General features: G+C 40.8%; 1 protein-coding gene, 1 long non-coding RNA gene and 1 pseudogene across 3 annotated transcripts; all 3 read left to right on the top strand.

The window, feature by feature from the left end:
• The first annotated feature begins 18,449 nt into the window (after positions 1-18,449).
• IGF1 (insulin like growth factor 1) lies at positions 18,450-99,161 on the top strand. Of its 2 annotated transcripts, none has more exons than XM_055575269.1 (4): positions 18,450-18,676; positions 23,177-23,336; positions 74,405-74,586; positions 89,873-99,161. In XM_055575269.1, the coding sequence occupies exons 1-4, from the start codon at positions 18,614-18,616 to the stop codon at positions 89,930-89,932; spliced, it is 465 nt and encodes a 154-aa protein (XP_055431244.1). In that variant the 5' UTR covers positions 18,450-18,613; the 3' UTR covers positions 89,933-99,161. The 2 variants fall into 2 exon arrangements, with proteins under 2 accessions (XP_055431244.1, XP_055431240.1); XM_055575265.1 differs by lacking the exon at positions 89,873-99,161 and adding an exon at positions 76,126-76,697.
• Positions 87,048-89,777, top strand: LOC129648708 (uncharacterized). Its single transcript, XR_008712851.1, has 3 exons — positions 87,048-87,562; positions 89,523-89,658; positions 89,735-89,777. It is a non-coding gene; the product is annotated as an uncharacterized LOC129648708 (long non-coding RNA).
• A 42,133-nt stretch (positions 99,162-141,294) lies between the features above and the next one.
• On the top strand, positions 141,295-143,089 carry LOC129641493 (T-complex protein 1 subunit epsilon-like; annotated as a pseudogene).
• The last annotated feature ends 1,090 nt before the right edge of the window (positions 143,090-144,179 follow it).

Genomic DNA, 144,179 nt, shown 5'->3' on the forward strand with positions numbered 1-144,179 from the left:
GAGATCCCAACGGGAGAAACAATGGTTAGAGTAAGAGGACTAAAATAAGTGAGCTGGAAAGGCAGAAGATGTCTCATAGGGAGTGAGGTACTTGGAATGAAGATTTTGGAGACGAATCTTTTTTTCTTCCCTGAGACCATGCTTATCTAGTGTATTCCAAAAATCAATGTAAAATTGAAGTGAACTTTGGGTTAAGGTAGAAGCAAGCACACTTTAGCATTGAGATTTTTATGAGATAATATTTGGTAACCTAAGCAAGGGGCAAAACCACAACTGACTGCCAAACCAGGACTTGAACCCTGGGCCCTCAGATTGAAAGTCTAACATTCTATGGACTGAGTTATCCAGGCTAGAAGAAATTCAGTTAACAATGACTAAGGTATGAACCTGGAGGAACAGATGATTGGATGCAAGGAAGTCAAGGACTTCAGAGGCCAAGTTGTCAAATAGTCTGTGCATATGAATGCTGAAGTCCTCAAGAATGGCGTCAGAACAATGGTGGAAAGGAACTCAACAATATAGAGAATAAATCTTCAGCAAAAGAAAGGGAATGATCAGGAAGACTGGATAATAGCAACAAGGTGGGAAAGAAGATGGCATATTCTGATAGCTTGTGGTCCAGAGGAAATGGAAGTGGAATAGCTTAGGGAAGAGACAGCAAAAATGAAGTATCCATGTTGTGCTGTGCTAAGTCACTCCAGTCATGTCTGCCTCTTTGAGACCCTATGGACTGTAGGCCTCCAGTATCCTCTGTCCCTGGGACTTTCCAAGCAATAATATTGGTGTGGGTTGCCATGCCCTCCTCCAGGGGATCTCCCCAACCCTGGGATTGAATCTGAGTCTCATGCCTCCTGCACTGGCAGGCAGGTTCTTCACCACTAGTGCCACCTGGGAAGCCCAAGGGACACTCAGTCCATCATGTTGTGTCCCTGTTGTTCGTGAAATACACGAAAAAAAGAAAATGGTCCCAAGAGAAGGCTAGGAAAAAAAAAAAAAAAAAACACTGTCCTGGGGAAGCAGGTTGGAGTCTGTTAGAACAAAAAGCGGAAGCAGAAGATGATGAAGAAATGGGGGATTTTACTGATGACATGTCATGAGTTCCAGAGGAAACAGCAGAAGAGGCATAGAAGAGTAGTCACATTAAGAGATGTATAGAGAAGTATAGAGACTCCCCATGGTGACACGAGACCTGGGATCAAAAGCATAAGGAAGTCAGTCCATGTGGTCTTTTAGAAGAAAGTTAGTAGCCTTCTTTCTGACACTGGTCTCTGAAGCAGGTTTCAGTGATGACTTGGGAAGTGTTGAAAAGCAACACTTGTTCTTGCCAAAAAGTATGAGGACCTGCATTAGCCTTATGTAGAACACCAAAGCAATTCCTATCAAGCTCTGGGTAAACGGTAATCTTTCTAGGGTTGTTTGTATTTTCAAGGGAAGTTGTTTTCCTCTAGCAGATGAAAAAAAGGAGGTTTTGAGCCTCTGCACCTTGACTGCTCTGACCAACCTTTATGCATGCTCCCCACGTCACCTCAGCTAATTGTCTAGAGAGGTAATATGGCAGAACAAAGATTATAACTGCAACTCTCCCATCATTAAATCACTAAAATCAGATAAATACTTATATCTGATGTCATGTCTCTCGAAATCATAGCTGGTAGATATGACAGAAAGATCAATGTAATTAGTTGTAGTTTGAATACACTTTCAGAATCAGAAATTCTTCTGGGTAGCTATTTAGGTTGAGTTTTTAGATTTGGTTTCCACTATGGCTTGATGAAAGAGGTGGTAAATTTCATAGTAGGTGATACTTCCTAAGAACTTTGCATTATTCACATTAGCTGGATTATTCCTCAAGTCTTAAATAAATTTGGGACTACCCAAAGCAGTTTGAAACAGGTCACCTTGACCTTGACCCAACTTTTCTTCCAAGGAGAGGTCATTAGACAAACTCTGTATGCAGATAACACAAAATATTTTCCAAGTTGGACAATTTTACAAGCCAATTGTTAATAGTAAATATGTACAAACATCCTCGCACTGATAACATCTAGTCTATTGGCACTTTCTGTGTGCTCAATCTGGGAAGTAGGTATTCATATACCAATTTTATAAGTAAGTAGTATGCCAAAGAATGAATAATTTGCCCAAGGTCACACACACAATCAGTGATGCTTCTAGGATTCGCATCCCAGTCTGTCTCATCCTGGGATTGTAGAAAGGGATGCTCAGGGAGGATGAATAACTTGCCAAGGCCATAGAATTTTTCAGTGATATTCCTATGATTTAAACCCAGGTCTTGTCTCAACTTTGGTGACACTTACTTTGGGGGATGTTTATTTACTCTTTCTCACATGATGCTTCTACTCCCCATCTAGACCATCTTTAAGCTTGGCCTATCCATCCAAAAATATGTTTCTAAGCTTCCTTTCTTTTAGTGTTGCCTTTCTTTTCTGAGGCACACAAATCCAGAAGAAATGCTTTTCCACGCAGGTGCCCATCGACATGTCCAAGAAGCCTTTCTGTTTACCCTTTGACTTTGTACAAAGTGCCATATTAGTGAACATGTTTCTTGGTCAGTCACTCAGTCATATCTGACTCTGTGACCCCATGGGCTGCAGCACGCCAGGCTTCCGTGTGCATCTCCAACCTCTGGAGCTGCTCAAACTCATGTCCATTGAGTCGGTGATACCCTCCAACCACCCTGTCCTCTGTCAGCCCCTTCTCCTCCTGCCTTCAATCTTTAGAAAAGACTGATGCCAACATAAGGGTCTTTTCTAATGAGTCAGCTCTTCACATCAGGTGGCCAACATATTGGAGCTTCAGCTTCAGCATCAGTTCTTCCAATGAATATTCAGGGTTGATCTCCTTTAGGATGGACTAGTTTGATCTTCTTGCAGTCCAGGGGATTCCCAACAGTCTTCTCCAACACCACAGTTCAAAAGCATCAATTCTTCAGTGGTCAGCCTTCTTTATTGTCCAACTCTCACACCCATACATGACTACTTGTGACAGTTGGACATACTAGTGAACATATGTAGCAAAAATACATTTTATCATTCTTGTTCTCTTGCCCAGTTTGGATCACTGTACCTCATCATTCTGTACACTATCCCTCCTCAGATCTTCCTTTCATTTCAATGAGATATTAAATGAATAAGCAGTTGGACCTGAGATGGTCTCTAAGGTCCCTCCCAATTCTAAATTTCCATGAGTCTATCAATACGGTACTCCTGATTCTTCTCTTGAAACATGGAACATAAAGCTCTAATGTTCTTGTTGCTCCTCTCCTATCCCTCCCAGCAAAAATATGCATAGTGATTATTTTAAATGTTGGATTTTCATTTCTGTAGTTTCTTCTATTATGACAAGTAACAAGGTTTGATCTTGAAGGGAGAAGATGGTCATGGTTTTCTGTCGCTGGCCCTTAAAAGTTCTAAGTACTCAGTAGTAAGATGAAAAGATGACATTGATTGCCTTTGTCTTGGAGGCTGATGATAGATATATATATTTATCAAATAGTTCATGTTCATTTAGTGTTTACAGATCAACTGTTTTAAAAAATCATCTTGACAGTTTACTAGTTGACCTTTGTCTACTGCAGCTTCTGATTTTCCATGAGTTTTCTTGAATAGCTATCTACCTACATCTACCATAATTTTGGTTCAGTTCTACAGCATAAATTATTCCCTAAAAATAGACTAAAATTATTGTTATAAATCAGTTTCATAGGCACAGTATCTAATTCACCAATAATTAGTGTTCTCAATGTTCATCCACTCCAAGAAGTCTGAGCTGAATAAAGAAATTGAAGTTTAGGGACACTAATCTATTTGCTAGACTATTGGCTATGATGTCTCATTGTGGTACACAAGTCATTGATTTTATCTCAATTTCCCTTTTACTCTATCTAATTTTAAGAGCTGTCTTCTTTTTCCCTAAATGTTTTATTTCTATCCAGTTGGAACCAGACCTTTAGGAATCCTGAGTGCTAATAAACTGTGATTTCCCCTGCTCTCCATGACAATAATTTTTAAAAATTAAGTGGGAAAAAGTTCAACAAAATAATGCTTGTGGTAAAAAGAAGGAGAGAAATGAGGTGGCAACTAGATGGGGAAGTAGAATCAAGATGGGAGAAGGGCCAGAATATTTATGTGCTGATGAGAAGGATGCAGGAGAGAGCGAGAGAGAGAGAGAGAGAGAGAGAAGAAATACAGGAGGGGGCAGGGATTTCTAGAGTAAGGTCCTTGCACAGGCAAGAGGGAACGCAAGCAGAGGCTGGCCTCAACTAAAAGCATGGAACTTTATGTCTACTACCAGGAAAGAGAAGAGTGTATGACCACGGAACTTTATGTCTACTACCAGGAAAGAGAAGAGTGTATGACCACGGAACTTTATGTCTACTACCAGGAAAGAGAAGAGTGTATGACCACGGAACTTTATGTCTACTACCAGGAAAGAGAAGAGTGTATGACCATGGAACTTTATGTCTACTACCAGGAAAGAGAAGAGTATATGACCAAAAAAAAAAAAAAAAGAATAGGTATTATGGGATGAGCTTGCCAAAATCTCTTATAATTGCTCCTATGTCTTTGATGAAACATGAAGTAAGGTCTTCAACTAAGAGTGAGGAGGTTGTAGAAAATTAGGGTAAGGAGAGACGATCTGACACAGTTACCTACAAAAGGAGGTGAGTGAACAGACAAGAGAAATGGAGTAAGCTCACCAGGGAAGGTCCAGGGTCCATTTTCCTCTCTCTGCCCACCACAGTTACACACATGTAACCATAATCACATAATTTAGAAATTGATCATGTGTTTAACACTTCATGGCTATATCATCTTTGATTTGTGTGTGTGTTTACTGTCTCTAAAGTAAGATAGCAAGCTCCTCAAAGTCATTGATCATATCATGTATTTGTGTCTTTATAGTGACTCCCAAGGGAGCGGGCACATAGCAGAGGTTTCATGAATACTCACCACATTCAATTAGAACCACATCTGCTACCTATATAGGATCAGAAACTGACATGGTGTGGTAAAGCTTACAATCCTGATGCTAACACAGAAAGGGAATGTGTTTTAGGATGCTTGATTTTGAGCTCCTTGACCTTTATAACATAAGAGATTTTTGACTTGGGGTGGTCATTAACTAGGAGGGCATCAACTGGGATACAAATATCCACGCTGTAGAGTCGTCTGCTCCACGTGGACTTCAGACCACAGAGGTCGCTTTGGAAGACTTACTTGTGTCTATTATGTTGCCAGGCAAGCATGATGAAACCTTAACTGGCTCAAGGCAAATATAGTAAAATCTTTATCTGTAGCATTTAGATGAGTTAACTGAGGTTTATTCTTAATCCATGTGCTTGCTCATTTTTCAAGAACATTTGGATATTTGTTTCCTACCTCTGTGCTTTCAATTTATAGAAACTACAGTTTCAAATGAGGAGAACATTTGATTCAGCTTATAACACTAAGCTTATTCTGCCAGCTAAGAGATTTGAAGCAACTTGAGATGTTAGTTTTTATTATTGCTGCTTTAAACCATGATTGCTGTAACAGGTAATTTTTGCATGCTCATTTTCTTTTTAAAAAAAGAACAGCTTCTAGATTCTTATATTTCTAGTCTTATTTCAACATTAAATTAACTACCATTTCTCAAGTCACCCTGCATTACAAAATTTATTTGGGGCTCATGTTGTTTAGTTAAAGCCCACAATTAGCACCCACAATACACTCACTCATTGTGTTTCTAAGGGGCATTTTTTTCAAAGTGGGTCAAGGTCACAATCAATTAATCCAGGTGCTGGGTAGAAGAATACATGTAGAAAAACATAGATTGCATTTCTAGATCTTAGCCCGTTGCGTATTATGCTCAGTAACTATTTCATGAATGAAGGAGTAAATATATGAATAAAAATCCTCATATGACATAAGGTCATATAAGAGAAAAAAAAGATATGGGACAAAAAGATATGGAAGTTAATGGGATGAATCATTACCTCTAGCTGGTGCCGGAGTGGAGGTGTGAAGAGATGGCAGAAAGATTGAGAAAGACGAATGTGCTGAAATTTTCAACTTAAAGAGCTAGCATTGAGGTGAGGGTGAAGATACTTCATCAGGAACTAAAGGGTCAAATGGGGCAAAGCATGTGTAGTAAGTAGGTCCCAATTTGGCCAGAGGGGCAGACGAAGTTACGTGATGATGAGGTACATTTGTTCACAAAGATCAGTTCAAGCTGGATTGTAAAGGGCTTGGGAATTGTACTGACTCCATAATAACTTCAACCAAAAAGTTAGTGTGATTCAATACACTACTCTCCAGGATAAAGCACACTGTGAAGCAGATAGCTCTGGTCTAAAAGTCTGAACAGTTTTTAAGAGGACGCAGTAGAGCTTGCTTAGAACTAATTCCTTCTGGAGGAGATTCGGACCATGCAGGACATTGAACGGTCTGATTCTACAAAGGTCAGTTACTCAGTGATCCATTCAAGCTGATCTACATCTGCATTCACTTTCCATACCCCTGGACCTTTCCAGCGAAGGCTGTTTGACAGTAGAAATGAGCATAGCCCTGTGAGGCTAAACGAGAAAAGACAGACCTCAGATGGAAAGGTCCTATAGAATTGCCTTGGCTTGCTATTTTTCTTTTTTGCTTTCTTCCCACTCTATTTTACATGTTTGTTTTGTTTTGCACACGTCCATCTATCCAACTGGAACTTGGGATTTAGCCTTATAATTCCAAATGTATCAGATTTCCAGTGTGTCTCTCTCTTAATTACTAAAATCAGACTTCTTGAGCAAGGAGAAAGCCTCTACTTTGCTTCTAGCGAATGATTAGGACATAATGAACATCTGGAATGTATACTTGGCTTCTTTACATGATTACTGATAGACCCAATCCTGTCGCATTCTTCCAGGACTATAAAAACGTGTTAACACGGTTACATCACACACTTCAGCTGGTTTGTATAAGGCAAGATTTTGCCACATGATATGTATTTAAGAAAGTAAATAATAGACCCATTTAAGGTCATGCTTTAGCTCGGGGCACCCATGTTAGCCCAGCCCTGGCATTTCCTGCCCATTTTCTGGACTTAACCAAATTGCTTGACACTGAGCTGTGTAAACTTACTCCCCAGGCAGCGATTTAGTAGTTCTAAGAGAATGATGTTTCCTCTGGTCAAAAGTGACCCCAGGTTTAGCATGGGTAGTTGGACTGCCCCAACTCATGAATTGTATCTTTCAGTCATGTGTTTCAGAAATGGCTTCCCTTCACAAAGAAAATTCTCTCTTATGTAGGATCACACAGCCCTGGGTTTGGCCTGTATGGGACATGGTTGCTGCTGAAATTTTTCAAAGGACTCAGTGAAGATCCTGTGGAATTGTTATTAATAAAGCATAAAAGTGCAGATTTATCAGCACTGGTGCTAACTGCTGATGATTGCTATTGTCTGGTTATTCCTGACTGCACTTACTGTCTGTTCTTGGTTCTTCTCTCCCACTGAACAGATTCCTTTCATTCTGCCAGGAGTTTGGGGGTTTATGTTTTGTCTGTTTTGTGTCTGGGTCTTGAGAGTCACTTGGGTTTGGATCACAAGATCCCTGCCCCAACGAGGCTGTCCAGAGGGGCAACACCAGGCAAATTGTCTGCAGTTTGAAAACCTTTGTTTTATTTGCAAAATCCATAAAAGATAGTAGGTCAGAGAAGTTCAGATAGTGGAAGACTTGACCTCTATAGCCTCTTGGGAATAACAGATATCCTCATTTAACAGTCCCAGTCTCTCTCCAAACTTTGCAGATGCTATAATTGCCTCTGGATTATCTCTTGCTCTCCAAAGCAGTGGAGTGAGTTTAACAAATTTGGCACCTTGCAGAGAAGCTAGGCAGTCCAGAATGTGGGATTGCTACCTTGATGGGAACCCAAGCTGAAAAGGAGCCTGCCAGTTGAGTTGGCAGTGCTCTAGCCCCAGCAAGGTCCAAATCTGAAGTCACCATTTTCCTTGTGAAGAATCTTGGATGTAAAGCCAGAGAGCAGTTGATTAAAAGGAATTAGTTCAGCAAGCATCCAATAGCCAGGGAAAGAAGGGAGCAGTAAAACAAAACAAATGCAAAGGATGACTGAGAGCAAAAGGCTAAAATACTAGTCAGTGAGAATATAATCTGGTCAAACCATCCTATCTTGAATTGGAGCAAAGTCAGTAAGACTTTAGGAACTGTCCCCAGTCTATCATAGTTCCGTTTGGGGATTGCCAGACAGGCAAAGCAATAGCTTTGAGAACCCCCAAACTGTACAAGTTCTAAGGCAAATTGAGAGTGGATTTATATGTCATTTCTTCCACAACAACCTGTAGAGTCTTCCCTAACCTAAGGAAGTATAGACACCAAAGACTGAGCTTGCCCTACCTCCAGGACTCTAAGAAGTAGAGCATAAATTGTCACAGAGTGGGAAAGGTCAAAGTCTTTATGTCTCATCAGAACAAAGTTTATCTAAATCACAGTGGGGTTCAGTTGATTGATGTTTGAAAAGTGTGAATTGATTTTACTGTCATTGCCCACATCGCAAACTCTAGGAACACTACACCCCAGAAAAGTTGTCCTTTGTTCTCACTGTGATTGAAGAGGATAAGTGGCTTTCCGCTTATGAAACAGGCTCTGCCTGCTTCTGGCTTAGACTCTTGTATATCTTGTTTCTGGAGAGTAACTGTCTCTTTCTGCAGCTTTGGTTGCTTACTTTGCTTTATTAAAAGCAGCAAGGTACAGAGAAAAATCTGCAGGGACTTGATTTCCTCTCTATGTATTCTGAGGTAGTAGTTAAGGCTAGAAATGGTAGGAATGAGGACCAGTAAGTATAGTCTGTCATTGATAATTTCCCCTAGAATGTTCCTAACATAGCTGCAACCCTAAAATGCTCCAAACATGGCTGTAACCAGACTCCATCCTAAGTGCTCATCTCTGAAATTTTCAGGTTGCCTGTTTTGAAAGTGAACTTCACAATTATTCTAAGCTCATGTTTAGAATTAATCATCCCCTTAGTGAATACCGGTGAAAGTCCAACATTGTACTGTGGGGAATGTTGGAGGGAGTACAACAAAATATTGAAAGAGATTACCCATCTACCATGCATTAGACCAAACTGAATTTGAATCCTGGCTCTGTAATTTACTAACCATCAGACATCAGGTGAATCATTTAACTTTTCCCAGCTCAATTTTCTCTTCATTCACCCAATAAATATTTTTGAGAATCTGACATGCTTCCAAAACAGCAGCAGGCGCTTTAAAACAAAAGTGGAAATTGAGGTATGTGAGAATTAAGTGAAATCATTAAATAATATAAAATAAAGAATTGAATATAATATATACTCAATAATTTGTTGTTGTTGTTCAGTTTCTCAGAGGGGTCTGACTTTTGGGACCCCATAGACTACAGAACACCAGGCTTCCCTGTCCTTCACCATCTCCCAGAGTTTGTTCAAGCTCATGTCCATTGAGTCAGTGATGCCATCCAACCATTTCATCCTCTGTTGCCCCCTTCTCTTCCTGCCCTCAATCTTTCCCAGGATCAGGGTCTTTTCAAATGAGTCGGCTCTTCGCATCAGATAGCCAAAGTATTGGAGCTTCAGCATCAGTCCTTCCAATGAATATTCAGGACTGATTTCCTTTAGGATTGATTGATTTGATTCCTTGCAGTCCAAGGCACTCTCAAGTCTTCTCTAGGACCACAATTCGATAGCATCAATTCTTCAGCACTCAGCCTTCTTTATGGTCCAATTTTCACATCCATACATGACTACTGGAAAAATCATAGCTTTAGCTAGATAGATCTTTGTCAGCAAAGTGATGTCTTTTCTTTTTAATATACTGTCTAGGTCTGTCATAGCTTTTTTTCCAAGTAGCAAGTGTCTTTCAATTTCATGGCTGCAGTCAATGTCTGCAGTAATTTTGGAGCCCAAGAAAATACAGCCTGTCACTGTTTCCATTTATCATTATTCATTAACAAATATTTAGTAAGAACCAGTTAAAGACCAAACTCTAGGCTGGGGCAAGGGATGTACAGGTGAACAATCACAGGGCTGTGAAGAAGCCATGATGGGTATTAGCGAGAGAGAAGACTGCTGAGTAAGAATGGCTGAGTTTTGAATGGCAGGAGGGGACTTAGATGTGACCAAGGGATTCTCGGGAGGTGTAACATGAAAGTGGTGTTTGAAGAAGATGATTCTAGCTAACTGAATTGGCTAGATTTCATCGGTGGCTCAGATGGTAAAGAATCTGCCTACAATGCAGGAGACCAGGGTTCAATTCCTGGGTTGGGAAGATCCCCTGGAGAAGGGAGTGGCAACCCACTCCAGTATTCTTGCCTGGAGAATCCCACGGACAGAGGAGCCTGTCCACGGGGTTGCAAAGAGTAGGACACGACTAAGAGACTATCACTTTCACTTTCTTTCAATGAGGGAAGGCTGGTTAGAAGCCCATGCAATAATCCAGGGATTCATCAATCCAATCTAGAACAATGCTGGGCAAATTGAGAGGAAGAGCTGAACTTCAAAGACAAAGATATGACAAAGGAAAGTGGGGGAAATGAGGGTGAGGTTTGATGGGCAAGTGTGTGTGGATGCCACATAAACAAGCCAAGTCAGAGCTGTTAAGCATAGAGGTTTAAGCTTTGAAGAATAAAGAGGTAAACTAAGTCACTAAACATACATCCACATAAACATACACGTATAAGCTACATTTTCAGTTAATACTAAGGACAGATAGCACTATTCGATGATGTTTTTAACAACTGTTGACTATAAAAGTAATACCTGCTAAATAGAAATAATAACTAGAAAATGCAGAAAAGTATGAAATAAAAAGTTAAATCACTTGTCATCCTGCTACTCAAAGGGTCATAGGACCCCCATTAGACCAGGCATAGAGTGGGTCTCTCAGGACAAAAGCATGTGGGAAAGAAACTTCTTTCGTTTGCCAAAAAGCAGGACATCACCCTACTTCAAACACCACCTTATGCCTGAAACTTCTGTTGATCAAAACTGCAATTTTTCAAGTAAGGGAATGAACACACTTCTTATTATCTGGAGAAGTTAAGCGCAGATGTTCACATGTGTGACTACGCATGTGTTTGAGTGGCAGGAGTGTGGATGTGCACGAGCATCACGTGCACACTTGTTCCCTTAGCAGGAGGAAAAAACAAAACTTGTCACCAATGGACAGAGTCCTCATAAAATATTAATGATATAGTCAAGGCAAGGTTGTTGTGACTTCTTTTTGGCAACCACCAAGGAACAGTAAGCTCAAGATCTGAAGTTTAATGTATGGGAGGAAAACTGAGGATTGGGAGATGAAATTGATTTAGTTTTCTTTTCTGTAACTATCCTGATTGCTCAGTTTTTGTGAGGGAGGGCTAGTGAGTGTACATTTTGAGAACTACTTATGTGATGGTTAACTATATGGGTCTATTTGGCCAGCCCACAGTACCCAGATGTGTGATCAAACATTCTAGATGTTTCTGTGAAGATGTTTTTAGATAAGATTAACATTTAAATCAGTAGACTTTGAGTAAAGCAAATTATCTTCCATAAAGGTGGGCCTCATCTAGTTAGTCACTTTATTAATACAAAAAGACCAATCACCCTGAAAGAAGAGGGAATTCTGCCAGCAGACCACCTTAGGACTCAAACTGGAATTCTTTCCTGAGTCTCAAGCCTACTGGCCTATCCTGAAGAGTGTGGACTTGCTAAACCTCCTTAATCACATGAGCCAATTCCTTAAAATATATTGATCAAGAGAAGGGCTAATAAATACACACTATTATACATAAAACAGATAATCAACAAGGACCTACTCTATAGCACAGGAAACTCTATTCAGTATTCCATAATAACCTAAATGGGAAAATAATCTGAAAAACAATGGATACATGTATAACTGAGTCACTTTGCTGTACACCTGGAACTAACACAACTTCATAAATCGACTATGTGCTATGCGGTGCCACATTGCTTCAGTTGCGTCTCTTTGCGACCCTATGGACTGTATCCCGTGCCAGGCTCCTTTTGTCCATGGGATTCTCCAGGTAAGAATACTGGAGTGGGTTGCCATACCCTTCTCCAGGGGATCTTCCCAACCCAGGGATCAAACCTGCATCTCTTATGTCTCCTGCATGGGCAGGCGGGTTCTTTACCATTAGCATCAATAAAAATTAAATTTAAAAAGAGAGAGGTGACAGATAGATAGATATGTAAATAGATCCTATTTATTCTGTTGTTCTGGAGAACTCTGACTAATGTAACTGGGTTTGAAGATTTATTCTGAGCTCTGGAAGAAGCTGAGGGCTTTACCAAGGTGTTATAAGAAGGAGTAAAGTGTGCGTTTCTACAGCACTGAACCGTCAAGGGTCTGTGTTGGGCAGAGGATGAGGCACAGTCTCCAAGGATATATGCTCCCCAAATGGGTCATTTCCAAGGGTTCCCCTGGATTCTGTGTCTCCTCCTCAATTGATTACTCACACTTCTGTTTACTCAGAACACTCACAGGAAGCAATCTGAAACATTTCTCAGCAGCCACCTTCAAGTAAAGAATCGAGCCTGGAGGCTGTGTGGCCTGCTCTTAAAGGGGATGATAAAACTGCCTTAATTGACCCAGAGAAAGAGTGGGATGCTCTAACGAACCAGCTTTTCCAGGAAGTTCAGGGTTCACCAGAAATAAGATCTTTTTGCGTCAACCTTTATTGTGGAGACTCTTTATCAAGTGTAATCATTTCATTTTTTCCATTAAAATCTGCTTATCAAAGATAAACACCGCAGCTAAATAATTCAAAATGGAATCTCTGGCAAGACTATTGGGTGATCAGTCTCCACCTTCGTTCCCCGTTACCCAGCACTACTCAGATTGACCTGGGTTATAATGTAACCCGGGTCTGCTGGTGCCTATTTACTTTGAGGCACTGTGCCATTCCCAGAATTAATCACAGATTCAGTTACATACAGATCTTTGTTTACAAGGGAATCATGAGGGAATTAGACTGTTTTCTATTCTTGCGGGTCTGTGAAGGCTACTGATGGGGAAAGGAGAGACCAAAAAGGCCTCCACAATGCAGGAGTCTGAGAGCATGCTCTCAGCCTTAGCTCCCACATCACAACACTAAGAGGGTTGTCACTCATGGTCCAGTGACTAATATTTTGCATTCCCAATGCAGGGGGCCCAGGTTCAATCCCTGGTCAGGGAGCTAGAGCCCACATACTGCAGCTAAGAGTTCTCATGCTGCAACCAAGACCCAGTGCAGTCAAATAAATAAATACGTATTTACAACAACACTGAGAATCTCCTCACTTCCATGGAACATGTTTCCTCTGCCTGAAAGAGACTTTACTGTTTTTATTACCTTGGACATGAACTCATACCTCAGGAAACGTAATTAATACATTTATAGGGTGGCATGTTTTATATACAGGGTTTGTGTTCCCTGCTTTTTTCACTGTGGCTATGTTGCTTTTTGTTTTGTCCTAATACATATACATTACACAACAATGATGCCCAAACATCGGAATTCAAACACCAAGTGCACCATTTTTTATCATAACTGTCTGCCATTTGTAACATAATTTACTTACTTTAAAAATATCTTTTCGTAACTTGATTTAAGACTTAGAAAAACATATTTTAAAACTAAGCTTTAAAATACCTACTTCAAAAACAGCATCACTAGTCCTAAATAGAAAGTATTATTAAAAAGGAATAACATAAAACAAAACAGTATTATTAAATTCTGAATAACACCACTGCATGCAAAGACTTGTGACTTAAGATTCATTTTTTTTGTTGTTTTGTCTGTTTTGTCAAAAAAAAAGTGATTCGTAACTGTCAGGCACTGAAGACAGATACGTACCAAACTGAGACTTTTCCCTCAGCAAATTCAGGCTAGAAAGAGAACTAAAAAAGGAACCACTTTCAGTCTTACGTGATTCTTTAATGCCATGTCTTTGACCATCATCAGTGTTAAATCCACATTTTGAACCCTGCTTGGAAGAAACAGCGGAGGACAGACTAAGGGGCTGGAATTTGAGCTCAGCGTGCAATCTAAATTTGTTACAAGTCACTTTTCTATTCACCACTCCCCCACCTCTCATTTTTCTTATTTATAAAACGGAGAAATTGGTTATTTCACTCTCAGAGAGTTTATTGCCTGTTTATGTGAAATAGTTTACCTTCATTATCATTATTTTCCAGACTTGGATTCAACCAACAAATCTGATTTGGAGCCCACGAGTAAGCACTGGGAGTAGAGTCAAGGAGATGGCATCCGTGCTCTCATAAAGTTTATCATCTTTTCTTCTCCTCTTAATACCCTTATCTTTTAAAAAACTAGAGTGAATTAAATACCTAGCTTATTTGTTTCAAAAGATTAGTGCAATCTAACCCAGAACTTTTCAAATCGCCCCACGCCTACCAAACTCCACGCATCAACGGTTAAGATTGCGGTGGCAGTTTCCCCACAGCCCACTAGAGGGCGCGCACATTTTTCGATTCCAAAAGAAAGCGCTCTTTGGGTACTTGCCCCAGAAATTTGGAACTGGTGTCTCCTTTCCTTACTTTCTTTTCAACTTGGGGCAGTTGTGGTGAGCCCTTGGTTCTCTCCCTCCACCAGGCCATCCTCGCCCCATGCAGTGACTCCTTGTCTGCCATTACGGAGAATTCTTTTGCTCCCCAAACCACAGAAGTTTTGCTTCTGACTGTTCTCAGCATTTGCCCTTTTGACATTTTAGAAGAAATAAGATCCAAGTTTGATGTTGAAAAGAAAGCATTGATTTCTCTAGTGGGAGGATTTCTTCTCCCTATTACTGTTTTCCCTAGCTGTGGGGAAAAAGCGCCTCTAAGGATTTAAAGCAGTTCCTTTGAGCTGAAGATTTTTCTGCGGGCTCACAGAGCTGCTTGTGAGCAGTTCTGGTGCTGACATTAGTCCCCTTGTTCAGCAGCATCTTGTATTTTTGAGGCCCAGCCTTTTCCTCGGAGTTTTACGTTCTGAATTGACAAGATCTTGATCTCAGAAACTGGACCATACACTCCCAGACCAACCCGCCACACAAACTGTGAGCCAAGAGATAGGTCCAGCAGTTGACCCCAAGTTCTCTGCCTGCTGGATGGCCCCAGAACCTTACACCTCACCCTTTATTTGGTTCCAAAGTCCTCTTACCTCCAGATACCCATCCTGAGCTTTTCTCAGGAGTCAGCACAGACATCCATGAAAAAAGCTGTAAGTCTTCCCCATTGCACGTGGATAGGAGATTACTTTTTGAATGGGCAGCTCTGCAGTTGACATGGGGAAGACTGGAAACGTGGCTCATGCAAAAAGTGTGGAGGGTCCAGCACCTCCCATTTCTGTGAATCTCAGTCAGCCTGTGCTTTAAGGAGATGAACAACTTTTTTTTTTTTTTTAAAGAAAGGTGTCAGAAGTCTTCTGAGATTGCAGCTTTATGCAAATATACTACTCAAGAAGAAGGCTTTAGGGGAGAGTTATTTATAGCCCACAGGCATTGCACAATGCAAAAGGTGAAGCTGTGAATCTCTGCATTTCCAGGAGTGGATGTTCTCACGATACGAGCACATCCTTGCTATTTTGGTGGCACACCATTCCCATATCTGTCAGGTTGTTCCAGGCGGGAGACGACATAATCATTCAGTAATTTTAGAACAACCCTGTATGTTTCTCTCCACTAGGGCCTCTTGATCTGAACTCTTCCTGAGGATTAGATTTACTACCACTTTGGACCCTCTGGTAATAGGTGCCTTCATCTCTTTTTCTCCTAAACAGGTGCAGACTCAGTCGTTAAAGAGTCATCACGTGGCACATTTATTGCCCTTTGGCTTTCAGGTTGACTCCTGGAATTAGCCAAGAAAATGGTCATTTCCTTAGGAATGATTGCTCTGTTGCTGGCTCACCCTACCCAGAAATCTAGACCATTCTCTGCACTGAAGTGTACAATAATCACTTCAGGAAATTGCTTTCCCTATTGGAAACTGAGAGCTCACATCGGAATGTTTCCACAGTACAGCTGATGATAATTACGACTCACTGAAATTTCAGTTTTCTTTTGATTGTGACATAAAAACTAGGACATAAATTAAAACCCAATTATCCTTTAAGGGTAATTGGGGTTATAAAACCGAGAGACTGTGAGTCAGTGTATCGGTAGCGCAGGAGACCTGTGTCAGATGGAATGGCGTGTGTTCCGTCTCCCGAAGCAGCCTTTCCCATGAAATGGTTGGGGATAAGGTGATCTGTGCACACGGCATTCCAGGATAGCACATCAGACCAGGGGGAAGCCTTGGAGAGGGCAGTGAGCTCCCAGGACACCTTGGAATGATTCAAACAAGTGAAAACTAAATGGGAACGCCATGGCCTTCTACCGGTGAAGATGCCCAGCAGTGGAGCGAGGCACTCGTCGCCAAGACTCTGCAGGCATGGAAATCGGAGATCTTTCAACCTGTGAGGCAATCTGCATCTTCAAAGTCCATGAGAGGAGGCTGGGCTTTTTTCACAAAAAGTGTGATGTGCTAAAGGTGAAGGAAATTTAAAAAAAACCCCAAACCCCAGATTTTTAGTGAGCAATTCCTAAGTTAATGCATGAAGCGGAGCTCATTAAAGGAGGTCTTGGATTCTTCTCAAAGTACAGGACTTGCCCCCACACCTGAAGATGCCCCCCAGCCTACCTCTTGATGATGCGTATCTCTAGACTCTTCAGGTCAAAACACATCCCCTGAAACTTCCCAACTTTGCATTTCAAAGCCTCTCATGACACACCCCTCCTCCCCCATCCTGGATTCTCGGTAGTTTCACTTCCCTGTCTTTCCAGAGAAAGTGTGCACTTTTCATATTTTTAAAAGTGCACATCCCACCACATGACAGTGCCGTTTTCCTCTCTGTCTCTGCCACTTGGTTGAAAGCCCCTGTGATGTGTGTAACTGGGCACACAGTAGGAACGCACTCGCTGAATGCTGAATATAGTGCATTGAAATGGCATCACTCCTCATGTCTAACTTGTCTTTCTCGAAGGTACACACTGCCGCACATTTAATCACAGAGAAGGCTTGAGCAAACTCAACCCCCTTTCAAAACCAATCAGGTTTTCCTTTGAGGGCACCCACCTCTGCAAACAACTTCCTGGCCATGGCCATAGAGACCCAGAGTTTCAAGAGTTTCAAGCAAACCTTTGTTTTTAATCGAAGTGTCAGGATCACTGTGTGCCCTGAGAATCAAGAGGGAGAAATACATCATCCAGGCTATTCCCACCATTCCAGAAAACCATGCCCCAATAGACCCCAGGGAAAGTGGGATGTCTAACCTGGGCTTTTGCAATCTTATTTCATAATCCACTTTCTTATCTCCTCCTTCACAAAACTGATGAGAAATTGGTACAAACTCTATCGACAAAAGATCACAACTTGATCCTCAATGGCAAAGGCAAGTATACATTATAAATAGCAAAACAGCTGGCTTGGACCATGTTGCTGGCCACTCATCCAGCTGAGAGATTTGAATGACATCATAACCCTTGAGAGGGTATTGCTAGCCAGCTGGTGTTATTTAGAATACACAAAAATGGGGGAAAGAAAATGCACTCACGTGCACACACACACAAATACACACACACACACACACACACAGGTTCAAGTTATGCAGAAAAATATGAACAATGGAAAAATCATTTGCCCCTCAGATGCCCTTCCCCTGGGGTGGGGTGGGGGTCGGGGTGGGGGCCAAGCAGCAGAGTAGAAGGAAGGAAGAAAAAGATTTGATTTTATTTTTTCAGTTGGCTTTACAGCTCAGCAAAATCTTTGCCCTGTTGTGGGCAAAAAGCATGAGACAGTGTCCTGAGGGGAGCCAATTACAAAGCTGCCTGCCCCTTTCCAGGTTCTAGGAAATGAGATCATTCCCCTCACTTGGCAACCAGGACGAGGGGTCATCCCAGCGCTGTCTTCCATTCTAGTTTACCCCAGTCGTTTGAGGGTTAAAATCATAGAGTATGCTTGAGATGGTCTTTTTTTCATTTCTTGTTTTTTAAATTTTGTGTTGGCTCTGGAATATAAAATTGCTCGCCCATCCTCCACGAATATTCCTTTCATACGGGTAAGGTGTATTAGCAGATGTGTGTGTCTTCATGCCCGGTAGAAAGTTAATCAGAGGACAGCATCAGTATTTTAATGTCTGCTCCTCTTGTCACTAACACACATTCTTTTAAGGGAAAAAAATGCTTCTGTGCTCTAGTTTTAAAATGCAAAGGTATGATGTTATTTGTCACCATGCCCAAAAAAGTCCTTACTCGATAACTTTGCCAGAAGAGGGAGAGAGAGAGAAGGCAAGCGTTCCCCCAGCTGTTTCCTGTCTACAGTGTCTGTGTTTTGTAGATAAATGTGAGGATTTTCTCTAAATCCCTCTTCTGTTTGCTAAATCTCACTGTCACTGCTAAATTCAGAGCAGATAGAGCCTGCGCAATGGAATAAAGTCCTCAAAATTGAAATGTGACATTGCTCTCAACATCTCCCATCTCCCTGGATTTCTTTTTGCCTCATTATTCCTGCTAACCAATTCATTTCCAGACTTTGCACTTCAGAAGCAATGGGAAAAATCAGCAGTCTTCCAACCCAATTATTTAAGTGCTGCTTTTGTGATTTCTTGAAGGTAAATATTTCTTACTCTTTGAAGTCATTGGGGAATTTTCTTTAAATTGTGTACTGTTTGCTTCTGCTTAGAAATGTTCTTCACTTTAGAATTTTCATTGTTTCGGCACTGGGAGTTATTTATAAATTGCTGAATATGCAATTCTGTGGGATCTGAAAAAATAGCTCCGGGAGATAAATGCCTTTGCACAGATATCTGTATGAGTAAAAACTATTGCAAGGTACTTATGCTAAATCCTCCACTTCTTCAGGGCTTGAGTGGTGTCATTATAGAAGATTCCTTTAAATCCTGTCTATGGTTAAGGGCTATAGGGCATGGATATGAACTTTTGGATTTTTTTTGCAGGTGCAGATGTTTTATTTTTAAGACCATGTTCATGTGTATGTAGGACTGTGTGTGGTGTGTGTGTGTGTGTGTGTGTGTGTGTGTGTGTGTGTGTAACTTGCCAGGACTTTTGATTACAAGGCATGCCACATACAAAGAGTTACGTTTTAAATGATATTAAAGCTTTTAAATATGATCTTTGGAGCTAAGGTCCCGGAACTCTCTGCACTTATGCCCAGAGAGTCAAAGTTAGAGTGAAGTTTCATTTGCTCTTCTGAAAAAGAACTCCTTAAGAACTCCTGCTGACCTTGCATATTCGGATAATTTAAACAAATGCACACTGTATATGGAAAGCGGAAACTTTCTAGCAACTGCTATTCCAAGTTTTTTCTTTTGAAGAGGACTCTCAGGGGCGAAGTTTGGACTTGGGGTTTTGTGTTGTAAAACGCGGATTTTGTATTTGGGATTGTAAAGTCTCTTTAGGTAAATTTGGCTAGTGTTGTCAATGCACTGACTTCGCCTTTCCAATAACTGGCCCTAGTTCAAGTTTCCATTCTCAGCAAAATTATATCTTTCAAGACTTGTATTTTTCCAATTTGCAAGCATTTTTAAGCTGCTGTCACTGGCTCCCCGATGCAATTGCCTGTGGACTCAATTCATGATACGTCCCTACCGCTTAGTCCAGCACTAGTTTGCCGCTTTCAAGTACTCCACCGCTACGACTTTTCTTAGTCAAGTCAGTGGCTTAGGAGTTAAGAATACATCCTTGTCGGGCACCTGATCCTGCCGCCCTTGAGATGCCAAGATGCACACTGGCTACCTTGCTTTTAAAAGAAATGAAGTCAGTATACACATATGCTATATGGTCTGACAGCTGGGGATTTTGTCTCCCTACTTAGACGATCCTAAAAGGGGCTGTGTAGTGTTATCTCTGCATTAATTACAAGTTTGGAAAACTCCAAATGAACTTTCCATGCTGTGTATGCTGAACTTTTCAGAAGTAGAGCTAGCTAGCCATGAGTTGTTGCTTTTTCCTGTACTTGGAGCAGGAAGTGGTTTAAGGGAGCTACGTGGTTCTTTCAAATGTAATTCAATGAGTAAAGGTGTCTGCCAGGCAGAGCTCACAAGCTGATTGTACTGTGAGTCTCAAGATATTTCCAAGTGTTTGAGTCAGAGGGAAGAGGGCACAGGGGAGGACTGGAGTTTCGGCCCCTGTCCAGGACGGCTACAATAGGCACACGATGGAAATCGGTGGCTTGATTGGGAAGAAAAGATTGACTCAAATCCCAGCCGTGCAATTTGTTTATTGTCTGAATGGACAAAAGGCAGTTTACCCAGGCTCATAGCATACCTGCCTGGGTGTCCAAATGTAACTAGATGCTTTCACAAACCCCACCCACAAAGCAGCACATGTTTTTAAGTCCTCAGTTTTCTATTCACATCAGTCTCATAATACCCACCCTGACCTGCTGTAAAAGATCTGGAACAAACAAAAATGGTTACACCTACAGTGAGTATTTTCTTATGACTATTGCCCTCAAATTTTGCTGGGCATTTTTATTATAACTCAGACATCTGAAACCAATTGATATTCCATTTATTTAAGATAAAAAGAAAGGTTTTTAAAATTTTGGATTTGTGAATGATTTTTGAGAAAGAGTGCTCTGGAATTTTTTTTCTCTCTCTCCTCTTTCTAGTTTTTCTTTCATTTCTTTCTTTCAGATCTCTCCTTTCTCTCTCTTCATTCTTTTGTGTTTGGAAAAATAAAAGGCCAAGGAAATGATGAACATATGGGGCCACTCATTTCAAACTTTTTAATTCCTAAGCAAGTTCTTTATTGTTTTCTTTTGGGGGAACATAATGTGATAAATTCTCTGGTTCTCTGTGGGTGTGATGGACTGTTTCCTGAACTAAAAGAAAATGCACTAGAGGTTCTATCTTGTCCTAGAACTATAAGTGCTGATATTTATCTGAGAACATAACTCAGCAAAAAGGAGAAAAAAGGAAGAAACAAAAGAGGGAAATCTGTAAAAAATAAATCTTAAATTCTTAAATGCTAGAGACTGATAGGTATTGCTGAGTTTAAATGTGTTATACAAAAGAAATAGCTATTAAAAGTATAAAGTTGACATCTAACAAAGTTCTCAATTCCCTAAGGCTTTAAGTTGAGTTCCTTTTTCCCTAGATTTCACAACAACTGAAGAACGTGAAGGCATCTACAGTTGCAGGTGCTTTGCCTTAAGCTTCACCATTAACTCAACAGAGAGGGGAGCAATGGAGAAATAGGACTGGCAAAATAACATACGTTCTAGAACTGGCTGGTTGCCAGAGCGTGGGGCATGTTCTGTAAGATCAATTATGAGTGTTCTCTTTTGAAAAGGGCAAGGAAGTCCAGTTGGCTTGGACTTGTTGAGATTTCCACTGGAAATACTGAAAGGGAAAACTCCCACCAATTATTTTATAACTAAGAAAGATGAGGATTGGATGACAACTTGTTTCTAGCAGTCCCTGTGGCTTTGGCTATGTGGGGGTGGAGGGTTTCCATGAACAGGTCCTATGGAGAAAATGGAAGAAATTCTCCATCAAGCTTTCACCTCCTCTTCTATTTTATGTCTATTATTTATGATGATTTGCAAATAGAGGATGCTTTTCATCTTCAACTGTTTCACAAGCATTAACTAAATATTTACATTGTGTTAACGAGAATCAGGGGTTTAGGTTTTTCCCTATTTGCTGAACTTAAAGTCTGGCCACAAAAATGGAAATCTTAATTACAGTGATGGAGCAAACTTTGCCACTGATGTAGAGAGCCATTAAGAGTCCAGGGAGGGCAAGGAAGGTGGTCGGAAAATAAATGACTGATCCTGTTTCTTTGAAAGTGATGGAGTTGAATGGACCTGCCACCACTGGGAGGTTCAGAAAAGCCTCTTTTCATAATGATAGTTTCCAGTTTAACTCTATGACCTTTTGATAGGGTCCCTGGTGTAACATCCTGTCACTGACTCTGCTGATGCTGCTGAAAGTAAATGCATCTGAGAGGGATAGAGCTGCTCACCTTGGGAGGCTTCCTAGAAGAAACCACATCTTTGTGCCACAAGTAGCAATGTGGAAAAACTTGATGATCACCTTTGCATTGTTTCACTGCTGAGAGCAAGGATGGAGACTTGAGCCACAGGAATCCTGCCTTTGGCAGGGCTGACAGTTGGCTGTCTGTCACTGGCTAAGTCAAGCCAACCAGGGGTCTCTGCTATAAAAAGGATACAGTGACACTTAAGTCCCTCCAACAGATGAAGTCAGAATTCCTGAGACTTAAAAAAAAAAAAAAAAAAAAAAAAAGACTTTTGCAGGTTTTGAGCCCAGTTCCCTGTTCATGGAAGGCACTGTCTACACGTGTGTTGATCTGATATTGAGCTTGACACAAGGGGCTTTGGAATGCAAAAGGAGTCGGGTTTACTTGCCATACACCAGTTTCATTCTGAAATTCTCAGATGTTTCCTGTTCCTGGTTTTTAACTTTTACTTGTAGTTGTTAACTGCTGATGTTCTGCAGGTAAGAAATCTCTCAGTCTCTCTTTCTCTCCCTCTGATTCTATCTCTGCCTCTCTTAAGTGGAAAAAAAAAGCTATAATGATATATAGTATTTTCACAAGTTCTTTTTCAGCTGCAGTAAATTCTCTTTAATCAGTAGCTGGGGAATGACGTTCTGGTTAATTTAATATTCTGGTCAGTAATGGATGCACATGCCATCTGTGGATGGCCAATTTGAGAGAATTTAAATTAATAAAACATATCTGGTCCCAAGTCTGGACTGAGCACAAATTAACCTTTGATGATTCCAAAGGTTTACCAGGATCTCTGAGTGGTGTGCAGTAAGAGCATCTTTCACCTTCACACATTAAATGTTTCAGGACATTTATCTCATTGAATTGTAATAGGAACCCATAAAGAAAGGGTTCAAGAAGGACTTCCCCAAGGTTTCACAGTAGCAAGAAGATTAAACTCAGATAGCATGATGCCAAGACCTGCTCAGAGGTCACTCACACACCTTGTTGCACTCCTGAGGGCATAGTTTTGATTAATAACAGGAATGCAGAGCTGGGGTAAAGGCACCCTTGCCTTGCCCCCACTCCCCTGACAAGGACCCAGGAGGAAGATGACCCTCCTTCTGCTTTTTCAGCAGGTGAAGATGCCCATCACGTCCTCCTCGCATCTCTTCTATCTGGCCCTGTGCTTGCTCGCCTTCACCAGCTCTGCCACGGCGGGACCTGAGACCCTCTGCGGGGCTGAGTTGGTGGATGCTCTCCAGTTCGTGTGCGGAGACAGGGGCTTTTATTTCAGTAAGTAGCCTCCCTCTCGCTGCTCTGTGGATTTACAACTGCCGGGAGTGTGCGAAGAACTGAATGACTGCCTGTGGCTGGCAGCCGTCCTCAGCCTCCGAGATTCCTCACCTTAATGCGAGCCTAGTGTTTCAGTGGGGCCGTGGCACGTTTTGCAGATTTTGGATGGAATTTTCCTCTTTAGCAGTTTGTCTTTTAACTACTTCCCGCTAGGCTTTCCCGCAACTATTCTGCTCTGCCCTCACTATTCCATTCCTTCCGGGGAAAAGACAGGACAAAATGGCCCTGGGGGGTTGAGGGTTTTGGTTTTCCAGATCTGTGGGTGCATGTAGCAACATATGTGAATGTGTAGGGATGTTTTAAGTGCCAGGTCACTTGGAGGAAACTAGGAAGGTGGACTTGGCAAAGGGGCACATCCCAGATGTCTCCATGTGATATGAAATCACCCCAAACAGACAGAAGGTGAAAGTTGCTGAAAGGCACATTTGCAAAGACACAGGCTCTCGCTCAATGCAAACTGAAATGCTGAGTTCATTTGCCCTCCGTTCACACTGACCTTGAGGCTTTGTTGTTGCCTTCCTTTGATGTCACCCTTCTCTGGGGCTCTCCAGTGATGTCTCCATCTGGAAAAGGGTTTCTGACAAGTGCAAGGTCATTCATCCCATAAGTAGGTCTCAGGTGATTAAAAAGTCAACAGTCAATAAAAAGTAGACAGCCAAGTCCACGCTTGCGGATAAATAATAAACACACACGGGAGTCCCTGCTGCCTGAGGGAATGGATCACTTAGAGAACACACCTCAGAGGCATCTGGCTCATGTATGTTACGGGACACTGAGTGATGGAAAACCAGATGCTCGTTCTGTTTAATTCTTTGCAAGTCTAGAGAGTTTCAGGAAACTGACACTCAGGTCTTCAGGACCGTGAATCATTCTTAGAGGTTCATGTGGCTTAAGTGTAGACAGCTTACCTCAGTTACCCACTAGGCTTTGAATAGCTCCTGTGATGACTCACACACTTCCAGTCTCTCTCTTCTTCCCAGGAAGGTGTGTGTGTGTGTGAGAGAGAGACTGGAAGGAGGGGTCTGTGAGTGTAGCAGTCTGGGATGGGTAGGGAGAAAGGGAAGGAAGAGGTTGATAGGCATGTTGATGGTCTGTACTCATTGTAGATTCGGTGACAAATAGCTTTTCAACAACTAGTGACAGAGAGTGAGACGTGCTTTCTACTCTTTGAATGGGCAAATTCCCACTTTCTGTTTCCAGCCAACGCTTTGAGTGAGTTCATTTATTTTTCTGGCAATAAAGCAATTCTATCCCATTCTCTGTTTCTGTGCAGATGAATGAGTTCATTTGGTGAGTGCTTTTCGAATAGCAGACCCGTTTTACCTTCAGAATATCTGGCAGAAGGCAAATGTGTCACATCGACATCACCCAGCGATGGCTTGTCACTACTCTTTACTTTGCTACTACTGATCCACATTTTAAAAAATGGATAAGTGGGTCTCAGTTATTATGCCCAAGAGGACCTTTTTTTTGCTTTTATAATCCATTTGTGCCATTTCCTTTTATCCAGTTCACTAGGTGATGGCCGAGCCCCCAAGTGTCTTGGGTTATGTGCCAGGTTGAATTGCCACATTTGATGTGACATGCTCCAGGATTTCCATGCACAGTGCATGGAAACTGGATCTTTCTATGACTGTGATGTTTACAATTAAATGACAAAAAATGAGAAAGAAAAAAAATAATTTGATCCCAAGTTGCCCTTTGATACTTATATATGTTCACACAAAGAATTAAGGGTATTGGACAACTATGATGGAAACTGATTTCAACTCACTGGAAGGCATTCTATTACTCAAATGATCAGATTTTACAAATGTGTTTTAATTCTATCTTAATAATTTGAAAGGGGAAGGTTCTACATGGCAACTCTTAATGTATAGTAATGTATATAACTTTGGATAGAAGGTGGTTTTATAAATTGTGTTTTATTATTAGAGTCTAGGTTTCATAAGTTCTGGTTTATAGCACTCTGTGACAATGTAAATTATTTGTCTGACATAAACTTTCATGCACAAATTTATTCTTGTTAATTTTCTAGTCAACTGGACTAGCCTTTTTGCCCAAGAGAAGTTAACCCCTTTAAATCGTTTAATTCAGAACACTGATGGAACCTCTGCTATGTGTAAGACACTGTACAGGCATGAGTGAGATACCTAGAAATGAATGAGAGATTAACTTTGCCTTCAAGGAACTCACAGTCTAGTTAGGAGGTTAAAAAAAAAGAGTATTATCAAGTATCATAGAGGAAAATAATCATGGAAGAAAAATGCAATCCTTTATGCTTTTCCTAAATACTTTTCCCATTTTTAAAATCAGGTGACCAAGATCTACCCTCTCAATGGGCTTCTTGATACCAAAGGCCAGATTGTTTACCTTTGAATTCCAGTATCTAGCTCAATGCCTGGCTGATATAGCTGCGGCTCAAGTTTGACTGTTGAACTGGCAGGACTGAATTGAATTGAATCCCATTGAATGTAATGGCATGACTTGTTAGGGATCTTAGTCTTTAGAATCATCAAGAATTAAGTTTGTCAGGTACTTTGGACAATTCTTCCTGCCTCATATTTACCCAGCTATTCGATAAAACTTTCTCTCTTTTCAACTGAATACAATGTATACCAACAATGACTTAGACGAGACATTTAGATCCTCCCTAAGCTACATTGATGGTCTGTTTCATGTCTGAGCCAATTATTCTTAAAAGCATTAACTGTTGTCAACAAATTTTATTGAGTTTCCTTTTTGTCCCTTGAGATTTACTGTGTGTGAAGAAGTCAGCTCTAAGCATTTACAGCCTTTGAAATACTTTTTAGAGGAAAGCAGTCTTCCCTACCTCTACCCCCTGTCAATTGACTCTTATTATTGTTTTTACCCCTTTCAAAGTTTTGTTGTGGCTGCGTGCTTCATTTTAAGCTGCTTCAAATCCATTTTGAATGTATGGATTTTTTCTAACTGTGGAAGGGGGTTTCTGATCTTAGTTTGAAATGCAAACATCTAAAAAAATGTTACCTCCAAAACTATCTTTTTTACTGGGCCAGAATATTTAACAAGGGGAATTTTTAACCCTATTAAGAGACAGAACTGTCCTGAATAACTTTTTTTGGGGGGGTAACACTTATTTTGTATCAATCAACCCAATGTTCTAAATGAGTTCCTATTTCTCTACAAGCCTAAGCTCCACTAGAGCACAGAGCATGCCACCTTCTCCGTTATCTGTTTTGTAAACATCTTCCCAGCATAAGTGCAAAAGTTCCTCTATAATTAACACAGCTTCACCAGACATTACATGCAATGAAAATTGCAAAGAAGAGCTAAGTACTGATTCTTCCCTATATATCATAGTAAGAGAGCATGTCAACCAGTCTTGTACTTTCATAGTCTTGGGAGAAAAATGGTGGCCTAATGGAGTTGGCACATTGGGAAAGAGCTAGCTATTATCTTTCCAGATTGATGGAAGAGGCTCATAGAGAGCAGTTTGTCACAACCTTGCTATGCATGGACCAGAGCAAGAGGAAAAGAGCTTCAAGTAAAACAGGAAAAGTTCAGCTTGCCATAGATACTATTTTTGACAGTCATGGTGATTAACCATTTTAACATATGCTTTAGAGGCTTGTGGAATTTCTCTCCTTGAAGATACTTTAAAAATTGACAGACAACCAACCACCTTGAATGGTTTCAATTAAGAGCAACTAAAAGAAAGCGAGTTTCTGGGGTCCTTTTTAGTTTTAAGAGTCTATAAACAGTCCCTTAAATAAACTGTATATGCTTTATCTCTGCGGTCTGGGAAAAAGGAGAAGTAAATCAATTAGAAAGGAAAGTTGGATACCCTTTTGGTTAGTCCAGATTTATAGCTTTTGTAAAATATACTTCCAATGCATACTTTTTAAGAACAGGTCTGAATAAATGAGTGGCATTCTTCATGTGTTAAACCATACTGTTTTATAAAGAGTTTAAGTAAAACTTTGCAATGAGTTTCATTGTTATTGATTGCAGCAACCTTCCTAGATTGAGGTTATTATTATTAACTCAAGCTTCTTTCATTTGAAATATAGTGCTCAGAAAACTGCTCCCAGACCTGTCATTCATTAGCTGTATGACTTTGGCAGGCATTTAAACTTCCTGGGCCAAAATGTCCTTGTCTATAAAACAAGGGGATTTTGTTCAAGTAAATGACCTCTTCTAACTTTTAACAGACTCATAGTCTAGGTTGTAATTAACAAGGATTTGGTACTATTCAAGAAAGGAGAATCTTGGATTCAAATAGTGACCAAAGAACATTTTAGACTCCTTTATCTTCTTCATATAGTTTCTGTTCATCTCCAGATAGGGGACCCCACCTACTTAAAGCAAGAGAGGCCAGTGCCTTTGTTTTATTTTGTTTTAAGCTGAGTTCCAACCCCTCAGGGATGGAATAGAAGCTCAGACATGACCAAATACATGCAAGTTATCTGGCCAAAGAAGCACACACCTCGTGAAAACAGATTGCCATTTTTCTTTGCTAGGAAGGACTAACTGACAGTTCTCATCTTCACATTTTTTCAGTCTCCTGAAAGTAAGGACAGTTAAGTAGGTCAGTTTTTAACTGCTCTTTATAAATTAGAGGTGCAGATTGAATCTATAGTCTTCTAAACCTTGACTAAAAGCCTTTTCCTGGGCTTTTAAGACTGCCTATCCAATTAAAGAAGAGAGGACAGCACTGGGAACACCCAAAGACACACCCAGCCACCACTAGCATTGAGTGGGGCATTAGCATTAGCTTTGAATTGGGCTGGATTTGAGCTACACCATTTGCATTCCTTGGTTTGGCACCCCTTAGACCTCCAGCTATGCACTTGTGTGACAGCTGGTCAAAGTTAGAGGTACAGTCACTGGCTGTGACTTTCTCTTTGAAGCTAATTGGAACATGTGGGATTTGACCTTGGCCCTGGGCTTCCCTGGTGGCGCAGAGGTTAAAGCGTTTGCCTGCAATGCGGGAGACCTGGGTTTGATCCCCGGGTCCGAACGGGAAGATCCCCTGGAGAAGGAAATGGCAACCCACTCCAGTATTCTTGCCTGGAGAATCCCATGGACGGAGGAGCTTGGTGGGCTACAGTCCACCGGGTCACAAAGAGTCGGACACGACTGAGCGACTTCACTTTCACTTTCACTGGTCTCATTAGCACCACTAAGCTGACAGGCCACAAATATTCTTAAAGAGAAACAGTGAGTTTTCATATTGACCTTCACTAGTGGCTACTACTCTTTAAATATGCCCAAGAGGACTAGTCTGGGCAACCAAGGGACTTCTAAGAAAGTGATGATTTCTGTGCAAATTTAGAAAATATTGCAATATTGCAAATGCAATAATTTGCATTTTTCTGATATGGTCAAGCACCTCAAGACCATCTTCTCCCTGATGAACAGTTACAAGAAGCAAGAGAGGGAAGGAGTCAAGGCCAAGTGTGGTCTCTACTGTCAAGAATCCAGGATGTGAATTCTAGCTCTGTAACTTACTTGGTGGGTGGCATCGAGCAAGTCACTTAACCTCTTTGTTCTTCAATTTCCTCATCTCCAAAACAAGGACTACCTCACAGAACTGGTTAATCTATTAGAACATATTAAATTAGAATACTGCCTGGCACATGGTAAGCATCATAAACACATTAGCAATTATACTTATTTATTCTCTTCTGGGATCAGTCACAGAGTCTACTGCAAATGTCTGGGCAGCCCAGTTCATTACACACTCATTTCCCTTGATGTGTGCTAAGTTGCTTCAGTCATGTCCAACTCTGTGAAATCCTATAGACTGTAGCCTGCCAGACTCCTCTGTCCATGGGATTCTCCAGACAAGAATACTGGGATGCATTGTCATTTCCTCCTCCAGGGGATCTTCCCAACCCAGGGATCAAACCCGGGTCTCCTGCATTGCAGGCAGATTCTTTACCATCTGAGCCACCAGAGAAACCTATTTCTCTCTATAGGGGCAGCTGATAAAACCTGTTGTTAATAGTAACACTTACAGTAGTATCAGTAGCACGAAGGATGTCTTATGCTTGACTAGTATTTGCATTTTTTCAAAATCCAATTGTAGCAGCTCTCTCACTTTGTCTTTACCCCAGTCTTAGAAGGTAAAAATCATTGCTTCACTGGACAAGTGAGAAATGTGAGACATAGAGAGTTTGTGGTTTACCTTACTGGGTGGATCCAGAACCAAAGTCAAGGTCTCCTGTGTCCAAGAAGCACGTACATCTGCCCATTCACATTGTTTAAAGGTCCAAAGTGTTGCAGTGTAGAGATATGCTTCCAAAAAGCCTTGGCATCTTCTGGGAGAGCAGGAACAGAAACCCCTGGGGGCGCAGTTGATTTTGAACTTCTTTGAAAGGAGACTTAAAGGAGACATCCATGGAATGACCCTACAGTTCACCTTCTAGAAAAACTTAGGAAATACTTATAGAATTTCTTCAGGCTGCACAAGAGAAGTTTCTTTGATTAGAGGCTGCTGCCATTTGAGCCCCTTGCCTTCACAGACTGGACTCCACTCAGATGGCACACTGCAGCTCCCCATTGAGCACATGGATATGCCTTATGATCCGGGGGACTCCTTCTTCTGGCCAACTTCAACTTTTCTTCTTTCTTGGCCACCAAACCTCCAGTGCTTCTTTCCTCGTGGTATGAGTTCTGCTGTTTTTCCTCAAAGACCTACTGAAGAAGAACTGTTTGTTGGACCAGGCATCTCTCTCTGGATTTGATAGGAGAGGTGGTAAAGGAGAAGTGGTCATAAGGCAACATAAGCCTGAGAGTGAGCCAGGCAGAAGTGTCTTCCCCAACTTGACCATGAAAGGAGCTGCGGAAGGTTTGGATGGGAGGCTTGCACCAGTGCAGGTGCCTCTCAACCAGTTGCTTGAAGACCATCAGTATTGGAAGGTCTCACAAGTTCCTGGCTGGTAGGCTCATAGCTCCATTTTGGATCCAGAAGAGTGTTGGTGTTTTCCAAACAGCTGGGTCTCTGTATACTTAGTCCAGACATCATGGACCATGCCAGTATTTCTCAAAGCCTCTGTAAAGAGCCAACCTCAAGCCTCTAGCTGACTTCTTCTGATTTCAGAGCCTACACCAAAGAATCAGACACTCTGCAAACAGGCAGGCAATTTTTCCCAAGGAGATTGCTCATTGTTCTTCATAATGGGCTACGAAACCTTTGCCCTTTTATGCAGCCAGAGTCTTTGACAACCATGGTGGCAAAAAATCATTCCTGTACCGAGCTGCTGCCCTGGCAAAGCTCCATCCTACACCTCTCCACATGGAACATCAGCAAGCTCTTACATCACAAAGAATTACTTTTGGTTGCCTGGAAAGTTCAAGTCCCCAGGCCTTATTAGCTGTTAGACTAAGGAGATGACAACAGAACATTTCACTTGTCTTTATCTATATGTGAGATCTTGTTTAAAACATAGCAAAGAGCTGTTATTTGACGTGTGATTCTTTAAGTGCAGTAAGTTGTATGCTTATTTAATGCATTGTTTAGTCTCACATTGGCTAAAGCCCCTTAAAGAAGCACTTGGCAAGCTCTGGCCTTTCATTCTTGGCATAGCTGCCCCTCTTACTTTTTCACTGAACCTTAAATACCACGAAAAACCCTTCACTTACTTTACATCTGGCATATTACTTTATGCAATTGGCCAGAACTTTTGCACATGGCCCTCTGCATTTGTCCAAAGGTAATTAATGGCTTTGCAATATTTGATCAGCAGCAGCATGGACACAAAGAGAACTTGTGCAATCAGCAGAGACCACACAGTCTTTTAAATGAAAATCTTTTTTGCATTAAATGCTCGGGCGTTGTGCAGGGATAAGGGTTTCCATGCCAAAAAAAAAAAGAGAGAGAGAGAATGGGCATGCTGAAGTCCCTGGGAAGATACCCAAGAACCTGATTCTTGATTAAGTATATATCTCTGTAATAAAACTACCAAATTGTTCACAGAAAGTAAAATTGAAGATTGCTGTAAGCTTGGAAGGCCTTGAAAAATAATCTAGTCAAACACGAGAAGTTAAACTCAGAGAGAAGGGACAAGTCCAAGGTCATACCCCCGCTAATTAGTGCAGAAGTAAGAAGGAAGAGATACTCTTGATTCTGTTTCCTGATTTCATGTTGTGTTCCACCTTTATCTGTGATGGACCATGCTTATGTCTAAGTTACCTGATAAATTTCAATGACCAGGAGATGTCTTCAATCAGTCTCACCCAAATGAACATAGATCTTGGTGATGCTCTCATTCCAATAAATTTCCTGAGATTGAAGTTAGAGAGTTCAGAGAGTGAGAGACTGTTACTCCCTTGCTGTAGAAATGTGTACAAACCAAAGGTATCCCCTGCCTTTTTCCCATACCATGCACTTGGCCTTTCAATGTGCCTAGGGCATTCCAAATCCACTTCAGGTCATGATTTAGAGTATTATTATATATTATATTATTCTGACTCTTTGGTCACTCTCTCCAATGTCAACTTGGGTAGAACTGCTTTGGAATGACTTAGCAAAGCTGTGCTCCTGGAAAATCTGAAACAGCCTGACGAGTCATTGGATCAGCTTCTTTTCTGGAGATTTCTCTGACAGCCCTAAGCCAAAAGAAATTTACACCTGATTTTTTTTTTTCACATTTCCAAGCAAATACTCTATGAATCTCTTCAGATTTTTCTTCTTACACCTGTGGTCTAGCTGATGTACTAGAAAGGCTGTTGGAAGGGTCTTTTAAGCTTTCAGAATGGGTTAGTCATAGAGTCAATTCTGAGAGTGTTTCTGAGAAGATGGTCCTACCTCTATGCCATTTACCCTGATGAAATGGGTCTTTCATCAGAGGCAAGTGATGAAGAAAGTCTGTGCTGAGCCAACCTACATGCAACCTACTCCTGATAATCTGTGAAACTAGGGAAAGGAGCACAAAGGGTGGGAATTCTGGATTCAGCTGACTTGGGACACTATATACATTTCAGCCTCCTCACTCCTCCTTCCTTCCTGCCTCCAGCCCCAGCCCTTTTGTAAGACCAAGTGGCATGTCTTAACATTCTACTTTATTCTCCCGCTCCCTACTCACCTCCCCCAGCAGTGCCATGGGCAACAGGATTTCTCAACCTCAGCACTATTGACATTTTAGGCCAGATAATTTTTTGCTGGTGGAGAGGGACTGTCCTGTGCATTGTAAAATGTTTAGCACCATATTTGATTGACTTCTACTTTCTAGATGCCAGAAGTCCCATCCTCCAAATTGTGATAATCAAAAATCTGCCCAGGTGTTGCCAAAATCCCCTGGGGAGGCGGGTGGTGCAAAATTACACCTTGTTGAGGACTACTGAACTAGAGCTGGCTCCAGAAGAAAAGCAGCCAGAGAGATGGGAAAGCCATGAGTGCAAGAGACACACAAACTAATTATCAGTCACTGGCTAATGGGGTCTGTGGTTCATTGCCCAGAGTAAAGCAACAAGAAGAATTACTGGAGTTTTGAAAGCTTCTTTCTGAAAATAAAGCTCTCTTCCTATAGGCTACCAATAAAAAAAAAAAAAAAAAGGTGTTTGCAAGCCCTCCTTTTCGTCTGATAGCTATGGAACTCGTTTATTTTAGTAACAGCAGTATGGGAAGGCAGAAATGAGAAACATTGTGTGCTTAGAAGTTTGAGTATGACAACTTGGAGTAAATGAAAAAAATAAGTGGTTTTTCTTTGACTTCAGTATTTGTGGCTGTTCCCTTCTTGGTCATAGGCTTTCAATTCAGAGTTTAAAAGCCTGGTTCCTTTTCCCTGCTTGTATCTTTCCTATTTGAGTATCATTATAGTCATTTTATTATCTATAAACAGACCCACCAGAAAGCAGAAACAGATCAATAAAGTATTACTTTGGAAATCAGAGGTTCCACATTTGGGGCTCACCCAGCCCCCTTACTTAACAGCTGTATGCTCTTGGAGAAGCCACTTAATTTCCTTAGGTCTTATATTCCTCACTTTTAAAATAAGAATAAAAATACTATACCACAGAGTTCTTTTAGGGCTCAACTATAGAGGGGCTTTGGAAACTGAAAAAGAATCCAAATATGTCACTATTAGTGGACTGAATTGAATAGTGGTTTGACTTTAGCCTTTAGTGACTTTGAACCATTAGTTCAATGGTTCTGCAATAATTACAGTGTAGAAAAGTTAATTTGGTAGTGTATCTTCTCAACCTAATTAATTAAAAATAAAAGCATGCTGGTATCTTCTGTTCACCTATCACTTTGAATTTAGACCACCCAAAAGTCTATTAATGGATCTTCAGAATGCTTACTCAGTATTACTGTTTATATCCTTATTGGAGAAAGTATTAAAAAAAAAAAAAAAAAAAAAAACCGGGACCTATCACTTTACCACACTGAGCTTGCTCAAAGAGTTAGTTTCCAGATAGTGGTTAGGTAGTCACTGAGGTACCACACGTAAGCAAAAAGATTTCCATTCTCCCAAGTCAGCTACTGGTGATTTTTGCTTATCCTCAAAGAAGCAATGCTCAGCAAAGGGAATATACTCAGTAATCAGAAAAATATCTTTGTACTCGCAGTATCTTTGTCCACCTCAACTGCTTCCTTATCACAGTCTGACTTAGAAGAATTGAATTTTTTGTTTGAGCATGGCTTTGGTGAATTAAAACTTCTGAGTCTGATCACCATATGGACCTGTGAACATGCGGTTGTTCTAGCCCGGAGGCTTTACATATAGCCACTCCTAGAGACACAACATTTGATAAAATAGAAACCCACAGTCAAATACTGGTTACTGCTGCCATGAATTATCCTTTCTTTTGAGTTCTTTCAAAAAAAAAAAAAAGACCCAGAGACTAAGTTTTAAAAGTTTTTTTCTGTCCTTTGCAGCATGCAGGGCACTTAATGAAACTCCTTGACTTGATGTTTAAAAAGGCATTCCAAAAGCTATCTCCTTCTACCAGTCCCCAGGGTATACCCCATGACTTTGCATTTGCTACTGCCGCCATTGTGGATCTGACACTGAAGGTATAGAAGGAAAAATCTACCTGAGGTGTCACCCATTGGGACTCCTTAACTGTGGCCCCAGTGGAAACTTCTAGATCAACAGTAAGCTAATTCTAGTCAACAGGGAATTTTTAAGAGCTACCATAGGATTCCGCACAATAGATTTCACCTATGAGAATGGTTTTGAGAACAGAACCTCCATTCAATTCCTCTTTCTTACTTCAAGTGAGGCAAGCATACTAAAAGGAGAAGTGGCAGGCAAGGGAAGATATGTAACAAATGGTATATTCCTGGCAAATAAATCCTAAGGTAGGTATAACAACAAGAGCACCAGCCTTCAGAGAACACAAGTGCTTTCTCCTTACCAAAGTATAACTGAAGAACTGGAGAGCTAGAAAGAACCATATAGAGCAATCTGGTTCAGTGCTCTCACTTCCCGGATGAGGGAAGCAAAAATCCAGAAAAAACATGATGTGCATGAGGTCACAAAGCATGCTGATGGGAAAGCCAGGACTGTAATTCAGTCACCTCACCCTTCTGTTTAGGGCTCTTTGCATAGCTGGATGTTTTCAACTTAACCTTGGTAAACCCATATGAAGGTGGCACTAGTAACCACAGTTCATAAACTCAAAGTGAACAGCTATGTCATATTCTTCTGGTGTCACGCATCGGAATAGTCTTTGAAAAGTTAAGCCCTTAACCACTCCCAAGAACTTTTCCCCAATTTCTATCACCCATTTGGATAATATTGTCAAGTCTTTTTATCCCAAATCTGATCAATCTGACTGTAGGACTATGGATCTTCATAGACTCTAGTAGTTTGATGGTTTGCAGGCTTAAAACAAACAAAAAGGGAAAGAATGAATTCCCGTTTTAGAGGCCATTTTAAAGTCACATTAGCAAGTTGATGGTTGATGCATTTTGTGTTGCTTGTTAACTCAGAAGCTACCCAAAACAAAAGGTATTCTTGATGCATTATTTCTGTCTCTAAACATTCCTGACTTGCTAGTCTTCCATGAAGGCCTTCCATGAAGAAGCTTAAATTTTCCTACGTATTTTGAGTTTTATGTTTCTTTCCATTAACGTTTCCAGCCGTTCATAGACATATTTAGTTTGGCAGAAGGTAGTGGTGACTCATGGAATGAAGAAATTTGAAAGCAAAGCTACTGAAATGGATCTAATTTCTTTTTTTGGGTAATTTGGGAGTGAGCAATTGATAATTTGTCTAATTTTTCCTGGTTTCATCAGCTGCCATACTGCCAAATATTTGTTCCATATGGATGCTTTGTTATTCCTGAAACATGTCACAAATTTCAGCTGCAACTATATCTAATATGGTCAAAGGGTAAGACTATTGTTGGCTCATTTTCTCATTGTTTTTGGCTGGACACCCTCAATCAATGGCTATTGAGTGAAAAAGCAGGATCATATTGAAACCATTTTCAGCATGTTCCTTCCTATGGATCCAACCATTTCACTCTGAGTTTGTCAAGCACAGCAAATGTTCTCTATTAAAGGGATGGTTATGTTTTAGGCATAGATGCCACTGCCAGCTAATTTCATTCACCTAATAATTCCACTCTCTCCGTTTGGTATAGAGATGTTTTTGGCTCTCCAAAGTGTCCTTCTCTAAGTCTTGCTTCTCACTATAGAACAGATATTTGGGGATAGATTTTGAGAAGATCAATGACCTACTCCCTCTGTAGGCATTATTTCAAGGTTACTTTAAGAGAGACATCCTTTCAGGGCCCTGAAACATATGAATCATAAGACTTGTAAAAGTATTAGTGCCACAAATCTGGCTGGCATTTCTGCAGATTACCAGTACTTTGCATGCAATTATGGAGATCTCCCTTACCAGAGAAATCAGACAAGGATTCAGTAACGTTGCTCTCAACCACCATCAAAAATGGCTAAAGATACAGAAGGACTTATTTCTGGCTGGTTCTGAAGTAGGCACTGATCACTTAGTGTCTTAAAGTCATTCCATGGGTAATTGGTTTCAATCAATAAAAATGATTTCAATGCTGCCCTGCAAAAATAGCTAAAATAACGAACAAAATAGTCTATTTCTTAGAAGAAGCCAGACTTCACTGAAGGCCAGGGAAAGTGTTTTGTGACAAGAAATAATCTCTTATTAATGATGGGGAAATTGGGTTTAATTAACAAATGTTACAGCGTCACATAGTAAAACTACAGGTTAGTGTAGCTGGATCTAGAGTCTTGCTACTCAAAGCCAACTGAGAGCTAGTTAGAAATTCAGAACCAGAGGCCCTACTCTCAACTAATTGAAAGAAAACCTGCAGTTTAGCAGATACCCAGGAGATTTTATGCACATGAGGGTTTGAGAAGCCGTGGTCTACCGAATCACAGGAAATAGCAAATACCTGCTGACTGATATCTCTCTCTCTCGTCTAAGAGAGAGAACACAAAATATTCAGATCTGGACTTTGACTAAGGAGTTGAAGAATGGTGTTGGGGCCAAACTTGCTTGTGATGGTTAACAATGTATATGCTGATTCGACAGTATCAAGTCCTAATCCTCTGAAGTTGGTGGAGCCTTTCCTCAGAGGAAATATAGAACTGCTCCACGCATAACCCCATGGCCTGACCTTCTGTGAACTGGAAATTGGAACTCCTAATTGCTGTGGCTGCAGTTTCCAAACCCATCACTGGGGCCAGGAACTGAGGTCCAGGCCTTAAGATCTTGCCAGTTTCTTTTTCAATAGTTACATTTTTAAGAACAGCCAAGCAAGAGTCCTTTAAAAAAATATTTCTAATTGCGTGGAGGGGAGAAATGTGTGTTTTACTCATATCGTATTGCTGCCTTTGTCATCCTCAGCCAGGTTCTAGTATTATTTCTTCTAAATCAAGTTGATTAGTTCCATTAGGACTCCCATTGGGATGTAAGAGAAATAGTTTTAAACTAAGAAAAACTGGGTTTCTGTCACTTACTGAGAGGTGAGGGGTAAACTTTAAATCTGCTTTTCAAAGGGACAGCTGGTTCCCCAGTTGATAGCCTTCACTAGACCCGTTCTGGAGCTGGGCTGTTTCCCCAGGATGAGCCCGTTAGTGAAGGTCTGGTTATTTGAAAGACATGGCTTCCTCAGAAAGACATGATGCCTCAGCTGGGTAGGTAGAAGTGAAAGAAAGCCAGTTTATAACTTCTCTTCCTTGAATGACACTAAAAGAAAGGGAGGATTTGCACCGAAGAGTCAAGGAATCTTGGATTTACTCAGAGCTCTTCCAGGAAATAGCTTGATAAATTTGGTGATTAGTCCCACGGGTCTTCAAACCTGTCTCCACTGGAACAATGGTATTAGGATGAACCAAGACAGTCTGCTTCTGAAATGGGATTATTGGGATCTCTTTTCACAATTTTCCTGGAGTGGGGGAGGGGAATAAGCCATGGATAGAATGTTCATATTTTTTCACAAACATTTTTCTTAAAATTTAAGTACCTGCCACGTCTTCACTGTATTCAACTCTAGGATAAGGTGGTATTGGACTTAGCTCACACATATATATTGAATTTGTTTAGACTTAAACCCACAGCATTTTAACACAACAGTATTGTTGACTCTTTGGCACTCTACCCATTGAAAGAATGTTGACAAGATAATTTCTAAGACCTTTACAGAACTGACATTTATTGTTATTTTGTGGAAATCTGTAAAAATCTTTAAGGGATCTAACTGGATGTGAATCATGTATATTGCCTTCTTAGCATTCTTCTTTCATTGCTGTTGTTCAGTACTTTAGTAAAATGTATGGATGTAAAATTATAGCACTAACTAATCAATTCCATTATAGCATCATTGGCTAGTCATGTGCTCTGGCCTAAGCAATACCCAGGGGAGGATATAGCCATGCCTTCAAAGAGGTTTCTTAATAGCAAAAAAGGACTCATTATATATCAAGTAAAAAATATGTACTGGCATCCATTTATAATCACATCCCTCAATGTGGTTCTGCAAAGACTTGCACTGTAATAGTTTTTCTATCATATTCATTGTGCTATCAAATTGGTATCACAGTTGATTCTTTCTGGACTTGGACCTTTATGCATTTTCTCATTCTCATCTCTCATTATTATGGCACCATAACTGGGTCCCTGCAGAATTTCATTGAACTTATTATGAGATACTTAATATCATGACAACTCCAGATTAAATTGCACAGGAAATCAGCATTGTAAAAGGATCTTAAATAAAGTCCTAGTAAGCAACTTAAAAAATTATATCAATCAGACAACCCCAAGCTTGCCTCAGACAGGAATAATTCTCCCCTATTTTATTCCAGTCCACTTGACTCATTGAGTGCTTTCTAGTTAGCAAAACATGAAATGATGAAAGGAATGAGTAAGCACTGCCTCTACCTCATAGAGTTAATACTCTAGAACAGATGTCACCAAATGGTCCCAGACCCTACTCCCACCCCACCTGAACCTAGTCAATAAACACGTTCTCTTTGATCTACTTGATAAGTTTTTCAAATTTTGAAATTTTAAAAATCAAGAGATTTTAAATAGAGATGAAGATTAACAGCTTCCCCTGAAAAACTGGGTGATCTAACTTTGCTGTCTGGTGTTCCTGAGTGGCAGCTATAGGCTAGAGCCTTCTAAGTGGAGTATGTGCCCCCCCAGCTGATCACAGTTCCTTAGCACAGGGATCCCCAACCTCTGGAATCTAATGCCTGATGATACAGAGTGGAGCCGATGTAATAATAATAGAAATAAAGTGCACAATAAAGGTGATACGCTTGAATCATCTCGAAACCATCTCCATCCCCTGGTCCATGGAAAAATGGTCTTCCAGGAAACCAGTCCCAGGTGCCAAAAAGGTTGGGGACCACTGCCTTACAGGCTTGATTTATTCATCTATGTACCCATATGGCCTCAGCATACATCGATCCCTGACACTCATGTTCTAGATATGCAAGATTTCCTTGGATACCAATCATATATCCTTCTTTTTATTCAATTCAACACTCAATTCTTGCTTGTATACTGTCACCCAGGCACTAAGATAGCCACTGCCAATGCATATGAATAAGATACACGTCTTATTTTTAACAAACTCTGCAGCTCTCCTCAAACATAACAAGGGTACAGTTCAGGTAGCGTTGATAAGACAAGAAAATCCTCCTGGTAAAGAAAAAAAACCTAAATCTGAAAAACTGGACATTCAATAATTTAGAGATCATCAAAGAGATATTTCTTCAAGAGCAAGTGGAGTTTTTGGTCAGTGACCTTGTAAAGCAGGAAAGGCCAGGTTCCCAGCCAGAGCGATGGACAAGTTGCACAATCACTCGGAGTGTTTAGGACAGTGGAGACCATCAAACCCAACTCTTCAGACAAAGTGAGTTGTAGCATTGTAGTTTGTTTTGCACCAAGATCCAGAACAGCTGTTACCAATTCGCTGGAAGATTACACATGTGTGCCTCCTTCCATTCCCATCACTGTTGAGGTCCCCCTCATCACTCAGCAAAACTATTGCAACAGCTTCCTCAGTGACGGCTTTGTGTCCAATAGTGCTTGACACCAGCCATCCCACCCATGAGATTAATCTTCCTAAAGCCCAGTCCTAATCACTTTATCCCTCTTCTAAACAATTTCCAGTGACCATTCGTGGCTAAGTAAATTGAATCCAAACTCCCCAGCTTGATGGTAACGCATTTTATACAAGGCCTCTATCTAACTTCCCAAATGTATTTTTGTTTGTAATGTTTTGTTTCTAATGTCTAACTAGTGTTTCCCTACAGCAGTGTTCACAAACTGGCAGTCATTAAGTGATATCTAGTCTTCAAAAGTATTTTGTGTGGCAAATACAGTGTTTTCATGAAACTGAATTATCTGTCAATATTTACTAGATGACTCTTGCCTCTAGATTGGCACATATTTTCAGCTTTACCAAAATCCTCACCATTCTCTATTACCTTATTCTGGTCCACTTCACTCCTTTATATGACTTGCATGGCTCTGATAGGCATCTGAGTTTACACATGCCCCCCACATATTCCAACATCCGACCTAGATGATTTACTACCACACGTTTATTTTCCTGAGTTTTCCTTCTGTTCCTCTCTTAAATGTCACCTCCTCTGTAAAATTTTCTACCAGATGTTAACTCCCTTTTCTCTGAGTAGCAATAATATTCCTCTAACAACACATAATCTATCCTATGTTGTGTGGGTTTTTTTTTTTTTATTGAGTATTCATGCTTTATGCCATCTAGTTAACTAAAAGTGCCTCAAAGGTGAAGGGCATTGAGTCCCACCTACCCCCCTGTACACAGATGGTACAGGCTGTGTTTGCATGGAATTACTTAAGTTGTCCATTTTCCTTTGGCCTGTCAAGCCCGTAGTAGTTGTGTGTACCCATAAGAAGGCAGTAACTCAGTTGACAGGAAGGCATGGCTGAGTTGGAAGACTCCTGTGGACTTTTAGGCATTTTCAAGTAGGGAGTGAGAAACGCTGTCTCTAAGGGGAACTACTGAGGGAATGTAGGTAAACAGAACATGATCCTTTTCATTGGAAGCTGCTGTGATCTTCAAATTAAATCACTATCACATGTCTCACAAGGAACTTCAGCAAACCTTTTGTATGCTCATTTTGTGTCAGAATTACAGAGTCCATCCATTCCTGGGGGCCTGGCTGAAAGAGTGAATTGAGCCAGCGCCAGGTAGAACACAAATGCCCCAGAAAAAAAAAAAAAAAACGAAATAGAAAGAGCTCTGCATACTACACACCGAAATGTCTATTTCTAAAGTTACTGAATGCCTAGAAAGGTGCTCTCAGTCCTGCTTGCCTTGGCAGAAGGGCTGTCAACAAGTTACAAGATTATGAAGTCAAAACTCAGTGACTTCAGAAATGGATCCAACCATTTTGATCAAAATGATCAGTTGTAAACTGTGGAATAAAAAATAAGAAAGCCACTCTTCTTAAGTGTAATTTAATTCAGCAGTGTCTTATGGACAACTGTGTACCCAGGATAGTGCTAGAAATCAAGAAAACTGAAACAAGGAAGCCAGTAGAGACAACTAATATTAATGGGCTAATAATTAATGGACAACTAATTTTAACTTATGAAATTCTCAAAGTATGACATCAAACCAGCCTTAAGGTTGTCTTCAACCTGCTTAAGAATGTAGCACATACCCCCCATGTGTAGGAGTCATCATCAAACTAATCTGACAGCAAAAAAATAAATAATAAATACAAACATGGCGTTTTTTTCCCCCTATTCCTCCAGAACATGGCCGATTTCAAATCATGTCTACAAATGAAGACCAAGGATTTTCATTTTCCTCTCCCTATCTACCATCTTATGAGGTTTTCCACTGATATTTAAAAGTAAGGTGGAATTTTTCACTTTTATATACCTTCTATCTGCCTGGGTTCTTGACTAGGTAGAGGTATGAATGAGTTATATTGCCAGAGAGAGGCCAGAAAGAAGGGCAAATGAAGTGCTTTGACTTTGAGTTGATGGAAAGCTCATGAAAGAACCCTTCCTTTTGTGGGGTTGCTGAACCGGTCTTTCCAACTGATGTCCAGTGACAACCCAATGACAGTTCCATTACAAGTTCCATGCAAATTCTACCTGGAGTCATGAGTTTCCCCTTCCCACTTGATCCTCTGTATCCCCTAGTCCAGATAGGATCTGACCCAAAGAACATGGGCATCACTGGTTCCTTTTCTTTCAGCACAAGAAATCCTTGAAGCAGAGATTTTCTGAATTAAACAGAAATCCAACTATGAATGCCTGGGTATACTTGAATATTTCTTCTCTTACCAAAGAGATATTAGGTATTAGAAGAAGCTCTGAATTCGAGGTGAAGAGACCCTGAAGAGACTTGGCTTTGTTGATTATAACCTGGGTACCTTTGGGCAGTTCTCTTGCTTGTAAAATGGGTACAGTCAGCCCTTCCCTGCCTCCCAAAAGGGTTTTTTGTGAGTATCAGTTTAGATAATACCCATGGAGTCATCACAAAATGCTCAGGGAATCAAGGCCAGCTATAAGCTTCCAGAGATAATTTGAAGGAAGTGTTGTTTGAATGGCTTTCCTGGTGGCCTGCAGTGTGGAAGACCTAGGTTCGATCCCTGGGTCAGGAAGATCCCCTGGAGAAGGAATGGCAATCCACTCCAGTATTCTTGTTTGGAAAATTCCATGGACAGAGAAGCCTGGCAGGCTACAGTCCATAGGGTCACAAAGAGCTGGACACAGCTGAGCGAAATACCTACCTGATCTAGACTGGAGTACATACTGAGGTTGCAAGTGGGTTAGCCAGGATGGCATTCAATTCCTGCATCCTCCTTGAGAGCTTCCTCTGCAGCCGTTCCTTTTTGGGGCATGTGTGCTTTCTGTGGACTGGAATTACAAGGGCAGAAGCAGGAATAGCTGTATTATTGGTCAGTGCTTCTCATAATCCACAATCCCGTGAGTAAGGATAAGAGGTTAATTAAATATATCTCTCGGGCAACAGAAATGATCAAGGCTGTCCCTGGAACACAGTTGCTTCAGAAAGTAGGCTTTTGTTTCAGAGAAAATCTCCCACAGAGAAACATAGAACGCCAAAGAGAACTATAAATAGGACTATCATTTATGTCAATTATAAATAGATTTGCTCCCTTTTGATTAGAAGATTAATGCTAGCTGAAAGTCAGTAGTTGAACAGAAATGAGGGAAAAACTCCTGACAAAATATTATGACACGCTAACAGTTAGATTTGATACCTTTTCCTCCCTGTGGTATTTTCTCTGATTTTCCCTAAATGAAGACTCTCTTCTCATTTGAGTTTAGAATTTAGTTGTTAGTCTTTGAAGTACATTTGTTCATACTTTAGCAGCTCCTCAGGATCTCTCCTTACCATTCCGATTAGAACACACCCACACATACACACACACACACACACACACACACGCACGCACATACACACACACACACACCTTTTTTAAAAAATGGAAAAATTGACTATCAAAGTTAGGAATTCAAAAAGGGCAAAACTCGTCCCCCAGACACCTCTCAAGAAGGTCACCACGCTCTATAACCAAAGTTCTCCTTTTCACAAAGGAGACTCTTTCCTGAGTTACTGTGTACATGTGGTTCCTCAGCTATTAACATATTAGCAGTGAGCATAATGACTAAAGGGATAAAGTAAAAGATCAGTCTATGAAGGGTCCCAAACCACAGGTTGCAGTTACTGAGCACATGGTCAGATATGCGGTCATTTTCTCTCATTCTGGAGGGAAGAACATGCAGAGGGATCCCAGCTCTGCAGGCCTACTTAGCCAGCTCCTTGTCCTCTGCTTATGTCTATGACTCATCTCTTTCCAGGGCCAGGGAGAGAAATGGCAGCTTCCCATCCAAGCTGTCTGCCAGGTTCATCCTGGGACGAGGGTTTGTGGATGGAGCAGCAGGGTACCTCCATCCTGTACCAGGCGCAATGGAATGCAATAGACTGCATGTCTCCCGCCTGCTAGGGTGAGGCAATGGAAAAAGTCTTACCTGAGTCCACCCACCTTGCCTCATGCAAGGTCTTGATGCCAGCTACTCCAGACTCAGCATTAAGAAAGAGGCTGTAGGGAACTCTACTTAGTGCTGTGTGGTGACTTAAATGGGAAGGAAATCCAAGAAAGAGGGGATTTATGAATAAGCCTGGCTGATTCACTTTGCTGTACAGTGAAAACTAGCACAACATTGTAAAGCAGTTATACCTGATAAAAAGAAAGAAAGAGGCTATAGGTAGAGATAACTGGGAGGAAAGGGCAGATGTAATAAGCAGGGACCAGTCTGGGAGATTCCTCCTCTACTTCAAATGCCCAATTCTGGTTTCACTGTGGCATATTTTAAAGAGAACTTAGCTTGTCAACTGGAAATTCTTTGCCTGACCCAAGATTCAGGGGGAGATTTCTGGAAAAACACTAATCAGGGATTTTGAAAGCCTGGCTTCCAACACATAAAGACATCTATTGAATATTTTTAAAGATATAAAATTCTTAGAACCGTTGGACAGGTTTCTGTGTGTGACCACTCTCTTCCAAGTGGCATTGCTCAACAGCCCAGATCCCATCAGAAGGCTGACATCATGCAGTTGTGCAACTCCCAGGCATCACAATGTCACTTTGCTCACGGCACTTGCTGTGCATCCACCACTGAGAAGCCAAGCAGCATTAGATTATAAGTCAGAAGTTCTGAGTGGGATCATTCCTGTGAAACCTGAGTCCCCGGTTCTTCTAAAAAGTCAAAATACATTTGGATCTTGCAACTCAAGAGTGTCAGAGCCAATCATTTCTTTCATCAAAACCCAGGAATCGCACGGTGGGTGGCTGGGGCCATGTTCTCCCTTCCTCTAGTTCCCTTCCCCCACCCCTTCAGGCAGGATTCTCCAGGCTGGAGAGAAAGGAATAGAAAAGAAGCTCTCAGTCCTGAACCTCTCTGCTGAGCACTGCATTGTGCTGGATTCTCTGACACAGTGGGATGTGGAAACATGAGACTGAACATCAATTTTTTCCCAGACTGCTAGGTAAACAGAAAATAGGAAAGACTTCTTCCCACGTATCCTGGCATTCCCCATCGAATATTTGGGGTTCTGTCCAACAGCCCGACTCAATGGCTAATGTTGACCTCTGACTCGGTTGACCCCTTGATGGGAAATGTTTTAACCAGTTGGGTGATTTCTCAGCTTCAACTATGGAACAAATTTCAAAATTGAGAAGGCAAGACTCTTTCCCATTCTAAAATAGGCTGGCCTAGAATGTTCTCAGGAGCTTCATGAAGAGCTCTAAGTCCTGGCTTATTTACAAAGGTGGCAGTGGCCTTCAGATTGGGTTAATGAAACACTGGCACGTGCACGTGGCCAGCTTTAACTTGCTCCTGTGTGGCTGTCCCCTTTCAGGGAAATCTAGGACTAGCAGAAGAACAAACTGGCCCTTCCCCAAGTACATGCACTCCCCTCTAGGGAGACAGGAGGGAAAACCTTGACATTTCCCAGACCTCAGGAGTCACTCTAGAGGGTCAGTAATAGCCTCGGTTAATGACAAGTTTCAGAAAGGGAGCTTCCAAAAATTGGCCACAGTGCCTGTAAAGTGTAATGAGTTTACTCCCTTTTGTCTGGAAGTCATATCTGGTATTTCACGTAGACCTTGAATAGATAGGGTTTTGATAGATGGGGAAACACTGGGTAGAGAAACCAAGTCAGTGGAAAAGCATATAAACAGAATGTAGAGCATTCTTGCAGGAGCAGACACTATCCAGTTGGGGGTCATGTGCTAGGGGACAGTCACTCAGGATAAGCCCCAAAAGATAGCTTAGAGCAGCATTTGTATTAAAGAATAATAATAGCACTTTCTGAGCTCTTACTGTGTGCACCATTTTATTCTAAGCACTGATATGTATTAACTCTTTTCATCCTCACATAAACCTGTGAAGTGAATTCTCTCATTCTCCTCACTTTACAAGTGAGGCCACTGAGGCACCCAGAAGTATATAATGTATTTAAGGGCACATAGCTTTTTTTTTTTTAAGATTTTTTTTATGTGGACCATTTTTAAAGTTTTTATTGAATTTTTTACAATATTGCTTGTTTTATTTTTTGTTTTTTGGAGGGATTTTTTTGGCTGCAAGGTATGTGAGATCCTAATCCCTTACCAGGGGTTGAACCCCCAGCCCCTGAATTAGAAGGTGAAGTCTTAACCACTGGGCCACCAGGGAAGTTCCCACATAGCTTTTGAGTAAGACAAAACTGAAGTTTTTTCAGGCAGCTAATTCCAGCACCCATGGTCCATGGCTGCCTTTTCAGCTGCCTACCTACAGTATGCCTTTATTCTTTGCTTTTTTCCCCCTTACTCCTTCTTCGCTAGCTATGGAGATACTGGCTAACCTCTAAGGCCAAGTTCATATATTCCTTCCTTAGTGAGACCTCTTCTAACTTTGTCAGCAAGAATTTATCTTTCCCTATTCCTGGCTTCTCTCTTTTACCTACAATGATTTTTTCCAATCTTTTCTACATTAGAATTCAGGATGTTCTCATTTGTGAACTTCTTCAGGCCAGATTTGACATCTTATTCCCCTTAGAATCCTCAGAACCTGAGACAGTGCTTTGCATGTATCGAGTGCTCAATTCACATTGCCTGAATTGAACTGAGTATCAGAGTCCACTGGCTGAGGCCCCAAATGTCCCCTAATCCCACCACACCTCCTTAAGATCATCTTTCCAAATTCAAAACAATTTTTAAAAGAATCCTAAGAAATCTTAGGCCTCACAGGGAACTCTCTCACTCCTGAAAACCTACAACTCATTAAAAAACCATTTGGAAAAGCATGATGTGGACTATCTCAGGCCACAGACCAAGAACACAATTCCAGGTTCAGTCCTGCTTGGCTGCAAAAGAAGGCTAATGGTAACAGAGCTTCTAAAGACAAAAATGCAGCCACCCATGGATGAAGTCTCTCACCAAGGGCTGTGGGGTTCCAGGGTTTCTGAGAAGGCTCCCTCTATCCTAATAAAGTTCTCAGCTTCTCAACCCCCCAATCCCAGCTCCCTACAGGACACTCAAAATCATCCAATTTAATTAAAACCTCTTTTTTTTCACATTGAAGTCACAAGTTTTCACAGGGTGCAACGTGTTGCTAACCTAGCAATTTCCAAACTAGACTGTTCAGCAAGGCAGGTGCTGTTTTCTTTTTTAGGGCCCATGTCCTTAAATTGCTTTGCTGCTTAGATATACCTGAGGGCCAAACTGCTCTGGCAGATTCTAGCCTATGCTCTTCCTCCTTCACCCAACTCTTTTCTGGCCTGCAAGATGTTGTTCTCCCACAGCCAATAGGAAGAAAAGGTCTTATCGTCTTTTAAAATTATACTTTTAATGTGTGTCCTTAATTACCTTGAAACTCAGATAGTCAGTGACAACAGATACTGAAAGACAGGGAAGCCTGGCATGCTGCAGTCCATGGGGTCACAAAGAGTCGGACACAACTGAGTGACTGAACAACAACAAGCACAGCACTCTGCCTTCTGGAAGGATGTCAAACAAACAAGCACGTAGAATGATCTACAATTTTCTAATTGGCAAGAGCATTATGCATATTGAGCATTATATTTCTGCAGAGTTGAGTGCTAAAATAAAATGTGCTCAGTGCAGAGAGAGTTCCTGAGCAACTATTACACACAAGACTCTGGAACAGGTTCTAGGAATATAGTGTGGAACCAGACTGACAGGGCTTCTGCCTTAGGTGCTTAGAGTTTTGCCAGAAAGATACAGGATGCTAGTGCTAAGGGAGAATGAGGCTTGGTGAGATTCTTGTGCCTTGGATTTGTCTGGAGGAGACTCTACAATACCAAGTTTTCTTTCCTTACCGACTGTAGGACTGTCTTTCTACTCAAGCTCCCATCTTCTCCTTTCCCCCTTTTCTTATTTTCTTATTTCTCTTGACAGCATGCATTGCCACTGATATAGTCCCTGGTTTTAGATTTCTTCTGTTAAGAAAGTCTCACTGTTAGGTTCAGTTTGAGCTCTTAATCTTCCCTCTTAACCCAGCCAACCAAGAGAGGCAACTTGAATTGTGTGACATGTTGGTTTCCATCTGGAGTCAGACTCATTGGTGCTCTCTGTTTTCCTACACGTATTGAGAAATTCTGGGTACACTGCAGTCTCTTGTCCTGGGAAGGTATTAAGGAAAGGACATCATAAAATCTCCGTGGGACTATAACTTGGTATCTTGCTCTCAAACTTCTAGAAGCACTAACTTCCTAGAAATTTATTACCAACTCTACAAACAAACAAAATAGAAAAAAAATTTTTTAAAAAAAAAGGCAGTATTCCAGTTATTTGCTTGAGAAATATACAATTGATCATGTAGAAGGGAAAGCAATGGTCTCTCTGACTCTTGAAGCTCAAGTCTGTAAGGAGCTGTTTTTGATCAAACGTCGTTAATGAACCCAATCCCCTATCTAGGAGCCAACTGGTCTCCCTGAAAGAATTCTCAGAATATAGAAGCTAGACTACGTGTGGGGAACCACTGATCAAATTCCAGATATGAAACTGACTTGATATGGCATTAGGATGTATATTTTGACATTAGCTTATTTTCTTGCCAGTAACATTTCTCATTTTCAAAAATCTTTTTCTTTGCTCTCCTCTAGCACTAGTAGACTAACTTTGTACAACAAGATGATAGGAAGCTTCTTTTAAGGCTAACCCTCTGCAATTTTGTATCCCTAGATCCCAAAGCCTGCAATAAATAGGAGATTAGGAGAAATAACCCAAGACCCTTCTTCTGAAAATCTACCCAATTTATTATTACAGCCTTACTCAAATTGGAAATAATGAATCAAAACTAGATCCACAAATAGAATAAAATAATATTGACAAGCAGCATGTAGATTCTGAGAAAATGAAATTTAAAATATCAATAGAATTTAAGGGCACCAAAATGAGTTTAAGAGAAAGAAAATGTGTCCTTTATCTGTATTTGCCAACATATGGTAATAATTATAGTCTCCAAATTAGACGGTACATTCCCTTGACCTTCAAATGAGGGGTGAAAATAGATTGAGGAGTCAAAAAAAAAAAAAAAAAGACAGTATTTTATCAGATCTAATTTAGTCCTAGAGCTATCAGGAGTCCATTTGTCTCCAAGTGGAGCATTGCCTGGTGGCTGTGTTTCCGCTTATGGTGAAAAGCTGCTGGGGCCATCAGAGCAAGAGGGACTTCACAAAGAAAGCCAGAAAGCGGGGCCAAAAGGCAAATAAGGTTCCTGTCACAACCAAAATGTTTCACTTAGCTTTTTGTGCTACTCCTTTACTGTTTGTAATGGAGCAATTTCTATGAGAATTGTGTAAAAATAAGGAGATTTTTCAGCTTTGAGCAACAAATGAGTGAAACGGGCAAGAAAAGCATGAAATTTGGTGAGGGAAAGAAACAGTGATAGGAGAATAATGTAAAAGCCCTGGGGAAAAGTGCCTCCTCTTTAAATACTGTGTAAAACTCACACACACCCTGTGACACAGGTATAACATCCAGATATACTCTGGATGGATTTTCTTAGTTCTGAGAATCTATCACTTTACCAAAATGCTTAAGTCTTCATCTCACAACCCCCATTCAATGCTGTTGAACATTTTCTTTTGGGCACCTCTATCTATTCTACTGGAAGAGATGAAAAAGAGAATTCATGAGGTAGCATCTCTTGGAGGTCTCTGTACTACCCATGTTCATATTTTCCTTCTGCAAAGTACATATAATATGACAAAACCTAGAAACTCTAGGTAGTCCAGATGGTAAGAGTTTCTGCTAAGAATGGAGATAGAAGAACCATGGAATTATAGGGTTGGAAAAGACCTTTCAACTCATAAAATCTCTCTTCTGAGAAAGCAATCCCATCATCAATATCCTGACAGAACGCTTCTGCTGAAATCTCGCAATAGTGTGGACATCAGCAGTAGAACAACTCCACTGCCTCCTCTATTCTGCAAGCAGAAAACCATAGCAATGGAGTACTAAAGGAATCCATGAGATAGTCGTCTCTCTCATGAGTGGAGATTCAGCAGTGTTTCTTCTTTGACCTTCATTGTATCTGTACCTGCTATGTCACTTATACTCATTCTGCTTTATATGATGGGCTATCTCATCCCCCTGCAGAATCAGAAACTCTGTGAAGGCCAGGGCTTTGCCTTACCCAGCCATTGTCACATACTCCACAACACTTAGGACGGTGCCTTAAATATGGTAGGTTATTAACAGTTTCGTTTGCTTTTTAAAGTGATTTGTATTTAAACTGGATTTTAACTTTGCAGAAGACTATTTAGATTAGAAATTATTTTGTCACCATAGATTTGAATCTCCTTAATATTTTCTAATATTTAATCCATCAAAAGTATGCCTACCAAATGGTATTCAGTAAATACATTTGTTGCATGAATTTCTGAGTGAATACATACATGAATAACTGCTTACAGAGGCTGCTTTATTCCCTGTGAAACTGAGGCAGTGTTGGGAGAACGCTTTATTTGTATGACCATAACTCTCCTGTTTCAGTCTGCTGCTGCTGCTGCTGCTGCTAAGTTGCTTCAGTCATGTCCGATTCTGTGTGACCCCATAGACGGCAGCCCACCAGGCACCCCCGTCCCTGGGATTCTCCAGGCAAGAACACTGGAGTGGGTTGCCATTTCCTTCTCCAATGCATGAAAGTGAAAAGTGAAAGTGAAGTCGCTGAGTCATGTCAGACTCTTAGCGACCCCATGGACTGCAGCCTACCAGGCTCCTCCGTCCATAGGATTTTCCAGGCAAGAGTACTGGAGTGGGGTGCCATTGCCTTCTCCAAGAAGCCCAGTACAAGTATACCCTAATCCAAATGAACAAAGCTATAATGACATTCGAGGCAGCAGAAGTCATTCGGTGACCAGTGAATTCTGTTCATTCAAGAAGTGGTTATCATTAAGATACTCCACAGGTAACAGAGTTCTAGGATTATACTGGCTTAAACAACATGGAAGTTTATTTCTCTCTCACTCAGACATCCCAAGATACATAGATCAGGGCTGTTGAACATCAGCTCTGTTCCCCAAAGTCCTAAGGGATCCAGGCTCCTTCTATTAATAGTTTTCTATGTCATCATCCTTACATTTTGGCCCCATCTGTATGGCCCACACTAGCTCCTGGAGCATCTAGGAATAGCATTCCAGTCAGCAAGATTTTCAAAAGGTAAAAAAAAAAATTTAGTTGCCTTTTAAGGAAGGATTCTAGAATCTGTCACATAACACTTTCACTTATGTGCCATTGTCTAGAATTTCAGCAAATGGCCATACATAGCTGCAAGGGAGTCTGAGAAACATGGTTAACTGAAAATTCGGATTTCTGTTATTATGGAAAGAGGGAAAATGTGTATTGAGCAATGAGTAGGAATCCCTGCCAGAAGGACCACCCCAAAATACAAGTCATACCACTAGGTGCTCACGTACCCACCACAGAACCAAAGGTTGATCTAGTATCAGCCAGATCCAGATGCCAGTCCTGGCAGCATTACTTGATGAGCTCTGTGATCTCTGGACTGTTTTCCATGCTATCAAGCACAGGTATAGGGACACTCTCTTTGTTCCTATAAGATGATATGAGGTGACCAGTGGTGTTTAGACTAGCACCTGGCACATAGTAGATGCTCAGCTAACATTTATTATTATTCTTATCATTCTGCTTGCATACGAAGCTGGCTTTGCTCCAGATTTTAAACTATTTAAACTTGGGTATAAAGCATCTGTCTACAATGTGGGAGACCTGGGTTCGATCCCTGGGTCGGGAAGTTCCCTGAAGAAGGAAATGGCAACCCACTCCAGTACTCTTGCCTAGAAAATCCCATGGATGGAGGACCCTGGTGTCCATGGGGTCTCAAAGAGTCAGACATGACTGAGCGACTACACTTTCATGTTTCACTTTCAAACTTGGGTATAGAAAATATTAACAAAACTCCCGGTGGCCATGTTTCTTGAGCAATTTCATGCCCTATCTATTAACCAGTTGTATTAGAGCAAATGAATGGCTACCCAAGAGAATGACTTTATCCTCAGTTGTCCTTTCCTTTCTGCTTTTGTTAGATGATGTTGAACAAGACAAAAGCAACTAACAAGATTTTCAGCACCTTAAGAGATGACAATTAGGATCAGCAGAACTTAAAAAGGAGCCTAAAATGTTGGAGGGAGGGAGTATATTTTTAATAATGCAAAGATCATTTGTTTTCACATAACTTTATTTATTAGGCCAAGCAAAATAATGTTAGAAGTCACTCTGGAAAAGGGTAAATAAAAATATATCTCTTTTGGTACTATCCATGCTGCTGTATCAAGTAAATGGATTAAGAGGTATACTAGGCTTTATTTTCTAGTGTTTCATATTCAGTGCCTCTTTGAGAATGCTCTAAGATGCTCTAGGCAGGATTACTGTGGTAGAATGATTTAGTGCTTGGACAGACCTGAGTTTGAATTCTGGCTTGGCCACTTAGTAGGTAAATGGTCTTGAGACAAATCAATAAACTTTTCTAACACTCACTATTTTCACTGGTAAGATGGGAAGAATAGAATTATTACAGAATTATTATCTTATAGAATTGTTTCAAGAATTAAATGATAAACCAGATGTCCCCAAGTTTTCTAGTCTACTTGGGTTACAGTTTTATCTAATATCTATACAAAATGTCTTGTGACCTCCTTTCCACATTCCGTGGGAAATCCATATACTGCCCAACCTCTGAGGATTTGTGGTGCCAAGCTTCTCCCAAGTCAGTTCACACCATAGTCGGTTTTCCAACTATTTCCCACTCCCAGTTATCTCTCTTGACTTCTGAAACTGCAATCCTCTGTCACCTGCCTCATTTGCCCTAGCTCATCTGAAAGATAAACAAGGGCAGAAAAAAGCTGGAGACAGAACAGTCATGAGTGCCTGGAATTTTCCAGGAATAGTGGGTATGGGCAGAAATTGGGAAATCTGTCAGCTATGATAAAGGAAGACTTGATACAAAATGTTGCCTCTCTGGACAAAAGGAAAAAGGGGAGAAAGTAGTCAAAGATGATTGTAGAATTTCGGGTCTGGATAAGCAAGTGGATGATGGTGCAGACATGGGCAAGTCCAGAGGAATATTTGACTTGGGTTGACTTTTGTTAACAGCAAGGACTTTCACTTTGATTCTAGAGATACTGAATAATAATGGGGCATTCAGAAGATAATTCGCAGGCTCATGAGTGGTGGTGGTCCAAAGCTCAGAGAGGATAGTCCAGATGAACAGGTTTGGAAATTTCTTTGCACAGGTGACAGCTGAAGCTTGGCCATCCCCCACCCCAATGTAAAAATATTAAGTTATTTTTTAAGTAAAAAGAAAGAAAACTGCCATTTTGGAGTCTCAAATAAACTGAGCAGCTATCTGATTACATCACAAATAATCTCCCCCCCCAATTCATTCCTTTAGCCCAGCAACTGAGTTTCAGTTCACTATTATTTTGTAACAAAAATTTAAAATCACATAATCATAACATAGTGTATTGGAATAAGCCTTAAAATATTCCTGGTCCACTGACCTCACTGACAGGAGACGGTGACCTACTAGAGAGTAAGGGTCACCTGTATATACTCATCCCAGTTGAATGATACTCCCAGGTATCCATAACCTGCCAGAGGAGTTTCTGCTCTTCCTTTCCTATCTTTTCACCTACGGTTAAGCTACTGCAGATATGGTTTTAGACATTCTATCTGCATTTAAAATATTCCTTCCAACTAATGTACAAACAATTAGAGTGGAGCCACTGAGGAATAAGGAAAAACAAGGTGTATATTTTAGTCCCAAACAGAGAGAACTGGCTGCAGGACCTGAAGATAGTCATTGCAGCTTTTGAGGTCTCCTCATTTGAGTAGCAGGTGATTAGACTGGATTAGCTCTGAAATGTCTTGCGGCTCTGATGTTCCTTGATTCTTGGAGGTATCCAACTGTCTCCAACTGGACGCACATCTTCCAGTCCCACACAAGATGGAGAGCAGACCCGTCCCAGTATTTGGGGAGGCCCATCAGGACAAGAGCTGGCCTCTCTCTGTGGGGGCTGGAGAAGGGAAGCAGCTGAAGCAACACTATCAGTTTCCTTCCTATTCAGAAGAGAACAATTGAGCTCCTCCCGGGGGGAAGCCTTTCGGATTTTGACAGTGTGGGGTCTGTCTTATGACGGGAATGGAGGATTAGTGTAGAATGGGGTGCTTAGTGGCTGGGATTCTTAACACAGAATCAAAGATGGAAGGAAAGCCAAGAGGTCCTTAGGTCCAGTCCCCTGCTTCTATCTAAGCCTTCCAAGGCAGATGGTTGTCATCCTACATTTAAAGATCTCCAGGGCAGCTTCCCACAGCACACTGGGTCAGCATGTTTCCCCCTTAAAATCAAGAAATTCTTCCTGATGCTAAAGGAGAAACACTTTCAAAGCAGCACAAGCCTGTTTACCCCTGTCTAGTCCTCAGTGGAGATGAGAAGGAATACTCCGTGTAATAACCCTTATTATACCTGGTGGTGAAGATTAAGTCACCTCTTAGTCTTTCCTTTTGGGGGCTGATTTTTCATTCTATTTTCCACCTAGTTAATCATTTTTTTTCTCCTATCTGGATCCTTTCCAGATACTCCAAATGAGTCTTAAAATAGGAGAATGAAATCTGAGTTCCCACTCTAATTAAAACCTCAGCAATGCCAAGTTTTGTGGAAAGATTACTCTCCAGGATTTCATTTCATAATTCTCAACATACGTCTGCATTATATTACCGTTTTGTTGCTGAACTTTCTCACTCAGAGTCCACAGGTATCTTGCCGTAGTACTTGTCTCTGCCAATTGAAGCCCATTTTTGTTCACTTTAAACATCTTCCTGTTTTTAATGACCACCCCCTTCTAAACTATTAAAGGTCACTTTAAATTGTAAACCTACCTCCTAATGCTTGAGAATCTTTCCCTGCCTTTGTGCAATCTGAAAAACATTCTAAGTATATTATTTCAGTCACTGAGAAAGGAATTTCAATTTATATCAGTCCTATATGAATCTGAATATCACTCACTTCTCCCAATACCCACAAGCATGGTTTGAGCATGATAAGCAATGCAAACCACTTCTCTCCATCCATTTGACTCAACATCTTTTTGAACCTTAATGAAAGGCACTGGGGATACAGCAGTGAACAAATCACAATTTCTCTATTCACTCAGTAGCATGTCCATACCGGTGTATACCACCAAAATGTATTCATTAAGCTCACACTGTTTGCAGGCCTGCAGTGGGTGTTGAGGCTACAGCTGTGAACAGAATATTATGGATCTTGCATTCCAGTGGGGGTGGGGAGGAAGGAGACAAGATACAAGTCAGGCAATAAATACACAGAACCCAATCAAATCTTGATAAATATTCTGAAAGAAACAATGGAATGATAGATGTCCAGATGGTGGCTCTCTTCAGTGTGGTAGATTCCCCAAGGAGAAAGCTTCCCAAGGGGTGGGGGTGGCTCTGAACATCTTACAATTTAGCTGCTGCCCTAAGAGTTGGGCACAACTCTTGGCGACCCCATGGACTGCAGCCTACCAGGCTCCTCCATCTATGGGATTTTCCAGGCAAGAGGACTGGAGTGGGGTGCCATTGCCTTCTCCGTTACAATTTAGCAGGGGTCTGTTATTCTGAACCAATCCCCCTTAGCAAACCAACCCTCTTTATAGTCTATTCTCCTAGACCTAGACTTCACTTTTGCTGGGATGTCGATGGCTGATAATGTATTGAAGTGAAGTGAAAGTCACTCAGTCATGTCTGACTCTTTGCAACCCCATGGGTATGGTCCATGGAATTCTCTAAGCCAGAATACTGAAGTGGATAGCCTTTCCCTTCTCCAGGGGATCTTCTCAACTCAGGGATCAAACCCAGGTCTCCCATATTACAGGAGGATTCTTTACCAGCTGAGCCACAAAGGAAGCCTGATAATGCATTATTCCTTAGTAAATTATTGACATTTCCAAAGGACTCTTTCATGTGCTTTAATCAAAAGAAGTGATAAATGGAAGGAATTTCAGGATACAGTTGCCTTAGTTCCTAGGAATTTGATAGACATTTCTGGAAAATATGAGTCCAAGGTCCATTAAATATAGGGAGAGTGGACTTCAGTATTATCAGATAGATTTTTTCACTATCGAATCTCTCACAAGCTTGAACAGGCTGGTGAACTTTCAGACTCTCTAAAATGGGATAACACATATAGCTGTTTCCTAAGCTTTTTGCATGGCTCTTTGGTGAACACTGGGCTGAAGGGGGGGTCTTAGATCCTATGGTGTCTTTTGACATTGACTGCAGCACTTGGAATATGCTGTGCAGGCCAGCTGGATGTTTGTGAAACGTAAAATAGGAACACGACTGGCTTCTCTGCAAGCCTGGGCCTGTATTTCCCTACTTTCCTCAGATCATGGGACCTTCAGAGTGTCTGAATTTCCACTTTCCAGGAAAATCCACAAACACACATAATTACACACCATGTAGAGGATTCACAGGCTTCTTACCAAAACTCATCTCTGGACTAGAGGATTTCTAAGGACCTGTTTGGTGCTAAAGTTCTAAGTTTCTGCTCTCATGTTGACCTGTTGGTTCATGTTTCTTATTAACTTCTGAGTTTCTTGGGGTTAGACCAACTGTTCTCCCTCTTCCCAAGCTCCTTCAGCCTTGATGGAATGCTTAGTACACAAAGGATGCTAATAAGTAACAGCCAGGGAGGGTGGGGAGACCCCTCAACACAGAAGTACCAGCCAACCCTGGGGATACCCAATTGGCTTCCCAATTAGTGAATGAGGTCATTTTCCCTCTGATGTTTTCCAGAAATAGATCTGTGAAGAAGGCGTGCACTGAAATGACCTCGCAAGGCAACGGGAAGGAAGTGACTAGAAAGGGAATCATTAAAAACCCAACTTCTTCTTTAAAGGGAAATGGAAACAGGGACCTGGAGGAAGGTTATAATTGCCAAGCCAGCAGTGGCCCCTGCTTTCCTCCCCCTGCTCCCGATATGGATTTCCTGCCTGCAGGGCACCATTTGGTTTAAAGCTATGGGAGCCTCACAGACGCTCTCATGAGAAGAGCTCGGCAAAGAAATAGAGCAGTGTTTGTCCTCTTCCTGCCACTTCTGCAATGAAGCAGTTGGATTAATTAACCCTGTTTCCTCAGCAGGGTTGATCCTGACACTTGCTCAAGAAATGCTGATGCGTATGTGGAGCCTGACGGACAAATAACAAATTATGGTTTTTTCCTTTTTTGCAAAACTGGATGCCCTCTGGTAGATATAACCACCTGGTTCTGTATTTCCCTTGCACACTCCTTTGCCATGAGTTTTGAATGACCCGTGAAAAGAGGTTTTGATGATGTGGTCCTGAGAGTGTGCCAAAAATCCACCCCACCTGTTTGGCTTCTCTGCAGTAGCCTGGGAGGTTAAAGGGTGAGGACATAGAAACGATAGATGTGGATCCTTGGGAAGTCTGTCGTCTAGAAATAAGTTTTACAATTGAGCAGACTGGCTTGAATACCCACCTGACAATTTGGAAGTGTAAAAATAAATTGAGCCTGGTCCTTAGAAGAGGCAGCTTTCCATATCAGAGGACATCCCTGTGTTTCCAGCTTTCCACATGGCCAGGGAATTTGTTAAGGCTCTAATTTCCCTCCCTGCAACCTGGCTTGTTGTCTTCAGGTGCTAGCTACAGTCAGAATGACACAGACCATGCAAATAAAAAAGGCAGGGAAGGGAAAAAGGTCAACATGTGTTTTTTGTTTCAGTGTAGTTTCTTGCTTTGGAGGGTTATGATTTTTTTTTTTTCTTCTTGCAGTAAAACTAGATCTGCTACTAGACTAACATATGGTTACCTTTATTGGCCAATTATCAAAAGAGGTAGGAAGTCTTTATGGAGCCTTGAAAGGGTAAGGGGTCCTTCTCTGGATGTCAGTCCTCTTTGGCCCTTTCCTCCTAACCAGCACTCCTCTACTTAGTCATATATGACATCCTTATGTTAGATGCCTGTATCCCAAGGAGACCAGAAACACAAGGGCATCATCTGAAGACTTGGAAATGCGGGTTTTCAGGCACCAGCTCACACTTCCTGATACACAAACTGAGGGTGGACCCCAACAGTGTTGTTTTAACCAGAATTCTGCATGACACTGATAGATGCACAACCTGAGAAGCACTGATACGTATCACTGTGTAACCACCCACCGCATGACGTCTGAGTCACCTTGGGCCCAGGCGGCTTCAAGAGTCCCCACAGGCATATGAACCTGAAGTTGGTCTTTTCAGTGGGGATTAGGAGGCAGTTATGTGGGTGGAGAATGTTTACCATTTGAAATAAAACAGAAAATAAAGACTAATGTATAGATTAAGTACTAGTTTGTGACGCACAAAATAATCGTTTTGCACTTTCAAAGAGGTTAGCGGGAATGAAACCCTCAGACAAGAGTTCTCTCAGGGGCTGGAAGGAAACTCGCTTGCTAGACTCAGACTCCAGCCACTCTGGGCAGTGGTCTTTGAACTGTTGAGGCCAGCATCTCTGCACTACAGCTTCCTTTCAGGTTGTCACAGGAACCGGGGTCATGGAGGGCATGGTGACCTGTGATCCCATTTTCGTCTGTTTTGTTCATGTCTTATCCTCAGGACTGAGAGCAGTGTCTAGAATATAGTAGCTGTTCAATGAACATTTGTGATGGAATGATTATAAGCAAGAGAGGAATAACGTAGTAAAAGGAGGACAGATGTGGTCAAATCTGGAGTTAGATGGGCTGTCAGGGGTATTACTCCTTGAAAGCAGGTTGAGAGACTCCAGGCTGGGCAGGACAAGGTATTCCAGAGAGGACCTGAGTTCAGAAGGATCATGCGAGCAGAGCCTTTGCTATTTAGACCACAAACTGCTCCGCTCCCTATGGGGGTGTGACGCTGTCAGCGGCTATGCTCCTGGGGATCCCCTCCCCCCACCCCAGAGAAGAAAACTCGTAAGTACTTGATGATTTTGAAAACTGAGAACCAAGGTCTCTTGTCATCAATTTCATTTTTCCCGGTATTTCTTCTACTTGGCAAACTTTTGGACGCACTAGGAAACTGCAATTCAACTACTGCACTAGTAATTGAAAATAGAAATTGGTTCTTTTATTCTAATTCACGGGATGCAGGTAAGATTCCTGTTTATGCTCCACCTTGATGGTCTCTTTTCTAATCCTGGGGGAAAATCTGGATATAATTCTCTGCTTTGGTCCTGATAAGAAACTGTGGGCTTTCATCACATTAGGATTTTCTGATATTATTTGGGAATTTATTCTTACAAATGATCTAGAAGTAGAAAGTTATGTGCACAGAGATACTTATTGTTGCATTAGTTAAAACAGTGATAAAGCTGGACATAGCCTAAATGTCTAACAACAGGAAAATGGTTTAAAAAATAAATGGTGGCAAATCTACTCAAGCAAATATTCTTTGGCTTTAAAATTATAATTATAAAGATTATATAACAGTATGAAAAATGCCTACAATATAATGTTAAATGAAAAAACACAAAAATACTACCTTGAATTTAGGCTGTGACTGTACCTGTCATACTGATGCATGCATCTGGGTGAGAACTAAAAAAAATTTTAAATTATGATATTTGATTTGTTGGGATAGCAAGAGTCTGGTTAACAATTCTCTTTTCAATTTCTGCTAAAGTTGTTATGACTTTGTGCAATTCAAGGGGATTGGAAATAAGATGGTCTGGCTGCATGACAGAGCTGACTGCCCCTTTTGAAAGTGGAGAGAATGGCAGTGTACTGGGTGAGATGTGAACACCCAGCCATGCCTTAAACCGCAGGGCTGCCCAGACTTTTTTCTCGAGGGCAAAAGCCATGCATGACATTCCTTCTGGCACTCTCTGGAATACCTAGGCTAAACCTCTGTCTGACACATGAGCTCTAACCCTGGAGTTGGTGGGCTAATTTAGATACCCTTCCCCATAGCCATCATGGATTTTAACATTATGTGCCTTTGAGGATCCCAGTAATGGTATCAGCTTCAGAATTTTTCCTCATCTGAGAATTCTCCCACTTTCAAGGCATCCCCAGTTGAGGTGAACTGGCTCGGTAATCTACTAGCTATATAATTTGGGTCAAGTTACTTAACCTTGCTAAATCTCCATTTCCTCCTCTGTAAAATGGATACAGTAATAATGCCTACTCCATGCAGATGCTGTGAATGAAATAAGACAAGAAAAGTAACATTTACTATACAATTTTAATAGAAAGCATTCAACAAAGGGAAACTGTTGGTAATATATTATTGCAAAGGCATCCATCTGTTCTAAATGTGAAAGAAATAAGTTTAAACGTAAAATGGACAGAAGAATGAAATGCCCCTTTCAATCTCCAGAGAAACTTGCATTTAATGGAAAAGGTTCAAACCTCATTTTATTATACCTTTAGGTCTTAATATAGCTCCTTCTTTCTCACTAGCTAATCAATAGCTTCTAGGTTTTAGTGTTCCCAAGTGTTCTTGCACATGAAGATGTTGTCTGCACCACTGTGTTTAAATCAAGGAAAGGAAGCTTAATTGAGCATCAAACCAAGTAGTATGGTCTGCCTAGTAACTCTGACACTTGAAGAAATGCATCATTTCAGGCCAGATAGAAGGCTAGGAGAAAGAACCACAGGTGGTGATGCCACAGATGACTAACCCAGATGGGGGAGATGAGAAGGCTGGAAAGCCAAGAGCCACAGCCAAGGACAAGAGAGGAATTTGGTTTGAAAGGAGAGTGTTAAGACATCAACAGCCTGGAAGAAGAAGTCCAGGGTGATTTGTGGCCTCTTGAGTACCAGGAAAAAAGATGTGGCAAAAGAAGGCACAGATGTTCTGAAGAATGCAAGGAATTTATGATGGTTCACAGTCTGACCGCGGGAAATGCCTGTAGAGGGCAGATCTCAGTGGGCCGCGGGAGCACTGGTTCATTGAGAAGATACAGGAAGACTAGGACTTCACAAACACCTTTCTCAAAGTATCATCCTGAACCAGGAGCAAAGGAGGAGGAAGAGGAAGACAAGAACTTGCTTGAGAAGAAAAATTAATAAATTTAGTAAGTCTTTAGAAGTAGATTAAAATATTTCTAGAGCAACAGCCCTCTTTTTCCTGTCACTCTTTCTTGTGAAAATCATTATCAAAGACTTGGACTGATATCTCAACAATGAGGATGTTTGTAATGCTCTCTACATTCTCTTATCAGAATTCCTGCTGCTCAGAGTCAAAACGCTTCACTTCTCCTCCCATCCCTATTACACAGAAGGTGCTGCAAGACCTTGACAATCATTTCTTCTCATCAACCTAAAGGTTTATACATGCAGTTATACAATATTATACAATTAATGTTATACAAATAGGTATTTAATTGACATTGTGGTGATTATGGAGACCATACCCATTAAGAGGTCACTGGATTTTATGTTCTCCTTTCTCAGACATGTGGGAGGCTAGTTATAGGATTATAAGGAAGCAGGTACTTGCTTGAAGGCTGGAAAGAGAGAATAGAGGCTGCTCTGTTAGACAGCTATGCATTTTGCTCCTGAACTTGGGCCCTGACTTTCTAATAGAGTTAGGTCAAGGCTCATCATGGTGGCTCAGTGGTAAAGAATCTGCCTGCCAATGCAGGAGACACAGGTTTGATCCTTGGGTTGAGAAGATCCTCTGGAGAAGGAAATGGCACCCCCACTCTAGTATTCTTTCTTGGGAGATCCCATGGCCAGAGGAGCCTGGTGGACTACAGTCCATGGGGTTGCAAAAAAGTGGGACATAACTTAGCGACTAAACAACAACAATCATGCCAAATATTAGCATCAGCAGTGCCTTCATGCAGGCTTCCCAAATCCAGACCTGAGCCAAAGCGAGCAGACAGAAGGCAAGTGTTGAGGGAAATAAAATATCCCACAAGCAGTTATCCTGGCCCAGTGTCCCTGCACTAAGGAGCCTCTGCAGCTGTAGGACACATCAGGCCTCATGTTGCTTGCTTCTAATGAGGCCAACTAATTCTGCAACCATGGACAGGTTTTGTGATAAATTGGGAAATGACTTCTGGGGCAATTGTCTCCAGTTCTCAGAAAGAAAATTCACAGAAGTGAGTGACTGGCTCAAAGGCCAAGAGGCCATTGCCTCTGAGTGGGGTCCCAGAGTAGAGTAATGTGGTCATTCACAAGTGTGTTTGAGTATGTGAGAAAAAATAAAAATGAAAAATTTTGGTTTCTCCAGCCAAAATTACAAGCTGAAAATGTTTTCCGTTAGTAAAATAAATAAGAGAAGCAGAGATTTTTCTTGATTGATAATAATATTTGCTAAAAGCATTGAATGAGGTTTGGAGATAACAGACATGATATTGATCCCAGAAGAAGTAAAGAAGAAAACAGGATTTAGCTTGGAGATGAGCCGCAACCTAGCCACACCTCTCTCTTTATTCATACTTCACTTGTTCAATTCAGAAAAATAATATTTGGGGGTAGGGAAGGAGATTGGGAGGAGTGGGGTGGCTAAAACTGAGTTCTTTGATTGTCAAATGACTAAGATACTTCTTAGTTGACCTTGAAGTCAACGTCAAGGACAGCTATCATATCCAAAGATATATGAACTTCTAAAATACAATAATTTGAGGAAAACTGTTGAAGTCTTAGTCATGTTTAAGCAAGTAAACATTAAGGAGGAGGGAAGAAAATTATAAGAGCAAAATTCTATAGAAAAAAAAAAGAAATACAGAACGGTAGGATGAGTCCAGATTTTAGCTGAAAGTTTCTGAGATAACATAGAAAGAAAGAAAGTGGAAGTGAAAATCACTCAGTCATGTCCAACTCTTTGTGAACCCATGGACTGTACAATCCATGGAGTTCTCCAGGACAGAATACTGGAGTGGGTAGTCTTTCCCTTCTCCAAGGGATCTTCCCAGCTGAGGGATCTAACCCAGGTCTCTCTCACTGCACACGGATTCATTACTGACTGAGTTATCAAGGAAGCCCAAGAATACTGGAGTGAGTAGTCTATCCCTTCTCTAGAGGATCTTCCTGACCCAGAATCTAACCCAGGTCTCCTGCACTGCAAGCAGATTCTTTACCAACTGAGCTACTAGGGAAGCCCCTAGATAATATAATCACTCTCCAAAGGAAACATTCAGCCTCAGTGTGCATACTTGCTTGATATTCTGATGAATCATATTAATGCTATCACTTGCTTGAGAACTCCCTGTACAGGTTTCAAAATTTTAACAACCTCAGCATTAGTTTATTTTATCAAAAAAAAGTCTAGCACTTGTAAAACCATGCTTATAATGGTCCTCTTTTTATTTTGTCCTCTGGGCAGATGTTGGACACCAATGACAGAGATGATGACCTGTCTGGATTCCCATTCATGTTACCAGATAAAATAACATGCAATTGTAGATGGAATTTTCTGGGGACTCTGCACCTGTCCCCCCAGGAAGGAATTGAATATCACACAGAGGATTCATATACCATAGACAGACACTCAGGAAGCCAGTGAAATAAAGTGTTACCCATACTGAATACTAGGAAGTTCAGTGCTCTTGTCAACAATATGAACAACCCTTCTAGGACTTATCACTTACCTTTAGAAGATACAGCTTTGTGAAATGTTAAAAGACCATGTCCAGTGATTTCTAGAAAGACTTTTCTCATACTCATTCTGATTTCCAAGTGCCCACACAAGCGAGGCCACTTCATCATGCCTCAAAACCTTTAGGATCTCAGTTTTTGAGATGGAAACTGCTTCTGTTTAAACAACTCCAGCAGATGACTCTCTTACCTTTCTTAGCCTCCTAATTCACACATGTATCGTGACTTTGATCTGGCTTCTGCTGTCCCCCTACATGGTCTTGTCTCCTTCCCTTACTCAAACGCACCTCTATATTGAACATTTCCTCTGCTTTCCTCCATCATTCTCAATGCTGATCTCTACTTTTCTTAAATTAATCTGAAATATCAATCTTGTTTTTGTCTAAAATTAAACCTGACAAAGAGGAAAGTCCTAGTTCTTTCATCAAACTTTTCTTCAATAGATTCTTCTCTATCATTAAGGAAAAGCAGGCTTCCCTCATAGCTCAGTTGGTAAAGAATCTGCCTGCAATACAGGTGACCCTGGTTCAATTCCCTGGTTTGGGAAGACCCGCTGGAAAAGGGATAGGCTACCCACTCCAGTCTTCTTGGGCTTCCCTGGTGGCTCAGCTGGTAAAGAATCTTCCTGCAATGTGGGAGACCTAGGTTTGATCCCTGGGTTGGGAAGATCCCCTGATGAAGGGAAAGGCTACCCACTCCAGTATTCTGGCCTGGAGAATTCCATGGACTGTATAGTCCATGGGCTCATAAAGAGTTGGACACAACTGAATGACTTTCACTTTCAGGGAAAAACACTTACGTGCCATATATGCATTGTTGATTAAAAAGTGGGCCCCAGGGCCATCTAGATAATCCTTAGAGTCACGTTGTTAGGAGAAGTGCTTGATGTTACCCGGTACTTTGTCTACATGAGAAAACTGAATCTCAGAGAATCTGTGTGACTTGTGAGTTTGCACAAAAAATCTGCGGCTGAAAGCCAATGTTGTTTTCAGTATACCATATTGCCTGCTTTCTTATTTCCTCTCTGCATATGGCACAGTGCTAGGTGCTATAGAAACACTCCCCAGGACTTTTCAATTCAGGAACAACGCTGTTGACACACCAGCATGAAAGGGACATCACATACAACCCAACTGGCACTGAAGTGCAACACTGCAGTTATTTATATCCTGTAATGCTCTAACCATCTCTCCCTCCCTCTCTCCCTCCCTGCTTCTCTCCTGTGTTCAACCTGTCGCTGACTCTGGCTGTTGCTTCTCTGCAGTGATGCCAAGGGCTGTCTTTGCTGCTGTGGAGGCTATTTTCCAACAGCTCACTCCCTGATGCAGGCCCGGATGCCTCTCCCCACAGGGCCTCCACCTCCCAACACTCTCCCTCAAACATGCCAGACTGCCCTGGCAGCCGTCACCCCTTCACCTGCCATGCTGACCGTGTCACACCCACCCCTGGGAAAATCTCCAGATGTACCCTGAGCAAAACACAGAGGCCTGAGCGAGGAGACGGATGGGGAGTAGGGCCGCTGAGAACACAGGGCAGGTGCCAAACAGAAAAGAAAAGAGAAATGATAGACTTTAGAGTGAAACTAAAAATAAAGAGAATGTGTTTTAATACCCCTTTGGCTGATTCACCTTCCTGTGGCACCAGAAAGAGGGGCGTTGCCCTCTATTCATGAATGCCTTATGTTTTGCCTACGAGGCCTCTCTTCCCACATCTGAAAGGGTAAAGTGACAATAACAGAGTAAGTATAGGCGATAACGCTGGTGGCGGCATGGCTACAATCTCTACCTTGGAGCCAGATTCATCTTACAATTTCCGTCACAGTCTTTCTCAAAAAAGTGAGATAACTCAGGTCCATATATGTGATTCCTCAACATCCCTTCTTATTCTTTCTCTTGTTTTATCTGTTTTCATCTCATTCAGGCATGGGTCCAAGGTGGAGTAGTGATTAAGTGGGACTGGTGACATTGTATACTTGGTGGCTGCTTATTTCCAAAGCATGGTTGGCAGGAAAGGGAGCCTTAGATTTCAGTCATTTCAGAGAGGGAACTAAACTCTAATTCTTACCCTACTATGAACTCTGCATAATATGAGCTTTGGCCCTAAAGTGCACCAGTGAGAAAAAGAATGTCAGTGATTGTCGATAGCAGAAGACGAGAAGATATAGAGGAAGAAGAAAAAAGAAAGAAGGCAGGGATACATACATTGGTTGAAAGTGATTGGGGGGACTTCCCTGGTGGTCCAGTAGCTAAGACTCCCCAATGCAGGGAAGCCTGGATTCAATCTCTGGTCAGGGAATTAGATTCCACATGCCACAACTAAGACCCAGCCCAGCCGAATAAGTAAATTTGTAAAGGTTAAAAAAAAAAAAAAAAAAAAAAGAAAGTTATTGGGGAACTACTTCTGACCATATATTTTGTCTACACCTATCCCATGCCTTGCAGCATTGTTTTGAAATAAGTAAATAGTTACAAATGCTGAAAAACCAATTATTTTAGTGAGTGGATTATTTGGGAGAAATCAAAGGTAACAAGAGTTCAAGATAAGCCCATATAACTTGTTTGACTCAGTTGGAAGATTTGTTCTTGTAAAGTGCCTATTCCAGATTAAAACTATTCACTTTAATGGAGAACAGTCCTGTTTTATCTAGAAAAGACATCTCTTAACAAAACTTTGGAAAGACACATTTTTAAGAAGAAGAAAGGAGGAGCATACCTGCCCAGCTAGCCCTGTTGACCAACTCAACTCCATAACAATAGTAATTATAACAGCTAACATTTATGAGAATTCCCTGGTGGTCCAGTGGTTAAGATTCTGCACTTCCAGTGCAAGGCGTGCAAGTTCGATCCCTGATTTCACATGCTGTGTCGTGTGGCCATAAATAAATAAACACAAATCAAAAAAACAATTGCTCTGGCTCAGTTCCTCGTTAAAAAAAAAAAAAAAAGGAACTAATGGAGTTTATTGTATACCAGACATTGTACAAAACATTTTATATACATTCTCATTTAGCCTTCATAACAGTCTACCTAGACATTGTAGATTACATACATTCTCATTTAACCTTCACAACAGTCTTTTTTACATAAGAAGATCTGAGTCTTACAAGATTTGGTGCTTTGCCCAAGGTGAATGATGAATAACTGGCAGATTCCAGATTTGTCTGACTCCAAAACCTGTGCTTTTAGCCACATGTTGCCTCCTTCACTGGTATGACAGATGTCACAGGCAGATCATACTCAAATCCTGCAGTATGTCCTAAATAATGAAAACTATGTAACTGGAAAATGGTAGCTAATTTATATAGCAGGCCCAACTGAAATAATTCAAACATAAAAATGACCTCCTGGCATTTGATTATCTTTTACCTTAGACATTGATAAACCAAACCATTCCCTTAGGAAAACATTTCTGTCCAGCAAAGCATTTCTCTTGCCAAAGTATAATTTTGCTGGCTACATCTGTCTCCTCCAAGCCCTGGAATCAAACCTAAACTAGTAAATTCTGCTGACCTGGCAAGACGCTCGCCCTCCAGGGCATTGTCTCAGGCTAAAGTAATACATCACGTTGCTTCCCACTCTGTCAGCCCATTTCTCCAAAGAGCCCTAAAACAGTAATGTTTCTTCTTTGAATCTCTAGTTTTCTTGCCCATAGGCCTTACACTTTAGCTCCCTGGCCTTTGGGACACAGGCAGACTGAACAACACTAGTTTCACACCTGCCCTTGAGCTGGAGCTTCCAAAAGAAAAGCAGATTTGGAGAAAGGAGCAGCCTCACCAAGCTCTGCTTCATTCCTTTTCTGCCCAGAGATATACAAACATTGACTTGATTGGGTAATGGAAGACTTTGGTCTTTGGGGTTATGGGGATTTAGTAGCTGGGAATGAGTTGCTGAGTTGTGGGGGTGGTGGCAGGTCGAATAGGGCCACAATTCCTAGAAAAGACGACCTCGTCCAATTGAGAAGTAGTGGGACCAGCAAACACTGGCAATTAAAAATTAACACAGGCCAAAGTGAAATCAATGACGAAATTTGATAGGTTTTCAAGAAAAGTTTATGACGTGCCGTTCATAGAAAAGAGGACATTTTCTCAGTGTTCACTTTTATAAATGCCAAAGGCCAGACCTACTTGGAAAGACCTGCAGAAATGGCAGAAATGTACAGAGTCCACAAGCAACATATGAGGCAGGCAATAGGTATATATTTTGAAAAATTTCTTCAAAAACAATCCTAATTTTAAAATGTTTGACAATAGTCTTGATACTGACAGGTAGTTAATTCCCCAATATGTGTTTGAGTATGTGTGTGTATGCTGCTGCTGCTGCTAAGTCGCTCCAGTCGTGTCTGACTCTGTGCAATCCCAGAGACGGCAGCCCACCAGGCACCCCGTCCCTGGGATTCTCCAGGCAAGAACGCCATTTCCTTCTCCAATGCATGAAGTGAAAAGTGAAAGGGAAGTCGTTCAGTCGTGTCTGACTCCTAGCGACCCCATAGATGGCAGCCCACCAGGCTCCCCAGTGCCTGGGATTCTCCAGGCAAGAACACTGGAGTGGGTTGCCATTTCCTTCTCCAATGCATGAAAGATGTGTGTGTACAGACCCTTGCTATTCTAAATGCATTATGATGTGGATAGTCTTAACAGCACTGAAGGCATCTTTCCATATCTTTACTAAGTACATGACCACATATATCTCAATATTTGTTTCAATTCAAGTGTAATTTCTATAGAATTTTTAAAGGCAAATATTGACTCATCAAAAGGCTTTAATTTAAATGCAAATCCTTTGAACTCAGGAAATACTGACCATTCAATGTATTTCAATTGGGATCTAGGTAATGGCCCTATCACAATTTTCCTTATATTAGGAATTCATGAAAGGAGTTGTTTTCCCACATAAAGCCATAAAACAGGAAAGACTGAGAAGTGAATCTCATGTTTCCACACATGCAAATAGCAGTTAAAATGCTAACATGGAGATAAATTTAAGATTACTCACATTTTACCCAACTTTCCTACTAGCACCCCATGCAGAATTATGTCAACTGGATGAATTTTTATTAGATAAGGTGGTTCCATGGAGCATTGTTGCCTAAGAAACTAATCATTCTGTGTTATTCTAAATTGTGTAAATTTAGAATTTTCTAAGTTTTCAAAACATCTAGAGGTTTTGGATAAATAGTTGATGTAGAAAACCTGTCTGACTTCTACACATATTAACTGTAGTGTTTGATTGTGTGATCAAAGTTAAATGCAAATTTGTTTTTTATTAGTTAATAATCCATGTGTGTTTTCTACCAGACACATAAAGGTGAATTTTCTAGAAATAGCCCTGAAAATACAACTTGTATTACTTCTTTCTTTAAAAAATTTTTGGAGTATAGTTGCTATACAATATTGTGTTATTTTCTGCTGTAGAGCAAAGTGAATCACCTATATCTTATACATAAATCCCCTCTTTTTTGGATTTTCTTCCCATTTAGGTCACCACAGAACAGTGAGTAGAGTTCTCTGTGCTATATAGTAGGTTCTCATTAGTTATCTGTTTTCTACATAGTATCGATCATGTATATATCTTAATTCCAATCTCCTAATTCATCCCACCCCCACTTTCTCCCTTGGTATACATACGTTTGGAGAAGGCAATGGCACCCCACTCCAGTACTCTTGCCTGGAAAATCCCATGGAAGGAGGAGCCTGGTAGGCTGCAGTCCATGGGGTTGCTGGGAGTCGGACACGACTGAGCGACTTCACTTTCACTTTTCACTCTCATGCATTGGAGAAGGAAATGGCAACCCACTCCAGTGTTCTTGCCTGGAGAATCCCAGGGACGGGGGAGCCTGGTGAGCTGCCATCTCTGGGGTCGCACAGAGTCGGACCCGACTGAAGCGACTTGGCAGCAGCAGCAGCAGCAGCATATATACGTTTGTCCTCTATGTCTGTGTCTCTATTTATGCCTTGTAACTAAGATCATCTATGCCAATTTTTTTCAGATTCCACATATATGCATTAATATACAATATCTGATTTTCTGATTTGCTTCACTCTGTGTGTGAACTGCCTTACTTTTTTTCCTGTTTTCAAAATACAATCAACTTTTCAACTTCCCTCTTTTAGCAGTTTCTAGAGAACAGTTTTAGTCCTTGGAACTCAAAGAGTAACAAGTGTATGTCTTCAGAATTGAATATCTCCCTATTCGGAAAATGTTAGCTTTTTTCATTATTTAAATACTGATTCTTCAAATCAGTGTCTCTTCTTTCCAATGACATAGTTAAAATAATTAAAGGAAAGCTTTCTCAATAACCAAGAGGGGAAGTTTTAAAGGAAATTAAAGTTGAGTACGATGTCCCAACTACATTTTCAGAAAGCTATAAGAAACACCAGTTTATGTAGCACCAATAAAGACAGTACTGTTTGTTTTTTTTTTTAACCAATGATGAATGACCAGAGTTCTTTGTTCTAGAAGTGATGACCCCAGTTTAATCTCACTATTACCCCTTCTCCTTCCGAGATGGAGGGAAGCATCTTGCATCCATGACAAAATGTGACACTCAGCTAATTGGGATGGTTTTGATGATGCCGCAATTCTGCCCCAAGCCCTTATAACTAGCAAGTTTGCCCTGAAGATTATTGAATTACTCCACTGACCATGCATTATTTAAAAGGAAGTGCTATAATTATAAGAGCCAGCTGTTTAATCATTGGAATTCTGTCTGTTGGCCAACTTTCAAGATAGAATAGAGCGCTGTGATGGTACTTTGTGTCAGCTTATGGAGGACTCAGGCCTAGTTAGGTGGTAGCCAACTTGTCTGCTAAGCAGCCTTTGGTCTGCATGCTCTGAAGCAAATCTACTGAAAAACAAATACATAAATATATAGATTTCCAAAGTCAATACTTCATCATCAAGGAAAATTCTGTGAAATTCTATACATACTTGTTCACTCTAACAGTTGAGGAAGTATATGGACCTTTCATGACGTTGGCATAACAGAACTCTGGGAGTATACTTAGTTGTAGAAAATATTTATTATCCCAGTCACCCGTCTTTTGTATTCTGTATTGAGTACAGAAAAATGGTTTGAGCATCTTCAGGAACTCAAGTGAGAAATGGAGAACAAATTTTAACCTTCTAACTTAGCAAATATTTGGACGTCTTTCTTGAAGACAATGTAAGTGGCTTCCAATCATACTGAACATTTAGTTGGCCTCGATGAGTTTTCTCCATTTCTTTACATATTGCCGAATGTCTGGAATAGAAAGGACCATAGCAGTCAGACACTGTTCAATACAGGAATATGTTCCTAGGATCTCTAACAGGTGTTCATACAGCCTTTACATAACTGATTCCAGCAATGGGACATTCATTACCTTTAAAAGAAGTCAGTCCCATTTTTTAACACTTTTGAGTTTAAATTGTTAAACATTTTTTTCTTATATCAATCCAACATTTGTTTCCTGTTCACCTAACAATTCTGCCCACTGGAGCACAATTATTGATAACAAGTGCTTAATGAGGAGTTTTTAAAGGTAAGGATTCCTTTAAAACAGTTCATTCTGTCTCATTTAAAAATTGCCCATAATGACAATAGGTGCAATTTTGAGATCATTAAAAATCTCTATTTTTCTCAAAATTGATATTGTTGCAAATTATTTTACTGCTTTCCTGGAAAACCACATTGCATCAGGCTCCCAGTTCTAGCCCATAGCAACAAATATCTTTATTTTGGCTCTGGAAAAATAAGAAATATGAGGCATTTGAAGATAAAGAGAAAAACTTTGACCCTCTAACTCTGGCCTCTCAATTGGTGAGAAATTTTTTTGTTGTTGTTATTAAATACCTTAATGTAGAACCAGAAATCAAGCCTATACGATACTTCAAAGGATCAATTAAACTTTAAAAGGCAAGGTAAACACTTGTTATATTCATATATTTTCAATGAAGTACAATTAGTCCATTGTAGACATTATGAATAGACAAAGCATCTTTCTAGGATTGCGGTGGCTAGAGATAACTGGTAGTTACATTTATGTCAAAATATTACAAGTCTGTAATATTTCAACAATATTAAAAAACAGATATAGACATAAGGTAAACTTTCTTTTTAGAGCATTACAGAAGAGTCCTAAATTTCTCTGTTCCTAAATTGACTGATCTATTGACTAACAAGCACAGCTATTTTATAGATTGAGCCATGTTGAACTCTGAGTTCATCTAAGAGGTGACAAACCAGATGCCTGGTGTGTGCTATTATTTTTTGCTGTGCTGATGATTACCTTCTGTCTCACAAGAGGAAATAAACCTGTGGTGAGTTTCATGCCTGTCGACAGTCACAAAGAAAGGAATATGCAATATATACAACGTTTAATGGTTAGAGTCTTCCTCCAGTGGCACGCAAGGAACTCCAGAACCTATGGAGTGTCAGGAGGAAAACAGAAGGGATGCTTAAAACAGAGGTGCAAAGTAGGCCCTGGGATCACAGAGATTATCCTTCCCCATCTTCAACCCATAAGGATAAATTTTTGAAATTAGTCGTTTCTAAGTTAGCCAAGTTTGAAGTTTTCTGAAACCACTCCTGCCACTTTACCTCTAAACCTCAAATTATCATTCCAAATTCAACAAGTGAATCTCAGTTATATCCCATTAAGAAATGTAGTGTTTCAGCAAAAAGCAATTGTTACCTGTGGTGGATGATGGGGACAGTTACCTCAAAGTAGGCTGAGTCACCTTGCCCTCTCTCCCACCTCAAGAGAAAGCCAAAGTGTATCAGCTACTCTCCACTGGCTGACCTCTTCAGTCTCTTGAAATGGCCACTGAGTTAAAAGTATGTAGAAGTCCTTCGTGGGTCACAAAGAACCATGTAAGCCCATTTGTGTCTTTAATTTATAGTTCCAGGAAAATATTATGTAAACAAACAAAAAACAAAAACAACAGCACACAAGCATTGCTTACATTGCTCAAGGGACCATATGAGTCCTGGTTTGCCCCGGCTGGCGAGCAGAGGCAGAGAGTCTTCTGCACTGGGCAATCCTCCGATGGCAAGTGAAAGCACCATTGAGGTTCCAGCTGGGCACAGCTGCCCCGTCCCTTCCAAATCCCTCAACCATGAGGAGCCCACAGGGTTTGCCCTGAGCAAAAGCAGCACACCCCACCCAGAGAGACCACAATTGAACCCTTGCTGAGTTTCTATCCCCAGCTGCCCTAAGAATGACAATAAACCTGCCTTAAAGGGAGGAGGCATCCTCACGTTCCAGTGCCAAGCATCAGGAACACATTTGGATTCTTAGAAGATTCAACGAATGGCTGGCCCCTCGGGCTGCAAGGCAGCCAAACTAGTTTGGTAGCAGGCCATGACCATGGGTCTGATCTCCTTCAACTAGGGAGTTCAAAATATATGTAGGGATTTTGACTCTCAAAACTCCACCCTGAAGTACAGCATCATTATTACATGAATGTAAGAATTTCTGTTTAAAATATAATGCTGTCTTCTGTGTCAGAAATTGAGATTGAACATACATCACATTGACTAATTGGATCCTTCTGGGTCAATGGTTCACAAATTTTCTTCCACGAAGCCTGGACATCAGTGAAGAAGACTGAGGCCCTCCACCTCCCAAGGGAGGAAAGGGAGGCAGAGAAAGTCAAGATCCATGGCTTTCTTGCATAAGCCATGGCAGTTTCACTTTTGTCTATTTTGTATACTGATGTATAAGTAATATTTGTTGTATCAAAAGTCCTACTATGACAAAAAGTTTACAAAGTATTCAAGTACATTTTTAATTTAGTTTCATATAATTTGTTTTGCCCTCTTTTTAATTCTAGAGCCAGGGAAAGTGTGGCCAAGTCAAAACAAAACAAAATAGAATTAAACTAAAACCTACTTGCCAAGTAAAGAGGCCTAATTGATTTGCAAATATCAAAAGAAATCTGATTCATGGTGTTCCCTCTGGGCAATCAGAATCAAATGAAAGGTGGACATTTAGTTCATTCTTAGTCTAGTGATTATTCTATCAGAAAACAGAGCTGATGGTTCTGGTCCCTCTAAGGTGATAGAAGAAGTCCTATCACACTGGTATTGTTATCAGTTCAAGTTCCAAAGCTTCTGGATGCGGTCAGTAGCAATGCTGTCTCTTCACAGACCTTATATGATCCTAGAAAGTGATGCTCAAAGCAAGCTAACATATATTTAGGATCCACTAGGTGTCAAGTAGTGCACTTAGTACTTTTCATACAGTATGCCATGTAATCCTCAAGCAATCATTAGAAAGAACATATTAACTCTCCTTTACAAATGGGTAAACTGAGGCCCGGGAAACTTAAATGACCTGTGGTTTGTGTATGTCATTCCCAACTCTGAGTCTAGGTCTCCACGTCAATTAAGTGATGAGACCTTCCCAGATTTAAAACCTCTTTGATTTTCCGTCTGATGTTATAATGGAAGCAGATAAGACAAAGAACAAACACTGGAGCCATCCTGTGCACAAAAACCATGCAGATTTGCTAAAAAGATTAAGACAATGGAAAACATAATCTTTTAATTAATTTTCCTAGCAGCCTCCCAATTAAGCCAATATATAAGGAGAGGTGAGGATTGGGCATAGACAAGATCCTTGACTACAGGTGGCTAAGAATTTGAGGACCATTAATACAAATAAATGAATGATGAATCAGCTCTTGCCAATGAGAGTGGCACTGACTGCTGGAGACATACTGGAATCTGGAAAAATCTGGGAGGGTCAGGAGTTGTTGGAGGAGCTTCAAAAGAAGACTAACTTATAAAGGTGTGGGTTGACATGGTGTGGGGAGAGGAGTTTTCAGGGGCTGGGTGGAGCAGTGAACACAGCCTATTGTCCCACTCTAAAGCTAGGCCTTTCTCTGTTTGATCTGAACAGACAAGCCCACGGGGTACGGCTCGAGCAGTCGGAGGGCGCCCCAGACAGGAATCGTGGATGAGTGCTGCTTCCGGAGCTGTGATCTGAGGAGGCTGGAGATGTACTGCGCGCCTCTCAAGCCCGCCAAGTCGGCCCGCTCAGTCCGTGCCCAGCGCCACACCGACATGCCCAAGGCTCAGAAGGTAAGCCCACCAGGGGTGGCAGTGAGGGTCAGCCATCTTCGCGAGATCGGAGTTATGCGGCTGAGCCTGTAGCAACTTAGCAGCAGCAGCATCCGAAGAGTAATTCATACCCTCATAGACTTCTGGTTCATAGGGTCAAAAGAACTCCATTCTCCCCTGAGAGGTCCATCTTTTCTGTCACTCCATATTGTAAATTCTCCCTTCCACCACTGTGGCCCATCTGATCACTAAACTAATACAGTTATGTAAAGTTTAAAAATAAAATAAAATTAAAAAATAAAAATAAAAGATTACAGAGAAGAGTGACTAAACCTGGGCTTTGGCATCGGACAAAACTGACATCCTAGCTTTGCCAATCACCAGCTGAGAGCCCATGGCCAAGTAGTGCAGCCTCCCAAGGCTTTGCTGATGAAACTATCAGTAAAGATGGGATAGCAGCACCATTTACCTCTTCAGGTCATTAATGTGCATGCAATGCTTTCCACACTGCACAAAGGAACTGTCAGACAAGTGTTAAGTTCTGTCATAACTGTATGAACAAAGCATGTGACCTTTCAAGTCCTGATATTCTGTAAACATGCAAAGAAAAATAACACTCTAAAATTGGAACTAATAGAAATTCACATTTAGTGGCAAACACAAAGGAAAAAAATAGAAATTTCAGTTTGGCTCTGAGAATAGCAAGAAAATTCTAATGATCAAAATCTGCAGGTGTCTGTTACTAAGAGCAAGACTTTAAACAAGCCTTAGAGGTACTGTCTATGCCATCAAAAATATGTAAATCATCTGATCTGATGCACATTGATCACTTGATAGACCTTTGTTGAGTGAGTGAATGAATGGGTGAACAAATGTATGTAGGTGACTACATTTCCTTCACTAAGTGGAAAGAATGAGAACTAAAGAGAAGGTGAAGAAAATGAGGAAGAATGAATAAGGAAAGTTAAATGCGCTCAGATTTCCCTGGGGACTCTTTTGAAAAAAAAAAAAAAACCAACTAGTGGTTTTAATCTTTGGAGTCAAAACTAGCATTGTGCAGAGGGCACATGATAAGCGATCAAGAAGCTCCTAATGACACCTTTGCTGCTTCCTGGTCCTCATTAGCAGCTGAGGCTGGAACAGGTGCCTTCGCAGACATGTGACCCCAGGGAGCCACCCTGAGTGATGGAAAAGGACTGGCACAATCTGATTCAGAGAGAACACAGGAGCCAGTCGATGTGTCAGGGAGCAAGCCCTACATACCTTTTAGGTGAATGTGACTGGGAAGTGTGCTCAAGGTGAGCAGAGGCAGGTTAAATCTTTCTCTTTCCGGGTGAAGCAATGCCTTTCAATTTCTACTTTGGGAGGGGGTGGGTGGTGTCAGAGATGAGTCCCTAAGTTCTGGGATGGCAGGTTTAATAGTGACTGAGGTCCAGACACCTCTCCAGCACCAGTGCTGTCTTCTGCATCTATGGAGCCAAGGCATTCAAAGGCTCTGGTCTTCGGGGACACCAAGGGGACCACCTGTTCTCAATGCAATTATTTTTGTGATGTTTACAGTATCAGCCCCCATCTACCAACAAGAAAATGAAGTCTCAGAGGAGAAGGAAAGGTGGGCCAAAGAAACACCCAGGAGGGGAACAGAAGGAGGGGACGGAAGCAAGTCAGCAGATGAAAGGGAAGATGAAAGAGCAGAGGAGAGAGACTGGAGCTAGAAACTGAACACAGGCAAGAAAGGAACACGGAGGAAAGAAAGACTAAGACAGAGGTGAGGAGGCCAAGAGAGAAGCAGACAGCAAGAGAGGAAATGGGAGATGCCATAAAAGAAATGAAGAAAAGTAGGCCAGCTGGAGCTAGAGAACGCATGGGACAGAAGGGGGAGAAGAAACCTGTTGTAGGAAGTGGCCGATAAACATGGAGAAAGGGAAAAGTAACATATAATGCCTGAGAAAATCCAAATAAAGACAGTGGCAAGAATGAAAACATGAACAAAAATTACGAAAGAGGGAAATAAAGCAATATTCCCTTCCCCATGGAAAAACAAGAATTAAAATAAAAATCAAGGTTTTTGTATGTATTTTAATTTTTTCTGTGAATTTTACAAGAATTTCCATGTCAATAAATGCCTGGAGTTAAATATTAGCCCCAAATTTTCAGCAAGACTGAATTGTGTCATAAACATTCCCAGATTTCCTTCCCTACAGTGTGACTGGAGGCTGCATTTCTCAGTCAAGCTTGGGCCAAAGGGCACCCAGTATTTGCCTAAAGGCCCATGAGGCCTGAGAGCTTCCCTAGGAAAGGAGGGCACTGAACTTTGTGCATGTGCACTTTGGAATCAGATATAAAAGATGTATTAATGTGCTAGGGCTGCCAGAATAAAGTACCACACCACGGACTAGGTGGCTTACACAACAGAAATTCGTTTTCACACATTCCTGGAGGCGGGAGGGCCAAAGTCGGAGTATTGGCAGGATCAGTTCCTTCTGGGAGCTGTGAGCGAAGGATCTGTTTCAGGTCTCTTTCCTCCACTTGGAATTGGCCTTCTTTTCCCTGTGTTTTCACATCATCTTCCCTCTGGACAAATCTCTGTGCCCAGATTTCCTCTTCTTATAAAGACACTAGTTGCTGCTGCTGCTAAGTCACACACTAGTTATATTGCATTAAAATATGATCTGCTAAGTCGCTTCAGTCGTGTCCGACTCTGTGCGACCCCATAGACGGCAGTCCGCCAGGCTCCCCCCAGTCCCTGGGATTCTCCAGGCAAGAACACTGGAGTGGGTTGCCATTTCATCATGATCTTATTTTCACTTAAATTATCTGTGTAAAGACCCCATCTCCAAATACAGTAACATTCTGAGGTACTAGGGGTTAGGACTTCAACTTGTGAATTTGGGGCGGGGGCGGGACACAAGTCAGCCCTAAACCAAAGACTTCTGATGTCTGACTACTGCCCTATGATTCCATCACCTATAAACTTCTCTCTCTCACGCATGCGCCCCCTCACCCCTCACCCCCCACCCTCCTAGATATTTAGACCTGAAATCCTATGAGTTTATGTTCCATGAAATACCAGGACCATGCTATGTTAGGGCTGCAAAAGGACTCAAATCATTTGCTTCAGTCCCTCCATTTTAAAGATAAGGATACTGAGATCTAGAATTGGCTGAAGGATGGCTGAAATGGCTGAAAATGGCTTGGTTTCTAAGCCACACCCTCTTTCTGGCCAGCAGAGAACAGCACAAAATCAACATGGACTAAGAAAGAATTCCAAAAGGCAAAGATGGGAGCAAATGAGAACAAAAGCACTCAATTTTCTTGAGGGTAAAGAAACGCCAGGTAGAATCACAGAATTTGAGTCTTAAAGATTTTCCTCCTTCAGTTTCCTTGATTTAAGCAGTAGGGTTAGTATCTTCATAGATAATAAAGCAAAAAGTCTCAAGATCATTCAAATTGTGAATTATAAGAGCTAAGGGAGGATGCAAGAGAGAAGTGCTCAGCTAAGCAAATAACAACACAGGGTAAGAAGATGATAAACCAAGGAGTGAAGCATTTCATCCAAAGAGCCCACTTTGAAGATGTCAAAGTATAAAGGAACATCCTTTCTACTTGTCCTTCATGCCCCAGCCATTCTTTCTACTTCAGGATCATTCTTTGTCCATGGTTCACTGAAAACCCAGGATATATGATATATAGATATGCCCAAGTCTCAAGCCAGGAGGAAAAAGTTTGATCACGAGCTTGTCAGAGTATCGTATGAGAGCCAAGACACTGTTGTTATGGTTGCAAAGTGGGTCCTGGCTTATCAGAACAGATAAAAGCCAGGCTGGAGCCTGAGCCCATCTGGCCAGCCACCTTCTTCAGGAGACTCCCAGTTCTTCTGTTAATACATCTATGGTTTGGAACCAGCCTCAAGCATAAGCCAACACCTACTGTTTCTACCACCTGAGAGTAACCTGCAAACTGAGATGGCTTTTCAAGGGACCACAGTTTGGCAGAAAAGTAACAGTCCGTGTCCTGTGGGATTTCTTAGAGGATTATCCCTTCCCTTTTTCATTGATGATCGGATCAATGCCATTATAACACAGGGATAAATGACAATTAGACCCAATAATGAACTTCATTCAAGAAAAAAGGCAAAGACTTTAAAAGGAAAAGAAAGCAATAGAACTTTCCAGTTAAAGAATGCTTCACCTTCAGACTATTAGTTAAAACCCTGCTTCCTTGGTGGCTCAGACAGTAAAACATCTGCTTGCATTGCGGGAGACTGGGTTCGATCCCTGGGTCAGGAAGATCCCCTGGACAAGGAAATGGCAACCCACTCCAGTACTCTTGCCTGGAAAATTCCAAGGATGGAGGAGTCTGGTGGGCTACAGTCCATGGGGCTGCAAAGAGTCGGACACAACTGAGCGACTTCACTTTCTTTCTTTTTTTTGCAGTGGGTTATATTAACTCTAAAGCAGTCATCTTGAATGCCTACATGTGATTTCTAAATAACATAAATTAAGTAAACAGAAAGAATCTATTGCTGTCTTTCATCCCTTCTACTATTAAAATAAGCACTAGTGATACATGGCACATAATGATGAATGAAAGGATGGATGGACAAATGAGTGAGATAGGGAGGGGAAGAGTGGTAGGGAAATAGACCATAAAAGTTAAGTAGCACTGTGTATGTGTTAGATGCTCAGTCATGTCTGACTCTTAGCAAACCCGCGGACTGTAGCCCACCAGGCTCCTCTGTCCATGGAATTCTCCAGGCAAGAATACTGCAGTGGGTAGCCATTCCCTTCTCCAGGGGGATCTTCCCAACCCAGGGATGAATCCTAGGGTTCTTGCATTGCAGGTGGATTCTTTACTGTCGGAGCCACCAGGGAAGCACTGCTGAGATGATATAATTCCTCTTGTCCTTGCCTAAGACAGAGATGCAAGTGCAGAGTCAAAGAGGGAAGGCGGAGGTGTTGTGCTTGCACAGGTTTTGCGTGTTTGGAATTTCCTATCCTCCAGCCAAAATTGAATTCATTCAAGGACTTACTGCTAAAGGTGGAAACCAGTTGAGTACTTTATACTGAATGTTATGTTCCCTATTCTTCCCCTCAATGCTTTCTTGAAGTAGGCAGAGTATTCATAATAATTTAAAAGCCCTCTGTTTCAACTGTTTCTTTTAGGGGAAATTGATGATTGTGTGTAAAACTAAAAGGAATATGTAAGGACTCATGATCCTTAAATTGTTGAAACATATTTTTACTGAGTACCAATGATATGTAAACCTCTGTACATGAAGGAGAATGATAAAGATAGGAGAGGCAATAAAACATAGTGGTTAAGAGCACAGACTCTAGACTCAGACTGCCTGGTTTCAGACCCTGGCTATCTCACTTAATAGCTGCATGTCCTTGGGAAAATAATGTAATTTACCTGTACCTCAGATTCCTCATCTGCCAAATGGGAGTAATAATTGAATCTACCTCATAAGAGTTGTGAGGATTTATTGAGATTGTGTGTACATGTACAAATATAAATTATAGTATTTAAAATGGTACCTAGCAAATAGTAAGCACTATTAAAGTTTTAGTTGATATTATTTTTCTTAGTTTTTAAAATTAGAGCCATCTGAAAAAGAAATAGGTCTCACCAAGTGGAAGTGAGTCCCCTATCACCAAAAACTTCAAGCTTAAGCTTACCAACACTTTCCAGTGATGTGGTAGTATCTTTCAAGCACACGATAAGAGAAAGAGAATTCAGTGACCTAAGACCCCTTCCAACCCAGAGAACCCCAGTTCTATGAATGATTCCGACTTCAGTGGAAGCTCGACTGTCCTGTATGAGGAACTGTTGACTTTTATTTTGAGGTTGTAGAAAAGAACTTTCAGAAAACCACCATGTTTCTCAACCAGTTAAAATCAAATGTAATATGTGTTTTCATTTCACAGTGCCTGAGGAAAATTTAATTGTAGCATGAACTCCAGCCCTTACTAGTTTAAAGTAATATTGCCAAAATAAATAAAAATGTGGGATATTTCCGGGCTCACACAGCTTCCGGGACATTTCAGTTTCTAGGGCTGCCGATTCAGTGCCTCTCACAAGCATTTGATCTTCTTTCAAACATCTCTTGAAAACAAACAAAACCTCATACAGCTTCTCGTGTGCGTGCTGTTAGGATGTAAGGGTGGAAAAGGAGGCAGAGAAAGCAGCTCCGGGAGAGCCCCTCCTCCCTCTTCCCTCCAACTCCTGACCCTCTCCCTCCCACCACTCACCGACAGGAAACAGTGTTTTCCTAACTAATAAGGCTTGCCATTTCTCAAGTCCACTTACACACCATGGAGGAAGATGAAGTCTGTTCTCTTTGCTTGCCTGTATGAAGGGAATAGGGCTTTGAGCAATGTTTATCAGATAACAGAGAGCTGACTTTTAATCCAGGACAAAACTGATAGTCTAGAGGTAAAGTGGAAGCCTTTTGCTGACAACGAAAAGATAAATCATTTACAGTGATCTGTGGTGACCTAAATGGGAAGGAAATCTAAAAGAGAGGGGATATATGCATACATATAGCTGATTCACTTGGCTGTACAGTAGAAAAATAATTATAAAAAATAAAAATAAAGATAAATTGTTTTAAAAGAAGCAGAGTGCCTTTATGAGTTTTTAAATATCCACTATAGAATTCGCCAGTGATTGAAAGCCCAGCTCCTGAATCCTTTGAAAATCAGTGATAATATGTATTGGCCTAGGCAAGATAAGTCTATTTTTAAAGAAAGACCAGGCAAGGTTAGGAGAAGTTTTTCAGTGGCCATTAAATTTACAGATCTGCAAGGTCAAAATCAGTTTTTTCATCCTCAGAGCTCTAACTGAAATCTGAGTACCATTCCCTGATACTCATCTATTTAGGACTCCTTCTTTAATGGGACTGCTTTAACCCCCTTAAGGGGGGCTTCCCTGGTGGCTCAGATGGTAAAGAATCTGCCTGCAATACAGGAGACCTAGGTTTGATCCCTGGGTCAGGAAGATCCCCTGGAGGAGAGCATGGCAACCCACTCCAGTATTCTTGCCTGCAGAATTCCATGGACAGAGGAGCTGGTGGGCTACAGTCCATGGGGTCACAAAGAGTCTGACGCAATTGAGTGACTAACACTTTCATACCCTTAGGACCACCTTGTTTTTATCTTGCAACCAAAAGAGATGGTTTAGAAATATAGACTTACATTTAAACTCAAGTAGAGAGAAATGGAAATTGAGAACAGCAAGGAAATTATGAGAGATGTGGGACAATGGGCATATGAGCTCATGTCTGGTACTAATAGAGAGCAGCAAAGAAACTTCTCACCACACTAGGAACTCAATCATACCTCAATGGGCTACTGCTCCATCAGTAATAAGAGCTAGAAAACATTTCCAAACATTCCCATCTATTTTATTCACTGATGAGATTATAGTTTTAAGATCCATTTGGTCAGAAAACTAAGTCTTTTGAAAAAGTGGAGGTTTGATAGAAATAAGAATGCTGAAGGTCCATCCAGCTTTAATTCCAAATATCCTTGGTGGTAACTTACAATCTGTTGTTAACTACAGCAAATAGTTTTGGGAGAAAGAAGATTATTTTCTCTTCTTTACTTTGTGTGTGTGTGTGTGTGTGTGTGTGTGTGTGCACACACAGTGGGATTCACATGCCAGAATTTCTTACAAAATTCTCTGTAAAATATATAAACATTCACATGGAGCTTTCTGTCTGGCCAGCTCCAAGAGGTCATGTAATCAAAGACCAGCCAGCTCTGCCATCCATGAAAATATGATGTGGTATTTTCACAGCTGTAGATGACAATTATGGCAAGACAAAAATTCTAAATGATTAGGAGTAAGACCATGGCAGGTTGAGGGTTAGATAAAGAATCCTATTGTAGACTTGAGAATATGTAATATTTATGTCACAGTCTGAGTGTGGCAAACTTGAATCATTCATGAGGCATTGGAGGACTAGAGAAAAGTGAAAAATATAAAAGGAATCAATAAATACACAGCATTATTTTGTCAGTATTGATTGACCAAGGCCACTACTGGATGCTCTGGTTTGTCTCTGTCAATAATGATACTTGTTTCCTTCTTCAAAGAACACTAGGATGGAAGTAAAAGTACTTTGGGCACAATTCTGATTGTTTTTTAAACTGTATACATACATGAATTGTTCTTGTGCCGTTTTCTGTCTTGGAAAAGCACTGGCTGGCACCATGCGTGTTTACTTTTATATGCTGAAGACTCACGTCAATCTCAAACAGATGCAAATCACTTTAACTTGTCGTAGTGTTATTTTGTTCATCCTAAAAGTTCAGAAAAGCCTTCCAAACTTGCAAAATTTCTCTCAATTCAGAGGAGGAAAAAATTCAGAACACAGTATTTGAATGTTCTGCCCAGATGTGTCACACACATGAAGCATGAGTGAAAGAGGGTAACACCCTTTCCTACTAATCTCTGAACTCATCACTATTGCATTGAAATGATACCAAAAGGTAACAACCCTGAGCCCCACATGCCCCCAGAACATTGGAATATAAATTACTGCATACGTGAGTGTAAGGACTCCAACGTATGTTTTATGTCAGATGAAACAATGCTATTTTGGAGGCTAAAGAGAAAAAAATAATCAAATCCAGTTTTTAGGTAAAAATATGCCGAATCTTTAGCACATATCAGTGAAATTGCTAGAGTCTGGTGTTTCACTTTTTTAAATACCACAACGGTTGAACCTTTCAGCAATTCCAAAATCAACTCCCTCTGGGAAAGATAGTGTGCTTAAAGTGTAGTTGTTTTTGTTTGTTTGTTTGTTTTTTAATTTAAAAATGTAACACAAAAAGCTAACAAAACAGGCTGCCCATAAAATCAACAGCCTAAGCAGCCCTGGAGTATTTTACAACATCCTTGAAGACTATTAAAGGCAACATAAATAACTCTTGCCAGTAAGGGAAAATACCCTTCAGCTTTTTTTTCCCTTTCCTTTTTCTTTTTTCAGGCTTTTAAACCATTTTGGTAGTGATTTGTTACATCACAGACAAAAATACTTCAAACAGAGTCAGGTGGTATCCTTTGAAAAGTAAGGAATTGCCAAGACAGGATAATCTGTGAATAATTATAGGATAAACACATTCCCTAAACTGGGGGATTCCTAGGGATGGACCTGTCACTAGAAACAAGAGTTATGCGTCTTCTAGTGTAGCAGTCAAGGGCGCCCTGGGCACCCAGTAAGTAACTATTACCCCCCCAGTCAGAGAAAGGGCAGTACTCAAGCATGGGGTGTGCTTTCCCAACAGGAACTATTTCTAAAAAGGCAATAGTAATAGCTGTTTTTTATTAGGCACGTGCCCTGAGGTAAAGGCTGTCGCAAATCACCTCCTTAATCTTCACCATTAGCCTGAAGGGTAAATGTTATAATTATGCCCTCTCCCCCACTGTACAATTAGAAAACCTGGACTAAGGGGGCTAAATGTCTTGCCAAGGTCTTGCCCTAACAAGTGGTCAGACCAGAATCCAAACTCAAGATGGACTCCAGCATGTGAACTATGCACTGTGCTCTCTCTTCATTTCTTCACTGATATTTACTGTACTGCAATCTGCCCGCTGTAAGTTCCCAGACAGGACAGGGGCTCTGTGCACAGCAAGAAGTAGGAAGCCATGTAAGGCTTGCTGTTAACCTGAACTCTATTCCACCACTCCTGCAGGAAATGCAAATCAATTTAACAAGCATTTCCTGGTTCGCCACTTGGCTTACACATCCAAGGAGGAGATAGAGGTGAAGGGACTATGCTACCTGCCCTCAAGGAGTTTACTTTTTAGTGGGAAAGCAAACACTTAGATAATTTATTCCACAACAAAGGCAGACCCAGAGTGGATTCTGACAGCACAGAAGCCAGAACAGACAGCTGTTGCCATCAAGTTCACAAACAAGAGCTAAACCAAGGGCCCTTGAAACAGCTGGCTCTCTTGCACACAGCTACGGTAGGTAGATGTGTAAGGGTGATCACATGTAATCATCACAACATTATGAGGTGGGTGCTCTTACTCCCCCCCTTTCATTTTACAGAACAGGAAACTGAGAAGGCGAGGACAATGTAACAATTGCCAAAGGTCACACAGTTCTGTGTTGGAAGCTGGGATCCAAGCTAGGTGTATAAATCCAGGTTCTCTGAGAAATGTATATGATACTGGGTTAAAGGAGCAAGGGTTTGATGAGGGGAAATACCCATGTGAAAAGCAATAGGAGAGGATCAGGGAAGCCTGAGCAAGCCAGCAGAATGCAAGTGCAAGTCTGACCTCAGTGAAACTGAGGAGGAGAGATGACTGGGGAGAAGCATCCTAGATGGCTGTACCGTCTAAAGAAAAGTCAGCAAAGCCACTGAGGAGTCCTTGAGCCAAAGATGGCCAATAAAGAAGTCTTGGGCTTCCCAGAAATTGGGTCTGCCCTGATGTCCCCACTACACTCTTGAGCTATGGGAGGGGGCTGTGGGGCCCATCTACCATGCATGGTCAGAGGAGACGATCATGTTGGAAAAGATGTCCTTTCTCACTCTAACCACATAAAAGATAGGGTAAAGTCATTTCCAGAAAAACATAAATAGAAAGGGGGCTGGGCAGACCAACACTGTGCCCAGACTGTTACACCTATCTCTTTGCTGAAGAGGCAGTTACTCTACCAGGAGCATACATCTCTTGAAAAGTACACCTTGTCCTTCGGTTTTAAAAGTCACATCCCAGAGCACTGAGTTGATCTCATGACACTCACTCTACTTGGCTCCCAGAGATGAAAGACTGACCTCACTCTCCTGGAAATAGGACTTATAATCCCCCGAAATAATGAGATATCAAAGTTGATATTGAGACATTTAAATCATCATCCAATATTTCACATTTCTCCAGGCTAAGCAAGCAAAATAGCCAGGGCACATCCTTTTCAACAAGTTGACATCTGGGCCATCTCTTCAATCATCCATTGCCTTTTTTTTTTTCCTATTTTGCCCTTTTTAGGAGAAAGTCAATGCTGAGTTAGAACTTTAGGCTGTACAATAGGCTATTAACATTCCATGATGGGCAGTATTTTCCCAGCATTTTTTATAGGGTTCCAGGCTTTTCTTAGAGTTTATGTCATACAATACTTAACTTGTTTGTAGTGGGTGGAGATGGAAACATAGTCTATTGAAAACATCACTGCTTCCTCCCTAAAATTTAAAAGGGCTATTATAATCCTTTTAGATTCTGCCTCTCAGGCAATGTCTTACAAAGATAGGCGGGGAGAAAATAAGGGCTTATCATATTCACATGGTTAGCTTTTGCTAAAAGAATATTGTGCTATTAGACCTCCATTAATAGCATATAAATGGGACTCAGCTCACACTGGATAAGGGAGGGTACCTACTTCCCTAGTTTACAGTCTTGCCTTACCCTCTAAACCAGCATCTGCCACCATCTGGGATCATGGGCAACTCATGACATGATCAATTACTGTTACTGGAAAGAGACTTGGGTTTTGCATCAGCAGATACTGGTCTACCTTTTTGGGAGGCACCGTGGTCGAGTATCTATCTGGTGAGCTCCAGGATCAGAAGCGACTGATACAAATCCCAAACATGGTCACATCTTCACTGTAAGAAATCAGGCACGTTGTTTTTTATTCATATTTCATGAAGGTAAAATGGCTAAGACAGTAGTACCCATCTCTGAGAGAACTGTGAGAATTAAATAAGAAAATGTCTATAATTAGCACTTATAAGACAGTGACCAGCACATACACATGTTCAACTGGTGGAACAGTTATTCTTTTATGAAAATAATAGGTGGTTTTACTGTTAGTACTAGGTCTATCAGTTTGTTCCTATGTGACCTCAAGCAAGTCACTAAATCTTCAGGAGCCTTAGATTGTGAATGATACCAATGCAAACAACGTCATCTCCTGAGGTTGTTGGGAGGATTCACGGAGATTACTGTGTAAACTGTAAAATGTGTGCAGATTTTAATCAAGATAACTATTATTGCCATTGTCGTTAGCTCTCAGGGAACTTAAGTTTGTGGACAGTTTTCCATTGGAAAACTAAGAGCTAGGATCGTCAAGAGAAAATGGGGGAATGTGAATGGTCCCTTCATGGCATTTTCCAGCTTCCTATGTATCTGTGTATGGCATACACTGTGTAATAATGTATATCACAAATTAACCCCTATCAAACCTATTCCCTCATGAGTCAGTTAACCCTTCCTTCAGAGGGTATGTTTCCTCAGCCAACCCCAGTGAGCTTGAGGACCAACTTTTTTTTTTTTTTGTAAATAATCTTACCTTCTCTGGTGTCAATAGGAAACAGTATTTACTCACTACTGTTTTCCTTTCAAAAATCTGTCTAGTTGCATACTAGACACAGTTTTAGCTGGTTTGTTTGTCTTGGACAGGCTGTTGAAGTGAAAAGTTTTTGCTTGGCTGAATGTGGGACGGTTTCATAACCCCTTCAAGAAGTGCACTGAAGGAGGGTGCCAGCTCCGACGGCTGCTTCTAGCAGGCCTCCACTTGCCACCCATTGTCAAGGGTGGCCCGCGTCATTAAATTAAAACAATGAGCAAAGCAACAGATGCAACTGAGACTAAATTCCTGAGTGCTTTTGTTTTGTCACTGTCATTGTCTACAACAAAGAAGTCACATGTGAGAGCCTGGGAAGAGAGCCAAATGCAAACCAGACGACATCCCAGCTGGTTCTGAATGGCCTCCATCATACGCCTGTGTGCATGGGAACCATGCTACTTGGAGCGGTGTCAGCTTTATCAAGTGAATTTCTGCCCAGGACTTTGCTGTGATGCCAAGACAGTCCCAGAAGAAAGAGTCCAGAAGATCCCTCCACTCAGACTTTACACCTTACACTTCTGCTTTGAGAGAAAAGAAAGAATCTCTGAATTGGGGAAAGGGATAAGATCTATATGATTGGCCGAACTAACCCCAATCCTTTTTGCTACAGCGATCATGAATGTGAAGAGAGAGGTATAGAAGATACCTGAACTTTTTATCTGGAAACCTGTGATTAATTTGGCTTGAGAAGAAGACTGGAGATTAAATACATCATGTGCTTTCTTTTTACTTGTAACCATTTCATTCTGGAGTATTTCCTTAGAATGGGCTTTATTCAGATTCTTTAAAATCCTTTTTCTAAGCTGTCATACCTTGTAAACAGAAAAAGAGGTTAAAACCCAAATTAGGGTATTTTTAGTCCTGTTAATTAATTTGGTTACTAGTTTGATAGAGCAATAGTGTCCTTAATAATAGTGATTAAGGGGGTTTGATGAGCCATATACCATCAGCAGGGTCTATTGAGAACTGAACAGAAATGTTTCAAAGAGTTTGAGACAATAGTATGTCTACTCTGTAGCTGCATATGTCTTTCTTCCATTTTCCAGAGAACTCCTTTAAGAAGCAGAATAAGATGTAAGGTTAGAAATAAAAACTTTACTGGTAGCTTAACAGCAGATGCTTTGTAGAGCAACAAATGCATGTCTAGTGAACCTGGTAAAAGTTGTATGATATTAGAGGGGAAAGTGCCAGGATTGTAAACAGATAGCATCTCAAGCTCTCCTACATGAATGCCCATTTTCTTCCCACAAAGATTTTTTTTTCAGTGGCCACTGAGCTAGATATTTTAATAAACATTTTTACACAATGATGTCATCCTCCTTCTATTCAGGAGGTATGAGATATTTTCACCATCAACGTGCAAAGTACTAACTTGCTTTTATAAAGGACTTGTTGATCACTCTAATGTTCCAGGTAGAGCTAAAAATATGTGTAAGAAAAATGATCAAATCCCTATGGGTCTGAGTCAATAGGTATCATTTCCAGTGATGAGTTGTTGACTCTGCCCCCGCTTCTCACCCTCTCTAGTTCTCAGGTCTGAGTGATCTGCAAGGTCCCTCACAATGGTCTTTAAGCATCTTACAATGCTTGTGAGAGTGATCATTTCCTTAGCCAGAAGGAAGGATTTGGAGATTCCAGTGCCCGTGATGAGAACCCTTGGTTTTGGTCTGGATGGAAAATGTTCCTGGGAAAAAGGAATCCTTAAACCTCATTCTGTACCAATAATTATCCATTACATCCTTCTCTAAGGGCCTCCTGACTAGAAGGAAAAATCAAGAGAAGCAGCACCTGATGTTTCTGCATGTAAATGTCATTTCCTTCTGGATTTTATTTTACAGCTTATTTGTCTAAATAAATGTTGCTATTTAAGTATGTTCAAGGATAAAATAATAATTACAGAAGAAGTATAATGACTTGATCCTGCACATTATCAGAGGGTTCATTATATTCATTCAATAGTTATTTATTGAGCACCTGAAATGTTTTGGGCATTGCTATAGACATGGAGCTGTAACAGTGAGCAGAGACATGTCCCTATTATCATAGGGCTTCTATTCTAAGCAAAACTCAGTATTCCTTGGATAACAGAATTGGTTGTTGATGGGTGAATGGTAGCACCAAAACAAGGAACCCAGAATGTTTAATCCAAGAATAGTTCCTTTCCAATAAAGATTGAATAATAATAGTAAATAACAATTGGTAATACTTAGGTAGTGTTCACGGTGTTCCAGGCCTATTATAAGTGATTTTATGTCCTAATTTTTTAATCCTTAATCCTAAAAGGTAGAAACTATTATTATCCCAGTTTATGGATGAAATTGAGACATAGGAGATTGTCACTTACACAAGTTCATATGGCTAAAAAATAGAAGAACCAGGATTTGAGCACAGCTCAGAATGTCTGTGATTTTGTAGATTCCAAATCAGCTACAAAACTTCCCAATCTTCTACTTCAAAACCTCTGCCTCTCTCCAGAGGAGAAAAAGAAAAAAATGAAAAGTTATCTCCTTTTTACAGAAACTAGAACAGAACCAAAAGCAATAAAACAATGGAGGATGATCCCAGGATGTGATTTTTTTTTTTCTCTCACTAGGAAAAAGACGTTCCAAGCCAGAAGACTGGATTTTAAAGGATCCCCTTCCTATCAAGGAACCTGTGATAGTGGCAGATGAATAAACACATGCTTTTGTGTGATTACAAAGCAATTTGTGGTCCCCATGCCATCAAGGGTAAATAGAAGTAGCTTTAGTGAGGTTTGTCTAAATTAAAAACTCATGGTCATCCACTTGTTTATGTCTTTCTCAGAAAACCTTGGCCCAAGTTGTCTATTAAACTGACTGGTGAGACATAAGGTATGAAGGTTGAGATCCAATGTTAGAAATAGATGGGTTGGATACATAAAAATTCATCAAATTAATGTCACTTTTTCTCCCTTATTTTTAGGAAGTACATTTGAAGAACACAAGTAGAGGGAGTGCAGGAAACAAGAACTACAGAATGTAGGAAGACCTTCCTAAAGAGTGAAGAATGACATGCCACCGGCAGGATCCTTCGCTCTGCACGAGTTACCTGTTAAACACCAGAAGACCTACCAAAAATAAGTTTGATAACATTTCAAAAGATGGGCATTTCCCCCAATGAAATAAGTAAACATTCCAACATTGTCTTTAGGAGTGATTGTTCAAAGCTTTGCACCTTGCAAAAATGACCCTGGAGTTGGTAGATTGCTGTTGATCCTTTATCAATAATGTTCTATAGAGAAAATATATATATAGATCTTAGTCCCTGCCTCTCAAGAGCCACAAATGCATGGGTGTTGTATAGATCCAGTTGCACTAAATTTATCTCTGAATCTTGGCTGCTAGAGACATTCATTCAGCAGGCTTGTCTAAGTGGTTTATTAATTTTTTTATTTGCACTTCTTTCTACGCAACACAGGCTGTTTGTTTTACAGTGTCTGATAATCTTGTTCCTCTATCCCACTCCCTTCTCCATCACCTTTATATTTGCTGAATTTGGCCTCCTAAACAGCAGCAGCAAGCAGTTAAGTAGCACACCAGTTTTTAACCCACAAGATTCCATCTGTGGCATTTGTACCAAATATAAGTTGGATGCATTTATTTTAGACACAAAGCTTTATTTTTTCCACATCTTGCTAAAAAATGCAAGTAGTTACAACTTTGAGGCCAATCATTTTAGGTGTATGTTTTAAGCATAGAAAGTCTCAAACTCTGAATGGTTCCTTCAAGAGATGAGTTAGTGTGTGACCTGATCAGTACTTCTCTCTTTTTATTTCTTCCATATAGAGCACTATGTAAATTTAGCATATCAATAATACAAGATATATCAAACAGTATGTAAAACTCTGTTTTTTAGTACAATGGTGCTATTTTGTAGTTTGTTATATGAAAGAGTCTGGCCAAAACGGTAAAAGGTGAAAGCAAAACTAAAGAGGAAGCCTGGAGCCAAAGGTGACACAGAGGGGAAGGGTACTCAAAACTCAAACATTTGGGAAGGAAAAGCTCCCCAATTATGCCTTCCAAGAAAAATAAGACACAAAGTCCACTGATACAAATTTGATTGGCGAGTCCAGAGAGGAGTAGAAAAAAGCAGAAGGCTAGGAATTTAATAATCCTGGTTTCTTATTCTCGCTGAAGAAACAAACATCTGACGACTCTGCCACGGACTCACCACTGTGTGACCTTGGGCAAGTCACTTCACCTCTCTGTGCCTCAGTTTCCTCATCTGCAAAATGGGGGCAATATGTAATCTACCTACCTCACAGGGGTGGTATGAGGATTAAAAAGATAAAGCTCCAGATTTTTATCCTGAGTTGCTATGAGGGCATCAAGATCAGAGCCCTTGAGTTGCTAGGATGCAAAGAATTCTATAAACAACCCATTCAGTATAGCTAGAAAATTGATAAGCTGAATGTTCTTGACATGCCAGTTCTTGTCAGTGAGGCTATCCAACTAACTGTGAAAAGCTAACAGTTCAATCTCTTTTAAAACACTTTTCAAAATAACTTAGAAACATTTGAATCTACAATTTGATTTTGAATTCTGCATTTGGATTTATAAATATAAAGTGAAAATGGAGAAAGGAAAAGAAAGGAGAAAAACAAAGATTTCTATAAGTGAAAGGATGGTTACTCCTTTTGTTAGCACGTTCTGACTCTTCCAGGCATTTACTAATAATTGAATAATTTGTTGTTGTTTAATCGCTCAATCAGTCCTACTCTTTTGCGACCCCATGGACCATAGCCCACCAGGCTTCTCTGTCCATGGGATTTCCCAGGCAAGAATACTGGAGTGGGTTTGCCATTACCTCCTCCAGGGGATCTTCCCAACCCAGGGATCGAACCCACATCTTCTGCTTGGCAGGCAGATTCTTTACCACAGAGCCACTTGGGAAACCAAATCTAATAATACTTATTTTAATATCATAAATGAGACTATTCACTTTGAAAGCCACAGTTATTTCTTCTCTTTAAGCCCAAGATTTCAAATGCTGAAATAAAAACTAATAAAAAGTAACAAATTTACTTTCCTGAATGTATTTTGTTCTATCCTTGGAAGTATATCCATAAACATATATTTAAAAAATTTTTTTTGACAAAAATATGCTTAACTAGAGTTGCAAATTGAGAGACAAAAGTTTCTTTCACAGCTAGAAATTTTCTAGCTCATAACTCATGTCTGCTTAGAAGAGTGGCTTCTAGTCCTCCGTGGATGTATCTTATCCATTCAATTGAAAATTGGTATCAAGAAAACCCAATGATAAGAACAAGTCCATGCTGACCTAGAAAAATATTTCCTGTCTATATATCAAGGTTTTCTTACTAAAACAACAAATCATTCATCATTCATATCTTTTTATCTGCCTTAGAATTTTTTGGTAAAAAGCAACCAGACTTGATTATTTCATGTAAATTATATCCCTTTTATTCTTGGAGAGTGTACATGCAAAACAAAAATAGCATCTTTAATTTTCATCCCTCTGGTTCACCTCAAGGTTCAGAGGCCAGAAAAAAACAGATTTCTTGTATCTCCAAACTTATGCAAAAAGAGGCCTCTTTAATGGATGTCCCTTTCAGCCAACGGGTATTTTAACCTCAGTCCACAGTGTTATTTGAATTCAGCACCTCCAGCATGCTGAGCTATGTTCTGATCACTGTGGACAATGTAAAAGAAACCATAGGTGGTTTTGCTCTTCATCTGTTTTCTAGATATATGGGTTCTGTGGATTGAGATAATGGATCCATTTTCCCAAAATGGCACTTTTGATTTTTATTTCTTATTCCTAGTGTATATCTTTTAAAATTACTGACTACCAATAACATGTTACATGCAACCTTCTACAAACTTATATGTTTCCAGACATAGGTGAATATGTTAATTCTAAGAGTGTCTATTGACTTATTTGATTCACTAATAATTCTATTCATAACCAAAAATATCCCAGTGAGGAAAGCTTAAATATGGAAAGCCGTATTACTTTTCTTAATTTTTTCTAACACATAGTCCTATTCAACTGTATCATAAATCAGCTAATTAAAAATTAGCTAATTATGCTAACCCTCTATCTTATTTTCAAATGATTTAAAACTAGAAGTCAAATTGCTGTCAACTCCAAAAGCCAGCTGATCACTATATAGTACAGCAGAATGACCCAGTATTGACAGAAGGAAGCACATAAAATCTTACAACTCAATTTTTAAGCTTTACTTTAGAATTTTAAGATAAGGCAATATCAAGATATTTACAAAAGAACTATAAATACGTGTAAGAGTGAGCTTTCAATTTATGGGTTGATTTCCAGTTTAATTGACAACACTGAATACCTAGGTCAAATGTCCATTCCCAATTCCTCAAATAGTATAATTGTATTTTTCGAACATTTTAAAATGAGGAAGACCCACTAAAAAAGTGAAAGCATCTTTCCATCAGAATCCACTCATCTAGAGATAAGGAAAAACTCTCCCAATACTCACCCTACTCACACACACACACACACACTCATCCTAAGAGTCCAATGGAATATTGAGAAGAAATCACTTCCTTGAAAAATCTTTGGAAAAAAAAAAAAGGCCTGGTGTCCCTTGAGGATCCTTCCCCTCCTTGGAATGTCAATGTTTGTGTAGATGAAACCATCTCATGCACTGTGGCTTCAGGGTTTCTGTTACTAGTTTATGCACTTGGGAGAATGCTTTAAAATGGAAGATGTAGCACATTTTGCTTTCCCATTTATTGTTTGGCCAGCTATGCCAATGTGGTGCTAATGTTTCTTTAAGAAAGTACTTGACTAAAAAAAAAGAAAAAAAGAAAAAAAAGAAAGCATAGACATATTTTTTTAAAGTATGAAAACAACAATTCTATAGCTAGATGGCATAAGAAAATAGCATTAGGTCTAGTCACCACCACCTTTCAACTTTTTATCACTTGCAAGTAGTGTACTGTTCACCAAATTGTGAGTTTGGGGGTGCAAAGGCAGAAGATGAAAATTGTTTTAAGTTAGAAGGCTCCATTGTTTTGTTGGCTCTCAAACTCAACAAAATTAGCAATATATTATCCAATCTGAACACTTTGATTCAGGAGCATGGAGCATAAAAGGGAAAGAAAAAAGAAAAAAGACCTTATAGGCAAATGGCAGAACTGAAAAGATGATTGAGTTACTCATTGCTTTGTGTGTGTGTGTGTGTGTGTGTGTGTGTGTGTGTGCTCTCTGCTCTAAAACATACTCAGCAAGTGGAGAAAATAAAAACAAAGAGAAAAATGCATAGATCACCTGCTAAAAATAGCTTCTGCCACATCCCCCTTGAGTAGTTCTTTGGCGTCGACTGGTTTAATAGAAGATATTCTCCCTTTACCTAAACATCTCAAAGAGCAGTAGCTCTCATAAAAGCAATCACTGATCTCATTGGGAAGTGTTGGAAAGTATTTCCTTCTGAGATGGGGGTTATCTACTGATAAGGACAGAGAAGAATTTATGAGAAATCGTTGAAAGAGATGGCTAACAATCTGTGAAGATTTTTTTGTTTTTGTTTTTTACTTTATACAGTCTTTATGAATATCTTAATGTTCAAAAATGACTTGTTTTTTTCTTCTTTTTTTATATTGGAATAAGGGATGATAAGTTAAACCCACATAGACTGACTTTTTAAAACTATAGGCTAGATAGAAATGTATGTTTGACTTGTTGAAGCTATAATCAGACTATTTAAAAATGTGTTTGCTATTTTTAATCTTAAAAGATTGTACTAATTTATTAGAGACAGATCCTATTTGGCTCTCTTCATTAGAAAGAGCATTTCCCTTCAAATTACCTGGGCTTTCCCATCGATGTTTTTGAAAGAATAATCTGATTTATGCATCATTATGGCATCATTTATTTTAAATTTTTAAAATAAAATAAGTGTGATTCTTCATGCCCCTCTCCTGCAATGCTCATAAACTCCAAAATCTGAAAGGGGCAAAAAACAAGAGAAAATTTTGTTGGTTCTTTGTTTTGGGTTGTTTGTTTGTTTTTGATGCTAGTGTTTAATCCTATAGTACATATTTGCTTATTGCTATGTTAATATTTTAAAAGACTTTTCTGTTAGGTATTAGAAACTGATACATAGATATCTTTTTTGTGTGATTTCTATTTAAAAAAAAAGGAGATGAGATGACTGTCTGAGCTTTAAGTGCGTGTGGTACAGGATAAAGATACAAATTTAAACAAGCAAATCCTATCTGGAGCAATACTTTTTGTAGAGAACCTCTCATAGATGAGACAGAGGCCCAGGGAAGTTTTGAAACTCTTTTTTTCCTCTTAGTCCTTATTCATTTAGTATCTGTCTCAAAATTTTGTAGAGGACTGACCAAACTGAAACCCTGAAATGAAAGGGACCTCTTTCAAAACATACATTTCACCTGTTTTCTTAATTTATGAAGCCACATTGATCTTAAACATGGTCCCCATTTCTCCCCATTCTTCAGCTGTCATTGATAAGGTCTTTCAAGAAAAAAACCACTTAAAAAGAGAACACAAAAGTTCGAATGTCACTGCCCAATTGAAATGTAAATTAAGATATAGTTTCTCCTATTTAACCCCTGCTGAATCTCACCTGTCACCTTCAAATGGCCTTCACTCTCCTTAGGATATGCCTTTTTTTTAATTGCCCAGGCCTAAATGCACTGATGTAAAAGTAGGAAAAATGAAAGAAGAACTCAAAAATCCCTTCCAAACCACCCACTGGCCCCGCTCACTTACCCATAGCAAAATCACTACTGTTAATCCCTTAATCTGATTTTTTTTGGATATTTATCTTGTACCTGCTGCTAAACACACTGCAGGAGGGACTCTGAAACCTCAAGCCACCTACTCACATCTCTTATCTGTGTCTGTGTATTATTAAAATGTCTATTCAAATATCAAAAACTTTCAAACATCATGCAGCTTGTATTCAGTTTATACAAAGGCCCCAAGTACTATGTCTGATCTCTTTTTGCTGAAAGAGCTAATGAAGCTGAAACCTGGGATTACTTCATGTGTTTTGCTTCATTTGTTTTTATCACATTTATAGGCCAAGTGTGATAAGGAAACTTACAGACACTGAATTAATCTTCCCTGCTACTCTGAAACCAGAAAATGATTGGTTATTATTCATTATATCTGTCTTAGTTCAAAACATATTTTTTATTAAATTAACTCTGTATTTGAAATTATTATTCAATTCATTTATGGCAGAGGAATATCGATCCTAATGACTTCTAAAAATGTAACTAACTGAATCATTATCTGACATTTACTGTTTAATAAGCATATTTTGAAAATGTATGGCTAGAGCGTCATAATAAAATGATATATCTTTCTTTAGTAATTATATTAAAATTAATCATGTTTGATTAATTAGTTCTTTTGGACAATGTTGGTATAATGTGTCATTCCTTAAGAATTATATTGTAATGTAGCATTTTTATTAAGATCATTGCAGCAAATAAAACATGAAAACTTACCCAGAAAATAAAACTAATCATACACCCAGAATGGAGATATCTTACAAAATTTACAGGTTATATTTAAAAATAAATGTTTCAAAGAACTTATACAAACTATGTAAGAGATGTATGAATTGTACGATAGATGCATTAACAATAAAGCAGTTTAAGTAAGCCATCCCACTCACTGTAATCCAACAGTGAGTTATATCCCATGACACAAAGCATTTCGGAAAAACTTTTCTATCACGCAGGGTACATAATATACAAGCAGCATTTAATACACTCCCATATGGAGAGATGTTATAAGAATGTGATCTCTCAACACTGAATTTTTGTTTCAATAAATCTCATTCTTTACTGAATAGACACTGTGAATATCAAGCTCACAGTAGCATTTGTGGAAGCACCAGGTGGAAATTAGTATTGATAATTTCCCTCTTGTTGTTTGAAAGCATCTCATTCTGTTTCCCTTTACTTAAACCCTCCATGAATTATTGGAAAATTTACCTAAATGTAAAAAAGGATCACAAGTTTGGAACTTGATTTTAAGGAACTAATAATATTACTAAAGTTTCCTGTATCATTTTCCCACATGGGGCTCACCTTTACACCCAATTTCATTCACTCAGAGTCTCCATGGTTCTTCCGAGGACCAAAGCGAGGACTAAACTTCCTCATTCGGCTTGTGCTCAGAACCGTGCCTCCTGTGACCATAAGCGTCTACGTGCATTGTGTACAGCATGTGACGTGTGTGGCTCATCTAGGTACAGCCTTTTCATTAGAAGTTTTATGGATGGTGAAGTAAGAGGGCAGAAAGACATCAAACATAACTGTTATCTTAGTAAGTTCCCTTCCGCTCTTCTGCAAACTCTCTCAGAAATTACTTCCTTTCCAACCCTTCATCTTCTCCCCTTGAAAGAACTTGCAAGAAAATTCTACTACAGTTCTCCACCACAGCTTTGCCCATAGTGGGAACTGGGGCAGGCCAGCTCACCTTTTATCACTGCATGTGCCCCAAAGTTGTTTCTTTCCTAAACAAAAGAGCAATTCTGTCCCCAAAGAATTGTCTTCTTTCAAGATCATCAAGGTCAAATTGTAGTCTCTTTTTAAAAATTATATTTTTCCTTCTTATAAGATCTGTGTGAGTGATAAATTATCACCACCCCAACAATGGTTAATATTTTCTGAGCACTAACTATGGATCAGTCACTACACTAAGTAGTTCACCTATATTTTATCATTAGTCTTTATAAAAACCCTATGAGTCTGGCACTATTATGAGCCCTATTATACACATGAGGAAATGGAGGTTCAAAGACATTATTTAACTTGCTCAAAGTCAGAGACAGGCAGAGCAGCCTTGAAGCTGGGTTTGAAGACATCAAAACATGTGCTTTCACTACTTCATCATTCATGCCCCAATCCAGATGCAAAGACAATTCTATACACTGATACATTTTTGTTCATATTTGGTTTTATGAGGCAGAAATAGAGCTAATTGGATGTTTGAGAGATAAACTATTTTTGAATATGAACTTAAGATGAATCAGCATTTCTGCTCAATAATCAATATATCTAACCGGGCTTTTAACCTTTAGGCCATTCCTCTACAGTCCACGTCCCAGTGTCGTTTTGTGATAGCCCTTCCATCAGGCATGTAATACCCAAGGGTAAATCAGTCTCAGCCAGGAAAGGTATGTCTTGAGTCCTTACATAATTCAGAAATAAACTCTTTCTAAAAAAGTAAAACTAGAAACTGATCACAAAGAATCTTGCCCAAGAGCTCTGGCAACAGTGCACCTATTGTTCTCGTGATGGTTTGTCAAAGTCAGTGAGGTCTCAAGAAACATGGTTGAAGCAAGGCTTCCACAGACAAAAACATGGACTCCCAGAGTCCATGCTCCTAGTTTCTATATCCCTGACCTTCTAAAAGGCCTTAGTTATCCCACTCTAGGGATTCCCAGTGGGTATAGTTCTAGCCCTAGATGGCATTTGGGAAATGTTGAGAGATATTTGGGGTTGTCAATCACAATGATTAGGGGGTATTATGGATATTTATTGGGCAGAGGTTAGAGTTCCAGACTCTTCATGCAGATGATAAACCTATTTATAATTACCTAAGCATGATTTTAACATAAATTGAATTTTCCAGGAATGCTACCATTGAGAACTAAGTGGAAGGTGGTAACTTATTTCATTTGTAACTTTATCAAGCATTGTCCACTGTTCCAGAAAAAGCATCATTAATGGCAATGCTAATTGTGCTATTTGAATCTCTTCATTTTCTACCTGTATCAGTCCTCTTACAGCTGTCATGTTCATAATTTTCCACATGGGGTGAATATCTGACCACTTCACTATGTTTTCTAATAGAGTTGAGCCTTAGCATTTCTGTTTTGCAATGCATGTTATTTTGCTACAAACTGTTTTCATTCTACTTTATATTACAGTTCAGGCATCACTTTTATTTTTGTTGAACTTGTGTATGTATTATCTATGAATTTCACTTTGGGATATTAAAGAGTATATCATAAAATGTTTGCTATAAAAAGGGGAGCTTTGGGTATGATAGGGCTGAATACAACAATTATGATCCTACCTGAGTCATGATGACAGATGGATGGCAGAGCCTTTGCCTTCTTCCCAGTGAGGCATTAAAAGTGTAGAGCTGAGCTGAAAGCTTGTATCTCCCTCACCTGTTTATGGATAGAGATAAACCTCTTTGGGGTCCAATAAAGGATAATGGTTATGGTTAATACAACATCTGTTTTCTAAATGTTCTTTCCTTCACCCTGTGATGGGATGAGATGATTTGGAAAAGAATAAAGCAATCAGTGAAAACAGAAACATATGTAAATTGGATTTGAGACAATAGCAGCAATACATCAGAAGTAAAATTTGACCTTGGATTTCAAGCAAGGTCGGAAATGTGGCCTAGAAGGGAGGTTTCTCTTTATAATGGTTACTACCAGGTAAGTTAAGAGTAAGTAACTGTCCTATGACTTTCTAACTCTACTGCATTTATTGAAGTCAGTGGCTCCCACTAGTCCCCAAACTCCTCCACTTGAGGGAACACTGGGGAGAGGCTCTTCAAATGGAAATTTGGGGGATTCATAGTCTGTATTCACAGCAACTTCTCTACATAAGTGCTGTGGCTGAATCCTCCATTCCATCCTACAAACACAGAACTCGAGTGTAAGTGTCTAAAGGATGTGATAGACAAACAGAGATGGAGAAGGTGCCCCCCTAGAGAGGGAAGGAGACAGCAGTAAGAGAGGCAGAAATCATACTCAGGATTGTACTCTCACACCTTATTTGGCCCAGATCTTCTAATTCAGCCACTTTTCTAGAATCTAAAATATTCAGATAGGGTTACTCCAGGACCAATATTCTCTCCCTATTTTTTTGTTTTTTCTGTCTCTCTCTCTTTTAAAGATCTTTTGGAAATGGAAACATTTCCATTCCTTTCCTGAAGTGAAAGTGAAAGTATTAGTTGCTGAGTCAGGTCTGACTCTCTGCGACCCCATGGACAGTAGCCCGCCAGGCTCCTCTGGGCGTGGAATTCTCCAGGCAAGAATACTGAAGTGGGTAACCATTTCCTTCTCCAGAGAATCTTCCCGACCCAGAGACTGAACTTGGGTCTCTTGCATTGCAGGCAGATTCTTTACCATCTGAGCCATTCTCTTAGTTAATATTGAAAAGTTCTTTTCTGGTATCTCTAGTCTTCACTGCAGTAGTAAAAGATACAGTGAAATAATTTAATATATATTTATGCTAGAATGTACTGGATGTTCATCTATTTGCTCTCATATCCATTTCCCAACGTTCTATTTATCTGCTCTGTTTCACAAGGAGCTACATTTTCTAGCTCCTGTTTCTCTGATTTCCAGGTAGGTTTGGCTAACAGGAGGCACTAACAGCAAGAGAGATCAGGAAGAAGGAAGAAGCCAGCGTGTTTCCTCCCTTTTCCTCTGCTTCAAGTAGCATCTTCAGCAGTAATTGCAGGCTCTGCCTCCCACTTGGAGCAGCACACTGTCCCCCAGGTAGACCTAAATCCATTCACGGCTTTTCTCAGATGGGAATATGACTTCCTCTCTGTGTCTCCCCAGTTCTAGAGACGGCAGTGACTTCCTGATGATGTTGATCTCTGGACTGACTCCCTTCTCTTATATAACTACTTATTTCTCCCATCACCTGTATTAAATATCCTCTGATTAAGATACCTAGAATCATTTCAGCTTCCCTCTCTGGACCTTAACTAATCAGTTCAGTTCAGTTCATTCACTCAGTCATGTCTGACTCTTTGCAACCCCATGAACTGCAGCACACCAGGCCTCCCTGTCCACCACCAACTCCCGGAGTTCACCTAAACCCATGTTCATTGAGTCGGTGATGCCATCCAGCCATCTCATCCTCTGTCATCCCCTTCTCCTCCTGCCCTCAAGCTTTCCCAGCATCAGGGTCTTTTCCAACGAGTCAGCTCTTCACATCAGGTGGCCAAAGTATTGGAGTTTCAGCTTCAAAATCACTCTTACCAATGAACACCCAGGATTGATCTCCTTTAGGATGGACTGGTTGGATCTCCTTGCAGTCCAGGGGACTCTCAAGAGTCTTCTCCAACACCACAGATCAAAAGCATCAATTCTTCGACCCTCAGCTTTCTTCACAGTCCAACTCTCACATCCATACATGACCACTGGAAAAACCATAGCCTTGACTAGACGGACCTCTGTTGGCAAAGTAATGTCTCTGCTCTTTAATATGCTGTCTAGGTTGGTCATAACTTTCCTTCTAAGGAGTAACCATCTTTTAATTTCATGACTGCAATCAACATCCGCAGTGATTTTTGAGCCCAGAAAAATAAAGTCTCTCACTGTTTCCACTGTCTCCCCATCTATCTGCCATGAAGTGATGGGACTGGATGCCATGATCTTAGTTTTCTGAATGTTGAGCTTTAAACCAACTTTTTCACTCTCCTCTTTCACTTTCATCAAGAGGCTCTTTAGTTCTTCTTCACTTTCTGCCATAAGGGTGGTGTCATCTGCATATCTGACGTTATTGATATTTCTCCTGGCAATCTTGATTCCAGCTTGTGCTTCTTCCAGCCCAGAGTTTCTCATGATGTACTCTGCATATAAGTTAAATAATCAGGGTGACAATATACAGCCTTGACGTACTCCTTTTCCTATTTGGAAGCAGTCTGTTGTTCCATGTCCAGTTCTAACTGTTGCTTCCTGACCTGCATGTAGGTTTCTCAAGAGGCAGGTCAAGTGGTCTGGTATTCCCATCTCTTTCAGAATTTTCCAGTTTATTGTGATCCACAGAGTCAAAGGCTTTGGCATGGTCAATAAAGCAGAAATAGATGTTTTCTTGGAACTCTTGCTTTCTCGATGATCCAGCAGATGCTGGCAATTTGATCTCTGGCTCCTCTACCTTTTCTAAAACCAGCTTGAACATCTGGAAGTTCATGGTTCACATATTGCTGAAGCCTGGCTTGGAGAATTTTGAGCATGACTTTACTAGTGCGTGAGATGAGTGCAATTGTGTGGTAGTTTGAGCATTCTTTGGCATTGCTTTTCTTTGGGATTGGAATGAAAACTGACCTTTTCCAGTCCTGTGGCCACTGCTGAGTTTTCCAAATTTGCTGGCATATTGAGTGCAGCACTTTCACAGCATCATCTTTCAGGATTTGAAATAGCTGAACTGGAAATCCATCACCTCCACTAACTTTGTTCGTAGTGATGCTTCCTAAGGCCCACTTGACTTCACATTCCAGGATGTCTGGCTCTAGGTCAGTGATCACACCATCATGGTTATTTGGGTCGTGAAGCTCTTTTTTTGTACAGTTCTGTGTATTCTTGCCACCTCTTAATATCTTCTGCTTCTGTTAGGTCCCTACCATTTCTGTCCTTTATTGAGCCTATCTTTGCATGAAATGTTCCCTTGGTATCTCTAATTATCTTGAAGAGACCTCTAGTCTTTTCCATTCTATTGTTTTCCTCTATTTCTTTGCATTGATCACTGAAGACGGCTTTCTTATCTCTCCTTACTTTCTTTGGAACTCTGCATTCAGAGGGGTATATCTTTCCTTTTCTCCTTTGCTTTTCACTTCTCTTCTTTTCACAGCTATTTGTGAGGCCTCCCCAGACAGCCATTTTGCTTTTTTGCATCTCTTTGTCTTTTGGGGATGGTCTTGATTCCTGTCTCCTGTACAATGTCACGAACCTCATTCCATAGTTCATCAGGCACTCTGTCTGTCAGATCTAGTCCCTTAAATCTATTTCTCACTTCCACTGTATAGTCATAAGGGATTTGATTTAGGTCATACCTGAATGGTGTAGTGGTTTTCCTTACTTTCTTCAATTTCAGTCTGAATTTGGCAATAAGGAGTTCATGATCTGAGCCACAGTCAGCTCCTGGTCTTGTTTTTGCTGACTGTATAGAGCTTCTCCATCTGTGGCTGCAAAGAATATAATCAATCGGATTTCGGTGTTGACCATCTGGTGATGTCCATGTGTAGAGTCTTCTCTTGTGTTGTTGGAAGAGAGTGTTTGCTATGACCAGTGCATTCTCTTGGCAGAACTCTATTAGCCTTTGCCCTGCTTCATTCTTTACTCCAAGGCACAGGAAAAACATAGAGGTAAGAAGCATGAGTGCTAAAATCAGGCAGATGTAGGTGTATGTTGTGGCTCTGACCCTTCTAGCTGAGTTCTCTAGACAAACAACTTCTGTGAGGCTCGGTTTCCTCTTTTGTAAAATGGTATTAATAACAACAACAACAACAACAATATCTACCTCTTACTGGTATTTGAAGATTAAACACTATCATGCAACAGTTCCTCAGTTTCTAGGTTTCTCAAAATTGTAAAATTTCCAAAAATAAGAGTAGAATTTTCAAGAAACTGAAATAGGATGGCAAAGTCTTTATTTGGTTCAAGTAAGGACATTTTAAAAAACCAATCATTATCACCATGTGATTCAGAGGGAATCATTTGAAAACATGACATGAATATAATCTCAGGCTAAAGAGCAGTCTCCTAAATTTAACGAATTAATCTTTATGGTAAACTCATCACATCATCTCAATTGATCCGTTTCATCTTTTTGGTTTCTCTGTGGCTGAAAACACTGGCGCAGTCCAGCACTAGTCAGCTCCTCAGTTCTTGCTGATACTTTTGTTGTCGCTACTTCTATTATTATTATTAGGAATGACAGTACTTATTAAGGATATAAGATATTCAAGGCACGGTGCTCTCCATTGGCTTTGTCACACACCCTTTTCCATGTACACTCTGACTCATGGCCTCAACTATTCTGAACAAGTGACCACCTCCTCCCCTAATTTTACTCTGACTTAGCATTTCAAGGGGAAAGTAATGTTTGAGCCAAAAAAAAAAATCCTTATACTACAAAAGCAAATGTAAAAGTTCAAGTCTAGCATTTTCTTGCTGTGTCACTTTAATCCTTTCTTGTCACTTTAATCCTTTCTCTTTCCTCTCCCTAGCCCAGCCCATCCCAGTCAGCACAGCTACAAATTTTCCATATAATGATTTTTAACTATTTATATGATATTTTCAGGCACTTCCTAAATAATACCAAAACATTTAATATAAGTAATTCAAAGAAACAATGCAAATAAGTCGGTTATTTGTCATTATGCAAAATCTCCACTGGCTTTGTATTTTTAAATAATTTCTCAACCAGTTTTACTGGCTTTTTCAGCACATACCTTCAATTATTCTGCCTTTTAGTTTTAGTCATATTTGTTCCAATCCATATTCTTCTAAGTCATCACGATTATTCTTAGCAATTGCTATTAAATGATATTTGATGGTCTGGTCTCTTACTTCTCAGTTTTTTTCAGCTTTCCATAATATCAAATAATAGAAATATCCCTCATGAGGCAAACACATCCCTGAAAGAGAAGAGAATATATTTTCAAGTTATTCTTAAGCTGTAAGAATTTACTTTTTATCTTTCATTGTGTGTGTAACATTATTCCGAATCCTCTTTGGGGTTACTCCTGCAGGACCCAAGGGGTGTATCAGTCACTGGAAAAGCAACTTGAGAATCTCTGGGATTGATTTTTGAAAATGCAGTATCCACAGAAACAGACCTCAGATGCTATCCCAGCAAATGCTGGCAACTCTACACTTCTGTGGAAGATGCCTTCTGTGGGTTTGCCCAACGGCTGTCTGTGGAGACCATCACTCTTAAACACAGCACATTCTATGCTGTATCCTTGTATGACCATTGCAAGAATTCTGAGTGTAGAGTTGTATTTCCCAGAAAGAGTACATAGCAAGCTAAAAGCAGCTGGATAAGATAAGGAAAATCAGTCAGTGAAAGGTTTGCTTAGAGGCTCTGGGGTATGTTTAAGCCCTCCAGGGTTTATTTGTATAGTGTTAATAAGCCAATTCTAAAAGTCAAACAGATAAAACTCCAAAACTCATAAGTAAACTCTTGCACTGAAGTACCACATATCCCTGGATCAGTACACTGCTTTTTACCTAAGAAGTCAATGAATGTGGGAACCAGATGTGGGTGGCCATCAACAGGACAGTTTCATGTGCATTTGGTCAGGCTATTGCCTCTGAAAAGTTGGTCTCTGTCCCACGATCTGAGGGAGGAAGGAAAACTAAGCTTTTTGAAGAAGCACCCCAGATAAACCCACGTGGAGCCATTCTTCCAGTAGTTTTAATGACTTGCAAACCACCACTCACACTTTCTCACTGGGCCCCCTGGGGACCCATGCTACATAGTTTAGAGACAGGCAGACAGGATTAAGGGTAAGGTCTGTGAACCACGGAACACAATTTTCCTCTCCATGAAACGAACTGGCCCTTCTGGGGATCAAACCTCTGACCTTGTGCTCATTAACACTCTACTCCAACCGTGCCCAAAACAAATACAAGTTTGAAGCCAGAGGAGCTTCAAACCACACTTAAGAATGTAATCAACAGAGCCACAGGGAAACACATAAAGTAAACACTTTGTATATAGGCAAAAAGAACAGACGTTTTGGAAAGTGCCTACATTTTCTGAATCCCTTAGTCATCTGAAGGCTTACTGGAAATTTCCACTTGGATATCTTCCATCATTTTGACTTCAACCATTTTCCTGCCTCAGCCCCCACCCCTGAAAGGAATTTACCATTTGGAACTTTCAGTTTATGGCACCATCACTCAGTCAACCAAGTTCAGAAACTTGGAGCTGTCCTTAGCAACACATTTGATCATCCAATGCATATTTAGTCCAAAACAAAATTCATTAAGGCCTTTATTTAAATATCTCTCATATCTCTTCTCCTGCCTATCCCCAGCAGCATCACCACAATCCAAACCTCATCACCTTCTGGATATTATGATAACTGCCTACCAGCTTTTGCTTCTCTGATCCATTTTATATACCATTTGTAAAATTCTGCTTTGTACACCTTCTCAGAAACTTCAGTGGCTACTGTTCCAACTTGATATCTTACATTTTCCCAAAATCTATTACAACTAAACTATTTCTATTCATCCCCATCTTTGCATATGCCCCTCTTTTCTAAATATCCAAAGGCTAGCCACCATTAAAGACACAGTGCATATTTCATTTCTGGCTTTCTAGGCTACTTGAAACCCTATAGATCTATCTCTTTTGAACTCTTGGACCCTACATTAGCAGTACTATTCATTAGGACTTTAATTCTCTAATAATCTATCATGATGTTATTTCTTCTTCTATGGAACACTTGTCTATCAATCATATTGTAAATCTCTGAAGGCAGAGATTTGGCTTTTAACCCTCAGGTATTTACTGAGCCTTAATGTATGAGCAATACTATTTTGGGAATATAATAATGAACAAAAGAGACTTACACTATAAGAGGAAGATGGACAGTAGACAAATATATGAACAAGATACTTTCAAATAGTAGAGAAAACTAGAGGCCAATTCAAGAAAACATGGATTGAATCAGTATTACTAATTCATCTCTTTTCTGGGGCCAAGCTATTCAATGGAGAAGTCGAATTCTTACAAAACAAATTACTATCCCCTTTTGCTTTGGGTTCACTTTTCCTCGAGCATTCTCTCCCTTAACAAAGTCCATCCTGTCATCTGGTTTTCTCCACCATGAAGACTGATCTCTTTTCTGGAATTCAGTCATTATAATCCACTGCCTGACAATCACCTCCACCTAGAACTGTCCAGTACAGCAGCCACTGAACAACAGGTTGAAATTGGGATATGCTGTGGGTATAAAATATGTACTAGATTTCAAAGAGCATGAAAATATACTAGTATTTTTGTCATTTTTATATTGACTAAGTGTTGGCACAATAATATTTTGGCATTAAGTAAAATATATTATCAAAATTAGTTTCATCTGTTTCTCTTTACTTTTTTAAATGTGACTGCTAGAAAATTTTTTAATGACACATGGCTTACGTTTGTGTCTCTCATCGTATTTCTATCAGACAGTGCTTACCCAGAAGATCTATGAAACATTCAAAAGATATTGAGCACTTACTGTATACTAGGCATGATTCTACTTGATACCTAACTTCTAGTATTGCTAGTACTTCAGTTCAAACTGAAGGTTTCTTTTCCTTTCCCCAAGGTACTCTGTATGTTGGCTTTCCTGTGTATTATACGTGTTTTGTATTGCAACCCTATGGACTGTAGCCTGCCAGCCTCCTCTGCTCTTGGAATTTTCCAGGCAAGAATACTGGAGTGGGTCGCCATTTCCTTCTCCAGGGGATCTTGCCTACCCAGAGATTGAACTCTCATTTCTTGCATCTTCTGCAGTGGCAGGTGGATTCTTTACCACTCGTGCCACCTGGGAAGCTGATATGTTGGCCTTCCTACCTTTGTTCATGATTCTGTCCCAACTTTTCCAAGTTAGGAAGTCAGGTATCTTTATCCTTTTTTTCACAGCTCATCATTTGCCAAATCTTGTCATGTTTCCTCTGTCGCATGGTCTCTATTTCCTCCCTCCCTTCTTGTCTCATACCACTGTTATTGATATCTCTCGAAGAATAATTTAGTAAGATTTCTGCTCCTGTTGGGCTTCCCTTGTGGCTCAGAAGTAAAGAATCTGCCTGCAATGCAGGAGACGCAGGAGACGTGGGTTTGATCCTCTGGAGGAGGGCATGGCAACCCACTCCAGTATTTTTCCTGGAGAACCCTATGGACAGAGGAGCCTGGTGGGCTACAGTCCATAGGGTCACAAAGAGTCAGACACGACTGAAGCAACTTAGCTTGCATGCCGCTCACGTTACTGAAACACAAGTCCATGTGCCTGATGAACGATGAGGCCAAGCAATACCAAAACATCCAACTTTGGGGCAGAGAAGGTTTACAACAAGTCCATGCAAGGTTTGTAGCTCATGCCTTAAAAACCCCTGAACCCCCCACAAGCTTTCAGCAAAGCCCTTTTCTAGGAAAGGTGAGGAAGGCACATGGGTTGTAAACTTCTTCCTGTCAGATCCTTTGTTCTTGAGGTCAGGTCATGATCAGGTAACAATGTTCCTGTAAACCTCCACCAAACAAATGTTATTCTGTTCTAACAAGAAAGGGCAAGGTTCCGAGGGACAGCTTTCACCCCACAATGTCCCAGTCCTAACTAAGAGAAGGCAGATCTCAGTTGGCAGCTTCCTGAGGGCCAGGTCCCCAGACCCTGCCCAACTGTAGCAGTGCCCAGGACCCAACTGGCCCTCAGACTCCACAGGCCACCCCACAGGGAGGGGAGGTGGGGGATGGCCAGATCCCACAGACTGCGACCCAGGCAGACTACTGCTGCCCTTAGGTCACAGAGACAGGGATGGAAGAGAGGTTCACAGCTCCCTCAAGACCTGGGCCAAGGCCAGTGGGCTGCCTGCTGCTGGAACATGCAGTCCCCAGCCTGCTCCCTGAAACACCAGTTCACCTGCTGGCCCAGGGCCCCGTGAGCTGGGGGCCCCAGAGGCGAAAGTCGGGATCTGCCTCTTACCTCACTCTCTGCTTGAGGACCACTATTCCACCAACAAATGGGACCACTAATGGTCGCTCACTGACAGTTGGTTGCTTGTGGGAGGGGCCCACTATGGCAGTGATCAGTGGCTGAAGAGGACCACTAATGGTTGCTCATTGAAGTTGGTTGCTTTTGGGAGGGGTCTTCTGACAGGCATGGACCAATGGCGGAGCAGTACTACTAATGGTACTGGGTAACTGTTGCCGGGTAACAGGTGAGGGGGTCAGTAACGGTGAACAGCCACAGCCGCGTGCTAAGGGCTTCCATATCTCCCCATTTCTGACTCAGTGGAAAAGGCCTGATGCTGGGAAAGATTGAAAGCAAAAGGAGAAGGGGATGGCAGATAAGATGGTTACATAGCATCATGGACTCAATGGACATAAATTTGAGCAAACTCTAGGAGATACTGGAGGACAGAGGAGCCTGGTGTGCTGCAGTCCATGGGGTCACAAAGAGTAGGGCACACTTAGCAAATAAACAACAACAAATTTCCCCATTCCCATCTAACCTGTACGTAGGTACTATATCAGTTTTCCAAATCTAACACACTGATAACAGAATCAAAGAATGTTACAACTGAAGGAACACTGGGCATCCTTGTGGGATCCTTTCAAAATAATGAATAGACAAGTGTTATAGAGGGAGTACTGCCTATTTGCCATGAACGCTTAAGTACCTCACATGTATTAGTGAGTTCAGTTCAGTTCAGTCACTCAGTCATGTCCAACTCTTTGTAAACCCATGGACTGCAGCACCCCAGGCTTCCCTGTTCATCACCAACACCTGGAGCTTGCTCAAACTCATGTCCATTGACTCGGTACATGCACAGTCACATTTAATCATTCCAACAACCTTATGTGGGAGATATTATTAATACACCCATTTTGCAGATAGGGATCCCAAGGTCCAGAGACATGAAGTAAATGCTTCAAAACACAACACCAGTTGTGAGCCCAGGCCTATCTGACCCCAGAGGCCTTGCTCTTAATTTCTATGCTGTATTATCAGAGTGAATAGGGAAAGTCTTCATAATCCTGTTCCCCTAAACTTGCTATTCACTCCATATCAGGAAATGATACCACTACTAACCCAGGGGCTCAGGTAAAAAAAACTTAAGTCCTTTTTGGTATCTGTCTCACACACTCCAATCAAATTCATCAGCAAACCCCATTATCTCTCCAATACAAATATATCCCAAGTTCGCTTTCTCACTATCTGCATATATATATCCTCATGTTGTAGTTGTGGTTGTGGTTTAGTCACTAAGTTGTGTCCGACTCTTGCAACCCCATGGGCTTCTCTGATAGCTAAGATGGTAACAAATCTGCCTGCAATGCAGGATATGTGGGTTCAATCCCTGGGTCAGGAAGATTCCCTAAATAAGAAAATAACAACCAATTCCAGTATTCCTGCTGGAAAGTTCCATGGACAGAGGGGCCTGGCCGGCTACAGTCCATGGGGTCACAAAGAGTTGGACATGACTGAGCAACTAACACACATATACACACCTGGACTGTAGCTGGCCAGGCTCCTCTGTCCATGGGATTTCACAGGAAAAATACTAGAGTGGGTTGCCATTTCCTTCTCCAGGGAATCTTCTTGACCCAGGGATCGAACCCATATCTCCTGCATTTGCAGGTAGATTCTCTACCACTGAGCCACCAGGGAAGCCCCATATATCTTTATATAACACAAAGAAAATAGAAGAATGAAAATAATAAGGATGAGAATAGAAATGAAGACAGGAGCTACAAAGAAAACAATTTAGCCTTTCTGGGAAAATCATTGTCAAGACTGATCAATAAAAAAAATTACTTAAGATAAAAAAATAAAATAAAATAAAAATATAAAACAGCTTGTGCAGTGCAATATCAAAAAATAAACAATCCAACTGAAAAATGGACAGAAGACCTAAATAGACATTTCTCTAAAGAAGACATACAGATGGCCAACAAATACATGAAAAGATGCTCAATATCATTAATTATTAGAGAACTGAAAATCAAAACTATGAAGAAGTGTCATCTCACACCAGTCAGAATGGACATCATCTAAAAATCTACAAATAATCAACACTGGAGAGGCATGGAGAAAAGGGAAGCCTCCTACACCATTGGTGGGCATGTAAATTGGTACCGTTATGAAGAACAGTATGGAGATTCCTTAAAAACTAAAAGTAGAGCCATCATTTGGCCCAGTAATTCCACTCCTGGGCATATATCTGGAGAAAACCAGAATTCCAAAGGATTCATGCACCCCGATCATTGCAGCACTATTTACAATAGTCAGGACACGGAAGCAACCTAAATGTCCATCAACAGAGGAATGGATAACAAAGATGTGATACATATAAACAGTGGAATATTACTCAGCCATAAAAAAGAAGGAAATAATGTCATTTGCAGAGATGTTGGTGGACTTAGAGATCATCATACAGAATGAAGCAAGTCAGAGGAGAAAAACAAATGTTGAATAATATCACTTATATGTGGAATCTAGAAAAATGGTACAGATGAACATATTCACAAAGCAGAAATAGAGTCACAGATGCAGAGAACTTATAGTTACCAATGGAGGAAATAGGGGGTGAGATAAATTGGTAGACTAGGACTAACATATTAATATATACACTACTATATATAAACCTACTGTATAGCACAGGGAACTCTACTCAGTGCTCTATGGTTACATAAATGGGAAGGAAATCCAAAAAAGAATGTATTCTTATATGTATATCTGATTCACTTTGCTGCACAACAGAAACGAACACAACATTGTAAAGCAACAATACACCAATAAAATTAATTTTAAAAATAAGTAAATAAAATATGAAATGTAAAAAAGTAGAAGTATCCAGTATCTATATAAAATTCCTGTAAGTCAATATAAAAATACAAATAACCTAGTAGAAAAATGGGCAAAAGATATAAACATAGAACTCATGGAAATAAACATACAAATGGCTGTCTTTTCTATGTTGAAAAAAAAAAGTGTTTGAAAAAAAGGTGCTCAATTTCATTTATAAGCAGAAAAATAAAAAATTAAGCAATGAAATAGAATTTTTACTCATATTGACAAAATTTTTAAGTTTGGTAATACCAAGTATTGACTAGAGTACGGGAAAACAGATATTCTCATGAGTATCCTGCTTATGGACGGTATAAGCTGGTTCATTGAAGGGCAAGTGGGTAATAATAATTAAGATTTTAAGTGCCCATATCCTGTGATCCATTGATTTTACTTCTGCCCTAGAGAAGTCCTCTCACCTGTATGTACATGAAGGAAAGAACAAGGATATTCACTGAAGTGTTGTCTGTTAGAGCGAAAATCTGTAAATAGTATCAATGTCCACAGTAGGAGGAACAATTACATAACAGTGAATGTATTCATGGTAATGAACACTATGAAACCATTAAAATAATAAGGTAGATCTCTATGAAATATATGATCAGATTTTCAAGACATGATACTAAATAAAAAAGCAAGATTTAGAAAGATATGTGTAATAACATATCATGTATACAATAGCAAAAAATACATTTTCTATGGAAATGATTGATGGATGTTAGATGTTAAAGATGGTACAAACGTAATTGCAACTTCATACCATGAATTTTAAATCATTATAACTAGGCTCAAACACATCTTTATTAATCAAAATAGGAACCATTACAATCAACACATTTTTACCAATGAGAAATAAATTTGTTTATTCCGATAGCACAAAAATCCATGTTTCAGGATTCAATGAACTCTTGGAAAGCACTTTCTGCATCCTGTTGGTTGTGGAAGTGTTTTCCCTACAAAAAGTTGTTGAGATGCTTGAAGAAGTGGTAGTCAGTTGGCGAGAGGTCAAGTGACCACGGCAGAAGAAGGCAAACTTCGTAGCCCAATTTGTTCAACTTCTGAAGCATTGACTGTGCAATGTGCAGTTGTGCATTGTCATGGAGAAGAATTGGGCCCTTTCTGTTGACCGATGCTGGCTGCAGGCGTTGCAGTTTTCAGTGCGTCTCATCGATTTGCTGAGCATACTTCTCAGGTATAAAGATTTTGCTGGGATTCAGAAAGCTGTAATGGACCAGACACACCAAATAGTGACTATGACCTTTCTTTGGAGCAAGTTTTGCTTTGGGAAGTTCTTTGGAGCTTCCTCTAAGTCCAGTCACTGAGCTGGTCATCACTGGTTGTTGTATACAATCCACTTTTCATTGCACATCACAATCTGATAGAGAAATGGTTCATTATTGTTGAATAGAATAAGAGAAGACACTTCAGAATGATGATGTTTTTGATTTTTTGGTCAGCTCATGAGGCATCCACTTATCAAGCTTTTTCACCTTTCCAATTTGCTTCAAATGCCAAATGACCAAAGAATGGTCAACCTTGAGTTCTTCAACAACTTCTCATGTAGTTGCAAGAGCATCAGCTTCGATGACTGCTCTCAATTGGTCATTGTCAGGTTCTGATGGCTGGTGGCCACACTCCTCATCTTCAGGGTTCTCATTTCCTTTACAAAACTTCTTGAATCACCACTGCACTGTACATTCATTAGAAGTTCCTGGGCCAAATGCATTGTATGTATGCGTTATCTCCACTGCTTTATGACCCATTTTTAACTCGAATAAAAAAATTACTCAAATTTGCATTTTGCCTAACATCATTTCCATAGTCTAAATTACATATAGAACAAACAGCAAGTAATAAGTCATCAGAAAAAAACATAAAGCAAGAAATGTGCATTAAATTGATGTATAATATAACCACATTTATTTAAGAATATATTCCAATATTGAACAGTGAAGTTCAGCAATGCAAAATTGCAATTACTTTTGCAACAACCTGATAGATAGATAGATAAATATCTGAGTTCATTTGAGCTGCTATAAGAAAATGCCATGGACTGAGTGGCTTTCAAACAACAGAAATTTGTTTCTGATAGTCTTAGAAATTGGAAGTCTGAGATAAGAGTGCCAGCATGGTCAAGCGCGGGATGTCTTCCATATTGCACATTGTGTCCTCACATGGCATAAGAGAGTAGGGAGCCTTGTGGAGTCTCTTTGATAAAAGCACTAATGCCATGCATGAGGGCTTCATGACCTAAGCCCTTCCCAAAGGCCCCAATTCCTAATACCATCATATTGGCATTAAGGTTTCATCATATGAATTTGAGACAGCCATATGGAAATGACCCAGTAAAAAAGGTAAAAGTTAAAAATGAAAAAGAGACCAAAGGGAAAACATGAAGATGAGATCCAGACCCCAACAGATTAAAATAAAAAAATGGTCTTTGACTGGAGAAAGGATACTTGCTCAATGATAACAATCCAGGGAAACAACGCAGGGAAAAAGAAAAAAAGAAGTTGAGCTGCAGGCAGGTTTAAAAATTTGTAGGAAAAAAAAAAGGTGTGCCTATGTGATGATGTTTACATTCTCCATGAAGTAGGATTCAAGATCATCATTTAAATTGAAGTCAGTGTGGGATGGGGAGAAGGGGCAGGGGAGGTGGAAGTCTGAGGTGGGAATAAAAGGTAAAAACTATATTCATTGTGGTGGGTAATTAGGGGATATCTGTCTGTTGCAGAGGGTAGAAGGTCATACAGGAGAGAAACGCATTAGCAGACAATGTCTATTTGAGGGTGAGGATTGCAAATACATAGCGATACCAGTGTAACCACTTGTCTGTGGCTATCAGTTGCATGTACTAGAGGAAAAGGTCAAATTCTTTGTTAAATACAGCATTAAATTTTACTTTCTTCAACCTCCAGTAAACCCCTTACAGTCAGTCAAAAATGCGTATTCTATACTTCAATTAATAATAAATTCTTCTTAAAAAGTGTGCATTCTAACTGGTATTTTGTTTTTGAGATCAAAGAATTACATGGGGAATACTCCTTGGTACAGTTTCATTAAAACTACTCTGGAAGCTTCTCCATCTCTTAAATGAGAAGCATTCTTTTTGTTTTTATAAATGAACTGAGAACAATATGTATAAAGGCTCTTCTCTCTTCTTCACTCCCTTCACCACCTGTAAGCGTCAAGCCCTCCCATTCATTCTACCTTCTAGGATCATCCTTTCGCAACGTGTCCTCTTGTTCCATAACCACTTCTATTGCTTTGGCCCTACACAGTACAGGGACCAAAGCCAGCTATACATAAAAATTCTCAGAGCTCTACCTAAACTGGTTCAGAACTTCTGAAAATTAGGATCCTACAATCCCCATTTTTAACAAGTTCCTCAAGTGGCACTTTTTCAGTCAACATCAGCCCACATGTGGAACATACGCTACCACATGCAAGGTATATTTTGGTGTTTCCTGACTTTTGAAAGACGCACTCCACCACCACCACCACATGACAGAGAAATAAATCTGAGGAAGTGAAATGAGATTCACATTTCTGAACCAATACATGATCCTCAGAGGTGACTGCTTGCATCTGAAGAATACAAGGCCATATTGTGTGTAAGAATTAATGTTTATGGAAGAAATAAATGAACAGATAACAACTGAACCCAAGGAAGAGCTGAGGAGATGCTGCCTTGAGTAGCCATCTACAGGACTGGACAAGAACTTTGCACATTCTGTGTTGAAGAGCTGCCAGGGAGAAGAAATGCCAGGCAAAGGAAAAGTTGTGTAAGAGGAAAACTTAAAGAGGAGTACGGAAGCTTGGAAGGAATCACATATGAAATAAAATGTCATTTATTCTTTTCTAATCACAACTCAGTTTAATGAGGAGATCTGGCAGCGAGGGGACCCTCATTGGAATAAAGATGCTCTGTTAACCGAAGAAGCCAGTGGAGGCCACAAAGCCAAATAAATTATACTGGCCTTCCTTAATTTACCAGCTGTTTCCTTTCTGTTGAGTGGAAATAGAAAAATTAAACCTTCTAAACTCAATATGAAAATAATTCCTTCAGACTCTAGAGAGCATGATCAGGTTCTTACAAGAGAAACTATTTAGTGGTGATTTAATAATACATCTCCAGAATACAAATTCAAGGGACCAGACATGGAATGTTCATCAGCCTTTCTAATGACATTCACAGAGTTATTTTTATGCTTAATCAAATGAGTCTCAGACAGCTTTTGAATATGGAAAGGATGATACACAAATGTTTGTGCCAATTTCTGGTTATGCACTTTGCTTGAAAATTGACTTGGACTAGCTGAAATTTTGGCTGAAGGCTTTTCTTGGTGAGAACGCAGTAAAATATGTGGGCATTTCATCTGAGTTGGGGAGGGTGTCACATCACTGTGGGTCTCAGCATTGTAAAAGGTCAGTTAGGTGAGAAAGTGACAAATTCTCTATATACTACTTAACGAGATTTTATAGATTACACCTGGAAGTAGGCAATTTCCATTACCGTTTCCTGGATGGGGACTACATTGAAACCTTCTATTAAAAGGGTAATAAATGACTTGAAACATAAAAATTAAAGCATGTTCTCTTCACTCACTTTTGCCTTAAAAACACAAATTCATAATATATGATAATTTGGAACTAAAAGAGACATAAGAGAGCGTCTAACTCAAAACATTCGTTTCACAAAGTGAGAGAAGCTGTCAGATGTAGTTCAAAATTCGAGCACCTAACAGTTGACTGGGCTTATGCTAGCACTGCCAACTTAGAGCTTAGTCCAACCAAGAATCCTGCTTCAATCTTCCTATCTACAAATGCACTGGAAATAAAACCAGGGTTCCCGTGAATGGATGGTGGTCATTTCCCTCTAAATCCCGTCTTTGTATATTTCCCACAGTGAGCTGGTTTCTAGGAAATATCTGGTGGAATAAAGCAAAAAGGGGAAGGGGGACCCCAGCAAAATCTTACCAAAACGACTAATTCATGAGAGGAGAAAAAAAATCATTTTTTCCTTGGCTAAAGTAATTTGGTTTGGCTTTCCACATGACCCAAATTCACCAGATAATTACCAGTTCTCCGTTTCTCTTCGTGCCGTTTTGGTCTGGCCTTTGAATCCTGAGTGTACCCACAGTCCAAGGGATTAACTGAAAATTTCCCTTGACATTATTAAACCCATATACCATGCATTTTATGGCCTGTTGCAGGACCCCAGATTGCCAGCACTAGGGACTGTTTTCAAGAAACTTGCCCTGGCCCCCAGATCAGATGAAGGGAAAAGGGTTACTGAAAGAGAATAGTTCAGGTTACAAATTACAGGACGACAAGGATATGTGAAGGATACATCATTTTATCCTTAGCACCTTCATAGTGCCTGACAGGCATATAGAAAGGGCTCAGTAAATATTGGATTGGATAAAAAGTGCCTTCGGGTTTTTCCATACCATCTTACAGAAAAACCCGAATGAACTTTTTGGCCAACCCAATACTTCTTGAAAGCATATACAATGAATGCACAGAAAATCAAGTGAACAACCCGATAAAGTCAAGAGAGTTAAAATGTAACTTCTCTCTTGATTATTATAAAATGCTGTCAGAGTTTGCCAGCTCTTTAACACACACGCACACACACATTTGCCCTGGTGTGGCTAAACATGGACAGTGAGAACAACTGTCAGTGACAATTATTGAACCCTACTATGTATCAGACATTGTTCTAACCAAGTCTTCCGTATGTGTTAATTCATTTGATCACTGCAGACCTATGTAGCAGACATTGTGATTATGTCCTCTAGCAGATGAGGAAGCCAAGAGTTGCATAAATTTCTTCAAAATTTCCCAACCAATCAGGGAATTGAACCAGGAAATAAGGCAATCAGCCTGACTCCAGAGACCACAATCCTAATAACTGAGGTGTACCTGGTGCCTCAGATGGTGAAGGATATACGTGCAATGCAGGAGATCCAGGTTTGATCCCTAGGTTGAGAAGATCCCCTAGAGAAGGGAGTGGCTACTCATTCTAGTATTCTTGCCTGGAGAATTCCATGGACAGAAATTAAATCTAACAAAGATGGCTGGGGATGAGTGCTCAGGGTTTCCCCACCACATCTCCATCCATCTTCTGGGGACTATGCCTGTGTTTCACAGCCTTTTATTAGTATCCTTGGTCTTTAAAAAGAGTCATGTCCAAATAGGTAGCTCATATGGAGTTTAGCAAAATCTTGGGAGATTGTGGGGTATCACTTCTGATGTCAATACCTGAGTGCCGTGCAAGCAGCTGTTTATACAGAAGGTCCTCAACAGAAAAGACTTAAAGAAACAGCCAACATGGCCCTCCCTTAAATGGCCATGCACAGTCTGGAGGATACCCCACCCATGTGTGCCCACCAGCTCCCTTTTACCTGGTCCCCTCAGGTACAGCTGGCTCATCCCAATCCTCAGCCCAACACATGACCTCTCCCTTTCCTAATCAGCTAACCGGACCACCACCTGCCAGTTCAGAGCGGGGGTTCAGGGCCCAGTAACCTGGTTCTTTCCCTACTCTCTATGTCACCAAATTTTATGTCATGGATTCGATAGTCTGTTTCCTTAAGAAGCTTTGTCTCAGATTCTCAGTGACTCTTTCCTCTCTCAAAACCTGATTCTTCAAAATCAAAAGTTCTGGCACTGAAATCCACACTTGTGTTATAAGCTATGCAGCCCACTAGAAACCTACCAGTTTCTTCCTTTTTGCTTTCCTGATCTAAGAATCCTAGCTCTCCTCAAAGTAATACAGATTACTGGCTGTATTAGGGAAAACATAGTGAAACTTCAAGAGAGATTAGTATTTCAAAAACAAAACCAAAAACTTCTCTTTCAAGACAGTCAACTACAGGCCACTAAGTTTAAGAAATCACCAAAGCTTCATAACTCACCTCATTGAAGTGTATTTCATTCCATTTTGTTTTGTTTTGTTTTGTCTCCTCCCCAAACCTGCATAAGCAATTCTTGGACATGGCCCCCTTTGCTCTGGAGTGGAAAAGAGCCTTAGCTTCTGTCCTGCGCCTGCCATTAATTTACTGCAAAACTTGGGCTGGCCACTTCTGTGTCCTGGGTGACAGTCTCAGAAGCAACATTTACAGAAAACTCATCTCAACCACCGTTTATGAGACAATTACTATGGACCAGACCTCTCTGGGAAGCTGTACATGCATTGCCTCCTTTGACATCACAAGAATCCTGGAAACAAGGGAAGTGTTTTTATCCCCATTTCACAGATAAGGCAGCCAAGGCCTATCATCAGGTGTAATGAGAAGTTCAGGATCCAAACCAAGGTTTTCTAGACTCTGAGATCCTTTACACTCTACAACTTTGTCCGACTCTTTGCAACTCCATGGGCCATAGCCCATCAGGCTCCTCTGTCCATGGAATTCTCCAGGCAAGAATACTGGAGTGGGTAGCCATTTCCTTCTCCAAGGGATCTTCCCGATCCATGGTTCAAACCCAGGTCTCCTGCCTTGCAGTTGGATTCTTTGCCATCTGATCCACCAGGAAAGACCCCCACAACTATAGTATCTTTTAACTTTTTATTTTGTATTAAGTATAGCCAATTAACAATGTTGTGATAGTTTCAGGTGGACAGCAAAGGGACTCAGCCATACTTAAACATGTATCCATTTTCCTTCAAACTCCCCTCCCATCCAAGCTGCCACATAACATTGAGCAGAGTTCCCTTTTTATACAGTAAGACCTTGTTGATTATTCATTTTAAGTATAGCAGTGTGTATGACTACAGGATTTAGATTAGGGGTGTGTGTGTGTATGTTACTACAGAGCTGCTAAATCCATCACAGGGGAAATGTTCATGGGCAAATACAAAGTCTGAAACACATCTGTGCATAATACTGGAAAGAGAATACCAACAGTTAGACACCCCAGTTGAGGGGCAGAGCTCAGGGACCACCTGGTCCAAGAAGATACAGGCAGCACTTGTGAACAAATAACCGCATTCCCTTTGGTTGACCAATCTGGGCTGATTACGTTGGGATGATTTCCCGCCCTGCTAAGGCAAAACCAGAGTTGCAAAATATTTTTCAAAAGGGCAAGGCAGAGACCACAAGCATTCTGGCAAAATTCTGGTTTGCTATCGCCTCTCACACCGCCTTATTTCTGCTGAAAAGATAAGGATCCAAGGTAGGCTATCTGGGTAGGAAACTCCAGTGCTCAGGGAGGAAGCCTAATCGAGAAACGGACAATGAACCAGATGCAGACTGCCATATCCCTGACACAGCAAAACACGGCCTTTGCTCTGAATGGCAAAGTTGTTTCCCACTGTGCGCGTGGGAGAGAGATGACGCATGCTATGACAGTAACTGTGAACAGGTGGGGGGAAAACAAGGGCCGCTTCCAAGAGGTCTGTTAAAACTTTCCCTTTTCAAAGTCTGAGGAAATAATAATGTGGCTGCCCAAGTGAAAATCTATCTGTTGCTATGCGTTCCATGTACACCTTGCTTATCCTCTCAGAACTCTCCATTAAAATCACAGCTGTTATTTGTGTGTTGGGTTCAGACATTCTCCCATGGCCATGGCAAAGGAACAAAGAAAAATACTCGTGTTGGTCATTAACACCTGCAACGGGGATGAATGGTGGTTGATGTCAGCTGCGTTCATGTTGTATCTGGGAATAATAATAATGCGTTTCATTCGCAGAAAGCTTTACAGTTTATGAAGCCTTTTATGTGCATTTCATGCATTCGTTAACATTAAACACGGTGTCTCCCTTACAGAAAACAATACAAAAGGATTTTTTTTTTTTTTAACAAATCGGCCTCTGCAGCATGTAGATAACAAATGTTTCTGAGTGTCTAAACAATTTTTACATCATCATAGCATGTCAAGATTTCCCATTCAACAAATTTCTCCTCCATTGTAACAACAGTAACACACACACACACACACATACACACACAGCATATTTCCTGTTCTTAGTTGAGTTGTATATCTTTTTTGCTTACTGATTTATAGGAGTCCCTTATATGTCCTTTAATTTATTTATTTTTAATTGAAGGATAATTACAATATTGTCTTGGTTTCTGCCATACATCAACATGGATCAGCCATGCTGCTAAGTTGCTTCAGTCATGTCTGACTCTGTGCGACCCCATAGACAGCAGCCCACCAGACTCCCCCATCCCTGGGATTTTCCAGGCAAGAACACTGGAGTGGGCTGCCATTTAGGTATACATATATCCCTTGCCTCCCTCCTACCTCTTGCCCTATCCTTATACATTGCTGTTATGACTTCCTTGACAGATATAAGATTGTTACTCTCTTCCAATTGCTTATTGAGTGTGTGATTAGTACATTATTTCTTGAACTTTAGGTTGGAAAAATGGCTTTAGTTCAACTTCTTCATCCTCAAATGAGGAAAACTGGTCCAGAAAGTTCACTTAGCCACTTAGTGGTAGCTTGATTAGAACTCTAGTATTCTGACTTTTTTTCCTCAGTTCAGTTCAGTTTAGTCGCTCAGCCATGTCCAACTCTTTGCAACCCCATGGACTGCACCACACCAGGCCTCCCTGTCCATCACCAACACCTGGAGTTCACTCAAACTCATGTCCATTGAGTCAGTGATGCCATCCAACCACCTCATCCTCCTGCCTTCGATCTTTCCCAGCATCAGGGTCTTTTCAAATTAGTCAGTTCTTCGCATCAGGTGGCCAAAGTATTGGAGTTTCAGCTTCAACATCAGTCCTCCAATGAACATTCAGAACTGATCTCCTTTAGGATGGACTGGTTGGATCTCCTTGCAGTCCAAGGGACTCTCAAAAGTCTTCTCCAACACCACAGTTCAAGAGCATCAATTCTTCGGAACTCAGCTTTCTTTGTAGTCCAACTCTCACATCTATACATGCCTACTGGAAAAACCATAGCCTTGACTAGATGGACCTTTGTTGGCAAAGTAATGTCTCTGCTTTTTAATATGCTGTCTAGGTTGGTCATAACTTTCCTTCCAAGGAGTAAGCATCTTTTAATTTTATGGCTGCAGTCACCATCTGCAGTCACTTTGGAGCCCCCCAAAAATAAAGTCTACCACTGTTTCCCCATCTATTTGCCATGAAGTGATGGGATCAGATGCCATGATCTTAGCTTTCTGAATGTTGAGCTTTAAGTCAACTTTTTCACTCTCCTCTTTCACTTTTATCACGAGGCTCTTTTTCTGCCATAAGGGTGGTGTCATCTGCATATATGAGGTTATTGATATTTCTCCCGACTTTTTCTCCTAGGATATAGCTAATATTCTGCACTGGTGAATTCTCAAGTTGTCATAGTTATACAGTGTGATGTGCTGTGCTGTGCTTAGTTGCTCAGTCGTGTCTGACTCTTTGCGACCCCATGGACTGTAGACTGCCAGGCTCCTCTGTCCATGGGGAGTCTCCAGGCAAGAATACTGGAGTGGGTTGCCATGTCCTCCTCCAGGGGATCTTCTCAACCCAGGGATCAAACCCACATCTCATGTCTCCCACATTGCTGGTGGATTCTTTACCATCTGAGCCACCAGGGAAGCCCAAGAATACTAGTGTGGGTAGCCTATCCCTTATCCAGGGGAACTTCCTGAACCAGGAATTGAACTGGGGTCTCCTGCATTGCAGGCAGATTCTTTACCAGCTGAGCTACTAGGGAAGCCCATATAGTGTGATACACTCATACAATTCACATATAGCAATTAAAAATAAAAAGCATCTACTGGCATATGAAACAACATGGATAAATCTCAGATAAAATGTTAAGTGAAAGAATCAGATGTAATAAGCTATATATTATGTGATTCTGTTCATATAAAGTTCAAAACTAGGCAAAACCAAACTATGGTGGTAGAAACTAGATCTTTATTCCTTAGAAGAGGGTTTGACTGAAAGGGGGCATGAGGAAGTTTCTCTGGGTGTTGAAATGTTCTATGTCTTGATGAGGGAGGTAGTTGCATGGATGGATACCTATGTAAAAGATTCATTGAGCTGTACATTTAAGATCTGTGCTTTTTGCTGTAAGTTATACAGTAATAAAAAATAAAGAAGAAAACCAAAGCATAGATTTAACTATTTCTCATTAACTTGATGGATATTGAGCAAAAGAGAGTAATTCTGGCCCTCAGATGATTTTTAATCTGAATTATTCTTCCTGGCTGACTTTCACTATTACACAAACCACAGAGTTGCCAAATCTCTACTTCTTTGAATAGTCTGGCTCTGCCTTGAACAACTGTGGGTTGAGCTAATTGACCTTCAAAGTCACTCCTAGCTCCAAATTTCTGGGATTTTTTGAAAAAGGGATGCCAAAACATATCTCTGAGCGGGAAGGAACATCAGAGGTTGTCTGGTTCTTGTCTGTTATTTTATAGGAGAAAAGAATGAGCTTAGAGGATGGAAATGACTTGCCTAAGGTTGCCCTGATAGTAATTCAGTGCAGCTCCTCTGACTTCATCTCAACTCAGGTCAACAAATATCCCTTGAGTGCCTGCTATGTGCCAGGTACTGAGTCAGACACCACATTGGGCTCCCTGGTTCTATAAAGCCAAAGGTGTCATTGTATTGCTTGGTGAGGGAAGTAATGAGCTCATTTCCCACAACCTAGTGTAAGAGCACCAGCAGACAAAGTCAGAAAACTCAAAAAAGGGAGCAAGACAAAGTTCAAAGTGCCAAAGTAACATAACCACTTAATGTCTTTTCCCGCACTTGACCACAGAACTATCAAAGTCTCTCCTCATCCCAGGGTGGGGTTTCTGGGACTCTAAATCATGATAATTGTAAGCTGTAATTCTGGAATCTACTATATGAAAATTCTGATCATATGACTTAACAGCATGTGAACCTGAAATTCCCTATTTTATAAACTTCTACTTCCTTTCTGAAAAAACTTGTGCCTTTAAGCAAAGTTCTATTCTCCTTCAGTTGATTCAGCAAACATGAGGAACTAATCTATAGACTTCTTACAAAGTGGCTGTAGAAACTAAGCATGATGAATGTGAAATTCACCACTCAAAGCATGCAGAAACACAAGGATTCACCACTGTGACAACAGCTTAGTCAAGTAGACACAGGCTCAGAGAGTAAGCCAGGGATACGAGTCTGTCATAATTCTACCACTGACTAGCTATGTGATCTTTGTCTCTCTGGGCAGTCACTTCACCTCCCCAAGCCTCTGTTTCTTCATTTACAAATTGAAACGGTTGGACCAAAGAACTGCCCACATTTTTCTCAGCTCACTCTGGGATTCAACAAGGGCTGTGACTCACAGGCTCGTGAAAAAAAACTTTGGAGTGTGTGTGAATTTTGGTGGTTGTCCCCAGGAGTACTGTTGATAATACTGAAGATGCAGAGGGTTAAAGAAGAGCGGAAAGAGATGAAGAAGAGAAAAAAGAGAAGAAAATGGAGATTATAAGAGGGAGAGACTTTCATTGAGTGTCTGCATGACCGCTTGCTAGGTAGGACCCTCAGGTGGTTCCTGACTTGACTTCTGACCTCCTTTTCTTTTTCTTCATGCCTTTGCTCACAAAATATCTGATTCTATTTTGATCAAATTGGTCCACTAAGGTCTCTGGACCTCAGCCTGGGGTGGTGACTGGCTGTTTTCCTCGAGTTTCTCTCTCACCTGGGACCTCTCCCTCTTCTATGCTATTTGCGATTCACTGCAAGCTTCTCCTCTACACACTAAAGGCTTGATTAACTAGCTTAATTAACTAACCCACACAACGTACTTCTTTCCATTCATGAAACTCAGGGACTTGGTTGAGGTTTTTACCTCTAACTTCTGAGCCTAACCGAGACTATGTGGATGTGTAATCCTTACTACCCATCTGCCTGTAGTCTTGCCTCCTTGAATTTGTCATGGCTCAGAATTTGCCGGTGGTACAGATGGAGATTTTTCAACCATAGGCACAGGATAGGTGTCTAATGCATCTCTGAAGAAAGTAACAGGAATACTCAGTGCCCAGATATCAGGAAAGAACAGTTTTCCTGAGGGGTCAGCTGAGACACTTTATGCAGACAAGCTCCCTGGAGAGTATCTCTTCCCGAACACAAAGGAAGTACAAAGCACATTGGGCCTTGTTTCCGAAAACTGCCATTTCGTAAGAGCTAAACAGAAGTATGAGCTTGTAGGCGCCACCACACCCATTCTCTCTCCATCTCCTACAAAATCAAAACCAAACTCCTCAGCCTGGCATGGGAAGCCCTTCATAAACTTTTTGCATCTTCATCATAATTTGTAGCTGTTCATGTGCCTGCTTGACTGTCTGAAGCTCTGGTTCTGTGGTTCTGTGGTTCTCAAGCTGGGTACAGGAGTTCTCCAATTAGAATCACCAGGGAACTTTAAAAATTCAGATGCTCAGGCCACATCCCAGGCTCATTATATGAGACTCTCTGAGGGTGATACTCAGGCATCAGGAGTTTTTAAAGTCTCCCCTCCCTGCCCCATGATTATGGTGTACCAAAGTAAAGAATCACTGCTTTCATTGGTTTAAGAATCATCTTTTGGGGACTTCCCTAGTGATCTAATGGTTAAGTATCTGCCTTCCAATGCAGGGAACGTGGGTTCAATCCCTGGTCAGGGAACTGAGATCCCACAGGCAACTCAGGTGGCACAGCACAACTACTGAGCCCACACACGGCAAGAAGAAGCCCCCATACCACAGCTAGAGGAAAACCCACTCCTGCCCCCCATACACACACAATGAAGATCCAGCGGATCTTAAAAAAAAACACCATGTGCAATAGCGTCTTTTCACCTATTTGATTGGCAAGCACCAAATTTTTAAAAATAAAATCATCTAGTGGGGCTGTTAAGAATAAAGATTGCTTAGGCCCCCACCCCTAAGACTCTAAATCACTAACTGTGAGATGGGGCCCTTGAAATGTGCATTTTCAATAGGCTTGTAGGGGAATTACAGGGCAGATGGCCTGAGAACGGAAAAAACACGGCTCTTGGTCCATGAAACTACTTCATCCAAGCTGCCTGAGTACAGCGAGCAGTCTCACTCTCCTTGGCTTTGATTTGGCTTCGCTCTCTGCCTGGAATGCCCTCCCCTCTCCCTGACCTCTGAGAGAACTTTCGGTCACCTTCCAAATGTAAACTCTTCCCTGTGACTTTTCCTGACCCTTCCCAGGAGGAATTAATTACTCCCCCGTCGGAGTTTCCATAGCACTTGGTACATGCTTCTGCTGAAGCATTTATCACACGATATTATGGCTGTTTCTTTATGTGTCTGTCGCACCCTTTAAACTATGAGTATTTTCCTTTTTTCATCTTGCCAGGACCTAGCACAGTGCCTGGGACATAACTCAAGTCAGTAAATGTTTATTGAGTTAAATGAAGCTGTTTGTAGAGCTGGTCATCATATTAGATATCCATCCATCTATGTGTGGCAAGACTACAGACACTGGGATAGGGCACAGGAAAGATCCTAGCGCCAGAGAGGAGAGCCGGCCATAACAACGCCAGGTAGGAGAAATGCCAGCCCTGGGGCCAGGACGAAGGCATGAGTCCTCCAGCACAGAGGGCATGCAAACAGACAGGTTCAGGTTTGCTTCCCTACATTAGCAGGGACAGGAAAATGCTTTTGGTGGTCCTTGAAAGTTAAAAGTAGACATGAAGCAGAAGTCCAAGCTCATGGATAAGGTTGGTGATCATAAAGAATAACTAGGTATTTATCATTTATATTGGGCTTCCGTAGTAGCTCAACTGGTAAAGAACCCACCTGCAGTGCAGGATACCTGGGTTTGATCCCTGGGTTGGGACGATCTGCTGGCAAAGGGGATAACAACCCACTCCAGTATTCTTGCCTGGAAAATCCTTGGACAGAGAAGCCTGGAGGTATATTAAAATAAGAACACAGAATCTGAGTCAAAGTTCAGACCTACAATTGAAATCTCCATGAGATACACCGAGAACCTGAACATTTAACAAGAACCGTAGGATCACTTGGGTTTATGAAACACCTGGTTAAGCAACTTTAGGAAGTACTGAGAATGGGTAAAAAAAGTTTTTAATGCAAAAGAAAGCCAGTGTCCCCAGACACAGAATGACCTTCTGTGGTAGCACAAAGTCCATATCTGATGTAGAGAAGGGGAAATTTGAAGTTTGAAAAGCACTGGCCAAGGGTCATCACTGGGTTCCAGGAGGCCAGAGACCTTTAGAGTACCTTAATGTGGGCTGCCCCAGCTGAGAAGTGGCTATTCCTCTCTAGCCCACCTTTCTTCCTGAAGTCTTGGAGTTGGGTAAGGTTGAGTACATGGTGAGGGACATTAGGAAGAGAGAAACTAAAAGTTGAAAAAGGCTGTAGAAATGAAGCCAGCAGAGTAGGCAGAAAAATAAATCAGAACACAAGCAAAGGTCAGCTCAGTTTCTCCTAAACTGTGATAATATAAAATTATGATTCCAATCATGTTTCAAGCTCTTGAAAGAGGAGGAATGAGGGGTGTCATTACCAGAGTCAGCCAAACTGCAGTATCAAGGCACAGTCTCCCCAGCTGCCCTTACTTCTCATACTAGCTGCTGGTTTGGGGGATTCCCCAAATCACCCCAGGTTTAACCATTCACTGGGAAGACTCACAGAACTCACTGAAAGCTATTATATATATGGTCATGATTTACTATAGGGAAGGGTTAGAAGCAACAAAAGGAAAATTCACAAAGGGCAGTGTTTAGGAGGATTCCAAATGCAAAGCTTCTGTTGTCCTGAGGATTCAGGAATACCCCCTCCCCCTAGCATTAGTGTGACAATACAGAATATTGCCAACTTGGGGAACTCAGCCTTGGAGTCCAGAGTTTTTATTTGAGCATCATTACATAGATGTAATTGGTTGATTGATTGCCCACATTATTGAACTGTCTCTGGTGGCACCTCCCCTTCCACAGAGGTTGGGCTAGAAGAGGCCTGAAGAGGACAGAGGGTCTGCTCTTTGCCTTCTTTGAAATGGAGTTGAAGTTGCAGAATCAAAAGTGGATTTTCCGTGAAGCTGTAAGACACTCATCCACACTGCAGAGTCATGGGATCAATCAAAGAAAAGATTAGAACTAGTCGCACAGAGTCAGACACGACTGAAGTGACTTAGCAGCAGCAGCAGCAGCAGCTTTACTAAAAGTTTCAAATAGAGGTAAAGATATTCAAATACATACACATACTGACTCACCTAAATTTCAGTAAAAGCCTCAGTTAGGCATCAATCAAAAATCGGTCAATCAATTGCTTTTTGTTTTTTAAAACTGTACTTACTATGCGCCCAACACTGAGATATTAAACTACTATTTGGGGAACACTATAAACATGAGATAAAATCAAGGATCCCAGATACTACAAGCTTTGGAGGTTTCCTTTATGTTCTTGCAAGTATAGATACTTCCTGCTTTTTTCATGTCCATTTTCAAACCATGACTTGAAGGTCACAGTGAAGGTTTATTATTTCCCCTCTCCACTCCTTATCCTATGCTTGCTTTAATTTCTCTTCAGATGGCCAGTGTTCCAACCATGGAGTGACCCAAAACTTTATTCCAGAGAGATCTGAGCTTCCAGGGCTCCCTGGTTATAAAGAATTTCTATAGACCTCCCCCCCCTTAATTTATGACTGGATAGGGCAGACCTAGGAGGTTCCTCTGAATTTTATTCATATTCTCCTCTGACTATGCTATGTATCAGAACCTTTGATAACCAGGATGGACTATAGCCTATATTTTCCCCGAAAGTGAAAGCATTAGTCACTCAGTCACATCCAACTTTTTGCAGCACTATGGATTGTAGCCCACCAGACTCCTCTGTCCATGGAATTTTCCAGGCAAGAATACTGGAGTGGATAGCTGTTTCCTTCTCCAGGGTATCTTTCTGGCTCAGGGATCGAACCCAAGTCTCCTGTGCTGCAGGCAGATTCTTTACTGTCTGAGCCACCAAGAAAGCCCAACCTGGTGTTAAAAAGAACCTGGAGTGGCAAGGTAGCAGTCTCTGTTGTTGCCTCTGGTGGAAGCATTTCTTCTCCAAGTATTAAAGCCCATATATGAGCATTACCCAAAGTCAAAGGTATGATGTAAAATGTAACTGTGAGAAGTGACATTCCCATTTCTCACCTTGGTCTCTGGATCCACTTTTTCTGCAAGAGCCTGCACCATCTATCAAACACAAGTAGATATCAATGTCAGCTCTAAGGCAGCACTCCAATCCTTCAAGACATTGAGTTTCAGTTGGCACCATGACTGATTCTTACTTCAGTCATTCCACTCTTTTATAAAGCCAGCTGCTTCCAAAACAGAGTTTAAGATAAGACCCCAAATTTCCATGGGCATCGCACGTTGTCTTCCTCTCCTAACAGGTAAGGTTCTTATTGAGAAGCAACATTGAGTAAGATACTGTGACAGTGAAAAAAGCATTCAGAATACCTACAGGTTATGGTTTTGGCAGAAGCATTAAGGGAAGAGAAGTAAATTCAGATCTTGTCTATTTTAGTAAGGACATATTGCTTCTCTCTCCACAAAGGAAGGAATCAAATGCTATGAACCTACCATCAAGTGAACGACAAGCCTCCTTGGAGTGCTATCACTTGGGAAGGTCATGGTTGGTCACTTAAGCTGGCAAGCTGGTGATACTGGGAGAGCCTTGGTGAAGAAGTTCATATAATTGAGCTAGTATATCAATTCCTGCCACCATGGCCACTTAACTACTGAGCCCACAGAGTTCAGCTGAGGATAAAGAGCTATTAGCATTCAAAGAATGGATCTTATTGATTATCTAAGTACTCCAGGACTTTTTGTGAATATTTACATGAAACTCAGACCTTGTGGACCTATTTTGAGAGCATATCAAATTAGAGTGCACCTGAACACGGCTAAATGCATGATTTGGTGAATCAGAAAACATTGTGCATGGTTCCAATGTCTATACGTATTATTTAGTTATACGCATCAGAAACAAATTTTTAAGGATTTAGAGGGAAAAAATTATATTGGGTAGCTCACAAAATCTCTAGGAAAGTCAGAGAACCAAGTTCAGAAGCTACCCATTCAGGGATCATGTTCAAATTATGCTGCAGAGCCTGGTTGGGAAAGACATCATGCCACCAGCAATCATAGCAGACCCATACTCCCATCACTAGACACTGCTGACAGCCCTGGCCTGTTGCTGTCCCTAGGAACTGGATGCAGCTGCCAATCACTTTAATGGATGGATCTACAGGGTCCTCAATGCTTGTTAGCTTGGTTTGGTGTTTGTGTTTGTTTTATTAAAGGCTTGTCTCCCAACAGTAAAGTCTAGGAGGATAACATAGAGTTTATATCATAAACCAAAGAAAGGGGGAGAAGAGATGGTGAACTTACAGCCATTTTTGGACTCTAAAAGAAATTAGTTTAACCAGTGAGTGGGAGGCCAAAGACAATCTGAAGAAATTTGACTGGTGTTTATATCAAATAGGTCACCAAGATATGAAAAATACTGTCTCCTTCGTGGGTTCAAAAGCCCACAGAAGTAAGTGAAATCCAGGATATGTTCAGGGAAACCTAAGAGCTGAAGAAACCATTGCCCAGTTTCCCAGTGGATGGCCTGCGAGAGGAGAGACCTTACATGAGAGACTTAGGTTCAACATGAAGGTAAAATAGTGCTGACTGAAGGAGGTGAAGCAATGAGAAACTCATCAGGAAAACAGACTCTCCCCATGGCATTTTAAATAGAATCAACTTAACATAGGGAATTGGTAACATAGGTAATGAAAGAGCTAAAAAGCCAAAGGGAGGATGGTGAAGCAACTCAGATATTAGCAAGAGCAGAAAGCTGCCACGATCCCTAGGGCTGAAGGGACACAGGGAGGATGTATATTACTAGAGCCAGAACCTGAAGGCATTGGGTGAGAGTTAGCACTGTGGCAGGGGCTGTTCTGCAGGAGCTGGGAACCCAGAGGATGGGCTTGAAACTGCATAAACAAGCAAGCAGCCAGTGCTGGAAGCCTCTTTGGAAGCAAAAACGAGGAGAAATACTCTGGTTTGTCCTGCCCGCCAGTCTTCCACCATTGGTCAAATCTACTTAAAGCCAGTTGCCAAGGGAATGTGGGAAATGTAGTTGCCTGCAATGCAGATGGCATAAGCTCTTCAGGGATCCCACCGGAAGGTACAGGAGTGCAACCCTGAGCTCCAGGCTCTGGCAGTACTAACACTGCAGGCCTGGGAAGGTCAGAGCCAGGCAGGAGGTGTTCAGTCTCTCCTAGGCTTTATGGCTGGAATGTGAGGTATTATTATAGATGCACTCATGTGACTCCTAATGATTATTTTATAGCCATGGCTAAAACAACAGTGCAAAGCTACTGCAACCATGAAGGAAGCATCCTGAGTTCTGGGTTGATGTGGTTGAGGGTCAGGAAGGTAGATAAAAGTGTTTTTCGTTAGGATGTGTGGGTTTCTGAGAAGCCATACCAGGAAAATACTCCTGTCTGATACCATCCTTAGGCTTGCTGAGACCTGTTCCCTGCAAGTTGACCTTCAGTAAAGTAGAACTCACATAACATGTATGCATGAAATGAAAAATGAAACTGTTAGTCACTCAGTTGAGTCCAACTCTTTGTGACCCTATGGACTGTAGCCCTCCAGGCTCCTCTGTCCGTGGGATTCTCTAGACAAGAATACTGGAGCGGGTTGCCATTCCCTTCTCCAGGGGATCTTCCCAACCCAGGGATCAAACCCAGGTCTCCTGCACTGCAGGCAGATTCTTTACTGCTTGAGCTACATGTACATGTACTGGTGCTCATTTTTACCAGTTCTCAAACCTGTTCTCTGATGGATTTAAGGAGGAGCTAGTGGCTCCACCCTTCAGGCAGCCAGTGTTCCAAGAATAGGTCTACAGCTAGGGGATGAAAGTAACAGTGGATTGTCTGTTGCTCAAGCCCATTTGGCTAAGAGAAAACTCATCTTCTTGAAGCAGTCTTTAAGATTATCACACAAATTTGGCTTGCTTTTTTCTGGGGCAAGATCCCCCAAGATTACTTGGGCAAAGATGACGTACTAGATGCCTGGCATTTTGAGAGAAAAAAAGGGAAAGCATCTATTGGAGAACTTCTGTACACCACATCCAACCTTGGTGGTGGTTTAGTCACTAAGTTGTGTCCAACTCTTGAGACCCCATGGATGTAAACCACCAGACTCCTCTGTCCATGGGATTTTCCAGGCAAGAATACTGGAGTGGGTTGCCATTTCCCTTCTCCAAGGGATCTTCCCAACCCAGGAATCGAACCCAGGTCTCCTGCATTGCAGGCAGATTCTTTACCATCTGAGCTACAATGAAAGCCCACATCCAGCCTTGGAACCTTTCCAATGTACCATGTCATCGGTTTATACAACCCCCCATGTGGTAGTGGTGGAGAAGGAAATGGCACCACTCTAGTATTCTTGCCTAGAGAATCCCATGAACAGAGGAGCGTGGTGGGCTGCTGTCCATAGGGTCGCACAGAGTCGGACTCAACTGAAGCAATTTAGCATGCGTGCATGCATGCGAAAGGAACTGGAAACCCACCCCAGTGTTCTTGCCTGGAGAATCTCAGGGATAGAGGAGCCTGGTGGGCTGCCATCTATGGGGTAGCACAGAGTCGGACACGACTGAAGTGACTTAGCAGCAGCAGCAGCAGCAGCAGCAGCAGCAGCATGTGGTAGTGGTGGTTCTCCAATTCATAGATGAGGAAACTGAAGCTCAGGTAAGCAAGGCAGACTCCTAAAAACAAAAAGCTAATGAGTGGAGAACCAAGGTCATCTTCCCAGAAGACATTTGAGAAGCCCCCTCAGGAGGAGTGAGGTGAGGCAAGGGACACTCGGGCTCTAGTTACCCAAAGTGGGGGGACCAAATTCCCTAAGACTAACTCACGTGTGATTTGCTTGGGATTCATAAAGATTGCAAGGGAAAAGTAGGTTGGCATTCATGACACTGAATTGACAGAGGATCCTGGAACCTTGTCTAGCATTGGTTGTTTTCAAAATGCTTCCTGTATCTGCTTAGGATTATCAGTGACCCCCTAATGTAGACTAAACAATTTAAATGTTTCAGTGAATTACACAACACAACTTACTTAGTGTGATGGATTTACCAGGGTTCCACATTACTCACCTAATCTGAGAGAGGCAGGAAAGAAAAAGAGGGAACTCCCTCGTTTGCACTCACTTTCCAGCCAGGATACCATACCTCTTCTGCCCCTTCTCTGCAGCCCCGCCCACATCTGACTCAGCTTCAGTGTTGTCTCTCTCAGTGTCCGATGGGCACCAAATCCAGACAAGGCATTTTACCACCTGGGAGGGAATTTCAGGATCTCAGCTTTTAAGAGTTGAAGTTGAATGCCATACGGCTGGTTAGCCTGGCTCAAGTTCACCACTTCCCACTCCACACATTCATTTATTTGATAAAAGAATGCTTTGCCAAGGGGGATGAATGGGGGAAAAGATTAGTTAAGGAGTTTGGGATGGACATGTACACACTGCTATATTTAAAATAGATAACCTCCCCTGGTGGCTCAGTCAGTAAAGAATCTGCCTGCAATGCGGAAGACCTGGGTTCGATCTCTGAGTTGCAAAGATTCCCTGGAGGAGGGCATGGCAACCCACTCCAGTATTCTTGCCTGGAGAATCCCCATGGACAGAGGAGCTTGGTGGGCTACAGTCCCAGTCTGAGGTCGCAAAGAGTCGGACACAACCGAGCGAGTAAGCACAAACAAATACCTATAGTATAGCACATGGAACTCTGCTCAGTGTTACCTGGCATTCTGGATGGGAGAGGAGCATGGAAGAGATAGGATACATGTGTATGTATGGCTGAGTCCCTTCGCTGTCTGCCAGAAACTACCACAACATTGTCAATCAGTTATACCTCAACACAAAATAAAAAGTTTAAACAGCACTGTTAATTCTAATAATATATAAATGTTTACAGACAGTGGCATATATTATCTAACCAAATAAACTGGTTTTTTTAAAGAGCCACCATAGAGCTTCCTCTCTTTTTCTTTCTTTCTCCCTCTCCTTCCTTTTTCCCCTCTTTTCCTCCATCTTCCTTCCCCACCACAAAATAAATAAACAAAATGGATAACCAACAAGAACCTACTGTGTAGCACAAGGAATTCTGTTCAATGTTATGTGGCAGTCTGGATGGGAGGGGAGTTTAGGAAAGAATGGATATATATGGCTGAATCCCTTTTCTGTCCACTTGAAAGTATCACAACATTGTTAATCAGCTACACACCAATACAAAATTAAAAGTTAAAAAAATAGCATGAGACGGCCTGTCACTGAGGGATGCATCAGTATCCTGTTAGGACTTCCTAACAGGCCTTCTCTGGCAGTCTCCTGCCTCAAGGACTTGGTTCTATCTCCTTTCAGATAGTTTGTTCCATTTGTCTCAAGTCAAGCTATTATATTATCCTGTGAGAAAGGTTGGGCTTCCCTGGTGACTCAGATGATAATGAATCTGCCTATAATGTAAGAGACCCCAGTTCAATCCCTGGGTCAGGAAGATCCCCTGGAGAAGAAAATGGCTACCTTCTCCAGTATTCTTGCCTGGAGAATCCCATGGACAAAGGAGCCTGGCAGGCTACAGTCCAGGGGTTGCAAAGAGTCAGATGTGACCGAACAGCACACACACACACACACACACACACACACACACACACATACACGAGAAGGGTTTGGGCAGGGATGAAGGGGTGGGTTGGAGGTGGCAGGGGGAAGGAGGGACAGGCCTTGCTCTTTGGGTCCCTAGAGAAGCCTGGTTCTTTCCTGTTATCTATCTCGCCCATCCAGTCCCATAACCTAGGTCCTTTGAGAGGATGTCCTTTTTCCTGTCTCTTCACTAAACAAACTGGGATTCTCTCTGGCATTTGCTCCTGAGGGCTTTGTCTGCTGCCCTGCCTTTATTATGCATCCTCTCTGATCTCGTCCCTCTTCCTGCCTCGGATTTTCCCCCTCCTCCATCCTCAGGCTCACTTTTCCTGCCTCTACTCTTTCCAGTCCCTGACTTCTCGGGCTATTGTCCCAGGAATTCAGCCACCCTCCCACCATTATCTTTTCTACAAATAATCTTGGCATTACCTGCAACTACATGTGGCACTGGTCTAGGCTTTTCCCTCACCTAGACAATGCCATTTTCCTTGCATATTCCCGGCTTCACCACCCACATATGCATTTCAAAGCAATAGTCATTAATCCCAACCACACTAATAAAATACTTAAGACTGTACTTTTATATTTTACAAAACAGTTTTAGCTAATGATAACTAGTTTTTCAGGCGATAATCTATTCTTTCCTAGAGAGAACACTGGTAAATAAACATAGTAAATCAGAAATACTATTGCAAATATGTGTATATAAAATGTTTTGACATATTTTAGGTGTGTAAGTGAATAACAAGTTTTTCCTCACCATCAAAAACTGGCCTGATCTCTTGGGGAAACTTCCCTGATATAGTCCTGATCTTATTTACTATATACATGGGCAAGTCAATTAAAAGAAAAATTTATGTTGTCCATTGTCAAAAGCCAAAAAGAAAAATATACTTCAGAATGAGAAAGAAGCAGAAAACTACAAAGTCAAACAGAATTCTGGGACAACTTTAAGGGTGATGAAGCAGAAGAAGGAAGAGAAAGCTGCAGCATAATAAATTGATTTTTTGTAGATTTTTTGTAGGGTTCTCACTAAGCCAGAGGAACTCTGATACCATCAGTTCATTTAGGCACCACAAAACTCAAACCACAACTAAAGCTACTCTAAGGAAAGGTAGGGACCATAAAGCATGTTTTAGAGCTGGAAGGGGCTTTCACAATCAGTTATCCAGACAATTAGACTGAAAAAGATAGGCTCCATAAAGTCATTGTCAAGTGTACTGGATAATAATAGAATGCTACCTAACATTTATTCTTTAATTATTATTGGAGAAAGAATACTTAACATGAGATCTACCCTCTTAATAAATGTCTCTGTGTACAATGTATTATTAGGTGCAATGTTGTACAGCAGATCATTCATCTGGTCAACTGAAAGTTTATGCCTGTTAATTAGGAACTCTCCATATCCCCCTCCTCTCAAGACCTGACAAAGCACTATTCCCCAAGCTAAGTGTTGTGTGTGTGTGTGTGTGTGTGTGTGTATGCTCAGTTGCATCTGACTCTTTGCAACCCCATGAATTGTAGCCTGCCAGGCTCTTCTATCCATGGAATTTCTAGGCAAAAATACTGGAGTGGGTTGCCATTTCCTACACCAGGGGATCTTTCTGACCCAGGCTTCAAAACCAAGTCTTCTGCATCTCCTACATTGGCAGGCAGATTCTTTAATACTGAGCCACCTGAAAAGCCAAGTGTTTTCTATACATTATCTTATCTCACAATAATTCTATAAGGTAGGTATTACTATTAGCCACATTTTCCAAACAAGGAAATTGACACTCAAAGAGATTAAGTAACTCATTTAAATCTTTCCAGCAAGAAAGCAGCAGGGCCAGTATCTGAACAGAAGCAGCCTGACGGCACAGACCTCTTAATGTCTATGCCATTTAATCATTCCAAGGGTCTGGTCAATTCAAACCTCTGGTTTATATGAAGAAAGGTACATTTAGGAAGGACTTTTTGGGTCTCTACTTTCTGGATGAATGGTGCCTACATTCGTTCAAATAGGTTGTGCTATTGTAATAAACAATCCCCAAGTCTCAATGTCTTATAACAAAATTTAATTCCTCACTCATGCTATATGAAGTCAGTAATGAATTTGGTGGGGCTTCCTTAGTGGCTCAGATGGTAAAAGAATCTGCCCACAATGTGGGAGACCCAGGTTTGATCCCTGCGTCAGGAAGATCCCCTGGAGAAGGGAATGACTACCCACTCCAGTATTCTTGCCAGGAGAATTTCATGGACACAGGAGCCTGGCGGGCTACAGTCCCTGGGAACACAAAGAATTGGACATGACTGAGCGTCTAACACACACACACATACACACAATGAATTTGGCATCACATGATCTTCACACAGGACTCAGACTGGCAGACCCTCACCATCTGAAATAGTGTTGGTCATTATGGCTGGAGAATGGGAAGATAGCGACTCATGTACTGGCCGTACAAACTTTTATCTGAAGATGATGGCTCAGTGTAAAAGAATCTGCCTGCCAAAGCAGGAGATGCAGGAGATATGGATTCAGTTACTGGGTGGGGAAGATCCCCTGGAGGAGGAAATGGCAACCCAACTCCAGTATTCTTACCTGGATAATCCCATGGACAGGGGAACCTGGTGGGTTACAGACCATGGGATCGCAGAGACACAACTGAGCGTCCACATACAATGTTCATCAATTCTGCTCACATTTCTTTGGCTGAAGCAAGTTACATGGCCACATATAATTTTAAAGATGTGGATTAATGCAATCTAACTATAAGGGTTGATTGTTCTTATATGGCACAAGAGCACTGCCTGGAAATATTGAGGCATAGTCCTAATGACTACCATAGTACCAAATTCACGAAACTGCCCTGTGAACTTACTTCACTCTTATTTTGTTAGCCAGTCTTGATTCTGTAATTTAAATTTGTTGGTGTACTTTGAATTTATTTGTGTATGTCATGAACAAGTTTAATTCCAAATTATATGCAACTACCACTGCTCTTCTAGAACAGTAACTATATTTTCCCTCAAGCACAAAACTACACAGGTAACATTTCATACCAGAGTAATAAAAACAAGATTTGAATAAAACCAAATAAAATCTATATTCCAATTATAATCATCCTCCATATCTGTAGGTTCCACCTCCATGGATTAAGTCAACTGCAGATCAAAAACATTCCCCTCCAAATTCCAGAAATTTCCAAAAAGCAAAACTTGAATTTGCCACACATAGGCAACTATTTACATAGCAATTTAAATTGAATTTATAACTATTTATATAGTATTTATATTTTATTAGGTATTATAAGTAATCTAGAGATGATTTAAAGTGTATGAGGATTATATGTAGATTGGATGCAAATACTATGCCATTTTATACAATGGACTTGAGCATCTGCAGATTTTAGTGGGGAAAGTGGAGGTCCTGAAACCATCCCCCACAGACACCAAAGGATGACTGGAATAAACAGAAAATTTGAGAACTTATGACATGAGATAATATGTGCAAAAATTCTAAACATATTGCCTGGCACAAAATAAGTACTCAATAATCATTAGCTTCCTTAAACATATCAGACTTCAATTAATTTTTCTTCAGGAGATACAACTACTTCAGCATCCACCAAAGACTCCTGAAGGCTCAATGCTTCTGGCTCTAATGCTGATTACTAGACACCAGTACCATTCTCAGTCACCCAGTCATGTCCGACTCTTTGCAACCCCGTGAACTATAGCCCTCTAAGCTCCTTTGTCCATGGGATTTCCAGGCAAGAATACTGAAATGGGTTGCCATTTCCTACTCCAGACTAAACACTGGACATACTAATAAATTAAAAGATAAAAATGAATGATCTTGAGCAATGTTGTCCCAAAGCTCTTATTCTCAAAGGGAGAAAATGTTGAAGAGGAGTTAGATCTCTGGGCCACGTTATTTTCACTTGAGCTCAATCTCCTAAACCATAGCTCTTTCCAATTATCCAGAACAGTTTTCAAATGTTTCTGACATATGCTGGTCATCATCACCACCCTCTTTGACATGCAATTACATATTAGTGCAGATGGCTGGAGGTAAAAGCAGGTGGAGGACAATAGAGGTTATTTTCACAGGAAAGAAGAGCAAAGCTATACTCGACACAGTGGAATTTTCCTATTAACTGCTGGGAAGAGAAATATGGGTGTTCACAGGCAAAACAGAAAACTCTGCATAAAACTGAACCATGGAAATCAGAAACGTAGATCTTGAGGGAAACCCATGGTATGAGAGCAATTCTCTCTGAGAATTTGGAAAACAAACAAGGGCAGTGCCAATCGCATAATTCTGCTCATCCTTTTTCTGATTAAACCCGGGGTCAAAGGAATGCCAGCCTACTAGAAGAAAGAGTGGATTTTTTTTACTGCCCTCACCCATGAAGACACCGTGGTGATAGAAGAGCTCCCCAACTTTCCTCTACCTTACTTGACCCCAGATATGAATACCTCCAACTGAAACCTTACTTCTTCATTTTGCAATATGAAGAAGTGCTTGCTGGGGGAACTTTCTAGCCGGATACCCTTGAATGCACTTCCTGATGAAGTGGGAGATGTGCCAGCTGCCACTACAGATGCTGAAAGCCCCGGGAACAAGTAAAGCTGATTGTAATAATATGTTGCATGAGGCTGAAGGCGCTATGGTGATGGAGAGCCCCAGTTCAGGGGTAGGCACCTTCCAGCTAAACAAAGGCCAAGGCAAAATTTGGCCCTTTACTCTAGCAAAACTATTATGATATCTTGCTACTATATTACAAGGCACATGAGGGCTGCAGACTATCCCTCAAAAAGAAAAAAAAAAAAATAGTAGCATCAGGGGAAACTGAAAGTCTCTTGTTCCTAGAGATGCTGATTGGCAATAGAAGCTATACTGCTGTGATTTCAGAAACATGGAGAAGGCTCTCAACCAAGAAATATATTACTTTATTACTTGCAAATTCTTTAATTTCCATTATTACAGATGCATTTCTTCAATCTGTTTGGCTCTTTTGTTTAAAAAAAATTCAGGCTATAATAAATTAGCATCAAATCATTTATACCTTCTTATGAATTAATTCATGTATTAGAATCTTATCCCAGAGACTCATCAACACCTTCTAGTAACAAAATGGGAGGAGAAAGAAAAATAAAAGGATGCTCCGTGTCTGAGGGGAGATTTATAGCATAAGGAACAGATCACTTTAGACTTAAAAATCAGAGGTTGAGAGGCAGGTTTCTGGAAATAAGACAGGAAGAAGAAAACAGATGAGGAAGGCAAAAGCAAGCAACATTAAATTTTATCCTTTCAGTGGAATGTTTTTGTTTCAATAAATTGATTAATTGAACCATTTGCAAAAATGAGATTTCTGATGGTTAAGGTATCTTTCAGTTCAAAGATGAAGTACTAAAAGCTAGCATTGTTATATGCCTTTCATTGTTTGTAACTGCCTTTTCACTTTCTAAAAAACCACCTGGAATATGGCAGATAATAAATTTTTTCATGAATGAATAAGTGAATGAATGAATAAAGCTAAAACTTCAAACCCAGGTAAATAGTATTTCCTTCAAAGTTATCGCCTGGAAGACTGTGTACTTATTCCGATCATCTCCTTATTGACCCAGACATAATTAAACACCATTCTGAGAATTGCCAAAGCAAATGACAGTCATTTTAAAATCATCAGTGGAATCAAGTCATCTCCCTCTGGTGAAATATTCAGTTTTTTGGGTTTTTTTTTAACTTTGTTATAAGTACCACAGCAGATGAATTTCCAAGTTGGTTCTATTTTTCAATCAAAAATGAGACATAATTCTATGAAAAAGTTAGGTTGACTTTCTTGTGAGGCAAAAGCAAATCTAAAAGGGAGCCCCAATCACTCCAAGAAAGTTTTAAGCAATTGTGGCTTTGTTGGCCCAATTGGCTAGCCCTCCCACATAGCTCCTTTGAAAGATAAGACTTATTTAAGACCTAAATTTTGATCTAGTTTCTATTAAACAAACAAATGATAAAATAAAAATTGTATTCAAGTCACACTCTGTTAACTTCTGTTATTCGTTATGCACTTCAGAAAAAAAGATAGTATTTTAAAAATCTCTTTCAGGGTAGGGCTTCCCCAGTGGGTCATCAGTCAAGAATCCACCTGCAATGCAGGAGAAGCGGATTTGATCCCTGTGTTGGGTACATCCTCTGGAAAAGGAAATGGCAACCACTTCAGTATTCTTGCCTGAAAAATCTCTTGGACAGAGGAGCCTGGTGGGCTATAGTCCAATGGGTCACAAAGACTTGGACACAACTCAGCAACTAAGCAAAGCATAATGATTATATGTATACAGTAAGGACTCCCACATAGACATCTCCAACTCTGACCTATCTCCTAAGCTCTAAGATTTACACTTTCAACTATCTATTAGACCCCACATGTGTGCTAAGTCACTTCAGTTGTGTCTGACTCTTTGTGACCCCATGAACTATAGCCTGCCAGGCTCCTCTGTCCATGGGATTCTCCAGGCAAGAATACTGGAGCAGGTTACCATTTCCTTCTCCAATTAGACCCCACACTTGTATGTATAATACCTATGTCAAACTCAACATGTCTTTAAAAAAAAAAAAGGTTTGCATTCCTTAGTATTTCCTATCTGTTTTTGCCTATTAGTCTAATCTCCTCAACTAGTATGACCTTTTAAAAATGTGAACCAGCCCATGTGAACCCTCCATGACCTACCATCACCTTAAAATTTAAATCTTGTTGCCATGGGGTACAGTCCTCTGACCTAGCCTCTGTGTCATCTCAGCTCCAATAAGTCTACCCTTTACTCACTCTCCTCCAACCCCTCTGCCCCACCTGCTTTTCCTAGAACCACTAAGCTCATCATTGACTCAGCCCCTTACACTTTCTCTTCCTCATGCCTAAAATTCCCTTCCCATACCTTCACATGTCGGATTCCTGCTCACCATCAGGACCCTGTTCAGTGTCATCTTCTGAAAAAGATACATTCTAATCTATCTAAAAGTTCCCCACTCAAGTCACTCTGATCCCCAACTGTGTTTTATTTTATTCATAGGACTAATCATATCTGAAATCGTTACTTTATTATTTGTTTTTTGTCAATTCCCCTACATCTAGAATGTCAGGGACACAGGGTAGAAATTTTGCTTAACTTGTTTACTCTAAGAGTTCAGAACAGCACTTGGCACATAGCCTTTGGCTATGTGGATCATAACAAACTGTGGAAAATTCTTAAAGAGATGAGAATACCAGACCACCTTACCTGCCTCCTGAGAAACCTGTATGCAGATCAAGAAGCAACAGATAGCCCTGAAGAGGAAGGTGGGCTCTGGGTTCTGGCATGGTCTCTGCCGGTTGAGGGAGAGTAACTCTTGCTACTGCATCATGGGGTCCACGGGGACCCTTGACTTCGACAAATATGGCGGTCCTTTCCTCATCATCAAGGATCAGGACTGCAAGTCTCATCTTATGGTACTTGAGGCCCTCAAATCTCATATAATGGCAGCAAAGGCTGTAGCAAATACAATGAAAACATCACTTGGACCAAATGGGCTTGATAAGACGATGGTGAATAAGTATGGCGATGTGACTATGACCAATGATAGTGCCACCCTCTTAAGCATGATGGATGTTGACCATCAGATCACCAAGCTGATGGCTGAACTGTCCAAATCACAGGACGATGAGATTGGAGATGGAACCACAGGAGTGGTTGTCCTTTGGAAAAGGCTGAGCAGCTGCTGGACCTCCGCATTCACCCAATTAGGATCACTGATGGCCAAGAGCAGGTCACCCACATCACTATTGAGCACCTGGACAAGATCAGCAACAGTGTCCTCGACAACATGAAGAACACTGAGCCCCTGATCCAGACAGCGAAGACCACGCTGGGCTCCAAAGTAATTAACAGCTGTCACTGACAAATGGCCTAGATCACTGTGAATGCCGTTCTCACCGTGGCCGACATGCAGCGCAGGGACATTGGCTTCCAGTTCATCAAGGTAGAAGGCAAGGTGGGTGGGTGGCTGAAGGACACCAAGCTGATCAAGGGCTTTATCGTGGACAAGGACTTCAGTCACCCCCAGATGCCCAAGCAAGTGGAAGATGCTAAGGTTGCAATCCTCACATGTTCATTTGAGCCACCAAAACCAAAGATGAAGTATAAGGTGGATGTGACATCTGTGGAAGATTTTAAAGCCCTTCAGAAGTACGAAAAGGAGAAGTTTGAAGAGATGATCCAGCACATTAAAGAAATTGATGCTAACCTAGCTATTTGCCAGTGGGGCTTTGATGATGAAGCCAACCATTTACTTCTCCAGAATAACCTGTCAGCGGTTCACTAGGTTGGAGGATCTGAAATTGAGTTGATGGCCATTGCCACAGGTGGCCACATCATCCCTAGGTTCTCGGAGCTCATAGCTGAGAAGCTGGGCTTTGCAGATCTTGTGAAAGAGATCTCCTTTGGGATGACCAAAGACCAGATGCTGGTCATCGAGCAGTGTAAGAACTTCAGAGCCGTCACCATTTTCATCAGAGGAGGAAATAAGATGATCATCAAGGAGGCCAAGCATTCCCATCATGACACTCTGTGTGTAATCCGCAACCTCATCTGGGACAACCGCATGGTGTATTGCAGGGGCGCTACCGAGATCGCTTGCGCCCTGGTGGTCAGCCAGGAGGGTGACCAGTGCCTGGCCCTGGAGCAGTACCCATGCATGCCTTTGCCGAGGGACTGGTGGTCATCCCCATGGAGCTCGTGGAGAACAGAGGCATGAACCCCATCCAGACCAGGACTGAGGTCTGGGCCAGACACGTGAAGGAGGTGAACCCCGCCCTCGGGGATTGGCTGTCTGCACAAGGGAACCAATAATATGAAACATCAACATGTCATAGAAACCTTGATCAGCAAAAAGCAGCAGATCTCTCTTGTAACACAAATGGTTGGAATGACTTTGAAGATTGATGACATCCATAAGCCTGGAGAATCTGAACAGTAAAGACAGAATTTAGAATAAAATGAGGAGTAAGATCCACTACTGTGACCAAATAAATGGGTGTCTTGGGCTGCATCTACAGCTATTTATTGTTACCCTGTACCAGACACTGTGACAACAGTAGCTGTTTGGTAACCATAGTTTCACTTGTTCAAAGACATGAAATTATAGAGGTATGATCTCACAAGGTTTTGTATTTGTTGTATTAAAGGGAACACTTCAAACAACCTTTATATTCTACTCAAGTTAACAAACTTTCACTATAACATTCATCAAATGCCTTAATTGAAGGGGTTTGAGTTGATTTTTTTTTTAATAAGATGTAGAACCTGTTTTTATCAGCTTTAAATGTTCAGTTTGTTCTCAAGATTTACTTTAACTTTGAGGAATATGGGCTTGATCCTATTAAATTTATTTAAATACTGACAAAAAAGAAAGAAGCAACAGTTAGAACAGCATATGCAACAACAGACTAATTCCAAATTGAGAAAGGAGTATGTCAAGGCTGTATATTGTCACCCTGCTTATTTAACTTATATGCAGAGTACATCATGCAAAATGCCAGGCTGGATGAAGCACAAGCTGGAATCAAGATTGCAGGCAGAAATATCAATAACCTCAGATATGCAGATGACACCACCTTTATGGCAGAAAGTGAAGAAGAACTAAGGAGGCTTTTGATAAAAGTGAAGGAGGGAGTGAAAAAGCTGGCTTAAAAATCAACATTTGAAAAACAAAGATCATGGCATACAGTTCCATCACTTTATGGCAAATAAATAGGGAAACAATGGAAAACAGTGACAGACTTTATTTTCTTGGGCTCCAAAATCACTGCAGATGGTGACTTCAGTCATGAAATTAAAAAACACTTGATCCTTAGAAGAAAAGCTATGGCATACCTAGACAGCATATTAAAAAGCAGAGACATTAATTTACCAATAAAGGTCTGTCTAGTCAAAGCTATGTTTTTTCCAGTGGTCATGTATAGTTGTGAGAGTTGAACCATAAAGAAAAGTGTGAAGTGAAAGTCACTTAGTCGTGTCTGACTCTTTGTGACCCCATGGACTGTAGCCCTATCCTCTGTCCTTGGAATTCTCCAGGCAAGAACACTGGAGTGGGTTGCCATTTCCTTCTCCAGGAGATCTTCCTGACCCAGGAATCGAACCCAGGTCTCCTGCATTGCAGGCAGACTCTTTACTGACTGAGCCCATAACGAAAGTCGAGTGCTGAAGAATTGATGCTTTTGAACTGTGGTCTTGGAGAAGACTCTTGAGC

Source organism: Bubalus kerabau, chromosome 1 (genome assembly GCF_029407905.1).
Source record: "Bubalus kerabau isolate K-KA32 ecotype Philippines breed swamp buffalo chromosome 1, PCC_UOA_SB_1v2, whole genome shotgun sequence".
Taxonomy (NCBI): domain Eukaryota; kingdom Metazoa; phylum Chordata; class Mammalia; order Artiodactyla; family Bovidae; genus Bubalus; species Bubalus kerabau.

Bases quoted from the DNA above. Each gene is read 5' to 3' on its own strand.
- IGF1 (XM_055575265.1), top strand. From the start codon at position 18,614: ATGGGAAAAATCAGCAGTCTTCCAACCCAATTATTTAAGTGCTGCTTT. The intron at 18,677-23,176 runs GTAAATATTTCT...CTGCTTTTTCAG, and splicing joins GCTTTTGTGATTTCTTGAAG to CAGGTGAAGATGCCCATCAC. The intron at 23,337-74,404 runs GTAAGTAGCCTC...TGATCTGAACAG, and splicing joins AGACAGGGGCTTTTATTTCA to ACAAGCCCACGGGGTACGGC.